At 47.6% G+C, this 126,080-nt stretch overlaps 1 protein-coding gene and 2 long non-coding RNA genes across 11 annotated transcripts; 1 reads left to right on the forward strand and 2 right to left on the reverse strand.

The window, feature by feature from the left end:
* Positions 1-534: 534 nt before the first annotated feature.
* LOC137224762 (uncharacterized) lies at positions 535-11,276 on the reverse strand. Its single transcript, XR_010943495.1, has 3 exons — positions 11,138-11,276; positions 9,149-10,884; positions 535-775 (listed from the first exon to the last, which is right to left on the reverse strand). It is a non-coding gene; the product is annotated as an uncharacterized lncRNA (long non-coding RNA).
* A 6,399-nt stretch (positions 11,277-17,675) lies between these two features.
* Positions 17,676-85,621, reverse strand: PXYLP1 (2-phosphoxylose phosphatase 1). 9 transcript variants are annotated; one of them, XM_067737658.1, is made up of 8 exons: positions 85,491-85,611; positions 84,667-84,917; positions 73,104-73,169; positions 49,491-49,622; positions 34,227-34,385; positions 32,746-32,872; positions 24,763-24,902; positions 17,676-20,050 (listed from the first exon to the last, which is right to left on the reverse strand). In XM_067737658.1, exons 4-8 carry the CDS (start codon positions 49,567-49,569, stop codon positions 19,113-19,115), a joined length of 1,443 nt encoding a protein of 480 aa, XP_067593759.1. In that variant the 5' UTR covers positions 49,570-49,622; positions 73,104-73,169; positions 84,667-84,917; positions 85,491-85,611; the 3' UTR covers positions 17,676-19,112. The 9 variants fall into 9 exon arrangements, with proteins under 9 accessions (XP_067593759.1, XP_067593761.1, XP_067593758.1 ...); XM_067737660.1 differs by lacking the exon at positions 73,104-73,169 and having other exon boundaries at positions 84,769-84,917; XM_067737657.1 differs by lacking the exon at positions 73,104-73,169.
* A 78-nt stretch (positions 85,622-85,699) lies between these two features.
* Positions 85,700-95,310, forward strand: LOC137224771 (uncharacterized). Its single transcript, XR_010943500.1, has 3 exons — positions 85,700-86,060; positions 86,686-91,686; positions 94,355-95,310. It is a non-coding gene; the product is annotated as an uncharacterized lncRNA (long non-coding RNA).
* Positions 95,311-126,080: the final 30,770 nt, after the last annotated feature.

A 126,080-nucleotide genomic window follows, 5' to 3' on the forward strand; every position in this document is an offset into this window, starting at 1 on the left:
ATGAGCAGTGCTGTTTATGCTTAAGTTCCAAAGAGCACTTTGTTGTTGTTGCTATTCTGGTTGTCTACTATTTATTTTATCTTTATAAATACATCCTTCAATTTGTAAAGTGATTTAATTTGTTTTATTGATTCTAAAATCAATAAAATGCAAGGTGTCAGTGACAGTGCAACTAATTAGCTTTGAAAACACAACTATGTTATCACCATATTATTTCTAAATAATAAATTAGCATTCTTTCCATTCATGGCAATCTCCAATCCTTTCCTTTTTCTCTCCTTCTCTCCTATCTTTCTCTCCTTCCTTCATCAAACATTTATTAAGTATCTGCCCATCTGGCACTATGCTAGATGTTGAGAATCAATGATGGATAAACTCTCAGTCCCCCATAAAGCTTACTCTGTTGATTTAAAATTTTTTCCTTCTTGTTTCTTCCAAAGGTCATTTGGACAAAACACACTAATGAAATGCATGCGAAAGAAAGCAAACATGGACAGCTTTCACTGAGCTGGAGGAAAAGTATGTCACCAACCTTTAGCTGTTGCAGAGAAATCTTTCTTCTTTGGGGGCTCAGGCTATATCAAGAATTCTTCTTTTCCCCAAGAACTGGCTCTGGGGTGGGCATGCTTCCTCCTCTAGCATAAATAACCTTGGCTGGGAATATTTGGATGGACACCAATTGGATGAGACCCAGAGCAGCAGGGGGACCCTCCTGGAAACCTTAGGTGTCCACACTCGTTTGGTGCGGCCACATGAGGCCTCTGGTACAGAGCTCCTGTAGAAAACCACAAATGCACAGGAAATTGGGGAAAATCAGATAAAGGCAAACCATTAAATGACACATGAACAGAAAGGAAACAGTTAAGAATTAACCCAAATTAATTTAAGGCTATAAGAGCGAGTGGTGCAACGGTTTAGTTAATAAGTAGCTGGTCTCCAAAGCTAGGGCATTTAAGCCAAATGACTAAGGGCTTTTAGAGTCATCAGGGGGCAGGTGGAAGGAGAAATGGACCCACCACAAAGAGAATCACAAATTGCTGTGGGAAGTAGGAGCAGGTACTGCATCTTAGACCCAGATAGATTCATACACACACTCATCTACCCATACATACATCTATTGATCCATTCAGCAAATACTTGTTGAGTACCACTGTTCTAGATGATGGTGCTGAGGATATAGCAGTGAGCACAAGCTTGAAATTCAGGAGCCTGCTGGAGGCACAATGAGCAACTGGCTGGAATTTGGGTAGGCATTATACAAAGAAAAAGGCAATGCTGAAACTTGAGAATGGGACCAAATATTTGCAAACGATGCGACCGACAAAGGCTTAATTTCCAAAATATAGAAACAGCTCATACAACTCGGCAACAAAAAAAACAAACAACCAATCAAATAATGGGCAGAAGACCTAAAAAGACATTTCTCCAAAGAAGACATACAGATGGCCAAGAGGCACGTGAAAAAATGCTCAACATCACTAATTATTAGAGAAATGCAAATCAAAACTACAGTGAGGTACCACTTCACAACAGTCAGAATGGCCATCATTAAAAAGTCTACAAATAACAAATGTTGGAGATGGTGTGGAAAAAAGGGAACCCTCCTACACTGTTGGTGGGAATGTAAGTTAGTGCAGCCACTGCGGAAAACAGTACGGAAGTTCCTCAGAAAACTAAAAATAGAATTACCATATGATCCAGCAATCCCACTCCTGGGCATATATCCAGATAAAAACATGGTTCGAAAGGATACATGCACCTCAGTGTTCATTGCAGCACTGTTTACAATAGCCGAGACATGGAAACAACCTAAATGTCCATCAACAGATGAATGGATAAAGAAGATGTGGTACATATATACAATGGAATATTACTCAGCCATAAAAAAGAACAAAATGATACCATTTGCAGCAAATGGATGCAACTAGAGATTATCATACTAAGTGAAGTAAGTCAGAAAGAAAAATACTATATGATATCACTTATATGTGGAATCTAAAATATGACACATGTGAACCTACCTATGAAACAGAAACAAAATCAGGAACATAGAGAATAGACTGGTGGTTGCCAAAGGGGAGGTGGGTGGGAGAGGGTAGCAGTGGGAGTTTGGGATTAGCAGATGCAAACTGGTATATATAGAATGGATAAGCAACAAGGTCCTACTGTGTGGCACAGGAAACTAGATTGAATATCCTGTGATAAACATAATGGAAAAGAATATGAAAAAGAATGTGTATATATGTATAACTGAGTCACTTTGCTGTACAGCAGTAATTAACACAACATTGTAATTCAACTTTACTTTAATAAAAAAGAAAAAAAACCCAAAAACCTTGAGTCTGCTGAGTTTGGCTAGTTTCTCTGGAATACCAGGGTTCAAAGAACCTTCTAGCAGAACAAGCTGTCACCTACTCCCTCATCCTTTCCCTAGTCTGAGGTTGTCTCCCCCTTTTGTCATTCTCTCAGCCTCGCAAGGCCATATCACTATCCACATCTTTAGGCTCAGGACCATCTATACTCAGGCCTCCAGATGGGTAGCTTCTTGCTGTGTCCTTTGCTCTGTGTGTGCACATCCCTGGTGTGTCTTTTGTGTGTCCAAATTCACTCTTCTTATATAATAAAACCAGTCAGATTGGATTAGGAACCACTCTAATGGGCTCATTTAACTTAATCACCTTTTTAAAGGCCCCATCTCCAAATATAGTCACATTATAAAGTAACAGGTGTTAGGGTTTTAACATATGAAATTTGGGAGGATATGATTCAGCCCATAACCCCACGCCTCCACCCCCTGAAGATTCTTGCTGTTTGGTTGCCCTGTGATTCACTGTGTGGAAAATAGCATGAACCACAGAGAAAGCCAGTGACCATAGGGCCCTCTGCTTGTTAAAAGGATGCATGACTCAAACCAAGAGAGAAGAGAAAGAGATCTGCACGTCCTTATGCATACCTACACTCAATTGCAGAGGGAGCCTTCATTCATGCCCTCCCAGGATCTAAAGCAACTTCCCAAGTTTTAAGAGTGACAGAGGAAGTTTCTGCAGCTGAAATGTCTATTTTGTACCTAGGATCACATGGGAAAGAGTCACACCTTTGACGGTCAGACAAAGGAGTCTTCAAAGATCTCAGCTGATTTAGAGGCAAACTACAATGTAATAACAGAGCCAAGACAAGAGGAAGTAAAAGAACTCTGCAAGGCACAGTTGGTAGAATTCTGAAAATTAGTGTTTCCTGTTTGCGTCAAACCTCCTTCTTCCACAGGAGCCTTGCTCAGTGTTAACAGGTCCTGTTTGCCAGTGGCTCTGGGTCAATTCACTGAAAGCCAGTTGCTTCCATTTTACCTTCCTAGTCCCTGCCAGTTTCAGCCGTTCCCCTGAAGAAACTAAAGTTTCTCCAGTTGTTTCTAATACTAATACAGTTGTTTCAGTCCTCCCACTGCCATTTGTTCTCACTTCCCCCAGTCCCTTCAAGCACCTTTTGGTTCCTCCAAACCCTCGACCTTTTCCCCCTCACCCATCAATCCCAGTCTGGCCAAATCACTCCCAGTCCCACAGATCCCTCCCCTTACACTCCAGTCCTTTAGCCCCTCCCACTATGTCATTCCTTAGCCTCACCCACTCTGTCCTAGCTCCCCCTACTACCTCAAAGGAAACACAAGTGTTTTAATGGTGATTTTTAAAATTTTTTTAAAAATTTTTATTTTATACTGGAGTATAGTTGATTAACAATGTTGTGTTAGTTTCAGGTGTACAGCAAAGTGATTCAGTTATACATATACACGTATCTATTCTTTTTCAAATTCTTTTCCCATTTAGGTTATTACAGAATATTGAGCAGAGCTCCCTGTGCTATACAGTTGGTCCCTGTTGGCTATCTATTTTAAACATAGCAGTGTGTACATGTCAGTGCCAAACTCCCTAACTATCCCTCTCCCCCATCCTTTCCCCTAGTAACCATAAGTTCGTTCTCTGAGTCTCTTTCTGTTTCATAAGTTCATTTGTATCATTTTCTTTTTTAGATTCCACATATAAGCGATATCATATGATATTTGTCTTTCTCTGTCTGACTTACTTCACTTAGTATGATAATCTCCAGGTCCATCCATGTTGCTGCAAATAGTATTATTTAACTCTTTTTAATGGCTGAGTAATATTCCATTGTGTATATGTACCACATCTTCTTTATCCATTCATCTGTCAATGGATATTTAGGTTGCTTCCATGTCTCTGCTATTGTAAACAGTGCTGCCACAAACACTGGGGTGCATGTATCCTTTTGAACCATGTTTTTCTCCAGATATATGCCCAGGAATGGGATTGTTGCATCATATGGTAGCTCTATTTTTAGTTTTTTAAGGAACCTCCATACTGTTCTCCACAGTGGTTGTACCAATTTACATTCCCACCAACAATGCAAGAGGGTTCCCTTTTCTCCACACCCTCTCCAGCCTTTATTGTTTATAGATTTTTTGATGATGTCCATTCTGACTGGTGTGAGGTGATATCCCACTGTAGTTTTGATTTGCATATCTCTAATGATTAGCAATATTGAGCATCTTTTCATGTGCCTCTTTGCCATCTGTATGTCTTCTTTGGAGAAATGTCTATTTAGGTCTTCTGCCCATTTTTTGATTGGGTTGTTTGTTTGTTTTTTTTGATATTGAGCCACATGAGCTGTTTGTAAATTTTGGAGACTAATCCCTTGTCGGTCGCATCATTTGAAAATATTTTCTCCCATTCTGTGGGTTGTCTTTTCATTTTGTTTATGGTTTCCTTTGCTGTGCAAAAGATTTTGAGTTTAATCAGGTCCCACTTGTTTATTTTTGTTTTTATTTCCATTACTCTAGGAGAGGGCTCAAAAAAGTTATTGCTACAATTTATATCAGAGTGTTCTGCCTATGTTTTCTCTAAGAGTTTTATAGTATCCAGTCTTACATTAGGGTCTTTAATCAATTTTGAGTTTGTGTATGGTGTTAAAGAATGTTCTAATTTCATCTTTTTTACATGCAGCTGTCCAGTTTTCCCAGCACCATTTATTGAAGAGATTGTCTTTCCTCCACTGTATAGTCTTGCCTCCTTTGATGTATATTAATTGACCATAGCTGCGTGAGTTTATTTCTGGGCTTTCAATCCTGTTCCATTGATCTATATTTCTGTTTTTGTGCCAGTACCATACTGTTTTGATTACAGCCAAATTGCCTACCAAAAATTCTGTACCAATTTTCACTCACATCAACATTGAACTCTATGAAAATTCTTGATGTCAGAAACACCTTCACCAACCCTATTACTCTTTTTAACTGATAATATGTTGTAAAATTAAGCATATTCCTGCTGTCATAGCTTGTATTTATCTTGTATTTTCTACTACTAATGTTGAAAACCTTGTCAAATGTATTTCAGTCAACTGTATTTCTGAATCTGTGAATTGCCTGTTTATATTCTTTGTCCATTTTTTAACTAGGTTGCCTTTTTCTAATTGATTTACATATGTGGGCTATGGCTTTTATCTTTTATATGTCTCATGAATATTTTCTCCTAGACATCTCTTCTCTTCTAACCGGGCTGTGACAGACTGAAGAGCCCTTAAAGTGCTGTTATGCAGATATAATGGAATACCGGCCTACTTAGATTTTGGCCAGTATTCCAAAACCTTAGAAATGTTCAAAGGTTGTTTTAAAAATTCCATCCAGGGCTTCCCTGGTGGCGCAGTGGCTGAGAGTCCGCCTGCCGATGCAGGGGACGCAGGTTCGTGCCCCGGTCCGGGAAGATCCCACATGCCGTGGAGCGGCTGGGCCCGTGAGCCATGGCCGCTGAGCCTGCGCGTCCAGAGCCTGTGCTCCACAACGGGAGAGGCCACAGCAGTGAGAGGCCCGCGTACCACACACACAAAAAAACAAACAAAAAAATTCCATCCAGTATGAATTGCTGTAAATTGTATAAACAGGCAAAAGCAGCAAGTAAATATGGTGCATTGATCAGTAAATTGGGTTTCAGCAAATGGGTCTGCTTCCTCTAAGCACATCTGTCTCAATACCTCAAAATGTGGCTGCATTTCTTTGTTTTATTTGTCTATTTCCCCTTCATATTCATTACCTTTATTCATTTTCTTTTTTAGTCACACAGCAATACACTTTATTGTAGAAAGATTTAAAATATACATATATATGTAGACAATTGTAGCAGACATGTTTTGTACCTGGCCAATAGGCATTCCCCTTCACCCATGATAGCCAAGCCCAGATTTCGTTCAGGTATCCACTCAAACCTAATTGGATTGTTTACTTCTCTAATTTACTACTTGATTCATGAATTTCTGAGAAAGTTACATTAAGAGGAGGGGTAGGAGAAACCCAGAAACCATGGTTTCATAGCTCTAGGTCCTTCAGTGTGACTGCGGGTTGCTGGAACCACATGGGTGACCACACTGGGAGAGGGTCCACTCACTCAACAACGGTGTAGTGAGCCTGCCTTTGTACCTGTTGTGGGTTCCATTTAGAAGGTGCTCATACAAATTCTAAAAGGGGTCTAAAGTGGATTCAGTGTGTGGTAGTTTGCAGAACTGGTGAGCTGACAAGCCCAGTTGATATCTACTCTTTTAAGGGCCTTAGGTGAGAGAACTTGGCAAAGATGTGATGCATGACAGACCTTGGTATCCTGCTTGACCTTAAGGGAGAAGAGACTAAACCAGAGCAGGGAAGGTCTTTTTATGAGGGACTTTGTACAACTTGAACTGACAGCCTTGTGAATGTGGTGAGATTGCGTATGTGGCGAGAGGTCTGGGGACTCTCAGGTTACAAGTCAAATATCACAAATATGTTGTTGATACAGGTTCAGAGAGCCATGAAACACACACAAAATTCTTCAGAGCCCAACAGTGCATACTGGGCCCAATATACCAGATGAATATGCTGCAAAACAGACACAATGCTTACACAGAGGAAGAGGAATCTTCTCTTACATGTGTTCTTTTAATTTTTTGGGTATAAAATATTTCACATACAAAATAATTTAATATGTAAGAGATAAAGAAGGTGAATAAATATCACATATCAATCATCTACCATAAGAAACAGAATATTACCAATCCCTTTGAAGACCCTATGTATGTTTCCATTTAATACCCTGAACTGAAAACTGAACACAATGCCTACACCTCACTTCATGTGTCATCGGCCAGAACTGCACCGCATGCCCATACTTAAACATGTCATTTCAAGGGTGACCAGGACCACTGTGATTGCTTAGACAGTCGTTTTCAAACTTTTTGGTCTCAGAGCCCCTTTACACTCTAAAAATTATTGAGGATGCCAAAAGGCTTTGGTTTATAAGGATTTTTTTAAAAGATTTTTTTGATGTGGACCATTTTTAAAGTCTTTATTGAATTTGTTACAATACTGCTTCTGTTTTATGTTTTGTTTTTTGGCTGCAAGGCATGTGGTATCTTAGCTCCCTGACCAGGGATCAAACCCGCACCCTCTGCATTGGAAGGCAAGTCTTAACCACTGGACCACCAGGGAAGTCCCCTGTTTATATGGATTACATCTATCAGTAATGACCGTATTAGAAATTGAAACTGAGAAGATTTTAAAATATTTAGGTCATTTAAAAATTACAATAATAAATCCAGTACTTGTTAATGCAAACACACACACACACTCACTTTTTAAGAAAAAAACAAAAATTAATTACTGAGAAGGCCTGCACTGTTTTACATTTTTGCAAATCTGTCTGGCCTAATAGAAGACAGCTGGATTCTCATACTTGCTTCTGCATTCCAGTCTGTTCTAATATTGTTTTGGGTGAAGTATATGAAGAAAATTTGGCCTCACAGAGATAAGTAGTTGGAAATGAAGGTAGTATTTTAATAACCTTTTCAGATAATTTTGAATATTCTTATTTGATACTATACCAAAACTCAACAAATGATAGCTTCTTAAAGCTTAGTAGCTACATCAATGAACTTTTCATACTCTGTTACATTAAAAACCAGCTGGGCTATCTTGCAATTGAAATAGATTTTTTTTACCTATGCATCATGGTTTTGTAACATCATGCATTGGACATTTGGAAAATATTGGTTCACTAAATGTGGTGCTATTAAAATACGTCCACGTATTCTTTGGTCCTCCTCCCTTTAGGAGGTGGAGATTAATTTCCCTCTTCTTGAGTATGGGCTCTACACATGACTCACTCCTAATGAACAGAATGTGGTAGAAATTACAGAGTGTGACTTACAAGGGTAGATCATAAAAGACATCAATGCGTCTGTCTTGCTTCCTCTCTCTTGGATCACTTGCTCTGGGGGAAGCTAGCTGCCATGTTGCGAGGATACTCAAAGCCCTATGGAAAGGTCCACATGGTGACAAACTGAGTCTCCTGCCAACAGCCATGTGACTGTGCCACCCTGGCAGCAGACAGTCTAGCTCCAGTCACACTTTCGAAAATGCGAAAAGGTGAAATCGGCAGTGGGGCCCAGACAGGCGTTGCTGGGGTCTGAGGGATGAGGCTGGGACTGGAGGGTCTGAAGAAGGAGGCTGACTTTCTCCAGAATCCAAGCAATTAAGGACATGTGCTGGACGGACCCTATATAGCCATAAGGCTGGGGCCACAGGAAAGTTATCCTCTTGGGAACCGGGACAGCAGGTCAGGAACCACAAATTTCCACCCCCCCCCACCCCCGCTACTGTCCACACCTGTCCCCACTGCCCACAGCTTCGACTCCTGCAGCTACTGCTGGAGGAAGCAAAAGAGCTGTGGGACCCACAGGGGGAGCCCTGTGGGTTATGCCCTTACGGCCGAGGTCTTCACTTCTTCCCAGTGGAAGACAGGCAATGCAGGATTGGGAATAAGGGGTACCTGAGACCATCTAGCCTTCGGCCTCTAACCCCAGAGACGTCCAGAGGTGGGAAGAGAGCACGCAGCGGCGGGAGGGCGACAAAGCCGCAGCGGGCAGAGCGCAAAGCTGCAGCGGGCCTGACCATGCGCGCCAGAGGGAACGAAACAATGCACTGAGGGATCTCGCCAGGTCCTTTCCTTCTGAAGTCCCGGTTTCTCTGACTCACGAACGACCCCTGGAGGTAGACAATACTCAAAATCTCGCACCGTTCTACTCCCGCCGAAACCCACTCCACTGCCGGACTCACCCTAACTTCCGCTTTCAGGAAAAGAGCGCAGTTCCGGGGTGGGCCCCGCGAGGCTTTGTGGGAAATGGAGTGTTGGTCAGGAGGATTCTGGGGGTCGTAGTTCCTGTTGGTGCTTATGCGCACGCGCATTTCCGTCTGCACGTCCCAGCTTCCAATGCTTCGCGGCGCGGGAGAGAGACGTGTGCACTTGTGCGTAGTGGGCTTCTGACCTACGGCGGCTTAGGCTTTGTCCTGTGGGTAGGGGTCCCGAGGTGGGACGTGACAGACAGACTTCGGTTCTCTGTCAATTACAGTTGCCAATTGTAACTGGGCAGTTGCAGCAGCAAGTGATAATCTCCGTGATGTGAGGGTTAGGAGCAGGGCCTAAGGGCCAAAGCTCGGGGTGTGCCATAGGACCAGGCCCAGGGGCGACGCATCTAAAGCCCGGGGCCTGAGAGCGCAGAGTTCCCAGTGAGCAGGGCTACGGCCATGCAGGGACCCTCGAGTCACACGGAGGAGATGAGCGTTATCCCCCGACAGTGTAAATCTGTTGTCGGTTTCGGGTGGGGCGCACTGCCATCCTAACTTCATTTTTTAAGGTCACTGTGGCTGCGGTTCGAAGGAGTGGCGAGGGGAGGGCATTGAAGACCGAATAGTAGTCCAGGGAGAGGTGATGGGAGCCAATGGTGACAGTGGACTGAGGGGATGACGGGGGTTCAAGGATGGGGAGGAGTAGAGGATTCCCAGATTTCTGGTGTGGGCTGCTGGCATGTCTGTAGATATTCTCACTTAGTGAAATTCTTACCAGAATGTTTCAACCTCCCTTAAAGACTTGAGGGGGTCCACAAGTGAGCACACATGTGTAGATAGTCACAAAACTATTCAGATGTACACTGACCCAAAGGATATTCACGCACATAGCAACACGGCTCTGTTAGGCCCACCCTTGTGAGCACACTGGTGTGTAAATACACACAGCCACATAGCTCGTAATCACACAGTCCCACATACTCCCTACCCCAGACAAAGGCCCTAGTAAATGTATCCTTTGTCTCAGCTCAGAGAGTCTCTGCCCAGAGCGAAGGGTGCCCAGCATCACAGCTCAGCCTTTATTCTTCCACCCTACTACATCCATGTCCACTATGACTCTCCCAGTCTTCCTAGTTACCTTCTTGCCACCCTGACCCGATGTGAGAGAGAAATGGGGCTTTAATTTAGGTAAGGGCTTTGCCTATCTGAATGTGTTTGCTGAGGACCTTCCCCGAGCAGTAGTTCTGAAGATATCTGTGTATGCTGGATTCTTTAGAGAATCCTGTGAAAGCTGTGAACCCTCTTCCAAGATAGCACACATCTTTATAGCCATGCTATTTGGAAAACAGAATTGAAACCCATCTGTGGAGCCCTGGTTAAGAACCTCACTAGAGGTAGATCAGAAGGTCAGTTTCCTGGTTGCCCCCTCTGCAGTCTTCAGGTGGCTCTGGAAGGGAGAAGAGTAGGCCCCCAAGCCCAAAGAGGAATCAAGGTATGAGGAAGGGGCAGCCTCTCCTCCCAACCAAGTGTTAGCCCTAGTTAGAGCCAGGCTGTCAGTCTTGCCAGTCCTCTGCTGGTTAGTGGGTGAGTCATCCAGGCAGGCAGTTCAAGCTGATCAGGTGTAGGGAATTCTCTGGTGGTCCAGTGGTTAGGACTCTGTGCTTCCACTGCAGGGGGCCCGGGTTTGCTCCCTGGTCCGGGAACTAAGATCCCACAAGCTGTGTGACCTAAAAAAAAAAAAAAAAAAAAAAGCTTATCAGGTGGTGTTATTTAGGCTTAGTAGGTCAGTTAGACTGTAGGTCAATCAAATGATTTGTGATTTAGAAACTTAATCAGCCAACCAGCCAGTCAGGATTAATTTTTCAGATGGACAGTTGTCCATCAGGGAGCCAGTTATGAGACTGCTAAACAGCTGGTTCATCAGTTAGACAAAAGGGCAGTTGGGGTGAGACCATATGGAGACAGTGTGTCTCTACTTACATCTTGAAGACTGTGGACACAGGTGGAGAGAAGAGTTGACTCCTAGGCCACCAGAGGGAGCTTCAGTTTGCTGGGAAAGAGGGAAAACTGCAGAACAGGGCCAGAAGGAGTTGCCACTAGAGGGCGTTGTGGTGCCCCTGACCATTTGTGGAAGCCCCCGTCTCTGGCCAGCTTCTGAAGAAAGGCTCCTGAATATGTGGGGAGTGCCTAGCCAAGACACACTTGGCTCTATGCTGGGAGGAAACAGCCAGCTGCCCACCAGGAAAAGGAGGACTTGCCGTTCCTGAGCACTGGGGAGGAGGGAGGATGGAGAAGGAGTGCCTCACTGGTGGGCCCCAGGAGCAGGGACGGGTGCAGCTTCCTACGGCGGAGCCACCCAGGGCAGGATCTGTCTTCTGTCGAGGTGCACGTCACTTCCCGGGCTGCTTCTCCTTCAGTGCCTCGAGGGGCCATGGAGGGGCCAGACCAATGGCCTAAAGCCTCCAGACTGCCATTCCTTTGCTGAACGCTGTGCTCAGCTGCTGCTTCTGCAACGGACAGCCACTCTAACTAAAGCAGGAGGCTGGAGGTTAGACATAGATGATGACAGAAACATGAGGAAAGGATGAGCAGTGAGCTTCCTTTCCCTTGAGAAATAATGGAGATGTTTATATAAGGTGCCAAGTACGACACTGTCACAAAGGCAGGACTCAGAAGATTCAAGTTCTTTCCTCTCCCAAAGAGAAGTGCATGAGCTCAGGGAGTTGTTATCTCCCAGTTATGCGTAGAGCGTGATGCTGTGCCTCCAGGTGGGCTTCCTGGCTTTAAAAAATGGGCAGGGACAATATTCTGGTTCTAGCTGGTTTCGGTGACTCTGCACAGTTAAAAGGAAGCGTAAGTGGGGGCAGTAATGGAGGCTCCATTGTGGAGGTGACCCACGTGTGCGGGGCTTTACCTGCACTCTCTCGTGGGAGATGCCATCCTGGTTTACAGGTGAGGCACCTGAGGCCTAGAGAGACTAGATACCTTGCCTGAGCCCTCATAGCTGGGAAGTGATACAGAACTGGGTTTGAACTCGGTCTGTGTGGTTCCAAAGTGCTTTCCTTTTCTGGGATCTGGGGAAGGGGACACAGGCGGGGAAGGGGAGGACGGTGAAGGACTGGGGGTTGCTAGGTCCTGAGGGAGAGTTGCTGGGGGTGGCTCTGGACAGGACTGTGCCTTTCAGAGACTCTGCAAACCTGACATCCCACATGGTGATACAAAGACCCTTTTTCTCTCCCAGGTGTGCAAAAAAACACATCACAACTACCCTCTGTGGACAAGCCCTTCAGTCATGTACTATTGCAAGTAATAAAGCTGAAGTGCTAAGTGGGAGGCAGACCATGAAGGGCCTGGTGAGTCACCTTAGGGAGCTTGGATTTTCTCTACAAGGCAGTGGAGGGTTTTTAACAAGGAGTGGCATGATTTGATTTGCACTGACACAAAGGTACAATCCATATATGGCAGAAATACTGAGTAGGTATTTAGTTCATATTAGTAAGCGCTCACACATACTTCACGTGGGGCTCCAGGAGGCATGTTTAATATAATGGTACAGTGATCCTGAGCGAGGGCTCAGGGGTCAGGCTGGTTTGACTCCCGGTTCTGTCACTTCCTGCCTATGAGGCTTTGGCAAATGACCTCTTCTCTGTTTCTTTCCTCCTCTTACAAATGAGAGATGAGCACGATGATTTCTAAGCCACAGGGTTGCTGTGAGGATAAAACAAGGTTATGCTTGTGAAACACAGCACAGCGCCTCGCACGTTAAAGCGCTCAGCGGACGTTGGCTTGTCTCACCCTGTGCAGCGCCTGCTCCAGTTCCGATCCTCTCGGCCTTGTGTCTTTCCCAGACACTGTGTGACCACCAGGCCCTGCAGGCTTTGATCTGCAGCATCTCCTCCTCTTGCTTCCTGCCCGAGGGCTTCTCAGATGCTCAGGTGGCCCCACTCATGCATGTTCCACCCAGAAGCGAGGGGGAGGCAGCTGTGGACAGAGCTGAGGGATAAATGTACCCCCCCTTCCCCCAGGTGACCAGTGAGGAGGTGCATTTCACAGGGCTTCTGGGAGGTCCCTCGGCTGGATGGCCTATCACCATGGTCAGCTCAGTGTGCATCCTCGCGCTGGCTTTCCCCTCCCTTTTCCCCCTCTCTGTCCTTCACCTTTGCTCCTGGGGACCACATTTCCTATTGAATACCTACACTTAAGGTTTTCTTCTCAGACTCTGCTTTTCAAAGGAACCCAGGCTAAGATAACCATTATAAGATGATCCTAATTTCTTTGAAATGCTGCATTAGAAACTGCTAGAAACATGAACATCTGGAACAGCGATCATTCCCTGGGGTTGGGTAAACTCTTGCCTACACCCCAAGTTCCCAGTTTTACTTATTCACTTGTGTGAGGGTAGAGGAAGGGGTGAGCTAAGGAAGCTGGGAGAGCTCTGTAGTCCAGCCCAGTCCTGAGTCTGCTACTCACTAGTGGCTACGCCATCCTAGGCAGGTGTCTGCCTCTGAGCCTCTGTTCCTTTCCTGTAAAACGGAGATCATAGATGCCTACTCATACTCTGAGACAGAGACTCTGTCAGTTGAGTGCTTGGCCCAGTGTCCAGCCCCTAATATGTGCTCAATAAACGGTGAGTTTTACTGTAACAGCCCTCTGTGTCTCCTGTCGCTTCACGTGTGCTTACTTAGCTTCCGCAATGACATGATAAGCCTCTCATAGGCAGCGATAGAAGAAATTTGTGATCAATAGCTACATTGTCTCTTTCAGATAAATGACTCCAGCTTTACTGCCCAGACTAGCAGAGGCCTTAGTCCCTAGGATTTGCTTACCTTCCACTGCAGCTCAGTTCCCAGGAAGCAGACTCTGAGACAGATGTAGATGTAGGAAGTTTACTGGGGAGTGTTCTTGGGGTCGACACTGTGAAGGAGGGCAAGGAAGCAGGACAGGGCAGAAGAAATGGGCTGCAGTGCAGTCCCAAGGCCTCAACAAACCCCGTGGGGAGCACCAAAGCTGGGATGGCCCTTCAGGGTTGTCCCCAGGTCTTTCAATCCCTGCCCTGCCCAGTCAGTGGGTGTGGCTGCCTGGGAAAGAGGCACTGCCAGCCTGCACACTCCCAGCCACTGGGGAAAGAAGTCCTGAAGTGGGGAATCTGGGGAGGGTATAGCATCCGCCACACTTCAGTTCTAAGGGGTGGCTTTGGAGAATGTGACAGTCACTGCTGGTTCTCTAACCAGTATCCACTTTCCCCCTTCTTCCTTATTAAGAAGGCCTGATTTGCTTGAGATAGCAATGTGCCCAATAAAAATACTCCCTTTCCTAGACTTTTCTGCAGTGGCAGTGGCTTACGGGACCCCATTCTGGCCAGTAAGATGTAGATAGCAGCCTGGGTTCCTGATGACATGGTGGAGCCACTGGAGAAATAAAGCCACTGAAGGCTTTATTTGCTTAATCACTGTAGACAGTTTTCTGTTGCATGTGACCAAACAGTCCTGGATGGTTCAGAGATGCGTAATCATATTCTGCTTAAGAACATGGGCCTTTGGGTTAATGGATGACAGCTTTGAGCCTCAGCTCTGCTGCATACAGCTAGCTGTGTGAAACTTCAGAGAATTCACTCCATCACACCTCCCTTTTTCTATAAAAGTGGAAATGACAGTACCACCTAATGCGTGTCTCATGTAACACTAGGGTAGCCAACTTGTCCCTGTTTGCCTGGAACTTGCCCACTTTTAGCACTGAAACTCCCACATCCTGGGAAACTCCTCAGTCCCAGGCAAACCAGGACAGCTGGTCACCCTATTAAAACATTTCCCGAAATACCTACCTCCTTTACAAATGGAAGACTGGGTCACGAAGTCTAACAATTATATTTGATGCTGCCCCCTAGTGGCTGAGTATAATATAACATCACTGCAAAAATGCGTTTGTAAAATTATTCATGTAAGTAGTTTTTTCTTAACAAAAACTGTAACCAGTTTTTGGTCAGAAGCAGAGTTGGAATATTCTCCTAACCATTTAGATTTAAATTTATAGCTGTTGTAATCCCACTATATTTTAGTACTCACTGATACTCGCCAGCAAATATGGTATATTATAGGGTTATTGGGAGGATTAAATGAGTGTAGGAAAGCCTCTGACACGGTGTGTCACAGTCCATGTGCTGTAAGTTTCACTGATGTCATTTAAACTTGGGTTAGAATCTGCACTTTGACTCTTCCTTTGAAAAGTGACTTCACCCTGATGAGACTGTTTCCTCATTGAATTAGGAGTAATAGGACCTCCCTCGGAGGGTTAGATTGATAGATGCTTGTGGGGTGGCCCTCCCCGAGGGAAGCAGGACCCCCAAAATATTGCCTTTACTACTGAGTTCTCCAGAAGCCAGGCCTCAGGCCACCCCTCCGTGAGGGGCTCTGCAGCCCTGGGAGGAGCTGTCCCGGGGATACCTTCTCATCAACGCCACTCTCAGCTGGCTGTAGGGCTTCACAGGCCCGGAAGGCCTGACCGGACGCTCTGATGAAGTGTCAAGCCTGAGCTGGCCACTGGGCAGGCACTGGTCTCCAGGATGCAACCCAGCGCTCAGTTCAGGGGCCTCGAGCAATGGGAGCTAACTAGTGCCCGGGCCAGAGCTCTGAGCGAGCCCCGATCAACGCGGCCTGCAGCGTGAACCCCAGCTGTCTTCTGCTTTCTACTTATGTTGTGTTTAAACACGCTTAGACTGCTCCACCTGTCCAGAAGGCTTTCTAAAGATTCAGAGAAACGGAAGCATCCCTGCCTATCCCGTGTCAGTCTCTGTGAGTTCTAGAAAAAAGGAATCACTCAAATCTTTCAAACATCTAATTCTGCTATAGCTACAAAGACCCTCAAATAGGCTTAACAGCAATTAAGGATTGCTGTTCTTCATTTCTTCATTTCAGTTCTTCATTTCTATTTCTAAGTGAATTTAGAGAAAGAATATGTACTCTACTCATATTAATCAACACATACAATTGCTGGTCTCTCTACTTTGTTCCGTGTACCTCAAAAGCCTTGTAGTCCTATGTTAGTACCTTGGTGTTACATTTTAATTTCATGCATTTTTAATGAAAATTTAAAAATATGTCTCATCTATATCATGAAATCATGAATTATGCCTATAGCTATAAAAGAGCTGCCCAGAGCTGCCCACCTTTCTTTCTCCTTCCTTCCCTTTCTTCCTTCCTTTCCTTCTTTTTCTTTCTTTTCCTTTTTCTTCCTTCCTTCTCTCTCTCCTCTCTTTCTCTCTCCCCCCTCCTCTCTCTTTCTCCCTCTCTCTCCCTCTCTCTCCCTCCCTCTCTCTCCCCCCTCTCTCCCCCCTCCCCCCCTTTCTCTCTCTTCCCCCCTCCCCCCCACCGTCTCTCTCTCTCTCCCTTTCCCTTTCTCTCTCTCTCTCTCTCCCCTGCCCCACCGCCCTCTCTCAATGTGGAACTCTCCAAGATATACTGTTATGGGAAGCAGCTTAATGAGAAATATATCTAAAAGACATATTGTTAAAGGAAACCTAAGCTGGGTGCTCAGTGTTTGTTTATGGAAATGAAATGTCTCAGAAGTTGATATTGAGGAGGATACTTTAATGCCATGCATACCCAATGTCTTGGGAGGCAAAACCTCTATCTACACTTTTAATGTTGGCTCTTATGCAAAATATCCACCTTTACCAACAGATGTTGCGAACTGACTTTTAAAACATCTTCTGATTCACCTTTATTTTTAAATCTCAAGCTGTGTGTAGCAGTTCTGATTCAGATAGATTGTGAGTGGGAACAAAAAAAAAACCTGCTTAGGCTTTAAATACTCGAGAGATAACACTCAATTTTCAGCAATAAAAGCAGCTCTGGGGGGCTTCCCTGGTGGCACAGTGGTTGGGAGTCCGCCTGCCGATGCAGGGGACACGGGTTCGTGCCCCGGTCCGGGAAGATCCCACATGCCAAGGAGCGGCTAGGCCTGCAACTCTGGGGATAAATTTTCACCCAGTCCAAGGCCACCAGCTGTGACACATCCTCTTGGCCACCGAGCCCTGATGCTGCTGTCAGAGAAGGAAGCTGCAGCCCCTCTGTGGCCCAGTGCAGGACTGCTGTCCCTTCCCATCACCCCTGAGGGCCCAGCTTGGCCTGTGGCTGGCCACACTAGGCTGGGGCCTGGCACTCCCTTACCCACATGTACTGTAGAGCAGCGGTCCCCAACCTTTTTAGCACCAGGGACTGGTTTCGTGGAAGACAGTTTTTCCACGGACAGGGTGGGGGGATGGGGGATGGTGCAGGCGGTCATGTGAGCGATGGGGAGCCACGGGGAGCGGCAGGCGAAGCTTCCCTCGCCTTCCCGCAGCTCACCTCCTGCTGTGCGGCCAGTTCCTAACAGGCTGTGGTCCGTGGCCTGGGGGTTGGGGACCCCTGCTGTAGAGCTTTCTAATTTAAAATGCTTTTGTTTATTAAAAAAAAGATAAATTAAAAAAACATATGAACTCACTTGAAAGGAAATAAAGTGACTTACAGGTACAAACCATGAGTTGTGTGTACGAGTAATCTTCAAAAATTTATTAATAGAAACGGATGTAGTCAAATGCAACACTGGACAAAAACCAAACAGAAAAGGCTGGAATACCAGCGACATCGGGGAATCTCACTTTATATTTCTTCGCACAGAACTAGCACCATTTTAGCCAGAAATCACAGACTTAATTATAATTGCTTCTAATATATAAAATACCTTATAAAGATTATTTATCTAGTAACAAACTTCTTCCAAAAACTTATTTAAAACTCAATTCAATGTACCATTTGAAACACGAAAATGGTTTAAAAATCGATCCAATTCTACTGCTCGTCGAAGGCAATGAGCCATAATTAGTTTTACTGGAAGAAAGTGCCTGAATTCAGCTTCTGGCTCCCTTCTAACCCCCAAGCAGATACAGTAAACTGAATATTTCAGAGGAATCAGAGCACATCTAAAACTCGTCTTAGAAAATATTTCCCTAGACTATAAAAATACTAAATGGAATACAAAAATTTCAGCATGTACAGCAAATAGACTACAGCAGACAAATATTTAAGACATACTCAGAACTATCTTATACCATCATCATCATGAACATCAAGGAATATTCTAATAATTTTTCTATGATTCATTTTGACTCAATGTTTATTTCCCCTCAAGTTGTGTTATAGTGTCGGATACAGACCAGATTCTGTGTTTCTAGCAGAAGTTACTGGAGGCACCACTGAATAATTCTGGGTATGCAACTGGTTCTCTCGCAAAGTGCTGCAAGTGCAATTGTAGTAGAGCCTAGCTTTTAGAACAGGGATCAGCAAACTACAGCCCTCGGGCCACACCTGGCCCAGTGCCTGTTCTATGCAGCCTAGGAACACAGCCATGCTTATTCATTCACATGCTGTCTGTCGCTGCCTTCAAGTTACAAGAGCAGAATCGAGTAGCTGTGACAGATGCTGTATGTGGCCTTTGACTCCACAAGGTCTACAATATTTACTATTTGGCCCTTTACAGAAAAAGTTTGCCTACTCCTATTTTAGATAAATCACTTCAGGAAATTGTTCACTGAACAAGGACAAGGTAAGACTGTCCCAGATGAAGAAGCTTCTGGCTGAGGTTTGCTGGTTCCATCATACAGTACCAAGGCAGATCAGAAGAACACATATGTGGACTGGCAGCTTTGGGTACTGCCGCATTGTTCTGGCATCCTAAGCAAAGTCTGGCTATGATAAAGTACCTTCCTTTCTCTGTGAACTGGCCATTGTGTACCAAGTAACTCAAGTACCCAATTACAGCAACATATTCACTGTTCAACCCTAAATCTATGTGGCCCCCAAGCATGATTTCCGGCCTTTAAAAATCACCTTGTACCCTTAGCAACCAAAAGAACTAGAAGTGGACCTTTCCCATCCCTCTGTATTGGCATAGATTCTGTTAGCACCGCACCACGTACCTTTTAGGATCCTTCCCTGTGACACGCGTCAAAATAATTAGTGCTACCACTACCCAGGGCCACGAACATGTCCCTTTTGACAAAGCGGACGAAGTTTTCGAGGGGGCACATGGGCTTGGGAGACCGCTTGTGGTGATCCTGGCAGAACGAGGTGTGGAACGTGACATCGACACCGTCGTAGAGAATCCGGACGGAGTGCTCGCCGGGCTTCTCTCTGTCTTGCCAGAGCTCAAAGATCAACCTGGCCGCGAACCTCGGGAACCTGGCTTCTGTAAGGCCCAAGGCACTGAGAATCGGGGCCAGAGTGACGTCGTGAGCAGAGGAGAGAGCAAAGAGCTCTTCCTTCTGGCCCTCTGCCGCGCGCCGCATGCGGCCCACGGTCTGGTTCAGGATGGGGTGGGCGCCCAGGAGCGCGTACCCCAGATACAGTTTCTTCTCCCGCCTCTCGCTCTCGTCCTCTATCTGATGCCTCTTGATCACCTTGAAGTGCTCCATGTTAACACAGCCATTCCTGGTGCAGGGGAAGCTGACGTTGTGGCAGAAGAGGCAGAGCATGGCGTCTATGGGGTTGGCAGCCCGGAGCTGCTTGGTGGAGGTGTCCACGATCCTGGCCATCTCCTCGTAGGTCCTCTCCAGCTGCCTGTTTTTCAAACGCAACAGGTACTGCCGACGCTGCTCCTTTTCTAGGTACTGGTTCCTCAGTGGGCAGTAGCAGTTCCCGGAGCAGAACAGAGCGCTGGGCTGGTGCCGGAAATAAATCTTCTTCCAGTCAAAATCTGGGAGAAAGCCATAAAGCAGAGCCAGCCCACTCTGCAGCGTCCGGCTTTTGCCAGTGGTCTCTAAGCGAAGATGCTCTGTGGACCAGTCACTGGGCAGGAGTCTGTGTTTCTTCAGGTAGACGTCCCTCAGCAGCTGGCCATTCTGCAGATGCTGCACAACCCCTGAAACACAAGAGTGCCACACGCTTGCCTTGCTACCAGCTTAGCAGAAGGAACAGCACGGGGAGTCGAGGCCCGTCCAACTCTGGAATGCTTTAGACGGCGAACGATTACGTCCTCGAGTCTGGCCCCCAGTGCGTGGAAGCCCCGAGAACGGGCTCACGTCAGCGTGCCAAAGGAGCCCCTCAGGGTTATCCACGAAGGGACGAGCAGAGCGGGGCCCGGTCCTCTGGACCCACGCCTTTCTGGGAAGCACAAGGACCCTTTATCTGCCTTGATTCCTCCCTTCTGACTGGTCCCTCCCCTGGAGGAGGGATGTGACTGGCGGGGCTCAGAGGGTAGGAACGATCGTACTGGTGGACGTCTAGGAGGTAACTGGCAGGGGCCTAAGGAGAGCTTTCTCCCTCCTGTGCTGGGACAAATCATTCCTCGGTGTGCCCGGGGAGTTCATGGAAATCTGTCAGGCAAGGAGAACAAGTCACTTGCTGGCTGCCTAGTCCCCTCACCCTGGGGACGTCCCCTCCTTCACACCATCCTCCCTACTGTCCCAGCTGAAGGCTCTCTGCTCACCTTCTGGGTACATTCTGCCCAATCCTGCTAGGGCTTTACCTGCTCATCAGCAAGGATACTATCTCTGTATGGATCTGGAATGATCACCCAGATACTCAGAATATTTGGGGAAAAAAAAAAAAGCAAACTGCAGAACAGTATGTTTATTATGCTGCTTTTAAATAAAAATGAGGGGGAAATAAGAACGTGTATTGGCAGCTGTCTGTGTTTTGCACAGAAAATTTTGCGAGGATGCACAATGGTTACCTGGGGATGATAGGGGCACAGACATGGGGGGGGGAGGTGGAACATGGGTAGGAGCGTGAATTTTAAGTTTACCCTTTAGTTGTCATAGTTTCGAACTACACACAGGAACTATACCACAGTATAGTATCTTGAAAAAAAAAAGGAAAAAACTGCAAAAGTCTTATCTTCGAGCAGGAGAAGGTGGTCCAAGATGAAAGCAAGCTCACCCTGCAGCCAACAGGATGTTGGGATGGAATTTCAGTGCAAGGTCTGCATTCTCCGAGAGTGTCGATCACAGGCAGGCCCTATGACCAGTAATGCCACTTATTCAGATGCCCGAATGGTTTGAAAAGCCCCACCACAAAGATGAGAGGACTTCAGGCTGAAATGCGTGAGACAGAGGGAACGGTGTTGGCCCAGGAAGGGGAATAGCTCAGGAAAAAAAAAAAAGAAGGGTGTGTAGGTCCTACTTTGAATGAAGAGTATTGACAGCAGAATCCCCTGAGAGATCTGGGCTGGGGCAGGTCTTCGCATTTCCAAATGACCCGCATAAAGGGACCAGCCATGAGTGACAAACATCCAGAATGTGTGTCTGCCCCCGTTCCCCTCTGGGCCTACCCTGTATTCTGAGGCTATGTACGTTAAGGCTGGCGCGCTGACTCTGTGCCAACCTTTCTCCTTTAATCCTCACGAAAACCCAGCAAAGAAGGTATATTATCATTATCCCCCTTTTCCTTATTTTACAGATGAGGAAACTGAGGCCCAAGCCATTCACAGTTAAGACGTGGCCGAGCAGAACTCCAGCCCCTGCCCCAGCCCAACCTTGTGCTCACGTCACCTCCTCCCTACATGTTCCTGCAGAAACACTACCCATTCGGGGCTTCTCCTTCTCTCCAAACACGGCCTGCATCTTCATGCCTCTGTTCACGCCCTTCCCTTTCTCTTCCCAGTGAAATCCTCATCCTGGCTCCAATACTACCTTCTCTGTCTCCCTCCTCCTCCCCCACTCCCCAGAGGTCCAATTAATCATTCCCTCCTGTTTGCACAGGCTGCTGGACCGCTAAGACAACAGCTGCATACATTGAGCCTAGCATATGCTAGCACCGTGCTGGGCGCTTTACACATGCTGTCTACTGCAGCTTGCCACCAGCGCTGTCGGGAAGATGTTACGAGCCCTGTTTCACAGGTCTGTCTACTCCAAAACCCGTGTTTACTCTGTAAGAGCCTGCGACTCGCAGCAACACCCTCAGGGGTCTCCATGCGCTGTACCACTGCAGCTGCAGGTTCCTTTAGGACAGCACCTCAGTCATCCAGCCACCGCCCCTCCCCTACATGCGGCAGCTGCCAAAGCATCTGGGACAGAGTAGGCACTTATGGTCAGTCGCATCTTACACAGCTCCTGTGCGGTGCCCAAAGTGTGCCACTTACAAATGATGATTCTAACAGTGATGTGAAATTTCAAATAGAAGATAAAAGTGACCACTCAAAGAGAACGCGGGAATAGGAGCAAACAACCGCAAAAATGATTTCTAGGGTAACACTAATTTAGAAAACGATGATGATCACAGGTCAATGGGGAAGAAAGGTTAGAATGAATAGCTGCTCGATGCAGTTACCCTGACTTCCTAGCCAGCTGACGGACACTGACCCTCAAGGACCCCGTCAGGTTCCCTCAGGAACTTGAACGTGTAAATTCATCTACACGTGGCTAGGACTGTCTCTGTTGACAGACACACAGCAAAACCACAGAGGTAGGGACAGACAGCTTCTTTATTGCTGGTACCAGTCTCTGAGGTCTGGTCATATTCTTGCCCTTAAGAGTCTGTGAGTCACCCTGAATCTTTATAATAAATGTCCTTTTTCCGCTTGAGTTGGTTTCTATTACTTGCAATCAGTGGTTCTAGACAAGCACGGTTCTGCCCTCAGGGAGGGTTTGGGTTATCACAATAATATGCGGAAGTACGTTCCCCCATCCCTCGTGGGTGGGGTCCAAGGGCCAGACAGTCTTCACAAGGAACTGTTTTCTGTTCCACGTAACTTTTGAATGTATAAGACATTCCCTCATGTGAAAACCCTGTTTAAATACTTCAATCTCAAATCTGGTCGTTTGTGTCTATAAACACAAAAACATTTTTGCATAACATTAACATCCACTGAATTTTCCAGAAATGCAATATAAATTAAGGGACACGTGTCTTTTGTTTTGATCACAACTTGCCAAAAAAATCATGTCCTGACACGGAGTAGTAGTCACCAATACACATCCCTTGATCAGTCTGCATTTGTAGCTGTGACACACATCAGTCTACACTGAAGTGCAAGCAATTGATCATTTCATCCTATTTTCTAACAAAGGTGCGCTCAGGCATTTATGCTGAGATATACAGAATTATGTAATAAATTAGCTTCCTGTTGTTTCTACTTCATATTACAATTAGGGTGCCTGACATAACTGTTTTTTAAAATTATGTATATAGAAAAGTTATACTCGAATTTCACTTCAGGATAGTTCAGGGAGCACCACAAAACACTTGTTAATAAAAGGGGGTGCTGGATCTGGTAGGAGGAGAACTCCTGTTTTAAACTAATGCAGAGCTTGTGCACGTGAACTAATTAGCAAGAGCTTTTGACAAAACTCCTTATTCAAGGCTAGTCCTCCAGAGACTTAAGCTCGCCCCACTCTGTCATTCTGTATCCCCAATAATAATGGCTTTCAAAACATGGCGAAACCAACAGGGCCAAGTACAGGACAGAGACCTTCCTTCCATCAAAGCTGAGGTCCTAAGATGCTGGTGGATCAAGAAACAGAACGTAGCCAATCGGTCGCCTTGATTCCTCCAGAAAGGCTGGTGGCCACACAAAAGTCCTTTAAGGTCCCAGACTGAGGAAGTAGGAAGCTGGAACCTCTTAGGGGACCACCAGTTCCTTCTCGTACCGACAAAGGTGACCCCACTGTTAATCACCAACCTATGCTGACAGTGAACTGGCAGCACAACCGTATCAACAGGGCTGCGGAGGGAGAGATGGGTTTCTGTGAGGCACACACAAGCCAGACAAACGCCATGCTCAGTGGGGCTCCGCCATATGCGTGTCTCCCTGAGATCTGCTGCATTGAAACCTTTCAGCTCTTTTGTCTGAAGTAGCTAAGAACATGGGACTGGTTACATGAGTCATGGCCCATTCACAGTGGAATAATATGAAGCTGTCAGAAATGACGTTGTTGATGAACATTTATTGATAGGGAAAGATGATCTCAACATATTGTTAAGTGAAAAAGTAGGTTACAAAACAGTGTTTAGGAAGATACCACCTGTGAGAATGAGTGTGTGTGTGTGTGTGTGTGTGTGTGTGTGTGTGTGTGTGTGTGTACGCCCACGAGTGCATGCAGATATAAACACAGGAAGAAAGATTATTCATTTCTTTGGTGGGATTATGAGTGCTTTAAATTTTCTTCCTTTTGCTTAATTGTCTTTCCTGCTTTCTCTTCCATGAACATATATAGCTTTTGTAATAAGAAAAAAGGTTGTTTTTTTTTTTTTGCGGTACGTGGGCCTCTCACTGTTGTGGCCAGAGTGTTGCGGAGCACAGGCTCTGGACACGCAGGCTCAGCGGCCATGGCTCATGGGCCCAGCCGCTCCGCGGCATGTGGGATCTTCCCGGACCGGGGCACGAACCCGTGTCCCCTGCATCGGCAGGCGGGACTCTTAACCACTGCACCACCAGGGAAGCCCAAGAGGTTATTTTTAATATTTAGAAATCACATGTTGAATCAGATACCTTGGTGAGCACACAGTTGCTTGAGGTGCTGGCCCTACTCACCCCTGCACCCACAGCGTCTTTCCCAGGAGGCCCCGATACACGCGTCCGCCAAATACAAGAGCAGGTGGGAGACTGAGTCGGGGAGGGGCAGCCCCACATACCTGTCTGTGTGAGCTCCCCCATCTCACACAGCTGGTGGCTGGGATAAAGAGGCAGGGAGTGCAGGGGGCTTTCGAAAGAGGCTCCAGATCCCTTGGACATGTGACTCACGAAAGCCTCCAGTTTAGGGTGATACGGTTTCCTAAAGAGGCAACACAGAGAGAGTTAGTGGTTAGCGTGCTCCAAAGCCGTCCGTGACGATTTCAGCCTCAGCAAGCAGGACCCCAAGTGAGCCAAGACCTTTTTCACCCACAATAATAGTACAGTCCAGTTTCAAGATTACCTGCCCGCTGCCACCTACACATAAAATCCCCACTCCGAAAGGCCAGCCCGAGACCCCGCCCTCCAGCGAAGGGCCCATCATCCTCAGCACCGTGGGAGTCAGCATTGACCTCATCCACCCGGTTCCCCAGGCCGCCCCACTCCTGTCTCCCCCTCCAGGAGGCCACCAACCCCCGGACCCAAGGCTGCGGGTCCTCCTCAATTTCTCCCTCCCCTGCGCCCTGCACATGTGTCCTCCTAGGCTTCTCTGCCCCCCTCTCCTGTATCCCTGCATCCCTGAGCAGGGTCTGCCTCAGTCAGCCTCTGTCTGGATGGCATGGGCCCCTCCTTGGCCTGCCTGCAGTCACCTCTTACCTCCTCCACAGCCAGTGAGGTCGACGTAGAAGGCAACCCCGACTGTCACTGCTCTTCCACGGTGCCAGCTTCCCAAGAAGCCACGCACAGCCGTCAGTCTACTCTGGCCCTGCCTCACGTTGAGGCCCAGGGCTCCCTAATGCTGTGCTCTGGCCACGCACAGCATATGCCTTCTGTGGGCCCTGCACACCTGTTCTTTCATGCTTCCAAGACTTTCCACATGCTGCCTCTTCCTCCTAGAAAATGCATCCCGACCTTCACTGGGGTAACCCTTAATCCTTAACTTATGTGACCTCTGGAAAATCTCCTGTGAAGAAAATTAACTGATTAAGATAACCCAGATCTCCACAGCTCACTATGCAATTTGCACATATCGTATCTCATTGCATGTGGGGTGGGGACGAATAGTGAAAAAACAAAACAACACACCAGGTTATTTATGATATCTGACATTACTTACATTTCTGCCATGAAGTACACATGGTAAATCAAGATTTATTGTTCTAGTCACTAAGACACAATTTCCTGGAATAATGAAATGACCCATGAATATATACACAATTTCCCTGAATAATGAGATGACCCATGAACATATACACATTTTCTCTGAATAATGAGATGACCTATGAGTACACACACCTTTTCTTTAAATAATGAAATGGCCTATGAACGTTTATACATTTCCAGCTGAACAGAGGTGGACAGATAGAGCAGTTCCCGACTAAACTAAATCAGCACGAAAAGAAGCAAAGATAAATTGTTTAACGGCAGACCCCCGCTGTCTGAAAGCCTAATTAACTCTGGCAGTGTTTTACAATGGCTGCCAAAATGGGTTTATCTTTCAAAAACATAAAGCTAAAAAAAACAATCCATTCCAGAAATATGTTTTAAAATTAGAGGATGCTAATCCTGACATACAGTATATAGTCTAATAAATCACCCTGGATTGCTATAGGGCATTATGGCTTTCCATAAAAACAGAGAATGTGTTATTCTCCCTGAGGCTAAAACACATAAATATTTGCAAACTCTGAAATAAAATGTCCAGACTGATGATGAGGCCGCCAAAACAAATCCACATAAACGAAGGCTATCCATCAACAGGAGTCAAATGTTTTGCTCCGGGCCATTATTTCAGGTTGGTGACGTTTGAGGAGCTAAGAAAAGCTTTGCTACCAGTTTTAGAAATGAAATTTCACTCCTGAAAGTTTTCAGGGAATCTGACTCCTTAATGGTGCATTAATATCTAACTGTATTCATGGAAACTCGTTTTTGATATGGAAAGATGACGATTCGTGGAAGAAAAACTTCACTTACGGAAGAGAATAACAAAAGACTTTTAATCAGGAAGAGGACCAGGTAACCTGAGTCCCTGGGCCTGTCCTGGATCTGAATGACCAGACCCTGAGGCAGGAGACAGACGGGCCCCAGGCTGAGCAGCTGAAGTCTGTCCCCTGTGGACAGATACTCCAAGATAAAGACAATGGCGGGAGCCAGGAGGAGCTGAGTCCTGCCGAGATCAAAGATAAAGAGACCACTTATTTCTCATTCTGGAGGTCAAGGAGACCCCCAAGCTACGCATGTGCAGAAAGGATCCTCAGGGGAGGGGGTGCTAGACCATAATGTGTTCTGTCAACTTCTCAGGGAACCTAGCGCCCGAGTCCATCTTGGCTAAAAGATGCACGTGCACCCAGGGTAGGGCCCTGAGCCAGACGAGATATGGACTCAAAGCCAGACAAAGCAAGATGATTGGAAGGAAACGCAGAACTGCCTCCATATAAGTGATTTAACCCACCCCAAAAGCCCACGGCTCTCTTTCTCTCTCTCTGAGCCCGCCCGTGCTTTCTCCGCGCCTATCTTCTCTCCTGATAAACACTTTACTTGCCTCACTACTTTTTGTCTCTTTGCTGAATTCTTTCTTCAAAGCAGGCCAGGGCAGCACTGTGGCCTGGGTTCGATCCCCGGTCAGGCAACTGAGATTCCCACTTCAAGCTGACACAGCCAAAACCACCCGAGATTAGTCCCGCCTACTGCATCTACTGCTCCATGCCTGCAGTGGAGAGGGTACCTAGCGCATGGTAAATACCTCAGAAGCACACGGAAATGATTTCAACTGGGAAGTGCCCCAACCTTCGATGCTTCAAGAGAAGTCCAAGCCTTCTTAATCTGTAGCAACGAATATGGCAAGTTCCCACAGTGTTTATTAAAGTATCCAGATTTTGATGGAAATATTAAAAATAAAGGCTGTTGTGAGTGAGACTGTTACTTGTAACAGACTCTCTTTGACCAGATTTTCATCTCCTCTGAACCCTCTTCCCATCCAAGCCTTGACCTCTGGACTTTCATTTTCTTTCGATTTATATCTGTCTTTGCATTGCCCGTTTTCAGCAAAAATCCTGCTAAGTCTGTTTAGCCAGACTCTCCCACTTTTGATATCTGATCACCCTTGATACGTGATCAAACTCCTCACCCCCGGTGGTATCTGATCACCCTGGTCTGCCTTCAGCAAGAGTCCCGTGGAGTGAGTTTAGCCAGAACCCCCTGACCCCAGATGTCTCCTCATAGTAATTCCCCATCCACTGACCCACACCCTGCTCCTGGGCTATAAAACCCCACTTGTCCATGCTGTATTTGGAACTGAGTCCAGTTCTACCCTTCTGCATTAACTCCTGAATGAGATCTGTTTTTACCACTTTATCTGTTCTCTGGCTCTGTTTTTTCTTTAACAGCTATATACTAAAATCTATCCTCCTCTTCTTGGCAACTTGGTTAGAGCCCATTTCTGAAGTCCTAGTGGTCAGGCAGAGCCACGTGACTAAGTATTCTCCAGTGGAATGGAAGGATGTATGCCAGTCTGTGTTTAGGCTTTCAGATCACGGGCGTGCCCCCTTCACACTCTCTCCCTTCCTTCTGGCCGCTATTCAGGCACTGCAGCAACCCAGGTTCAGTCACGTAGACATGCCTAGGGCACGGTGGGAGCAACAACCTGGAAGGAACCTGGGGCCCTCAATGACCAGGCAAAGCCAAGTTATACAACCTGGAACACTCATCTCAGACCTTCCTGCAAGAGATAAACTTCTATTATCTAAGGCAATGCATTCTTGGTTCTCTTTTTTATTTTTTGGGCGCACCACGCGGCTTATGGTTCACGGACCAGGGACTGAATCCAGGCCCACAGCAGTGAAAAGCCGAGTCCTAACCACTGGACCACCAGGGAATTCCTCCTTGGTTGTCTTAGTATAGCAGCATGCAGCCCAGCCTTACCCTGACCAACACAGAAATGATTATATCTGTGATGATGAATTTTTCTTCAGGAAAAACCCACGTTACTGTATTCTCATTGGAAATCTATTTTCATATTGAAAATGGAAAGAACCAGCAGTGCTACCATCTTAAGCCTTCAAACCATTCACTTCAGAGGTCTTGTTTACATTTTTATATGCATTTTCACACCTATTTATGCCACAAAGCATACGTGGAACCCCAAGACTCATCTACACACCTGTAAGAAAACTTAATGTGCTTTAGCCATAATCTGAGCAACTACTGAGTTCTGTACAGATCATTAAGACAAGCAGAGAAGAGGTATAAGACCAGTGACACTGTTACCAGGAAACACAATTCAAAAACGCTTATATGGCTAGAAACCATAACAAGTTCATAGCATGGATTTTTACAATTTATGCTAATTAAAGAATTTATTATTTTATATTATTAATAAAACGAAATTCTAAAAAGATAAACTTAGTATACCTTTCTCAGTCTTTAGCTTTCTGGACCTTTTCGCTCTGTTTGAGGTGATTACCCACCCCCTCCCCCTTCCTGAAACTCTGCTTCCTCAGCTCTCATAACATCGCTCTCCTGCCTCCTTCCTGTTGCAACTTCTCCATCTCCTCCTGGGACCCTCCTTTCTCTCCGTGCTGTAATTGGCTGGTGCTCGTATAGGGCTCTGTTTTTGGCCCAGAGGCTCTGTATGGGATACCGTTCAAGTCCACAGCTTCGGCTGCCATCTACCTGCTAAACTCTCAAGTCAACCTCTACCTCCCGGCCAGACAACGTTCCTGAGCCCCACGACTACTCACGAGGAGGCAGCTTCCACTACAAAGACTCTGAGAGTCGTGGAAGGTGTCCTTAGGAAGGGAAACACTGGGGTGTCCGGCTCCTGCTGGTTCAGCTCACTGCACGCCCGCCGCCAGCCCAGACAGTGTCCTTCACCAGACGGGAGTAATGGGCACAATTCAGGACGCTCCGCCTTTGAGGAGGCCATAAAAATTAATAATTCGTGAAGCCGAACTGGCACCTGGGAAGGCAGCAGGCACAGCTGGTGACCCAGATCCCACAGCCCCAGGGGGTTCAGAGGCCCAGAGTGGGTCCCCTTAGCTGGGGGTCCTGCTCACTCTTACACTACATGTGCGTTTATAATGACAAGTCAACTTTCATTGTTATAAAAGATGGAATTCATTAAATGCCATTAATTAATTAAATATGCATACTCCACCCACTTTCTATAAACGATTCAAAGTAGCTCCTAAAAACACAGAATGTATTTGTATGAAATAGAACTGACCAAAAGACCGAGGCCAGGGGGAAATGAGGCAGAGGCAGCAGGGGCAGCTGGTCTCCAGGAACCGCACCTCTCAGCCGGGAGCTCCAGAAGTGGCCCCGTCAGGGCTGTGGCAGAACGAGGGACCCCGGGACCCGACCTGGCCCTGTGACCACGACCGCTCAGAGAGGAAAAGAGGCCGGGCCTGGGAGATTCCAGGCTGCTTTGGTAAATGAAACACCATTTCTCAAGCTCTCAGTGGGAACCAGGCTCTCAGCGCTTTACTCCATCACCTTAGTAGACTTCACGAGGATGTTTTAGGGGAGGTACGGTAAGTCCCCTACATACGAACCTCCGAAGCTTTCAAAGATGCGAACGTACGTTCGCATGTCCGATCACGTAAGTTAGTTCACGTGTCTGGTGTCATCTGTAAAACTTGGGTACCTCGGCTAACTCTGTTGGACTTACGAACAAACTGGACTTACAGACGCGTTCTCAGAATGGAACTTGTTTGTATGCAGGGGACTTACCGTATTACTATCCACATGCTCTCAGACAGAATACTGAGGCTCAGAGAGGTGAAGGGATTTGCCCTACATCAAACCGGTGACAACGGCCTCAGAGGATTTCATGGTCAAGACTCAAATCTCCTATGATAGATACACGATAGGCAATGATGACCTGTGATTCTCACTGGGCTCCTGAATTCATTCTGCAACCAACCCAGTCCAACAACTATTACATGCCAGGCTCGGGCTGGGCACCAGTGATATGGAAGGTATAAGACTCAGTGCCCTGAGGGGCCGGTGGTGCAGGCAGAGCACAGACAACGATGCTGAGAGGACAAGTCATCGAGCACCAGCAAGCCCACTGGAGGCCTGCATGCCGCCCGGCGGCCCTGCCCACTGGGCCCTTCCCTGGGAAGAGCCAGGTGGCCCTCAAGCCCTCGCAGTGCTTAGGGACCTCTCCAGCAACAGCAGACTGGCCTGGGGGGGCAGACCCATTCTCACGTCTGGGTACCCGAAGCCCAGCCAGAGAAAGGCGAGTAGAAGCTGCGAGCTGCCGGCTGAAGCGTGGTACCTCCCACAAAGCCCTTGAGGCTGCTCTGGGTCCGGCCAGCTCAGCAGCCTAGTGGCCCGCCTGTCCCCGGGCTGTTCAAAGTCCTGTACAACGGCAGGACTGTGCCAGTTGTTAACACGCTGACACTCTGCTGCGCCCGAAGGAGCAAAGCCACTCCCCCCAGCTGCCCTCCCTGTGTCCTCCCGCCACCCTGGATGCTCCAGCCCAGAAACTAAAGGGCTAATACCCAGCACAGCAAGTGGCCTCCACCCTTGCCTAGTCCTAAGCCAGTTAAGGTCTGGTCGTTACGTATTCTGTTCTGAGATTCTTCCCTACGTCCCCCTTTCTCAGGTTGACTGAGGCAGTGGTGGTGCCTGATACAAGCAGAGAATCCCTGCTGACGCGCTGGGAGAGGTCTCCTAGAAGGCGTACCATCTCAGGGGGCCTCGAAGGAGCTTTGGAAGGGGGCCAGCAAGCCAAACGGCAGGTGCAAAGGCCTGAAGGGTGAGGGGCTGGCAGGCAGTGGTTGGCAGGGGCCGAGGGTCCCAGCAGAAAGGCCAGCACAGAGGGCTAGAGACGAGGAAGAAAGCCAGGGACTGCCCGGTGCTCTGACACGGGCTGGACTCCATCCAGGGTGTTTCCCAGCCCATGGGACACAAGGACATGCATCCGTATTTGCTGAACACAGAAAAGACGTAAATCCCCAGGCTGCGAGGCTCGTGGCCTCCAGCAGGAAATGAAAGCCTAGAGTCACATGGTATTTCGTGATGTTTTTACATAAAATGGTTCACTTCATCTTCCCCTTGATATTAGACAGCAAGAAGGCTGAGATGCAAAGGGTTAACCTGGAATTCCCGGGTCCACACTGCAGTCCACTGTGAAGGGACAGCCTGGCTGCAGGGCTGCAATCCATGGCTCCACCCGGCTGGCGCTGCTGGGGCGGGCTGGCACCCAAGGCATTCCATCAAAAGAACGTCATCCCCACAGAGCACTTCCCCCGCCTCCGCTCCTCATTCAGTAAACTCTGCTTGGGAGGTTATGCGTCCCCTGACACATTTGCTGAGGCCTGGCCCATCACTTTATTGCTAACTGTGCCTCTCATTGTAGAGCCATGCCATGTCCACATGCACAATTTCTACTCTCTTTTCAAGTATTTTTCATCGTAAGGGCTCTCAACCAAGGGCAGGCTGTCCCTACTCCTGTGAAGAATGAAAAGGTTGAAATAAATGTCTTCCGGTTGTGGCTTTGCAACTGGTAATGTGCATCTCCTTATCAACCCACTTATTCCTCACCCCATCCCTGTCCGGTCAGCAGCGTTATCCCCATTTTAGACACAGAAGGCTGAGGCTCAGAGAGCCTAAGGGACATACCTGCTCCCCTCAATGGAACGGCCACGCCAGGGTCCGAGGACTCCTAACCCAGTGCTCACTGCACCCCGTCCCAGTTGTTTCTCAAACTGAAGAATAGCAGGGTGGGAGACTGCAGATAGCAGGCTGGCCTGGGCTGAAATCTCAGTTTATCTGCTGTGTGGCCTTAGGCAGGTGTTCTCACGTCTCTGGGCCTCTATCCTCTCAACTGTGAAATGGGATTCCCCTGCAGGAGTGTTCTGACGATCAGACTCCTGGCAAGCAGTACTCACTGGACAAGTGTAGGCCACTCCCCAATTCTGTAATTCTCCGGTCAGCCTTTTAATTTCAACAGAGGCAACAGATTCTTGAAAATGGCTTTTAGGAAAACTGCAACTTACCTGTTAGCCACCAGAGTGCAGTCAATTTCTGGGCGCTTCGTTTTGGGAATGACATACAGGGGGTACCTGTCCCCGTGTCGAATGAACACATGCACTGAGACCAGCTTAAAATGATGCGGAGCGTGACCTGCGAGAGAGAAGCACACTGTCTGGTTATCACCCAGGAGATGTCCATCCCTTTGACCTCGCAGAGGAGGGGAGGGGTGACCGTGGTGGAAGGGTGCTGAGCTGGGTGGGAGGCCTCTGACCAGCCTCACCGGGCAGGGCACAGGAACGTGAGAGGGCTGCTTATGCCCCAGCCCCCTGGAAGTCATGGGGAGGCTCTGGGGTGTGGTGGGGGTCACCTGACCTCCAGTGAAACGTGGGCAAGACTATTCATGTAATGGATAAAGAAGATGTGGCACATATATACAATGGAATACTACTCAGCCATAAAAAGGAACGAAATTGAGCTATTTGTAGTGAGGTGGATGGACCTGGAGTCTGTCATACAGAGTGAAGTAAGTCAGAAAGAGAAAGACAAATACCGTATGCTAACACATATATATGGAATCTAAGAAAAAAAAAAGGTCATGAAGAACGTAGAGGCAGGACAGGAATAAAGATGCAGACGTAGAGAATGGACTTGAGGACACGGGGGGGGAGGAAGGGTAAGCTGGGACGAAGTGAGAGAGTGGCATGGACATATATACACTACTAAATGTAAAATAGATAGCTAGTGGGAAGCAGCTGCATAGCACAGGGAGGTCAGCTCGGTGCTTTGTGTCCACCTAGAGGGGTGGGATAGGGAGGGTGGGAGGGAGACGCAAGAGGGAGGGGATATGGGGATATATGTATACATATAGCTGATTCACTTTGTTATGCAGCAGAAACTAACACAACATTGTAAAGCAAAAAAAAGACTATTCATGTAGCCTCACACACATCCACAGACTAGGGGAGGCCCACAGAAGTACTGGAAACAATGACTTCTTTAAATCTCACTCTCGTAAAACACAGCAGGCCACAAACAGATAAATATTCCACATCGTTCTTTGATACACTTTCAACAAAGCAAAACTCAACATAGAAATCATATTTTCCTACACCTTCACTTCAAGACACCAGCAGGGCATGCTGTGGAGGTCCTAAGCCTAGAGAGAGCCCGCCCGGGAAAGGAGTTAGCTGAGGATGACACCCTAGGGCCAGCCAAGGCCACCTTTCCATCTCACTGCTGTCTCACTGATAATCAGGATGATGGCAAACATTTGTGGAGGGCTCATCATGAGCCTCGTGCTGCTCAAAGAGGTCACTTAATCCTCCCAGCAGCCCTGTGAGGAGGGACGGCAAGTTATGCCCATTTTACAGACAAGGAAACTAAGACCTGGAAACTCATTCAAGGACACAGCCTGGTGGCAACTGCAAGCTTTGGGCCCTAGCCGTCTAGCTCCTTAGATGCTGGTTGAAGATGGTACCACGCTGGGCAGCGCAGCCAGGCCTACCTTCCATGCTGCGCTCGGCCACACGTGGAATGTTGCAGTACAAAAGGGCTTCGTAAACGGGGTCCGTCACGGGGGGCTCCGTCACCGGGTCAGGCATGATCCTCTTTCGATTCTTGCCAGTGACTCCATTCTTAGCTGCCGACACTGGGATCAGGTGGACTGCAGAGAAAGCAAAGCAGGTCACGACACACATGGTCCTGGGCGGGGGGCGGGGATAGGGTGCACAGGCCAGCTAGACAGGCCCAGAGGGCAGCTGGATTTTCACCGTAACTATCGACTCCCTCAGAATTAGGCTGGACTTCAATGTAGCAAAAAGTCAGCTTCAACTGTTTCTTGAGCCCCCTCCAAGCCCTGCCTCTTTCTCTCAATGCCATAATCCTTTCCTTATCAGTAATTATCTACACAACACCAGGTGGGCCCCCCAGAGAGAGGGGGCCTCACCCATGGTGGTAAAGGAAGAACTTACACACTAACTTCATGCAACCCGATTACTTCGTTCTGAACAGCCTCTGAATTCTGGTAAATACTAAGGAGGAAAACCATCACCTATTGAGTGCCTATAAAGTGCTGGACAGGTGTCTGACGTATCTCATTTAATATTATCTGCTTTGCACTTTGTGGGCCCCTGAGCCCAAGCACAGGCATCCGCTCATTAATCCTCAAGAGACCACTTTACAGAGCAGAGAGCCAGGGGTCCAAGGGGAGGCTGAGACAGCTGCCCAAGGTGTACACGGTGGATGGAAAGCCATCTCAAGCTCACCTCTCTGCCTCCAGACCAGGTTCTCCCCCACCGTCTGCTGGACCTGCAGTCTGTTCTGTTTGTCCATCTACTGCTCTTTCTGTTGGTGAACCACTCCTTCCCTCGCATGTGGTTCGGGTGAACTGTCAATCACATCGTCCTGCCTCCTTGAGAGAGGTACACTACAGACACGGGGAAAGGGGCTCCTTTTCTCCCGGACGCTGATCTCTAAGAATGGAAACCTGGGGCTGCCCCAGCCATCTGTCGCTCATGGGCAGCCTCTGCAGTGGAAGAAAATGAGGCTAAGTAGAGATAAGCCAGACCAACAAATGAAGAGAGTTATCAGAAAGAGGAAGGAAGACCTGAGGACATCCACCCTTCGAGCCCCTGGGTCCAGAGGTGGTCAAAGTGTCCATTAGATGTTCCAGTTCTGTAAGTTGAGAAAGTCGTCTTATTTCAGCTAGTTTGAGTTGGGTTTCTGTTACTTTCAACGAAATGAGTCCTGGTTCATACACTTTATCAATTATTTATAAGCAGATGTAAGTCCATCTTCTGGGTCAGTGGTCCCCAGTCTTTCTAAGAGTTCCCAATTTGGAACTCCCTACAAAATAACAGTTGGACTTTTAGCATCGCCAACTGAGGAAATACACAGAAATAGGTGTGCCCATGAATCATTTAACTTCTAAAAGGCTTATTAATCATCATATAATATATATGCATACATTTGAACGACAGCTAAAACAGGGCCCAATCCCCCGTCTAAGTCCACTTAAATTCCCTAGCTACTCCTACAAATTCTTCTGTAAATATTTAAAACTTCCCTTTGGCAAACAGACGTCATAAACAAAAGTAAAAGATAAGCAATCCACTGAGAGGGAAATATTTGCAACATATATTACAAGTTATTAATATCCAAAGTGCACAGATCTACAACTGAAAAATCAATAAAGGATATAAGCAGGCTAATTAAAGAAAAATAAATACCAATGGCAATAAACACATGACAAAATGTTCAACATTATACCTACTTAAAGAAATACAAAATAAAACAATAGGATATGATTCACCCCCACCTCACCAGACTAAAAATTCACATTTTAACAATAATATCAGTACTGGCAAGGGTGTGAAACCTACATTTCCATATACTGCAAGTGAGAGAGGAAACTGGAAGGACTTTTCGGAAGAAGTATTTGGCAGTCGCCACTAAAATGTTACATGTGCTTTATCCATGACCCCATTATTCTACCTCTTGGAATCTATTCGACAAAGATATCAATTCCCATCACCAAGACGTATGGCCAGAGAGATTCACTGCAGCGCTGTTTATAACAACAACAAAAAAAGGGAAATGACCTAAATATCTTTCATCAGCAGAATAGAATGTTACATCCACAGTGGAATATTCTGCCACAGTTAAAAAGAATGGAAAAGCATCAAAGATAAATGCAGTGAATAAGCCAAGTCACTGGATATCTATATAAGCCTTTTTGTGGAAAGAAAAAATTAACCATAAACGTATGAATATACAGGCACTCTTATTATGTAAATGAACAGAAAAATGTCTACAAGGACATCTATCACAATGCCTTTGGGGAATGGGTAGAATGGGGTGTGAAGAAGTATTTTCACTTGTTTTTCTGTAACTGTCTATATTGTTTTACAAATCCACGCACGTACATATGTAGATATGGGTTAACAATAAGCATATGTTACATATATTCTATAGGTATAGAAATAGATGCATATTTCTATCATGTCTCGATATACTTTTTTTTCAATAAGCATATTTTCGTTCATTACTTATGATAAAACAACAACCACAGAGCTAGAGCTGGCCCTTCAACAACTCAAATTAGCCCTCTGACTGGTCCTAGAGGCACTTTCTTCCTAACAGCTAGAAGGCCCCAGAACTGCTAATACTAGCTCTGGTGTCCAGAGGTCATATACCATGGGAGGATTTGTGCCAGATCAAGAGAATGATGAGAAGTAGATGTCCTAAGGCAGTATGTCAATGACCCAGCCCTTCCGGCTGTGCTGCACCCCCCTCAATCCTTTACTCTGCTCTGTTATAAAGTGGTACCAGGTTCTGGCCCCTTAGCCATGCCTGTGGGCAGACTCCCTTTGAGTCTGGGCCAGGGAAAAGCGAAGCTAAGGAGACATGATAATAATATGAGTGACACAGGGACAGAGGGGCATGGTTCCCTGCACATCCCAGAGTCCCCACAGTTTGCTGGCTTATCTGAGAGCACATGGGGTTAGGCTTGTTGGGGCTGCCACCTGGGAACTGCTATAAGCTGAATGTTTATGTCCCCCCAGATTCACATGTTGAATCCTAACTACCAAGGTGATGGTATTTGGAGGTGAGGCCTTTGGGAGTGATATGGTCAAGAGGGTGGAGCCCTCATGAATGGGATTAGTGCCCTTATAAAAGAGACCCCAAAGATCTTCCCCACCCCCATTTCTGCCATGTGAGGTTACAGCAAAAAGATGCCTTCTAGGAAGTGGGCTCTCACTAGACACCAAATCTGCCAGTGCTTTGATCTTAGACTACCCAGTCTCGAGAACTGTGAGAAATAAACTTCTGTTGTTTGTAAACTAGCCAGTTTACGGTATTTTTATTTAGCAGCCCAACAGACTAAGATAGGAACCACCCACAACTCAAGGAAGCAATGGTTTGAAAGCCACAGGTAAAGAAACCTTCCATCCAGAAAGTTTTTATCTGCTGCTTCCTCTGGCATCTGGGCCTCTGGGTCAACCTCGCCCACTAGCTGTTGAAATTACCTTCCACTGTTTCGCACCTTCCTGAGTTACCAGGACACAGCGTCAGTCCATGTGGGGTCCTTTGAAGGGTCCTCGAGATGCCAGACAATCAGGGGAAGTTCTGATGCATAGAGGCCACGGGGTGAGACGTCTCCCCAGTTCCATCTCCCTACGTCCCCTCCCCTACCTTGGTTCTCATTGTCCTGAACTGCTCAGAGCTGCCCCCATTCCCACAGGATGCTTTTCAGGATGTTTCCCTCCTCTTGCTTATGCCTCTAACCTCACCCCAACCTCTGTTTCCCAGATCTGGCTAACTCCATAACTCATCCCAGGGGTCACCTCCTCCAGGAAGCCCACCCCGAATCCCCAAGTAGTTTGGACATCCCCCTTCTATGAGCCCACCTGGTTCTTGCTGCCCTCCTAGCTCACACTACAGTACATGTAAGCAGAGGTGCCCACAGTTTATCAACTCGCCAACCCAAATGTCCAGAGGGCCAGAACTACGCCTCTTTCAAGTTTATATTCCCCCAGCAACCAGCACAGGGAAGGCCCTCCATAAATACTTGTTGAATTAAAGGTCTGCCCTGAGCCAGGCACTGTGCTCCATGCTTCTGGTGAAATACCTTCTTGAATCCTCATGTGGGAACACTAAGGGAAAGCAGACACCTGACCAGCCCAGGGGCTGGGGATCTTCCAAGCAGGTTTCCTCGAGAAGACACCCAAGCTGGGACTGAAAGGCAGAAATGAAGCTGGCAACACGGGGAAGAGGAGAGGAGGAGGAGGGAGGACAAACACAGCAGACAAGAGGCAGCAGGCTGGATCGAGATACCTCTGAAGCCCGGTCCAGTTGGTCCCACCGGGGCTGACGCGCAGGGATCCGGGGAGAGGTCGGCTGCAAAGGAGCAGACCTGGGCTGGAGGCACCTCTGCCCCGGCTGCTGCCTGACTTGCCCATTAGGAGTCCTGGGCTTGCCTTGTTCATCTCAGAGGGGGCTGTGGGGCAGACTCGGGGGCTGGGGAGCAGATTCCACGCCTAGGGCCTGGCGCTGCAAGATACTGCTTCTCCTGGCAGGCCTCCCCAGCTCCTCCGATGCCCTCAGGACAAGTAGGAGCTCTGCTGATCCCACGCAGATGACAGCAGCTCAGAAGAAAAAAGGACTGTGGGAGCGTCAGAAGAACAGTGGCAGGCAAACAGATCGAAGGATAACAAGTTTCATCATGTCGGTGTAAAAAACCCCATGAACCTAGATGAGTGCCCTGGGACCCCAGTATCACTGTGGCCAACATGAATTACAGAATAGGAGACGCCTTTAATTGATAATTAACTCAGCACCAATGGGCACGCAATTTCTTTGTGGTGCGATTTCCCAGCAGAAGAGAACACTTCATAAGCTACCCCGTGGATACGAGTCTCTCCCATTTACGTCTGCTTTACCTGCTCATCTCACCTACTGTCATTTTCATCCTGTCCTCACATCCATAAACCTTCTTGTATACGAAGATGCCAGCGAGGTCTCAATGTCAAATAATGGCCGAGAACATGACCTCTAAAGCGGTTCCCTGGGCCCCCTCACTCGTAAAGGCAACCAGCAAACTTCTTAGAAGCACAGAGTAAAGCCATCAGGTGCTGTTTCACGCAGGCCCTCCCCGTCTCACCCGCACCCTCCCCAACGTGCAGAGGATGGGTCCATGTGCCTCATTAGCAGACATCCCTGCAGCTGTGACTAGAATTCGAGCCAACTGGCCCACGCTGCTTTTTCCAGCCTTAGACTTCATCAGGGAAGAGCAACCATCAACGAGGCAATGGACCTCAGGCAGAGGCAGGTCAAGGGACTGGCCTGGGGTTCCACAGCCTGTAAGCCAGGCCTGCTGACCTGCCAGGCCGGGCGTTTATGCATCTCCCATCCAGCCATCCAGCATTTATGGAGCACCTGCTGGGACGTCCTCAGAGAATAAAAGGCTACGGTCTCTGCCCTTCTGCAGGAGCTTACAGTCCAGTTGGGGAGGGTGTTAAGAGTGCTCGAGAAGAGCCTCAGGTGAAATACGGCCTACCAGCAAGTCTCTGCCCAGCAGCCAATGCTATGAACGTGTCTGGAGAGAGATGTTTCATCCAATGATGATTTGCTTCTTTTAATTTTTATTTATTCTATTGACGGCCCCACGGAAGAGAGGAAAGGAGAGAAACAAAGAGTCCAGGGTCAGGGTCAGATCATGACTTAATTAGCACAGGCCGCTAGGCAGAGGGCTCCTTCCTGTCTGGCCTCGGGCCTCAGGCCCCCTTAGTTACTTCCAGATGCCCAGCGATGCACACAGTCAGCGGGTCATGTTACAGCCAGGTGTGTGCAGCCAGCTCATTCCCTGGGAGTCACTCTGACTTGCATGAAGACAGGCCAGTGCCTCTCCTCCAGGGTACTAAGCCGGTGCCCACGGCCTCCAGCTCTTCACTCCATATGGGGGCTCTGGCCCAGGGCAGAGGACAAGAACCCACCTGCTTCCTGGCCTTCTCCCAGCAGCTCTAGCCTGAATAACCCGCTGTATGCAGGCCTTTACAGGAAGATTTTGACGGAGCACTGTGGGCCCACGCCTGGATCAGGGCACCACCCCTCCTTCCCTTCAGTGGGTGGCTCCTCTCCCATGCCAATCCTGTGCTGTGGTGGGCGTGGTCATGCGCCTCTTCCAGGACCCTCCCCTTGCTATCCTGATGGCCCCAGGGATGGGACCTGGCAACTAGCACACTGTGCCAATAAAGGCCCTTTCCAGGAGAGAGAACTTCCCCATGTGGAAGAGTCAGTTTTACAGGGAGTCAGGTGACCTCGGAACCCGCACCTCCTGCCATCCCTGCCTTAGTTGTTTAGTTATCCTGCTGTTGTTTAGTTGTCAGCTCTTCCTCTGATTACACAGACACCCTGGCAGGTTGCAGACAGGTGTCAGGGATCCACAGGTGTCCCAGGGCAGGTGGGCAAGTGTTGGCTGACCTCTGTCTCCACGGCTGTGCGCTCAGCTGCCCCAGAGGTCTCACCACTGACTGCGCCGGCAAAGAATCTTGTGGGGCCGACGTGTGGCCCCAGCACCTGCTTTTCACCTTCCTAGCTCCACAGCTTGCCTCATGCCTGCTGGGACCTCAGCCCCGGGCTGGTCACCTGCCTAGGTGACTAGAGTCACCTCCTCCTTGTGCCACTCAAGTCTGTCCTCAGTCAGCCCTGGGGCCACAACTCCCTTAAATAATTCTGCTTATCCAAGATGGTGGCTTCTCATAAGTTAAACACCCCTAGTCCTGTCTCCTGATGTCTCCGATTTCTTCCTCCCAATAGTCCAAAAGGCTCTTGAATTCTCTCCTTCACTGGCCTGCCAAAGAAGAATGATTTGCTCTGACAGGTAATTCCCACAATTCCCTTTGTGTTCCTCAATCCACTAAGGCGTCTTTAATGCCCTTTCTGTCTCCAGCCTGCACTGAATATAAAAATGTGTGTAATTCCCAAATAAAAACCAGAACTACACCACAAGAGCCCACAACAGGGTGGGGCCGCATGCGGCCGAGGACTCAGTTCCTGTCCTAGGCTGTCTGCAAGCTCTTATCTCCTCCCTGCCTGACCTCCTTCTGACAACTGAGACCCAAGTCCACAGGACGGCCAGACTGCAGGGGCAGGAGACCCACTGCGACCTGAGCCTGAGCGCAGCTGCGGACTCCTGGAGGAGCCAGGAAACCTCACACTCCTATGGGACCACTGGTAACTGGCCTTGACCTAACCGGGTCCCCTGGGGTAGATGCTGCGAGCACCAAGGACAAATCATGACAGAGACTAGAAATCAGAGAGATGTTCAAGACAGGTCCCCTAACAGAGCTACGAAAAGAACCTCAGACATCCTTACCCAACTCAGGGCCTGGATCCCCTCTACCTTACCTTTGAGAATCTGATAAGAGCTACCAATGATCTTCCCCCTTGAAAAAGGACTGCATACACTTACTTTTAAATTTGATTTCTGGGGGTTCACAGCACCCCTGAAGCCATGTGAGACAATGCAGATATCCATGTACTCAGGCTAAGAACTCAGTGTACCTGGAAGTAGGTTTCCAATGTCAACGCCCTCGAGAAGAGATTTTTCTCTTTTTACAAAATGAAAAGGGATCTTTACAATTCATATAAACCCATGTTCATCCTAAAATAGCTATCGATACTAAGGTATAAAAAGAAGTGAGTCACATATATTCTTCCCACCCAGAGAACCCACAGTGAATGGTGCAGCGTGCGTGTGGCTGCATGTCCTGCCAGAGGTGAAACTGTGCTCCTGTCCCTGCTCCGGTGGGAATGGTGACAGGGTCACTATGGCCCAAGGACACTGTTCCCCCTTCCCCAAGAGCAGAAAGTTTTCTGTGTCTCAACGGTCTGCACCCCACTGAGGCCACCAAACCACCTGCTCAGAAAGGTGGGTCAAGGCTGGTCATTTGCTTCTGTGAAAAGGGTCAAAGGGAAGAGCCGTCAGGTGGGTGGGAGAGCCTTGGGGAGGCCACCTCAGTGAGAGACCACGCACTGCGGGGGGCAAGGGGGCCTCAGGTATCTGGACGCTGTGGAGACTGGCCATCTCACTCTCTGCTAGATACCTGAGACCGGGGAGAAGCAGAGCAGGGTTCCAGGTTCCCCAAGAGGCAAAACCCCTGGCCAGTGGCGTCTAGCCCCTCAGATGATACAGAAAAAAGAGGGAGGGAGACAGGGAGGGCAAGAGGTGATGCCGGAGCCCAAAACAGTTAATTCAGAGAGGGCCCTGCATTGTGGCGAACTCCCTGTCCCTCCCACTCTGGGCGGCCTGGCTCTGCCGGGCCCCAGTGAGGCGTCGTGTGCCGGGGCCACGCTGGCAGGAAGGATGGTGAGACTGTTCCAGAGCTCTCTCTGTGTGCATTCCTGACGTCACCTTCTTATTTGGGGTTCAGATTCTGTCCCCCAAGACCTCACTGCTGATCAGTCTCAAAAACCTCCCCTTCCAATCCCTTCCCCCTGGTGGGATGCTACCAAGACCACAAGGCTCTGCCTCTGATGACCACTTACCTCACTTCAAGTTCCTTTTTGTTTAATGTCATCAGCTTGGAGCCCTGTTGCCAAGACAACAGGAGTGGGGCCCAAGCTGATCAGTGCAAACTCTACCTGGGCAGACTCCCACTGCATCCCTGGCTCAGCTCCACTCAGTGGGTACTCCAGTGTCAACATCCTGCAGCTTCCTTTCCTACTTTGTCTCTCTCCTCATACAGTCTTGGCGATTGGCACATGTTCTCCTGAATTCACTGACTCATTTTACTAACACTTCCTAGTTTTACTAACTAGCCTGGATAGTTTCCTCTCCTCTAAAATGGGAGATTCCCCTTCTTATCAATATTGCTGACTACACACACACACACACACACACACACACACAAATACCACATGTCCTTTTAGTAGATATATTATGGACAACCTTCCAAGTCAATATAGACAGGTCTATGTAAACATGGTATAATGGATGCAGCAGTATTTCCTGTTGGACACTTTGGTTGTCGACCCCTTTTTCCTATTATAAGCAGTGATGCAATAAACATCTTTGAGCATACATCTCTGTCCTCTGTCTATTCTTAGGAGAAATTCTCTAAGATGAGAAACAAGGAAGGAGGGAAGGAAAGAAGGAAGAAAGGAAGGGAGGGAGAGAGGGGGAAGCAGTGGGGGAGAAAGAAAAAGAGAGAGAGAGAGACAGAGACAGAAACAATGTTCCCACCCCGGAAGAACACTAGAAAGAACCCACGGACATAAATGTGTCCCATTTTTAGTTCGTGGAAGGGCCTGCGTGGTACATGATACTCTCACCTCCTGCAATAATAACCATGACATGAGCTTAAGATGTTACGATAAAAGCCGATTTGTCAGACTTAATTTTGTCATTTACCTACAGAATTTTTCCTACCCAAAGATATTTAACTCTATGTGGTAGCTGGCCATGAAACATTCAAAGAAAAAGCAACATTAAAACTCTCAGAAATCAAAGAAAATAAATCTCCAAGAAAAGGATCAAGATTAATTAAAAAAATACTAAATAAAGAATTTATTGAGATCCTATGAACCCTTAGGTTAAAAATGCAAGCCCTCATTTTAAATTTCTCGTTTTTTGGACTTGGACTCACCAAAATAAAAACCCAGCAGGAACCTTACTGTGTTTTTTAAATACACAGTACATTAGAGCCTTGGCATCCTAAGGGCTGCATCCCCAAACCTTTGCCACCAAAACAAATCAAGATCTTCATGGATCCCCAAATTTACACACATCACCCGGACACATGCTTTCCTCCATAAAATGTACACAGGACAGAGAAGAGAGAATGACAAGGCCCCACAGCTCTGCAGGGTGGGACACAGCCCAAGGTGCCCACTCACAGCTGTGATTATGTGCATTTGTGCCTCAGCAAAATCCCCGCCACCACACGCCACGGACCTTCGGGGGGGCCCACGAAGAGCTGGAGCCGCAAATGCCAGCAGCCGAGCTCGAAGGGCAGCAGGCGGAGGCCCCAGCTCTGCGCCCTGCTCCGCTCCCACCCGGCTGCCTGGGCTTGCCCTGCTTCTCCGCTTGCTCAGACTGCTCTCCCCGGGCCTCCTCACCCACCGCCAACAGCTCCACACGGGCGACCTCCCAGAATGTGCGCTGGGTACCGCCTTCGGCCTTCGGCACACTTAAGCCAGGTGGAGGGGCCGTCTGTGTGAGCGGCTGCGTGGATGCGCGAATGAAGGCAGCGCCCGCTGCACCACCTGAGCCCTACACGGCGTGGCAGAGCCTTCCCTTCTCTTTCTTCACCCTGGGCCCGCTGCACCGCCCGACCATTTAGCTCCAAGTCCACAGAATCACCTGATGCTCTCAGCTTTGCTCCTTCCTTTCGGGGCCAACACCCTCATCGGAGCCACTCCCCGCCTTTAACTGGAGGAGGAAAGTGGCCCCGAGTTGGATCTCAGTATCAGCCTCCCACCGGCCTCTGAACGGGCAGCACCCAAATTCTGTGTACATTAGAAGCCCCAGGGAGTTCTCCTCCCACAGTTCTGATTCTCTGGGGAGGGGCACAGATGTGCTCTCTTTCTGGTGTTGGAACACGCGTTTTAACAGACGCCCGGGGCTACTGTAATCAAGGGGCTCAGGAGACAGCCCTTCTGCAAACACTGTACCAGACTGTGGTCTTTCCCAGACAGATCTAATGATACGCTGTCTCCCCTGCTTCAGTGGCTCCCCATACTTTCAGGATATAACACGGTGATGGAGGCGGCCTAGGCCTTTGTCCACCTTCACAGCTACCCACCGGTGACTAACCTGGTCCTGCTCTCTCCTGCCCTGCCTTTGCACACCCACCTCCATCTGCCAGGAATGCCCTTCCCAGCTTCCTTTTTGGACGACTCCAACTCATCCCTCAAGGCTGAAGCTCGGATGTCACCTCCTCCGGGAATGAGTCTTCCCTGCCCTCCTACGCTGGATCGGCTTCTTGTCCCTCCTCCGCCCGTGTCACCCTGTCACGAGTCATCTCTCCTTCATGTTATTTAACAAACGTGCATAGAGGGATTATTACGTGCCAGGAACTGTTCTAGGTGTGTTATAAATATCCTTTACCAACCCAATGAAATAGGAACTCTCATTATCCCCATTTTACAGATGAGGAAACCGAGGCACGGAGAGGGTAGGGAACGTGCCTGACCTCACATAGCTGGTAGGTGGCAGGACAGGGACTCGACCCAGGCAGTCTGGCTCTGGAGTCCACGTTCTTTCCCACTTCCTCGTGGGGCTGCCTCTTTCCTGTCCTAGCATATTGTACACTGTGTTCCAAGTATCTGCTCAGGATTCTCCTCCACCAGACAGAGAGCTCCTGTGGCTCCTAGGAGATGAAACGCCCAGCCCTGGCCCAGCACACAGTGGAATGTTTGCTGAAGGACAAAGCTATGCAAACTCATGGCACTGGATCAACAAGGAAAGATAAAATTCCCAAAACCTCAGAGTCTGAAGAGGTTTTCAATGGGATCAGGTCCAGTGACCTGCCTACTGTCCTATTCTTCATAGAGCGATGCTCCAGGGTATGCACACAGCCCGCTCCACCTCCGCGGGACGATGACATTCAGGAAGCTTCGCTTGATGCTTAACTAAAATGTGTCTCCCTGGCCACCAGGCCACACAGAGCTGGTCTCACTCCTCTTGCAGATACTAGATAGACACAGGGCTCGTCAGAGACTGAAGACAGCCTTCACTCTGGCTTTCACTTTGGCAGGTTAACCCTCCCCTCTTCTACCTGGGGATCTGCGTTTCCAGTCCACCTTGGACATCTCCCTTAGAAACGTGCTCTGGTCAACCAGGGCCCTGCCCAAGATACACGTGCCCAGTGTAGACTGACTCCTATCACGGCCAATGATCTCTGATCAAAAAGAAAGAAATGCATGATACTGTTTCAAAAGCTCTCTCCACAAGTGGCTGAAGCAGCCTTTGGGACACCAAGAGCCCTGGATTCTGGTGATGATATATCATGACAGGACTCTACTGTTTACACTGACTGTGCTTCCCCGAGCCAAGGGTTTTCCCACAAAATCTCCGTTCTCACGCCAAGGTTTCAAAGTAGCAACGATGAACTCCATTTTACAGAAGAAGGAACAGAGGCTCCAGGAGGCCACACCTGCCGAGGGCACACAGCTGCTAAGTGGCAGAGCAGCATTCAAACCCAAGGCTGTGGTTCCAGGGTCTGCGAGCTGAGCTCCTGCCACGCTGCCATTTGGGGAATGGTGGTTGGAACGTGGTGAAATGAGCACAGGATAAGCATGAAGGAAAGGGTGGGTCGCGGCAGGAAAATGGACGATTACAGACGAGCAGAAAAAGCAGCAAAATAACGAATCATCCACAGGTTTTCATAACCCAGTGGTCTTTTCCTGTCGCACTGAAGGAGTCCCTCAATTTGAGAAGATATTTTTCCACTTGCACACATTTTAACTAGAATAACTAATGATGTATATACCTTACTTGTTCCCTTCTTCGATTTGAATATCAGGAATTTCAGAATCCCTCTATTTCCAAAGTCAAAAACATCAAGGACTTGAAAACACAAAATGAATGATTTTCATTAGTGTCTACTACCATACAAGGAGTCATCACTACCATTTAAAATAAATGTAGTTTGAGAAACTATGAACTGTATTTTAATCTTTTTTGTATCCTTTCCCTACCACCTCTACCCCGACAGTGTAGAAAAATATCTAACACACATAAGCACTTAATAAATATATGTGGGTTCACATACACACTTTCTGTACTGAGAGGAAGAAATGCTTTTTTTTAAACAACCTGATTTTTTTCATTGTAACCTGGGTCATAACTTTCTCATATTCAAAACATCAGAAAAAGAAAACTATCAACAAGACAAAATAAAATATACAATCATTTCAGAAAACAAATAAAACAATATTGTTCATTTAAAACATGAGAAAACCAAGTTCTATTTGATTGTCTCAAATATATCACCTAAGACAATTATATGAGCTAATCCGGTATTCAAAAATAAGTCAAAAGAAACGGTTAAAAAAAAAAGTCCATATATTTCAGGGTAAGGATGAAAATATAAGCGTTACTTAAGCAGACACCTTTGTATTACGAATTAGTCCAGTTTCTTACACCATAATAATTAGCAACCAATAAAGCAACTAAACAATAAAGCAATGTAACTCAATTTTCACACGGAAATAAATTCCAAAGTTACAGTTTACCTAGAAGCAGAAGAGCAGAAAGAATGTTCATATCTTAACGTCTTCCCGAACTCCAATGTATTCAAGAATAAAGACCTCAGACCCAGGCAGGCCAATTTACCCTGCAAAATTTTCCCGAAAAACAGTACGGCTGAAAAGCGGCTCTCCTAAAACAGAAGGTACTTTCAGAAGAGTTATATAAGCGAAACACACAGGCCAATTGAGTGATGCGGAAACCACCTCATGCAAGAGAAAGCCAGCAAACACAAGTAACCCACGTTCACGTCTCAGAACCTGTCAGGGTCTCAGAATAACAATCAAGGTTGATGGTAACATCCTACCTCTCCAGTGACAGGATGGAAAGTTTTTAATGAAAAGTTATAAACAACTAAATGAATGACAGTCCTAACTTTCTGGAAAAGATTCTTTTTTTTTTTTAAAAAACAGTTTATTAACCATCTGGAGAACCTTTAAACTTTACACAAGTATCTTCTCTTGACCTCTTTCCCTATTCTGGAAGGACAAAGTGAGTATTTTTAATTCTCTTTACTGTTAGAAGTGCCTATCATATGCAATAGATGTGTGCATGGAATATGTCACAGATTGGAGGTGAAACGGAGAAACTTGCTCAAAGCCTCTTGCCTTCAAACCACTTATTCCAAATGCCAAGTCTTTCCCACGTACCCCAGCACACTCAGAACATCCTGCTCTCGCAGCCACCTGCCCTTCCTTCCATCAGGCAGACAGTGACGGCAACGCCACCTCCTCACAGAGATGCCCCAGGCGGTGATGGAGGCCAAGCCCTTGTTTCCCACCCATCGGGGTGAGGGGGGAAGTGGAGGGCAGGTAGGTGGCAGCAAAAACACAATTGCCGGCATTGCCCAGATATTTTCTCGGCTTCAAGTACACAGCACCAGAAGGACAGGGAATTAGGGTCAGCCTGCTTTCCAGAGCAGGTGTAGGTTCATTCATTCACGTAAACATTCCTGAGACACCTCCTGTGTGGTTGGCAATGCTGGTTCCCGTGATAAAGAGGGAAACAGATGTGGGTCCTGCTCTCAAAGAGCAGACAGTCTTGTAGATGGAAAAGACACAAGAACTGAAAAGTATGATGCCGCAAGGCTAGTGCAGGAGGGGAGCAGGTTCGGGGCACCCCAGAAGTAGAGCCAAGAAGCCCAGACCCAGTTAGGGAGTCACGGAACGTTCCTGAAAAAGAAAGGGCTGAGTGAACCATGTGGAGGAGAAGATGGAAGGGAGGTGAGGAGGACAGTCCAGGCGGAGGGGCCGGCAGGATCTGGGCACAGAGCACAACCTGGATGTGCAGAGAATGCCAAGCCACTCGACAAGCCTATGGCGTAAAGTTCAAGGTGAGAGAGGGGCCCCAGGAAGGCAAGCGGCCTCCCGGGGACCCACCACTGAAGGGTTACAACCAACAAGGTACCAGACCAGATCTGTTATTTGAGGACAAACTCCCTCAGGGAGCAGTGGGGCACATAGATTTGGGGCCCAGCCTGAGCACAGGCTCCCAGAGAAGGGCAGAGTGCAGGCGGTGAGGCCCATGGACTGGCTTCCTCAGCTGTGCTTGCCATGTGGGGTTTCCCATGCACGGTCCCTGCTGCCCAGGGGCTGCATTTGGTACTGGAACATAATCCCCCTACCCTCCCTAGTAACGGACACCCAACCCCCAAAGAACCAACTGGTGGGCCAGGCACCTCTGCTGCGCGACCTGGCACGAGGACACGAGCTGACCACTCACTGTCTTCGCCTTGGGAACCTGAACTAAAGATCCAGGAATAACCAGGAAGTTTAGGAATCCAGGGAGAAGCCAAAAACGCGTCACGAGGCTTAGTGATTGCTCTTGTTCCTCACAGACACAGAATCACAGCCTCCCACCACTAGGGCCAACGATAAAAAGACTGGGTTGTTTGAAACCTCACTGTTCACTGAAAGAACAAAGGCTTTGGGACCTACGTGCTTCCTCCCCATGGGGCCTTCTATTTCAGAGAGAAGCACTCCCCCAGCCGGGACCCGCCAGCCCAGCCACACTCACAGAACTGAAGGCTGAGGCTCACGAAGGCCAGCAGCGCAGCCAGGGCCAGCAGCAGCACGAAGCGATTGCGGAAAAGCATTATTATTTGTTTTATCTTCTCTTCATGGTTTCACCTCGAATCAGGAACACATCCTGTGAAGAGAGGAGAGGCAAGAAACATGTGTTCCAAGGTGGAAAACCAAGTTTGTCAACCGGAAATAATCTAATTAGCCCCATTCTCCAGCAGGGAAGCATGAATCCCCTTCGGAGAACATTCCTGCGCCGTTGCTGATGTCTTCGCCGCCAAACTAGCCCAGCTGAGAAGGTGCCCTTCAAATTAACAAGTGGGAACAGTCTGTGAATGCTTCGTTTATCTGACCTCAAGAGAGAAGGAGATTGTACAGCATGGCCTTTCCAAAGAAAAACGGACAGGATGTTTATTGAGCACTTACAGTGCGCCAGACTCAGGAAGTCTTTACAAGGACCAGCAAATGCTCACCCCATTCTGACCCCCGACTTCTAAATCTTCAACCGTTTCTGATGAACACTTCGCTACAATGACCCTGCTTCTTTAACTTCGATCGTTACCCTGAATGTCAATCACTACCTCATGCCCCACTTTAATGCCTTTAGGGACAGCTGGGCTGTGTCGAGGATCTGTTCCTTCGCCAAGTAGGAACATCTGCTAATTAGAGACCTCCCCCGATCCTGGACCACTGGACCTATTTCAGCTGCATCCATGGGTCTTCCTGCAGCCCCACTCACCATTCTAATTTTCTCTGACCATGTTAGAACTGTGCAAAAGGACTTTAAAAAAACGCTGAACGAGGCTCTAAATGTCCCTCCTGTGAAAAACGTGAATGGTTGCTATGGGTTTCACCCCATCAGTCTTAGATACCAAATTTATTTCCTGATTCTCATTGGGGTTTAAAATAGAACTTGAAAAGCACAGCCTCTTCACAAAAGGTTCTTAACCACAGCAAGATTATAACAGTTATTTCAAACCTGATTTTAGTGGCAGAATCTTTTTCTCCTTCAAATACAATAGAAAAGCAATCAGATAAAAGCTCACCTGCTAATGCGGTGAGGGCTGCACAACTCTATGAATATATTAAAAGCTACTGAATTATACCCTTCAGGTGAGTTGTTTGGTATGTGAATTATACCTCAACACAGCTGTTAAAAAAAAAAAAAGAGCACATGTGCAGGGAACGACGCAGGAGCCAGAGCCCTGGGGTCTCTTGCTTCCCAGCTGCCCTCCCCCAACTCACCCACCTCCACACCCAGAGCCCTACAAGGGAGTCTGAGAAACCACTCCTTTAAAAGACCTGTCAGACTTTCTATCACAAGAGAACAGTGGCTAAAAGACTGACGAAAATACACTTGCACCTCACAGTTGAGCCTGTATGTCCAGCGTCCGGCAACTCTGTTAACAAATGGATCCCAATTTACACCTTCAAATGAGCACTGCTTCTGTCCCTTTAGTCACCGCTCCTATCCAGGGGCCAGTACTTCATGTCCCAAGGTGATCTATCCTCCTGGGGACACTCACCTCCCTGCCCTGGTGGGGACTCACCAGCCTCACAAGCTCTCTGGTGTTTCTGGCTAAAACCACACACAACCCTGGTTGATCCCACCCAGGATTTAATATATTTAGGACCCCAAATAAATGTTTTGTTTCCAAAACTCAAACTCCCCATGGCCTCCCCCTGGGGGTGTTTGCAAGGACACCCACAGACCCTGAAAGCAGCTCACCAGAATCTACACTTGGTGAGAGGCCAAGGCCAGGACTTCTGCACTGAACCCCCAAGGTGGCTGAGGTCACAGTGAGAGACAGGATGTGGGTCCATCTGACTGTGGCCCTGTAGCTGTTCCCTCTTGAGGCAACAAAGACGGTGAAGCCTTCATGTGGACAAACCCCAATCCCAGACGTAAAGCATCAAGGCTGGGTGGCTCTGGGCCGCTGATCCAGGCTGGCGAGTTCCTTGCCTGGGGTGTCTGGGAGGCGTCACAGTCTACTCTCTCATATTCTCGACCTTGGGGGTGTCCTTGGCAATGCTCATCTGATGGTTCAACAGCAACCGTCCCCCTCCCCAACCAAAGGAAAACAACCTAAGTCAAATCCAAGTCACAGTCTCTCTACCCCTCACCCTGGACAGGTTCTGCTGCCTGGCCAAGCTCCGCAGGGATGAGCATGGAAGGCACCGACATTCAGCTGCAAACACTGGCCAGTATTTCCAAAATATACCCCACCCGGGTGGAATGTCAGTGTTCCCCCGGAGCAGCCTCCCCTGGGCAGCTTCCAACCTTTGCTCCACTCCTCTGGGAACCAGGAACTTCTAACTTCTCAAAACCATCCATTCCCTTAGGATTCCCGTGACATGCCCTGAGGACAGGCTTGGTAATTTCTAACATGCAAGCAGAAAATCGAAGCTCAAGGGCACGAGGTTATTAAGTGGTGATGACAAGATACGAAATGAGATCTGTGCCTCTAAAGCTCTTTCTTATGCCTTACAGTGTCATCCCCACGTGTCCACATACTGATTCTAGTTGCAACCCGTGTATCTACGCAGAACAAGTTAACTCTTGGCGTGCGCCAGCTTCTTTGCTACCTGAGGACGGCTGGCTGCTTCTGGCTCACCAGCCTGTGGATTTCAGAACCCTCTCACTAACGCAGTCGTTCCCGATTGGATTTATTCTACTTTACAATGACCTTCTTATGAGGGGGTCCTTTTAATTTGGGGAAGGTGAGTGGGGTGTGTGGATGGAGATGAGATCACAGAATGTGGAGAAGGTTCAGAGCAATGTCTCCTTTTGGGTGTCCCTGTTCCCCCCAAAATAAATATCCTGGGGCTTTCCTTCATGCCTTCCTGTCCCTTCTGTTATGCTACCACCTTCTTTTGAGGCTAATACCGCCTTTGGAAGGGCTCCATTGCCTTTACACGAACATCTTCAAGTGCTCCTGCCCGGCAGGTGGCCTTTGGGGCCTTTCAGAGTTCTGTGAGGAGGGTTCTGCTTTTCTTGCTGCCTGAAGATGCTTCTCTGTGGGACCACATCGGCAGCACGTGCAGAGAAAGGGCACACGGCACTCTGGAGGCAGACAGAGCCGGGTCAGAACCTCGAGCTCGGCGACCATGGGCCAAGTTACTTAATCTCTCTGAGACTCAGTTTCCTCATCTGTAAACTGGGACTAATTTACCTGGGGATGTTGTGAGGCTAAGTACAATCCTCAGCGTATGGTAGACGCTCAAAAGAAAATGATTGTCAGGAACTTCCCTGGTGGTCCAGTGGTAGAGAATCCTCCTTGCAATGCAGGGGTTGCGGGTTCGATCCCTGGTTGGGGAACTAGGATCCCACATGCCGCAGGGCAACTAAGCCTGTGCGCCGCAACTACTGAGCTCGCGCACCTCAACGAAAGAGCCCGCGTGCCACCAACTACAGAGCCCACGCGCTCTGGAGCCCGTGGCCATGACTAGAGAGAGAAAAACACGCACGACACAGCTAGAGAGAAACCTGAGGAGACCGCGCACCGTAACGAAAAGATCCCTCCTGCCTCAACAAAGATCCCATGTGCCACAACTAAGACCCAACGCAGCCAAAAAACATAAGGAAAATAAATAAATAAATAAAATAAATATTAAAAGAAAATGTGGGCTTCCTTGGTGGCACAGTGGTTAAGAATCTGCCTGCCAATGCAGGGGACATGGGTTGGAGCCCTGGTCTGGGAAGATCCCACATGCCACGGAGCAACTAAGCCCATGCACCACAACTACTGAGCCTGCAAGCCACAACTACTGAAGCCCGCGCGCCTAGAGCCTGTGCTCTACAACAAGAGAAGCCACCGCAATGAGAAGCCTGCGCACCGCAAGGAAGAGTAGCCCCCGCTCGCCACAACTAGAGAAAGCCCGCACACAGCAACAAAGCAGCCAAAAATAAATAAATAAAATAAATAAATTTTTAAAAAAATGAAAATGGCTTCATTACCTACTCATTTTCTGTCAGTTCACTCTGCTGCTTCCTCCCTCCTCCTGGGAAAGAAGAAGAGTTTCTCAACCTGTTTGCTGGTTCCTCCAGCTATGTGAGTACTAAAATGGTCACCTGTTCTCATCCCCACCCGTCCCTCTGTCACTCTGGCTCAGATGCCATCTTCAGCCTCTCACTGTGGGCCTGGGATGCAGCCTTGCTGCCCGGGGGAAACCACCCACCACTGATTTCTGAGCCTGGTGGTGTCTCTTGCTTTAGCAGCTGGGGAACCAGACTTGCCTCTTGGTTGCCCTGCATTTGGGTGTGGGTGGTGAGAACTTTCTTCTGGTGCTGGGCTGGGTCTGACCTTTAAGCACTTCCTGCCTCCAGGCTCTCGAGAGATTTTCCACCACACTTACTGACAGATGAGGCCACTAGAACTGCCTCTTTACAGGAGGGTGAGTCACAGCCTGGTTCAGAGTCGTCTTCAGGTGGGCATCAGGTGGAAACAACTGTTTTTGCTAAGTTAAATCTCAGGCTCATAGACAGGTTTGATTTGTTGCGGTGACGGCCCCCAGTCTGTTCATGCCTTTCTGTGTCCACGGCCTTGTGTAGATGCCTCCCAAACCGACTCTAAGCTTGGACAAGGTATATATGCTTCGGCCAATGGGACGACAGCAAATGAGCTGCAAACAGCGGCATGAAAAGTACTTATGCATTAGGGCTTGTCCTCCTTGGCTGCTTTTAGGACACCAAGACCACCGTGTGAAGACGCCCAGGCAAGCTGTTGGACGATGAGAGACCACATGGGGCCAAGGCAAGCAGTCCTGGCTGAGGCTCTCTTCAGACCACCAGCCTGCCAATCACCACACACGTGAGCAAGGCCGTCCGAGACCATCCAGCCCAGCCTTACCACCTGTAGATGCAGATCGGGAGAGTCAGCCCAGACTAAAAGAACTGCACAGCCAACCCCCAGATCACAGCAAATATGTAAAGGTTTTAAGCCACTAAGTTTGGGGAGCTTGAGATCTGTAAAGCAAAAGCTAACTGATCCAATAAAGAGAAAATACCTTGGGTTTCTACCAGGAAATTCTAAGCCAGGGTCCAGATCCCTATATCCTCATCTTATACAAAAGCTTCATCTCATCTACATTCTTCAATATGCTGAGGGTTTTTGGGGAAAGGAGCTATATTTAGTTCCAGATTTAAAATACCGAGGATATGTTGGGTTAACCAGATGGCTGGGATCACATGACTGCCGTAGTGCTTTTAGTTTTTGGGCTACTGACGTCTCCACGTTATCTGTGGCTTTTCATTTGATGACACAGGCCTCCATCAAAGGACACGCACCGTTTCCCCTTGATATGTTCTGGGTTTCTGGTGCCCCTACCTTCTGACTCTCCCTTGGCAGACTGCAAATGGCAAATAACGGTCAGAATCTCTTTACTGCCACTGTGCTAGGACCAGCCTGGTGGCACAAAGCCTAGGGGCCGGGGGGAGGGGGAAGGGGGCAGCACATTAACACCGAACCTGGGATAAACCCATACATGCCTTCTCCTGGAGCTAATTTTCCTAGAATACTTGGAAAGGAAGGTCACGCTCTGTTCTTTTTTTTTTTTAAACGGCTAAAGAATAACGATATAATTACATGGCTTTGAAGTTTGCATTTGCAGCTGGAGCCAGGACCCCAATGTGAGAACCCGGTGCATGGCTCCGCCCTGGGGTGTTTCTTCACTTCTTCAGTGGAAGAGATCTGGGGAGCCCTGATATAGTGGAAAACATGAGGCTTCAGAGACCAGCATATCTGTGTCAATTCCCTGCTCTGCCGCTATTTTCTTCTGTGTCCTCCTGACGACTTCACTTTGCCGAGTTTCAGGATCCTGATCTTTAAATAAGATTAGGGATAAGAGCGTAAAAGAGCAGGAGTAGGACTTCCCTGGTGGCGCAGTGGTTGAGAATCCATCTGCCAACGCAGGAGACATGGGTTTGAGCCCTGGTCTGGGAAGATCCCACATGACGCAGAGCAACTAAGCCCATGCACCACAACTACCGAGCCTGCGCTCTAGAGCCCGCGAGCCACAACTACTGAGCCCGTGAGCCACAACTACTGAGCCCGTGAGCCACAACTACTGAAGCCCGTGCGCCTAGAGCCCGTGCTCCACAATAAGAGAAGCCACCGCCATGAAAAGCCCGCGCACCGCAACGAAGAGTAGCTCCCACTCGCCACAACTAGAGAAAGCCCAGGTGCAGCAACGAAGACCCAATGCAGCCAAAAATAAATAAATAAATAAATTTATTAAAAAAATAAAATAAAATAAAGAGCAGGAGTAAATATACTACGCAGAGCACCTGGCACACAGCAGGGATGTGCTGTGTGTGACCCCCAGCTCTGGAGGAGTCACACAGACCTCTGCCCACCAACCAAACACAAAGAGTCAACCTTTCCCGGAGCTGCTGTTCTGCCCCAGGCTGCGGCTCCCCTTCCAAACCCTGGCCACGGGCCACTGCCTTATTCACGAGCCCAGCCCCATCCGTCAGGGCGGGCGGCCACGTTTGCAGCCCGTTCCTGGCCCGCCCCACCATGCCGGCCTTCCTTGGGGCTGACTCAGCTGTGGTGTCCCGCCCTGCCACAGGTTTTCCAGCCTGGAACATCTGTCTCAGCTTCTGTTGGGTCCCATCCTCAGAAGACAGGATTACCAGCCAACGGGCTCTCTCCATCTCTCTGGCCCAAGCTCCAGCCCCATTCTCCAGAGACCCTTTCTCCTTTCCCATCCCTAGCGAGGAGGCTCTCAGCCACTCAAGACATCAAGCATTCCTTGGGTCTCCTTCCGGTCATACTCCTGCATTTTCCCTCCACAGGAGTTCGGAGCACGCACAGCCCTGGGATCTACTGCAGCTCCCCCAGATAACCCATTGAACTTGTCCAAGTCATGCCAAGAGACAGCCAGGACCGGGCCCACAGCAGAAACCCCACAGCCTGCTCACAGCCCAGAAAGCAAAGTCCACAGGAAGAGTCACTGCCACATCGGCAGGGTGAGATGCTGCGGGATGGCGACCTACTTCAGTACAGCTCCCACCTCTCCTAATCGTCAAACATCTCTCAGGTCCCATCACCTTCCATGCAAGATGCTCTTGACTCAATATGACATCATGAGCAAATCCAATCCCTGTAAATACTTCCGTGGAAACCACTGTTTCATGTTGCAGGCTGAACACATTAACAGTTACCAATCATCAAATGTCTACTGGGCCCAGCCTTAGTTCCCACTGCTAAACCCACATGGTGAAAATATCTGATATCCAGAAATAGAATTATTACTCTGAATCCCTGATGAAGCAGTAAGAAAGAAAACAAATAAGCAAACAGAAAACTCAGTTAACTTAATTCAACTTTACAACAGATTTGAATAGTGAAAGAAGATATTTTAGAATGTAATTCTGAAAAAAAAGCACCAGTAAATAGGCAGTTCCCATTATTGTATTATGGGAAATACCATTTCTGAATTAAGAGGAAAAAGGAATATATCAAAGGCATTTTTACAAGCTACCATTCTACCACCAGAGACTGCCAAAGCCCAAGCCCTGGCCTGATTTTCACCTTGTAAAAGCTGGAAATGCCACGTCTGGTGACTCCGGTCTCAGAGTCCCCTTCAAAGTGTACAGAATTCGGGGTTTGAAACATGACCATGACCATTTGAAGGAAAAATATGCATTCAATTATCTCATATGTGTAGTTAAAATACCATTACCAGGAATAGAAAGACGGTATGAAAGAAAATGCTTTGGATGTATTCTATACTTTGGTATATTTTTTTTCGGTCTTAATCATTTTGGCCTAAGTAAATCCAGCATTATAATGAACAAAAAAGCCCTCGAGTCTGTAATTGTGAACTAAATATGAACCAAGCAAAGGTAAAAGCTACATCTTCGTAATCCTCCCTCTCCAAGGTCCCCTCAAAGTGGAGTCTAATTGCAAAATCAAAGACGCTTGGCTAAGAATAAACCAACCTTAAAGTCTGATGAGTGAGAGCCTGATAGATTCCAGACCTCCTGGACAGCACCAAGGGGGCTGTGAGCTCCCAGCAGCCATTCACATTCCAGTTATTCAAATTCCAGCTAACCTGCAGGCTGGGTTCTGAAGGCCGAAACCGCTTCACTCATCCAGTCAATCCGTTGATTCAAAACAACATATTTCCCCAAAGCCAATATGTGTTGAGCACCATCGAAAGTGCTGAGGACACAGGATACAGGACACAGTTTCTGCCATCTTGAAGCTCACAGCTGAAATGTACTTATGAGAGAAAGGATATGAGATCTAGGAATTGCTTTAAAATATTCTGGAAGGGGGAGCGGCAGGGGAAAGTCAAGGAGGAATTACTGAAACAAGATTGGCAAACTGCTGACAATTGCTGAAGCTGGGTGATGAATCCTAAGGGCACATCATATGATCCTCCGTGCTTTTGTGTATGTTTGAGGTTAAAAAAAAATTTAAGTGTTAAGAAAAAAAAAAAGGAAGCTCACAGTCTGGTCAGTGGAGCAATGAGTAAATAGAACATCTGGCCTGTGAAACCAGTACCATGATGGGGGAGCAGAGCGGGGGAGGGGAGGGGACCCACCTAGGCCCAGAGCGGGTGGTACTGTTTCCTGTGGAGAAAGCTGGGCCCGAGCTGAGCTCAATCTTCAAGAGCAGATTGGAGCTGACGGGTTCACAACTGCATTTTAGGAAAACATGTGCGTTTTAGGAACGAACCAAAGAAACTGCACTAAGGAAGACTGTCCTGACTCTAGGAGGGTTTGTATCTCTGTGTGTGAGAGGAGCCAGAGCGGGGAGGCGGATTAGTCCGGGCACCACCCCACAGCTGCACCTGCAGTGAGTCTGCCGCACCCGGGGACAGCCGGCTGCCCAGAGGCCCCACCAGGGCTGGGCCAGGGAGCCCTCACCTCACCTGGGTCTGCTCCTCCACGGGGAGCTTGCCTGTGACCCGGCGCCGACAGGCAGGTGGCTACAAGGGCCTCACTCCCCCCACCTAGGCCAACCTATCAATGGACCCCAAGGAATCCCACCACCAAGGGACTGGACTGCTCACCCACTGATGCCCACTCCCTTCCTGGAGTCCCCTCAGGGCCCAAAGCCACTGACCTCCAGGTTGGAGCAAGGGGAGGGGTCTGATCTCAGGAGCCAGGCCACCAGGCAGTGCCAGCTTGAGGGACAGGCCTACTTCGTGGACTGACCCTCATTTTCTAGGGCTGGGATTCTCTATCTCTTCCCAGCACCAGCCTCTGCTGGGAATACAGGACAGGAGCAGGCCGAGGCCTCCCTGCCCCTCTCAGCAGGGGTGACACTTGAAAGGATGCTTGAGAGCCACGCAACGTGCCGCCCCTGGAACATTCTGCGCTGTGCCTCACACCAACCCTCCCGGACGCCTCTCTCACCCACATTACTCTCCTCCTGAAGGACAGCCTGTCTTCTACCTTGGGCTGGGGAGGGGTGGTGTAACCCAAGACAGCGTCATGCCCAGATGTGACACGGAGTGGCAACACCCACCTCCTTGGCTACGGGGTCACCAGTCGGGGGCGGGGAGCAATCAACGCTGCAGATCACGCCCGAAGCTGGCCCTGGATCAGGGCAGCATCAGGCCCAGCGCTCTCTGGCCCTGCTTTCCGGGCTCACTATGACCTGGCCACACCCCACAAATCCCACTGCAGGCCCCAGTCCTCCTTCCCACGACGTGGAGTTAAGTATGTGGGCTCCGCGGTCAGCTGGCCAGGTCTAGAGCCCTGCTCTGACACTTCCTGAGCCACAGCTGCCCCATCTATGAAATGGGAACAATCCATCTCACAGGGTGTGTAAGGCTCACGGGGTTAATCCTTGTAAGGGACACAGCCCAGTTTCGGGCTCCTAATAAGCTCTCAGTAAGTGTCAGCAGTGACTTCTCTTATGGCTTTAATACCCACCACCCACACGCGGGGTCCTCACCCTGCTGCCGCCTTGTCTCCGTGTCCACCCTAGAGATAAATGCCTGCACTGCAGCAAACAGACCAAGTCAGTTTGAAGAGGTTTTAAACACCACCTGGTTCAAGTCCCCTGTTTGACCGGAAGACAGGCCAAGGGCAGGTCACGACCAGCACAAGGCTCCAGGCTGCTCAGGGAGCCTGGCCCTCCTGGCACGCACCCCTGCTTCACAGCCAGAGAGTGGCCGCCAGCACTCTGCCTTGGTCACTTCCTTCCTCTTCACCGTAGAGGGCACGTATGTGGCAGACACTCCTAACTGTCGCCCAGTGTCTATTCTCGCCTTCTTACTGGCAGAATCCTCTAGGTTTTAGCTGGACACGTGGCCACCCAGCTAGAGATAGCTATTTCCCAGACTCCCTTGCAATCAGCGGTCATCATGTGACCAGGTTCTGGTCAATGAGTTGTGACTGGAGGTAATATGTGCAATGCTGGGTCAAAAGGAGGCTGCCTGCACTACCCGACTCTGCCCTTCCTCCTTCCCCCCACCCCCCAGCCTGGCATGGTGGTGAGCCAGCTTTCTCGATGCCCATGGAGACAACATCCTTGTAGATGACAGAGAAGAACCCTGGACGACCCCACGGGTCATCCATCTCCTTAACTGCCTACCAGGTCAAACTGTTTTGGGAGAGAAAAATCAATCTCACAGTCTTTTAAAGTCATTGTTATTTCTGTAATAACCTATATGGGACAAGAGTGTGAAAAAGAATGGGTACATGGATATGTATAACTGAACCAGGCTGCTGTACACCCAAGACAAACACAACATTGTAAATCAACTATACTCCAATATAAAATAAAAATTAAAAAGAAAAAAAAAGTCATTGTCATTTCTGCTAAAGCAGCCAGAGCAATCCCCTAACTAGAACTCACCACTAGCTGTGAAGAACAGGGGTCCTCCCCATGCGGGCTCCCTCTGGGGGGTGTGATGAACAAGCACACACACTCCTGATTAACTGCATTAGGCTCATCACTGACCAGGCTGAACCTCACTCTTAGACGTGATATACATGAGACATGGCTGGGGTAACCTTTGTTCTTTTTTTTTTTTTTTTGCTGTACGCGGGCCTCTCACTGTTGCGGCCTCTCCCGTTGCGGAGCACAGGCTCCGGACGCGCAGGCCCGGCGGCCATGGCTCACGGGCCCAGCCGCTCCGCGGCATGTGGGATCTTCCCGGACCGGGGCACGAAGCCGTGTCCCCTGCATCGGCAGGCGGACTCTCAACCACTGCACCACCAGGGAAGCCCCCCTTTGTTCTTTTTGAGTTATATTTTTTGTTTTATCTCAAACAATTCATATATCTGTGAAGATGGCTTGGCTGCAGGTAATAGAAAACCCTGCTAACGCAAAGGGACCCATCGACATTCTCACATGAGTCACAGTGCTAGGAACTGCTGCAGCAGGGTTGCTTAATTCAGCAACTCAAAGGCATCATCAGGAAGTCAGGATCTTTCCATCTCCGGGCTCTCTGCCATCCTCTGTGTTTGTCGTGTCCCTAGGACGGCTCCACCCAAGGATCACAGATGGTGACCACTCTCCAGGCATCACCCTTGGCAACAGGTAGAGGCAGAAGGGATGATCCTGCACATTTCTACTGGACGCCAGGATGCCTTTCCCAGAAACCCTCCAGCGGACTTCCCCAAACGTCTAACAGCCAGAACTGTGTCACGTGCCCATGCCCCAGACTGATCACCAGCACCACGAATGGACCGCCGAGACTGGGTGAAACCAATCAGGATTCACCTCCTGGTGGAGGCCCATGCAGGGAGGGAGATGGTGAACAGAATTGGAGTTCTGTTAGGACTGAGGGAGGGAGGGGATGCCTGTAACAACCAACAGCTGGAGAAGATTTAACACACACACACACACACACACACACACACACACACACAATGACTCTAAAAAATTATTCTCAAACCCAGTCATCTGATGACAGTACCAGCCCTTTTCAGATCTAGCAATCAAAGCACATGTCGTTATAATTATATGTTTAACGAGCATCAGTTTGCTTGGGTACAACCAGCAGAGCAGCATCCCTCAGACTACTGACTACATGTTCTACTGACGAGACTTTTTTTCCGTATTTCACACGTGCTGAAATATGCAGCATGAAGTATTTAACTATCGTTTCTTTCCAAAAAGGATTCTGAGGCAGATAAATCTGCAGACTTAGTATTTTTAAATCCCTGAAATAATGAAGGGTTTTTTTTGCCCTGCATTTGTGAGCTACACATGCCCACCACTCTTCCCTTTGAGGTTTTTTCCAGCTCGACAAAGGATAAACTTGTCAGGGCTACTGATCGTTTCTCAGGACCAGAAGAGACCGAAATAAATAATTCAGCAAGCCAGGATTTTCACTTTTATGTACTCTTCAGTGATTTTTTTCTTGACATTTGGCGAGAAGTCTGGGTGCCAGCCAACTTGGCTGCTTTGCTCTTTCTTAAGTTTTAGAAGCGTCACATCTGAAACTGGCATTCTTATTTTAGAATGTCAAGAGCAACGATAAGTACCTCAACAAAAAAGGGAGAACACGCAGTTGGCATGCCTTACGCACCACAAAGCCACTTAAAAAAATACAGCTGATTCTTTTTATTTTGCAAGCAAACTGTGTCAATTAAAAGTTTCTTAAAATGTCAAGGAAAGCACAAAAGGCTTAAATAGGCAGGGCTGTAAAACTGGAACGATAAGTGATGTACAATTGAAGATTTCAGTGAGGAAGTCAAAATTTTAAAGGAAAAAAAACCCCAAAAAGCTCACACTGTCCTGAGAATCTCAGCTGTCCAAAGTGAACCAGGCACGCCTGAAAGTGCAGGTTGCCAAGGCCACTTATGCTTTCTGAAAGCTGCCTTTTTTCTATGTTAACAGTACTACGTGGAAATAGAATTTTTCTCTGGGTGGATACATGAATGGGGCGCTCATCCACGCAACGGATCAAGGCTTTTCTCCCAGGGAGGCCTTGTTCAGGCTGGGAGCACGCTCACCTACAGAGCTTTGACAAAACCTGTGCTCACTGCTGGCCCATCCCGTGACTCGGTCACGATGAGGCGTGGGGCCCCAGGTCCTCTGTGTGTCCACATCACTGCCAGTGCTGGTGGGCAGGAACTCCATGCCTCTAAAAAAACTTTCAGAAAACTGCTGGGTGAGTCAGTGGGAGGCTGGCAGCAGCAGTGTCAATACAGAATGAGCCCTCCTGCCCAGGGAGGTGGTCAAATGGGCAGTTACCTGCTGGAGGTGCTGTGGAGGGACTGGCATGGGTGACCTGTAGGAGCAGCCATGTGCTGAGATCCAAGGATTCTCTGATTCAGATGTTTTGAGAAACTCTCAAAACTGTTTTTTTTTTTGTTTCCTTTTTTTGGTTTCTTTGCATGTATAAAGAGACAGGTAGAGCAAAAACAGAGCTAAGAACACGGTCACATAGAATCACAGACACTTATCTCGGAAGGAATTTGAACTGTTATTTAGTCCCAGCTCCCTTCCCATAAAGTAGGGAATAACACTGTAATAAGCTCCATTTAGATTGATTCAGCTTAAAGTTGTAATGAAACACAAGCCTCAAGGTCAATGATACTCATATATATAATGGTGAAAAGCTAAAAACTTTTCCTCTAAGATCAGAAACAAGATGAGGATGTCCATTCTTGCCACTTTTATTCAACACAGTACTAGAAGTCCTAGCCAGAGCAATTAGGCAAGAAAAAGAATTAAAAGGCATCCAAATCAGAATGGAAGAAGTAAAACTGTCTCTATTTGCAGATGATGTAATATTATATACAAAAAACCCTAAAGACTCCACCCAAAAACTTGGAACTAATAAACAATTTCAGTAAAGTTACAGGCTACAAAATCAATATGCAAAAATCAGTTGCCTTTCTATACACTAAAAATGAACTACCAGAAAAAGAAATTAGGAAAATAATCCCATTTACAATTGCATCAAAAAGAATAAAATACCAGGAATATATTTAGCTAAGGAGGTGAGAGATCTGTACACTGAAAACTATAAGACATTGATGAAAGAAACGGAAGGGAAAATAAATGGAAAGATATTCCATGTTCATGGATTAGAAGAACTTAAAATGTCCACCCTAACCAAAGCAATCTACACATTCTATCCAAATTCCAATGGCATTTTTCACAGAAATAGAAAAACAACCCTAAAATTTGTAAGGAACCACAAAAGACCCCAATTAGCCAAAGCAACCTTGAGAAAGAACAAAGCTGGAGGCATCACACTTCCTGATTTCAAGTTGTATTATAAAACTATAGTAATCAAAACAGTATACTACTAGCATAAAAAGATACACAGATCAATAGAACAGAGAGCCCAGAAATAAACCCATGCATATATGCTTAATTAATTTACAACAAAGGAACCAAGAACATACAATGGGTAAAGGATAGCCTCTTCGATAAATGGTATTGGAAAACTGTACAGCCACATGTGAAAGAATGAAACTGAATCCCTGTCTCATACCATACACAAAAATTGACTCAAAATGGATCAGACTTGAACATAAGACCTGAAACCATAAAACTCCCGGAAGAAAACATAGAGGGTAAACTCCTTTGGCTCCTATGGACACCATAAGCAAAGGTAACAAAAGCAAAAATAAACAAGTGGGACTATATCAAACTAAAAATCTTCTGTACAGCAAAGGAAATCATCAACAAAATGAAAAGGCAACCTATGTGATGAGATAAAATATTTGCAAATCACATATCAAATAAGGGATTAATATCTAAACTATATATAAAGAACTCATACAACTCAGCTGCAAAAAAAAAAAAAATCTGATTTAAAAAAGGGAGAGGAACTGAATAGACATTTTTCCAAAGAAGACATACAGGTACCTGAAAAGATGTTCAATACCACCAATAATCAGGGAAATGCAAATCAAAACCATAATGAGACATCATCTCACACCTATTAGAATGGCTATTATCAAAAAGACAAGAGATGACAAGTGTTGGCAAGGGTGTGGAGAAAAGGGAACCCATATGCACTACTGGTAGGAATGTAAATTGGTGCAGCCACTATAGAAAATAGCATGGAGGATCTGCAAAAAATTAAAAATAGAACTACTATAACTATATGATCCAGTAATTCCACTTCTGGGTGTATGTTTGAAGGAAACAAAATCACTACCTCAAAGAGATATCTACATCTCATGTTCACTGCGGCATTACTTATAATAACCAAGACATATATCTATATCTACATCTATATACATATATTACATTTTCTTTATCCATTCATCTGTTGATGGACACTTAGGTTCTTTATATATACACACACACATACACAATGGGATGTTATTCAGCCATGAAAAAGAAGGAAGTTCTACCATTTGTGACAACATGCATGGATCTTGGGGGCATTAAGCTTAGTGAAATAAGTCAGACAGAAAAAGACAAATATGGTATGATCTCACTTATATGTGAAATCTTAAAAAAAACCAAAAAACTGAACTCACAGAAACAGAGAACAGATTGGTGGTTGCCAGAGGTGGAGGGTGGGCATTAGACGAAATGGGTGAAGGTGGTAAAAAGGTACAAACTTCCAGCTATAAGATAAATAAGTTATTGGGATGTTATGTACAGCATGGTGACTATGGCTAACAATACTCTATATTTCAAAGTTTCTAAGAGAGTAGATCTTCAGAGTTTTCATCACAAGAAAAACATTTTTTATAACTCTGTGAGGTGATGGATATTATATATTTTATAACCCTGTGAGGTGATGGATATTAACTAGACTTACTGTGGTGACTATTTAGCAATATACACATGTATCAAACCATTATGTTGTACACCTTAAACTAACACAATGTTGTAGGTCAATTATATCAATAAAACTGGAGGAAAAAAGAAGATAGAATATAAATTGATGTTCAGTAAATATGAATGGACAGTGTTAAAAAATAATAAAATAAAATAACCAAAAGAAAAGAGAAAAAGGCAAACTTGAAAGTCACATGCTACAGAAGCAGAGCTTCCACAAGCTTGGGGCCCCAAATCGGTGTGCAACAGAGCTCCCACCACTTTCACACACCACCAATCCTGATACCATTGTCCTGGAACCAAACTGGACCATTTTTGTAAGGGAAAAATAATCTATTGTGTTAAGCCACAGAAATTCAGGGGTTTATTTGTTATAGCAGCTTAACACTAACCCTAACAGTTACTTGTCCATATACATAGGCTTTTTAAAAAAATATTTATTTATTTGGTCTTAGTTGCCGGGTCTTAGTTGCGACATGCGGGCTCCTTACTTGTGGCATGCGAACTCTTAGTTGCAGCACGCACGTGGGACCTAGTTCCCTGACCAGGGATCGAACCCAGGCCCCCCGCATTGGGAGTTTGTAGTCTTATCCACTGTGCCACCAGGGAACTCCCATACACATAGGCTTTTGATAAAGATTAAGCAAAATATTCACGAAACACCTGAGTCACAGTAACTCAGTAACGGTTAATTCCTTTCTGCTCATGGGTCTGCTACCCACTGGAAAATATACCAATAAATTTTTTTTTTTTTTTTTTTTTTTTTTGCTTTGGAGCAAGCATTTTCTAGGAATATTTAAATGTACAGATTAGGGCTAACCCCCTAAGCTTATTATCAGGCAACATTTTCTGGAGAGTTCTGACTATTTACATCTTTAAATCACTCTGTCATCTGGAATATGACGTTTGCCTTGAACCCTAACTTGGAGCTGAGAGAGGGAGAGACCTCGGAACAAAGACAGCCACCTCACTCAGTGGATGGCAGGTCCTTTCAAGTTTTCCAAAGTAAGTCATACTTACTTGTACTTTACTAGGGGTTCTAAAAAGAAAAGTCAGCGATGCTTAATGAGAAACATGAAGGAAGAAGCTGTCGATGCAAGAGCTTTTGAGAATGCCGAGCACAGGGACAGCCATGAACCCTGTTTACTCACCAGTTTCCACAAACTCAGGCTACATGAGCAAATACCTATTCTGTATTCTCACCATAAAATTGAGTTTCTAAATTGAGTTTCTAAGTATGTCTACTAAACAGGGCAAAGAGCTATCCTGTAATATTTAGAGCCTTAACAGTCATCTTCCAAAATCTGTGGCGTTATTCGTGGGGCACTATTGTGTGTATCACAGGACATCACGGTGGTGGGAGTGTTTGCTGTGGATCGTGTTCAGTAACAGTGCTGTGAACTGTTGGTTATGGAAGACTGGCTTTGCCCACCAACCTTGTGATAACTAACCGCAGACTGCCCTATCACTAGTCTTGTTATGACTGATCCAATCAGGATGGAGATCTGTTCCTTTTTCTCAAGTTAGGAACATACCTGATATCTTCCTTTGTAAGAAAAATGAACCATTCTAACAGATTCATTTAAAACCATGTTCAACCAAAATCCTGTTGTCCCCAGAAGGACAGTCTTCTCTCATTTTCCCAGCAGGCGGTCATTAGAACGCTGGCACTTTAGTAGTTTCCCATAATGCTCTTGGGATGATGACCAAACCCTGCCCGTGGCCTGCAGGCCCAGCCTCACCTCAAGCCCATACACGAGAGCCCTCCAGCCATCCTGGCCATGTCTCAGCCCCACAGAAGAGCCCTGCTCCTTGGAGACTTGGGACCTGTGTCCAAGCCTGTCCTCTGACAACCCATTAGGAGGTGGGGCAGTTGGGCAGATGCCTGGGGTGCTAGTCCCACAAGGGGCACAACCCCTCACAGGAAAGAACCTGAGGTGGAGAAAACTGTACCTTTCTGAAGCTGCTCGGGCAGAGGAGGGAGGTGGAACCCCCAGGGGCCGTTAGGCTGCCTTCTTTCGGGAAGACGCTGGTGAATGAGCCATGGCAGGTAGGCAAGCTTGAAGCCAAGGCCGAAACGCTCGGGAGAGCAGAGCATGAGAGCGTGGTGGTTTTAACGCACGTCCACAAATTCTCCGTTACATCTCCCACCAGGAGGAGGTTCTAGGTCTTGGCAACAGGCGTTGGACTGCCTTGAGGAGTAGAAAGGCATAGAAATGATGTGAGCTGTGTGAGCTCCAACACCAGGTCAGAAAAGTCTATGCAGATTCTACCTAGCTCTCTCTCTCCTGGGTCACTTGCTTCAGAGCTCTGAGGCCACGACGCAGGAGAGACCCCATGAGAGGGCCCCCAGGGGTGGGGATGCCTAACAGCAGACATGTGAGTGGGGGAACGTTCAGATGATTCCAGACCAGCCACTGCCTGAAGGACTGTGTGAGGGATCTGAGCGAGAATCACTGTCTGGGCCTGGTTCACCTCCAAACCATGAGAATGAGAGTAACAGGAGGGTTGTTTTAAGCATCCAGTTTGAGGATGATTTGCTTTGCACCAACAGTGAGCGGCATGAGGCTAGGAACTTTAGCTCTGCTCCCTGCTCTTGTATCCCCAGTGCTAGGAACGATGCCTGGTCCAGAGCAGGTCCTCAGTCAATATTTGTCAGATTCATGAACGAATGAATGAACAGAGAATAGGCTCACTCCAGCTACCAGCAATCTATCCTCCCTGCCTTCCTCCGGCCGGCACGCTGCCTCTCCTGTCCCTCCCTCTTTCCTACCTTGCTGACTCCCAATCAGCCCTTGGATCACTTTCTCAGGGCAGCTGCCCTTGAACTCCCCTATCTAGATCAGCATCCTGTCTGATACTGTCAAGTCACCCTGTGCTTCTCCTTCATGACACTTCTCAGCACTGTCATTACATAACCAAGCACGCTGAAATCCCTGGCTGGCCCGCTGTCACCTGCGATTGACCGTAAGCCACCCGACAGCAGGGACGGGGTCTGTCTGTTCACAAGTGTGTCTCCGGAACTGGACAAAGCCTGGCACAGAGCCGGCTGACGGCACGTCAGAACATTTCTGGAGAAGGACGATACTCAGCTCAGCTGTTTTTACTCACAATAGTCGCGACACCAAACATGTGGGGCTTTTTTCTCACACCAACCAATTTTCCAGTTCTCCGGACACCAGCTCTGGGTGTCCCACAATTCAATTCGCTTCTGACACTGACCACCCAGAGTTAGCTTCAGACTCCACAGGTTGAAGGGCTCAGTCCCAAAGACTGCCCCACTTCAGAGGCCAGTCACAAGTCGTGGTCCCCAGGCTGCCCGCTTCTGTCCTGCTATGGCTCCAAAGCCAGGGGGGTTCCTACAACCCCCTACTTCAGGTTTGATCATTTGTTAGGACAGCTCACAAATCTGGAAACAGAATAAGTAACTCTGTTACTTACTATTGATTTATTATGGAGGATACAACTCAGGAGCGGCCAAAGAGAAGAACTGCAAAGGGCAAGGTATGGGGCAAGGGCACAGGACCTCCACGCTCTCTCCAGGCTTGCCACCCTCCCCGCACCTTTCTGTTTGTCAACCTGGAAGTTCTCTGAACCCCGCTGTTTAGAGTTTTCTATCGAGGCTTCATGTAGGCAAGAGTGATTAAATCACTGGCCCCTGAAGGACTGAATTCAACCTCCAGCTCTCTTCTCTTCCCGACCGACCGGGAAATCCGGGGTGGGGCTAATCATTACAACCCTTTAGTCATTTCTTGGTCTTTTAGACACAGGCCCTCAGCCTGAAGCTATGTAGCCTCCCCACCACAACCTGTCATCTCATTAGCATAGAGACACTCTTGGCACTCCAGATTCCAAGGGCTTTAGGAGCTGTGTGCCAGGAACCTGGGACAAGACCAACTATTAAGTTTTTTATGATACCACAACAGCCAATCCCATTATTAGAAGCTGAGAATTCTTAGAATTCTCATTAATACTGAGTTAGAATTGGCCTATAACTACTAGCCTATCCGCCACCAGGCTTTCCAAATCTACTCACACCCTGGTCATCCTCACCACACAGATCCCGGGAGACCCAAGAGGTTGAGTGTCTTCTCCAGGTCTACACAGCAGTCAGGGGAAGAGCTGGAACCTGGAACCAGCTCTCTGCCTCACCAGTTCAATGCTATTCCCATTACACTACACTGCCTCCTGGATATTTTCACGGATGTTAAACGCGCTGTAACAACAAACAAAGCTGGGCGCTTTTTATAATGGAACACATGAAACCGGTGAGGCGTCTTACCACTGGACACATGGTATTCGATACCTACATGAAACAAGAGCTCATGTTGATTCCTTAGGCACCTCCCTGCCAAACGCCTACAGGGTGAGCCCCTGAGCAAACATCGAATTCAGATTTCAATTTGGCTCCAGTTTACTGGACAGACCTGTGTCAGTTCTCTACAGAGGGTTTCTTTTCTCTTCCTTGTCATTCCCAGGGTCTTTGGAGATCGAGGACAGAAATAAACTCCAGGTGATCTGCAATAGTTCAGTTAAGACACCACCCCCGAACAACTGAGCTTTTGAGGACAACGCAATGACTGGGAAAAGAAAATATGAAAATTTTAATGTGACTTAATGTGAAAAAGAAAAAAAGCACACAGAACCATGTACTGCATGACGCTAATATATATGTATATGCTTGGAAAACTAGGATGGAAAGATATACAAACTTTAAAATGACATGGCGGGCTTCCCTGGTGGCGCAGCGGTTGAGAATCTGCCTGCCGATGCAGGGGACACAGGTTTGAGCCCTGGTCTGGGAAGATCCCACATGCCGCGAAGCGGCTAGGCCCATGAGCCACGGCCGCTGAGCCTGCGCGTCCAGAGCCTGTGCTCCACAACAAGAGAGGCCACGACAGTGAGAGGCCCGTGCACCGCGATGAAGAGTGGCCCCCGCTCGCTGCAACTAGAGAAAAGCCCTCGCACAGAAACGAAGACCCAACACAGCCAAAAATAAATAAATAAATAATATTTTTTAAAAAATGACATGGCATTTCTCACCCTTCGGATAGGCAAAAAAATAAAAGATTGTTCATCTCCAGTGAATGCTAGTCTCGAAAGGGATGAGTTCTTTCACATACTGTTGGTGAGAGGGTTAACTGGACTGGAATCTGTAGAGAACCAGTGGTCTTATTAAAACAATAAACACACATGCCCTTTGCCCTAAGAATTCGTATTCTGGGTATCTAGTTCCCAAAATTGCTCACTTGTGTGTACAAAGCAGCAATAGGAATAACTACAAAAATCTGAAAACAACTGAAATGTTCACGTGTACAGAAATGGCTGGAAAATTAGTTTGTCCATACAGTGGAACATGATTCAGCCTTAAAAGGAAGAGGTAGATTTATGTGTGGAGGTGGACAAACCTCCAGGAGACACTGCCCAGAGAAAGATAGATGAGCCGGTGCTGGCAGCAGCATAACAGATACAGGAGCATCTCATGTAGGTAAAATGTACATTTGCATATCTCAACAGACATATGGAAATTTTAAGACAACATGTAAACTTCTAGAAAAAGGTTTGGAAGGAGACAGCCCCCTAAATTAACAGGGGTGGACTTTTAACCTCTATTTTGTACTTTTCGATACCTACTTACATATTTAATGCTTTCTTTTTACAACATGTTGTGTACAAATTTTATAAGATTAGTAATGATAGAAGAAAATGCTATACTGCTAAATGAAAAAAGCAAGCTCTAATACAATTATGTTTGAACTCAATTATGTTATAAAGAAGATATGTTACCAAACTGGACTGAGTGGTTTGAAACAGGGACGGGAGTGGGACTTTTTATTGTTTCCTCTTCAGAACTTTGAACCTATTACTATTTTAAAAAAATAACACAAGTAACAATTTAAAAAAAAAATGGAAAGAGGAAAAAAATGCCCTTAATGTTACGAGTGCTTATAGCTGGGATTACAAGTAATCTTAATTTTCTTTAAAACAAACAAATCTTGGGATTTCCCTGGTGGTCCAGTGGTAAAGAATCCACCTTCCATTGCAGGGGATCCGGGTTTGATCCCTGGTTGGGGAACTAAGATCCCACGCACCGCGGGGCAACTAAGCCCGTGCGCCGCAACTACTGAGCTCACGCGCCTCAACGAGAGAACCCGCATGCCACAAACTACAGAGCCCACACGCTCTGGAGGCCATGTGCCACAACTAGAGAGAGAAAACCCACAGGTCACAACTAGAGAGAAGCCAGCGCACCACAATGAAGAGCCCGCGCCCCAATGAAAGATCCCACATCCTGCAACTAAGACCTGATGCAGCCAAAATAAATAAATAAATTAATTAAAACAAACAAATGTCAAGACAGAAGACTGGCTTACATTTCTTTAAGCAGGTGGTGGGATCTTAGAAGATTTCTTTTCTCCTTGGTAATTTTCTGCATTTTCCAAATTTTCTTAAGTAGACATGTCTTACTTTTAAAATCAGAAAAGAAAGCAAGCTGTAAAATTTATTTACCGTGCAGTTAAGCAAGAAGTCACAAGGTGGGTACAGGATAAATTATAAAGAGACCAGTGGTTTTGAAAGAGTACCCCCTTTGAAAACACAATGTGACATGGAACTTGATGTGTTAGAAAGATAAAGGCAGAGTATGCTAGGAGGGGCCTCATGCCCCACTCAGCAGAAGCCCCATCACACTGCAGAATTCAGGGTTCCGGGAACACCATTAGGAAATGCACTGTACAAACAGACTGCGGCTGCAGGGGGATGGCGGTGGCTTGTGCTAGAATGGCCAGAGAAGGCCTCAGGGAAGCGGCAGAAACTGTGTCAAAACTAAAAGGGCGAGGAGGACATCAGCGGGCGCTCCTGATGTGAGCAGGCATTTGGAGGAGGGCGAAGGTCGTGGGCGGTGGTACAGAGCCGGCGGCAGGGCAGCCAAGTCCTCCCTGAACCGTCGACTGATGACAGGCTTTACGCAGCGACTCATCGGTGAACAGGTGGAGAACGGTTGGGACCAGACTAGGTTCCCGTAGGAGAAGAGAGCCACGGGAGGTTCCCGAACGCATCCATCTGCTGACGGGTACACTCCTGCATATTCACCCTACCCTCGAGTTACAAGGCACTGGCAGAAGGAAGACAGACCACCTTCTGGGCCACTCAGCTCAAGGTTTTGTCACGGTTGTGCTGCACTTGGGCAGCGCTATCCTAGAAGTAATCCGTATTCCAAGGGCAACAGGGCTGGGAACCCCAAGCCGCAGCTCATGATACCTCCCCTGGGATTGAGATCCAGGCTGTGGCACCTCAGGCAAGTTGCCTTACCTCTCTGAGCTGCAGATTCCTCACCTGTAAATGGTGATTCAATTATTTATCCAACAAATAGCTACTGAGCATCTGCTGTATGCCAAGTACAGTCATAGAAACTGGGGATGAGTAGTGACCAAATCAGTCCAAACTCCTACCCGCGCGGAGCTTACATTCTAGGGGAATGTAAAATTCCCCATTCCTGGGTTTGTGGAAGGGATTAGATATTTCCTGGAAAGCACTTAGGGTATTAATGATTCTTCATCTAATTCCAGTGTGTGTGGGGTTTTCTTCCCCACAGCACCAAGCGTTTCTCCAACACCAGCTGGTTGTTCACCCCACCCTCCAAGGTGCACCCTGAGGAGACTAGGATGAGAGAGCACAAGATACTGGCCCTAGAGAGCTGAGGTGCGTATCAAAGGAATGATTTCAACGAGCCCTGACCTTTGCATCTTCCCATACGTAGAAAAGCGCTAAATTCTTTAACTTGAGATGTCTGGTTTTCTTTAATTAACAGTAATCTTTTGATGTTCTGACTGCGTGATCTTTGTAGCAAAACTTCCTACATATCCCGGCTCCTCCCTTACCTCTGCAGAAGCAGTCTCTCAGAGCATCTGAGATGCTGTGTCCTGGACTTAAGTCCTCAGCTTTGTCTGCCAAATAAAACATAATTCTCAAATTTTAGGTTATGCATTTTTTTCAGTCGAGAAGCTCAACTCTGACACCGTCTACCTGGAAATAGCCTCAGATCTCGCAAGTTATGGGCTTAATCCCACAAGACCGTCCCCTTACCACTTCAGATGCCAACCGCAAATCCAGGTTGTCACCTGTGCTTCTAACTGGCTACAGACTGAAGGTTCCAACGACCCCCCTCCCTTTGGGTTCAATTAATTTGCTAGAGGGGCTCACAGAACTCAGAGAAACAATTTACTTACTAGATTACCAGTGTATTACAAAAGGATCTGACTCAGGAGCGGCCAGATGGAAGAGATGCACATGGCAAGGTATGTGGGAAAGGTGTTACAGCTTTCCCACTCTCTCCCACTCTCCCTACAACTCCATGCGTTCACCAACCTGGAGGCTCTCCAATCTGTGTCCTTTGGGTTTTTATGGAGGCATCAGTGAGGGAGGAGATAGATGGGCCCCAGCTGAGCAGCTGGAATTTGTCTCTTGAGGACAGATACTTCAAGATAAAGATAATTCTCTGCAGGAGCTGATCCCTGCTTGGGTGAAAAAGGAAGCCATGTATTTCTCATTCCTGGGGTCAAGGAGACCTCCCAAACTACATGTGCACTGAAAGGTTGCCCCGGGGTCAGGGAAGGGAGGAGGTGCCAGCCCATAATATGTCCTGCCAGCCTCCCAGAAACCCTCACACTGGAATCCATCTTGGCTAAAAGATGCGTGCACACATTGGGCAGGGCCCTAAAATCAGATCAGATACAGACAACTAGCAAGATGATTGGCCCGGGGAAACCTGGAAAAATGCCCCATATGAGCAATTGAAGTCACCCGAAAAGGGCAACTCTCCCTCTGCGTCCACCCGTGTGTCCTTTTCACACGTACTCTGCTTCTAATAAACACTTTACCTGCTTTACAACCTACATCTCTTTCCAAATTTTTTTTTCAAAGAAGACAAGAACCAAGGTCATCATTACATAGGCATAACTGATTAAATCATTGACCAATGGCAACGGACTCAACTTCCAGCCCCCCACCCCTGCCCAGAGGTCAGGGGTGGGACTGAAAGTTCCAATCCTCTAATCACAAGGTTGGTTCTCCTGGCAACCAGCCCCCATCCTTAGGTTCCCTGGGGTCTTTCCAAAAGTCACCTCATTAACATAATAAAAGACACCTTTCCGGTCTCCTCTAGGAAATATCAAGAGTTGCAGGAGCTCCGTGCCACAAACAGTGACGAAGAACAAATATATATTTCTTTTTATAAATCACAACATCCCAGGTTGTAATGTGATGTCCTTCTCCTCATTTTATTATTATGCACGTTCCCTATAGCACTTGGCTCCAAAAAGGTACCCAATGAACACCATAGGCCTGGCCTACGGATTGAGATCCCTCTATCTGGAAACAAAGTGTCCTTCATTCAGCCCTGAGCTCAGACTAGCATGAAGCTTCCTCTCTCTGCACTCCGCCCCCGGCCCCCAGCACTGTCAATTCCACCTTAATAAACAGGGCTGGGAAGGGAGAAAGAAAGAAACCACGCTTGCCCCCATGCGGCACAGAAAAGGCAGCTGACAGCTCTCCCAAACCCTGGCTCAGCCCTCATTTCCTTGGGGAGATGAGCAAAACCTTTCAGGCTGTTGAGAGCGGGTCCCTTCTCAGGTAGTGCTGACCAGAGTCTTCACCTGGACGCGAACCCTGGATGGACTGCCCTGTGGAGATGACTCAGCCCCTCCGATCAGGCTGGCCCAGGGCAAGGCCAGTCCTCACTTGGTGGATTTCAGCATTAAACGTTCATTTCAACGAGCTCATAGGTGGGGAATCGGCACAACCAGTACATATTCATTCTCAGCCAAGTGGCCAGAAGTGTTGGTATGAGTTGAAAGGAGAAAAAAAAAATTGTAAGCAAACTTTAGGACGTTATCCTTGGGGCTCCAAGAACGAGCTCCACCAAAAATCTAGCTGGCGCGTATCTTGATACGTAGCGACAGTTTCCAGCTTTCCTCACCAACTACATGCTGGTGTTCTGATGCCAGCGTCTATTTTTATAGCCTGTGTCATGCAAAGGACCAGACGGGAGTTGGAGACAGAGGGACAGGGCACAAGAGGCGAGGGCACAGGCAACGGGGCCCACATCCTACTCGGACTCCAACAGCAAACCCTTCCGAGCAGAGTCTAGGACAGCAGCCAAGCCCACCCTCCTCTGCAGCTTCATCCCCCATTACAGCCCAGACCTCGAGCTCCCTTGGGGCTGGCACTTTATCTGCCTCGTCCACTGCTCTAACCCCAGGGCCTGGAGCACAGGAGTGTGTAATGAGTGAACGACGCACGTCCCGGTGCATCAACTCCAGCGCACTGCACTCACCGGTCCCCCCAACCCCAAGAGCCCCTTCCGCTGACTCAGCGTCTGTGCCATTTCACTCTCTCAGCCCAGACGCCGTCTTGACCTTGTTAACTCGCTCATCCTTAAACTCAGCTCAAATCCCACCTCCCCCCAGAAGCCTTCTCTGAACCCAAGGCTGGGTGAGGTCCTCCCACACGGGGCAGCCACAGCCCTCCCACAACACTCCTCAACGCCACAGGCTTGTGTCAGCTTCCTCGCCTACCTCCCCCCAGGGCTCGGTGGATGCGGAGCTGAGAAAGCAGCAGGTAGTCATTAGATGTGTGTGGGAAGAAGGAGGGGACGGGGGGAAGAAAGGACACCAAGAAGGGTAGTGTGGATGGAGAAGCACCTGTCACTGAAACCTACGGCAAACTGAACAAGAACAAAGCACTGAAACCCAATAGATCAATGAACCATTGACCAAAAAGGTAACCGGGAAAAGACAGCAGGAAGTGGTAGCGAAATACTTCTCAGTGGGTTTAAGTGGGAAGCTGAGGTCCCTCTGCTGTGGCCTCTCCTCCTCTCTGGAGGGGGGCTGGGTGGTGGATGGAGAGGAGGAGAAACGTTGGGAGGATGGGTGAGTGGGGGCACTTGGAAGGCTCATGAGCAAGCAGTTCTCACGGGCTCGAGTTCTCAGAGGCTCCTCTGTCTTGAGGAGGCTGAAGGCCATTTCTTCTGGGGTAACCTCCAACTGCTGAAGGGAATCCACTAGGACTCACTCCCTCAAAGCTGTTAAGAACATGGCCTGAGGGCTTCCCGGGTGGCGCAGTGGTTGAGCGTCCGCCTGCCGATGCAGGGGACACGGGTTCGTGCCCCGGTCCGGGAAGATCCCACATGCCGCGGAGCGGCTGGGCCCGTGAGCCATGGCCGCCGGGCCTGCGCGTCCGGAGCCTGTGCTCCGCCACGGGAGAGGCCACAACAGTGAGAGGCCTGCGTACCGCAAAAAAAAAAAAAAAAACAACAAAAAAAGAACATGGCCTGAGTCAAGAAAGAGGGATAATGAGGACTTTCCATTGTCCTGTTAGTCCGGGTCCCAAAGACGGGAACAGAGGCCAGGATTTAAGACACATGATCTGAGAATAGAGACTATTTTTGGCTGGAGCTTTCTTAGCACAGCATTTCTTTCCAGGACAGACACCTCCAGTTGCCCCTCAATATTCATTCCTTCCTTGCCAACAGAATCTTGATTTGGTGGGGGGCAGGGGAGGGAAAGTGTGGCAGAGATGGCCAGCTCACCATGAGACCCATCTCCTTTTCCTCCTAGGCACAGGGCTGGACCACATTTCCCAGCCTCCCTTGCAGGAGGTGTGGTCATCTGACTGAGTCCTGGCCAATGGAATGTCAGTGGAAGTAATTCTCCATCTTCAAGTCTGGCCCATAAAATCTTCCCATACTCCATCCTCCATGTCCCTTCCTCTTCCACTGATTGATGCAAATGAGCATGGCAGCCTTAAGAGCCTGGGTCTCTGAATGGCCTTTTGGAAAAAAGGCCCTACCTCCCTAATCAGGAACAGCCATTTTGGACTTTGTGTGAGCAAAATGTAAATGTCCACCATATTGGAGTCATTAAATGTACCGCTGACCCTTGAACAACATGGGTCCACTTATAGGCAAATCTTTTTCAATAGTAAATACAGTACTACACGATCTGAGGCTGGCTGAACTCACAGATGCGGAACTGTGGATATGGAGGGCCAACTATAAAGTTACATGCAGATTTTTTACTTGGGGGTTGAGGGAGGTCAGTGCCCCAAACCCACGTGTTGTCGAAGGGTCAGCTGTATTCGGTTTGTTTGTTTCAGCGGTGAGCCTCCCTAACTGCTCTAAGCAGCAATGTGCCCTGCTAAATACTCACATGGCCATTTTAACTGGGAGTGACCGTGTGACACAGTTCTGGCCATGGCACATCAGAGGAGGTCTGCTGGATGTTTGGGGGAAGATGTCTGCTTTCCTAATAAAAGGTACCAATGTGGCTGGTGTCTCCTTCCTGCAGCAGCCATTTTGCCATCATGAAGAAAAGGCCAAGAAAATAACAGAGTGTCAGTCCAGACAGACATCAGCTGTTGAGACCAATGCCAGCAACCACTACCTTCAAACATCTTGTTACGTGAGAAAAATAAACCACTATCAACTTAAGCCACTAAGGTAGGGTTTTCTGTTACTTTGCAGCCAAACACAATCCTAACCGCTTTGCAACCATTCATTCATTCATTCACCCAACCTTTATTGAGGCCTATTTCATGCCAGTTCTTGGGCTAAGGATGAAGATTCAGGGGTGAGCTGGGTGTAGCCCCTGCCCTCCAGAAGCTCCCAGTCGAGCTGGGGAGAAGGCCTCTGAGCAGACAATCTGCGCGCAGTGGGAACGGATGCTGCAGTGACACACTATGTCCTGGGGGTGGGGGCAGGGGGGCGAGGTGGGTGGGTGTGCACTGAGGCAAGGAGTTCCCCACTCCCTTTCTGGCACTGGGCACACACAGCAAACACCCCTCAAGCTGTAAAAAAGCGAGTAGCGAGAACGTGCTATGCTCCGCAGCCAGGCAACGGCAACTACTTGCCGCATGTTGAGTCCCTAAACACCATCAACTGATGCAACTGTTTCAAGATAGTCAGCAGTCATTAGAGCAAGATGCACAAGAGGAGAACATAAAAACTCATACGCCGCTGACTCAGAAACGCTGGAAATTACGTGAACCAAGGATGAGGCGGGCTGGCCTAGATCGTCCTGCCTGTTGATATTCGGATCTCCTAAAATATACTCTCTTTCTCAAAGACAGAGGAATGTTTCACCTTGAAGACAGAGCCAAAAGAATCAAACGTCTAAGCCATGACCTTCAACCATAAATGTCCAAGCTCCGACTCTCAGGTCTGTGCTTCCATTAAGAACCGTGATGGAGACAAACTGGTGACAGAAGTCAACCCCATCTGGGAAATCAAGAGGCAACCAAACCAGAGAAGTCAGAGCAGCTAGGGAACAAACCGGAAGCTAGAGAAAAGGTTTTCCTCCTTTTAACTCAATGCTGCCTACACACAAATTTTTTTTTTTTTTTAATGAATGGCATTACTTGCCATTTCTTTACTTTCCAAGAATGGGGAAAGTGTTTTAAGAAAAAAAGACAAAGCCTCATTGACTTCAGACTCCAGAAGTTTAAAAGTGAATAAAATAAGCAGGCTCTCCAATAAGAGAAGTGATTATCAGGCTTCCAGTCTGACTGCTGTTTCATGAGCACAAAGGACTCCAGTGCAGAGCAGCGGGTGTGCTAATCACGCAAGGCAGAGGAGCGCTCGAGTTCTGAGGCAGCAATCACAGGTTTCTGTAGTCCTCAGCCCACTGCTGGGGGCCACCGCAGGATGGCAAGGGCTTGGCTGGGCAGGCTGCCACACTGGAGTTTCTTTGTAGGACACGTGGAGCAAGGAAGGGTGAGGTCTGAGGTGGAAGGACCTCCCTTTCCAGGACCTGTTATTAAACCCAAGCCTATCAACAGTTTCCCAGAGACCTTCAGATGAAGAAGATTCCAGCTATGGCAGACGCAGGACACATGATAGTGTTAAAGAGAAAACCACAGGCCCAAAATGGCATCACTTGTGTTAAAACCCATGATACCAAACCTAGTTTTATTACCTAACCTAATTGCAGCTTCAGCCTTCCCAGAAATGTAATCTTAATTGGCCAGTCTGGAATTTTCTGGCCAGCAACAATGAAATAATCTGTCACATGGGTCCTCTCTATCCCCCGGCATCCCCCAAAGGAAGTAGAAGTAAACGACATGATAGACCCTTGCCCCTCACCCAGAAGAAGGTGACCTGGCCTGAAGCAACCCTTGACTTTCTTTTACTAATAGCCTCCTTGCCCCTCCCTCCTTCTTTTTAGTGCAGCCCCTCAGAGGGGGCTCCTACTTACAAGATGGGATGCTGCCCAATTCACTACTCGTTGAATAAAGCCAATTAGATCTTCACATTTACTCGGCTGGATTTTGTGTGCGAGCGGTAGTCTGGCCTCTGCCTCAGGTTAGTCCCCTACCCGCCCTCGGGAGCAGCTGTGCCATTCCTCACTCAGAGAACTGGGTCTCTGATAGAATCGTGGGCTTCCAGGGCTGCTAGAGAGCCAGCCCAGAACAGTGGTCAGGGCATCTGGTGCTGTCGACCAGGACCAAGAACAGCGCTGGCAAACCAGGTGAGTAAACACGGGGTTTACAGTCTCGTATCACGCTTCCCACTAACAACCTGAGGCCAAGAGTGATAGTTAAAACGTGAACAACCAGCGTGTGTCAGACACAGACCAGTCAAATGAGTGCCTGTCTTCAACAGTTGGCAAGGCCACGTCACCACTGTGTACCCGCTGAAGACCATCTGCCAGCCCCCTGCCACCACCCCCAGTCACGGAGAACCCTTCATAGGCTACACCCTAGCCTCTCATGGCCATAAAAGGTTGCCTGGAGCCAGGTGAGTGCCTGGGAAATGCCTGCGCTATTATTCCTGTCCTTCGCTGTGAACTTAAGTGTGATATCCTCCGTTCCATGAGGACAGAGGCTATGTGTATCTTACCCGTCATCCTACACCCCCCATCTCAGTGCAGTTGGTTGGTACCAAAAATGTTTTTTGGATGAATATGTTAAGGAATGAATGAATAGTAAAAAACAAAAACAAACAAACAAAAAACAGCTAACATTTAAGCATGCACTATGTGTTCTAAGTCCTTGTCATGCACTATCTCATTTCAGCTTCACAACAATACCATGAAGTAAGTTTTATCATCACCTCCATTTCACAAAAGAGAAGAAGCCAAGGCATAGAGAGGTTAAGTAACTTATCCAAGGGTACAAGTTTAATCATGATAAATCCAGGATTTAAAGCCAATCTGGCTTCAGAGCCTACCCGCTGAACCACTACACTGTGATGAGGACACAATCACAGGAACTTTTGTATTAGGAAGTCATCAAAAGAGAACCTCTATACAACATTGTAAATCAATTATACTTCCATTAAAAAAAATTAAATTAAAATCAAAAAAGAGAACCTCTGACATCCACAAACCCTGAAAAATCCTTCCAGACAGTTTCTGATGGCGCTAAGCATACACTGTTTGTGTTTGTTCGGCTTACAGAACATTGTAAAGATGTTCTGTAATTTTCAGATAACTATGTAACCACATTGAGTTATCAAGCAACTGTAGCAGGAAATCCACGTACATAGTATTTCTCCACTCAAGAGACCTGAATTCTAGGGGAGCTCTTATAAAGACTCTGTGGTCCAATGTCCCCATCTCTAAGAAGATACCAGACTTGCTAGAAGGACTGAACAAGATCATGGACATAGTTGCCTATTTAAATGGTAAGCTACTACATAAGCATAATATATGACCATAAAATTAATATATTTCAATAAAATGACAGACCAGAATTTCTATTACCTATCAATCTATATTTGTCAGAATTCTGTATTTGTATATACTTCTACCGTAGTTCCTATTTCTATCTCTCCACATTTCAGTAACAATGTTTACAGCTTAATTTATTTCTGTAAGACTGTGTCCCTCTGTTATCACTTCTGAGTTTCCAGACATTTCTACATCCCCTACCTTAATCCAACTGCTCCTTTCATTTTAGAAGCATAGTTAACAAGGCAGTAAATGTCTTATTCTAACTTCAAATTCTCCTATATTAGCAGCCGACACAACTAGCAAACAGAGCTTCATCTGAGCTTTATAGTTAAAAAGCTCAAAATGATACTGCTCTATCTCTGAAGGCCTGAAGTTTGGTGTTACGTCCAAGAATGAGGTGGGTCTAGGAAAGTAAGCTGTGGTTTCTGTTAGCTGGCAAGACACATGTCTCCATGTAATTGAGGGGTAGTTCAAATAGTATTCCAACTATTTGTAAATTGGGTGTAAATGACGAGTCTGACCACAAACAGGAGAGGAGAGGACAGGAGGGGGCAGGCGGTATCAGAACCCGGTGCAATAATTTTCATCTTAGTCTGTTCGTTAAAGCTCTGGTTTCTATGCTGTTGATTGTGGCTCTAAGGAAGTTGGTTATACACAGAGACAGAGAGAGTGGTAAGCAGATGACAAAAGGATGCCTCATAATACAGAAACATGAACACATACGTTGGGGAAGTGACTACGCAAATACACACAGAATTTACAAGTTCCTAAGTTGCTACCACTAGATATTTGAGTTGCCCAACCTCTCCTCCACCCTAGTACCAGTACAGAGGTGGCTCGATCAATGTGTGCAGTGCAGGAGGGTGGGGCAGAGGGACCAGGAGGGAGGGAGGGCGGGCCCGGAATGCAGGGATGAATCCCAGATACTCCTTGCGGAGTAGAGGATATGGGTGAAGGCTGCCTCCTGGCTGCAGGAACCACATAACTAGGCTCCTCCAAGTCCTCTCTCAATGCCTTTATTTTTTCCTTAATAAATTTTATTTATTTACTTATTTATTTTTGGCTGTGTCAGGTCTTCACTGCTGCGCGCAGGCTTTCTCTAGTTGCGGTGAGCGGGGACTACTCTTCATTGCGGTGCGTGGGCTTCTCATTGCGGTGGCTTCTCTTGTGGAGCACAGGCTCTAGGGCACGTGGGCTTCAGTAGTTGTGGCACGAGGGCTCAGTAGTTGTAGCTTGTGGGCTCTAGAGTGCAGCCTCAGTAGTTGTGGTGCACAGGCTCAGTAGTTTTGGCTCGCAAGCTCTAGAGCACAGGCTCAGTAGTTGTGGCGCACAGGATTAGTTGCTCCGCGGCATGTGGGATCTTCCCGGATCAGGGCTCGAACTCGTGTCCCCTGCATTGGCAGGAGGATTCTTAACTACTGCGCCAGCAGGGAAGCCCTCAATGCCTTTTTAATCATTAACATCCTCCATGCTCCTGCAATGTCTCCTCTCTTCATTACTGATAGCCCTGTTTCTTTCCCAAAGCCAGTGGCCTCCCTAACCAAGGCCCAAGAAGATTCGGAGCAGCCTCCTGGCTCTAGGGATGAAGGCTACTTACTATCCTGGAGTCTGCGGCTCAGGCCACCCTGGCCCTCCTGCCTTTTGGACTCAGAGCAGACCTACAGGTCTTTCCCGGTTCACGGGTGCCTCCTCGTGGCTGCCTTGCAGGATCTCCAGGTTGAGGGGCCTTAGCAGGCCCTACACCATCCGCAAGGCTGCCCAGCAGGCTCAAGAAGAGTGTGCGGGAGGCTGCTTCTGCCAACAGGCCCACCATCCTACCAGAAGGCAGCTGTTACCGCTTCTCCACCCCCTAAGTGCAGGGGCACAGACCCTCCCAGCCGCATCTCTTTTGGCCACCAGCCTGAACGCTCCCCTCAGCATCTCAGGTGTGAGCTGCCTCCCCCAGGCCAGATCCCAGACCCATGGCATCACTCAAGCCACCTTTTCCAAAGGGGCACAACCCTCATCCAAACCTTCAAATGGCTCAGTGCTCTCCCAGTCCTCACCTGGCTTTCAAGGCTTTCTAGGAAGCAGAACAGTGGGCCCAGCACATCTTATTCCAGGTAACTGTGGGGCCGTTTTTCCAATCACAGTGACTTTGCTCCGAATGGCAACCCCTCCACCCGAATGTGGGCCCACGTCCTCATCCACCAGCCCAGAGCCTCGTCCCAAGGCTGAAGTCTACCTCCGTATGTTTTTGGGACCTTGGCTATTCTGCTACCCTTTTTCCTACCCCCCTCCATAGAGGAAGTTCTCTCTCTCTCTTCCTCTCTCACTCCCCCCCCTTTCTTTCTCACTCACAAACTGCAGGCATTAATTAAGTGTCTTCTAGAAAACAGATTTTCACCAGCTGCAGTTATCCTGGGTATGAGCCAGACCTGGAGACACAGACAGTCCAGGTGAGGAAGATAAGCCCATGACAGCTGTGAACCTGTGGGCAGTGCAGGTTCCCACATCAAAGGGACATTCTGAATTCCAGCCCTTTCCATACTCCTGAGAAAAGGGGACACGGGTTGCTCCCACCCCTTTAGCCTCTGGCCGTTCTCTCCAGAGCTGGCCTTTGACAGAGGCCAAAGAGCTAGACTTTGATCTACCTGCCAGTGGGTCACGGCCACTTCCCACAGACAGAAACATCTTGCCCAAACACCAGCCTCCCTCCCCCGCAGTAGCACAGAAAATCAGATTGCCCAAAAAGTGCAAGAAGAGGCGCTCCCAGCTCTCCCTGGTGTGGGCAGCAGCCACTGGAGTGAAGATGCTGTGGTCTGAAGCAGCCAGCAGGGCTCCGCAAGTGGCTTCCCCCACCATGCGCAGGGATGAGGGACGCTGAAGGGGGCCGCGGCCACAGCTCAGGGCCCTAGAGGGGCCCTAGAGGCCCTCAGCAGGAAGCCTTAGCTGCCCACAGTGCCCCTCACCTCACCCTAGCTGTGGCATGAGGACAACTGCTTTGCTTCACGGAAATTCTGGAGTGCCCTCTGAGGTCAGAGACCCAGCTGTCAAAGCCTGACCCATAAATTGAGCTCTCTGCCCCCAACATACACAGAAATGAATGTCTCTGTTGCGATAAGGCATTTCTTTAAAATCTGATAAATGGAAGGATGATGTTTTGGAAACAGTGCAGCACAATGGAAAACCATGGGTAATGGACTCAGCCTGGATTCAGGAAAGACACCCACTTCTTTACTAGACAAACACTGAGTACCTGTTACTCAGAGGGTGCCAGGCTGGGTCTGGGGCCACAAAGATGGTTCCACCCCACAGCTGAAGGTTATCCTGGGCAGTGGGGCATCTGACATTCAACAATTCATCACACAGCAACCTGGCGGGGGTTGAGGGGATACCCACAGGAGTGTGTAGGCACTCAGAGGGAGCCTACCCAGCCCCAGTGTGACCTTGGGCTAATTACTTACTAATTCACTACTCAACAGTGAACGAATATTGAGCTAATTACTCTTCGAGCCAATCACTAAAAAGAAAGAGTTGCAGATATCGCAGTTCCGCAAATGCTCCAAATGCAGTGCTCCAAAGGTCAGGTGGCCCATCTAGGCCCTGGTGCCCAAAAGCAGCATCCCAAGCATCATCAGTGAGGGTGGGCTGGCCAGGAGCTAATCTGTAGAAGAGACACAACTCCTACAAGCCCTTTCTCTAAAATAGGCAATTAACTTAATCCAAGACTTACTGAAAGCCAGGAGAAGGGATGGGGCAGGTTCATGCACTGGCTTTCTGGCTGTCACCCTGCATCTCCACCTCTCTCCAGGGAACACGAGGCTTTTCAAACCACCTGCTTTAGATCCTCTTCGCACAGATGTCCTGACGGGGCACCAACACCTCCGAGGAGGAGTTGTTGCCAAGCTCCGTCCGCAGTCACGTTACGTCTGCGAGGCTGGCTGGGCACTGCCTGCTCCACACTAGGGTTCACCCGTGGGCCTTCTGCAAACAGCAACAGATGTTCCCCCAAGTTGTGGAGCCTTCTTGAGGCTCCCTTGGCCGTCCACCCCACACTTGCCCATTCGCACGCGATCTGATTCCACATCTCTCCTGATTTTACTTTTCGAATGCTTACAAAGCATCCTTGTGTTCCCACGAAGGCACTGGCCACCCAGGCGGGGATGTCCTCCCTCCCCTCGAAACGCCCCGCCGAAGCGGGAATATATGGCTCCACATCCTCCGGCACTGCTAATCCTTTAACCACCCACACTTAACACCTTGAAAGACGGCTGCAGCCGCCAAGAAGGCCACCAGCTCGAAGCACAACCAATTTCGTGTGTGTAACAAAGCCGGCTTCTTTAAAAGACTGCGACCTAAGCAATTTCACGAGCAAAAACAACGCCGGGGGTGTAAACCACGCAGTCCTAACCTGAGCATCCTGGAATGTTAACCTGCGCACGCAGCGGCCCCCTCCGCTGGACCCCGGGACTACCGGGCGCAGGTAGCTGCCGGCAGGAGCCAGCCCCACCCCCGAGGAAGACGGCAGAGAACTTGCCGTCACCGCAGCCTCCTTACCTGGAGACCAGCTGGCTCGCCACGGCCGTGGAAGGGGGATCCTGCGAGCTCCAGTTCCGGCAGGAATCAGGCGGCAGGCGTGCGGGGGCCGGGCAGGAGCGGGCTGGAGGGGCGGGACCGCGGATGGAGGCAGGCGAGGTGCGGGGCTGGAGGTGGAGAAGCAGGACGCAGCGCGGGTGAAGGGAGGCACCCACCGGAGGCTGCGGGGCAAAGGCCTGGGGAAAGGGCGGCGGAATCGTAGGCCGGGTTAGGGGGCGCTGGGGCTAGGAGAGGGGGCGGTGGATGAGAAGGCGGGGACTGGGATCCGGGCGCGTGGGCGTGGGGGAGTGGAAGCGAGTCGGGGGCTGGGGTTTGGAGAAGGGGCGGGGATGGAGGAGGGAGCTCAGTAACGGGGGTTCAGACCCGGAGCTCACAAGCGCGCCCCCGACCCCCCACCCCTCTCCCACCGGAGTCACTGCCCGGTCGTCCCGGCCTTGGCGCGTCCAGAGGACCCCTTCGGCCTCCGAGACCGGCACCCCGGGACACCCGCCCGCCTCGAGCCTCCGCGGGAGGCTCCGCTCAGCCTCAAAGGTAACCACCCCGACCGCGGCCCGCGCCGCGCTCACCGCCCATGGTCCCGGCCCGGCCCCGGCTCCGCCACAGCGCGCCCGGCTCCGCGCTCGCCGCCCGCTCCGCCCGGCGCAGGGGGAGGCGAGGGCGGCGCGCAACGACTTCGGGGCAGCGCGACGGTGCGCAGCGTCCCCTAGTGGCCTCGCCGCCCTCGAGCTCCGCCCCGGAGGCGGCGATGCGGTGCGGCCCGGCCGGCCGGAAGGGAGCAGAGGGACTGCGGAGAGGACACTTGATGGGAGGAGGTCAAACACAGGCCCCAGAGACGGGCCAGTCTTCAGAGATCCCAGCGTGCGAAAGTCACGGTCACGGGCACCCTGAGTGCGCGGGGACCGCGGCCACCTGAGCGCAGGGCTTCTGCGCGCGTAACAACGCGGGACTCGGGATCAGGGATGCATGGACGCACGCCTAGGCCGGGTACACAGTAACGGCCCAGAGCCCTAGTGTGGGTGCCTGTGGACCGTGTGCCTGACCCGGCGCCACCCGGGGGCCGGTGCTGAGCTGGACGCGAGTGTTTGGGGTCCACCATTGCCGGTGACTGATCCAAACTGTCACGATTCTCGCCACCTTGCCCCCCCGCCCCCCGCAGGCTACTCCACGTTTCCCTTCCGGCTCCCACCACATCCGGCCCTGTGTGTCAACTCTAGACCGTCACCCTGCTGTCTCTGGATGGCCTGCAGGCGCCCTGGCGAGGTCGCGGCCCGGGCAACGTCTCTCCCCACCCCTTCCCCGTCCCGTGGTTCTCAGCGTTCTCGGAGCTACTGGAGAGCCACGGAGCACTTGACTGATTTCTGTAACTCCCTGTTAAGACACCCGAGAGACGTGCAGTTGAACTTGATATGATACCATATTGGGGGTCATTTCTTTCAAATGTTGGGTCCTAGCTGGTGGTGATTCCTACCTGATTTCTCTGCGTGAGATGATCTGACCAACTGCGACTGTCAGACAGGACTTTGGTGTCAGTTCAGGAACTGCAGTGACCCCTACGTGCCCTAGAGCAACTGGTCTTGCGGAAAACAGGCTCCTAAGTATATTTACTATTGACCTCCCGGGCGCACTTTCTGGAGGAGTTTCTCACTTGGCCTCTGCTTTCACTCCTGTATTGATGGCTCCCTAATCCACACTCGACACGGAGATGCGTTACCCATATTTTTACCTACTCTCTGGTTTTCTGCTTAGAACTTTCCATCTCAGTTCAGCACTCCCAGCACCAAATTCTATCTCTTGCCAGCTCCCAATTGCATCTGCTCTATGGTCTCACCATTTACGCAGCCCCCTGGTTTGCCTTCCTCAGCTGAAGGCTCAATGTCCAGGGAGGCTTTGCTTCTAAATCCTGATAACCTGCTTTTCTCTCCCCATTTCTGGGATGCCACACTGTGCTCAGCTCCTTCCTGCCCTGACCACTGACACAACCCCTTCCCAGTCATGAACCGCACCTCCCAGCACAAAATCCTTTCACTGTCCACCTCAGCATCGCCCCAGACTCTCCCACCTGTTTCTCAGTCCACCGCACCCCACCCCCACCCAACACCTCTCCTCCTTCCCTCCACGATCCCGCTGGCTGTCCTCTCACTAATTCCAGGCTCTACCCCTTCCCCGGTGCTGCCTCCCTCTTCCCTACATGAGTTAGGGCACTTCCTGCTCTAAATGACAGGCAACCCAATTCACACTCGCTTAAACAGAAAGGAATTGATTGACTTACGTAAATTAAAAGCTCAGGGCACTGTCTGCTTCAGGCCCTGGAAACCAAAGCCTTCAAGGACTCTCCATCTCCCAGCTTTGCTTCCTTCCATGTGAGCTATACTCTCGGGCTCCATGCGAGACCCCAGCAGATCCAGGCTCACAACCTCGCAGCAGCAAGGCCAGCAGAAAAACGGCTTCTCTTTGCCCACCCTTCCCACAAGCCTGTGTCCCGACTCTGCTTGGCACGACTGGGTCACCTGTCCATCCTGTTCTCCCAGCCACTGTGAGCCCCCCCTCTCTGCTACCTTCTCATCCTCCACAGGGAACCAGTGCCTGCTCCTGGATCCCTTCTCTGTCACAGTGGGACTGAAGGTGACACGGGACACCATGGCTAACCATTTCCCCACAAAGTGTACCACAATACGCTTCACCTAGCTGCAGCCCTCCTGTGTTGGCACGGGGTGTTTTGTTCCAAACAAGAAGTGGGGCACAGGCCCTCTCTCTTTACAACTTCCTCCTGAGCCTATCTGGGATTTCTGTCTTTGTATCATACCCGCTCCGTAAGTCAAGACTTGGTACGGAGATGGCCTCAGGCCCCTCGGGGAACCAGACTTCATATTCTTCCTAGACTCACCCTCTCAATCTCTTTCCTCACTTTCCCTATTCTCTGATGGCTTAATCCCCCCTTCCGTTCTGAAGGAGGTGTCCTCTCCCTCCTCCCTGTGGATTTTGGGTTCGGAGCGGTACCCACCCTTCCCTGCCCCTGGGGCAGTAACACTTCTTGGCTGAAACTTAAAGGAGGAAGGGGCTACAGGAAAGAAAAAGATTTCCACAGGGAAAATATATATTGGGCAGCATCTCAAAACCGTTCCCCCCATTAAACCTCTTTCCTCTGTTGTTGTTGAGGTAAGATGGGGCCTGAAGCAGCTGGTGGCCTTCTGACCAGCACCAGGGGATGCCAAGCCAGAGCCGACATAGGAAAACAAAGTCCAGAGACAGGCAGCTTCCTGTTGCTCCTAAAACTAGGACCTGGATTTTTCAAGTACATGTCCAGTACATCCTTGCTTCTCCCCAAGCAAACTGGAATTGGTTCTACTATCACTTGCAACCAAGAGTCCTGAGTAGCACAAACCCATAGCACAGCTCCTGGCACATTGGTCCCTGCCAAAGAGTAACCATCAGCATCTTTGTTCATCGGATACAGGAGCAAGCTATGCCCATCGATGACGATAAAACAGAGTAGAAAGGAAAAAGCGCAGTGCCGTTGGTTCCAAACCTTAGTCTCCCCTTCTATTCCCAGCATTTGTCCTTCCCACACACACATTTTGGCCCCCCAGGGAAACTCAAACTTTGTTCAAAGTCGAACCCTCCCATCTTATAAAAATAGTCCCAGGGGCTTCCCTGGTGGCGCAGTGGTTGAGAGTCCGCCTGCCGATGCAGGGGATGCGTGTTCGTGCCCCGGTCCGGGAAGATCCCACATGCCGCGGAGCAGCTGGGCCCGTGAGCCATGGCCGCTGAGCCTGCGCGTCCGGAGCCTGTGCTCCGCAACGGGAGAGGCCGCAACAGTGAGAGGCCCGCGTACCGCAAAAAAAAAAAAAAAGTCCCAGACTCAACCGTCATGAATATTCTGGCAGGCAGCACTTGCTGTCGTTTGATGCAAGCAGTCCCTGCCTGAGCTGCTGGGAGCAGATGCCATCTTCAATTCAGTTTCAACCCGTTGAGCAAAAAAAAGCTGAACAAATATTTGTACAGCCTCCTTTGTCCTGCACTGTAGACTTAGAGGAACAATGGGCTACTGCTCCCACCCTGAAAGGGTTGACTGGGGGAAGACAGTTAGTCTCGGACAGAGTCTGAGGTCACTTAACAATACCAGGGAGGCCCCTGGGGGCCCAGGTGAAGTGGTTTATTAGCACCAGGTTCTAAGTTCCAAAGGTCTGTGCTGCCCACAGCCCTGCCTTCCGACAGAGTTATACATCTGTACAAAACATTTCTTTTGTGACCACCGCAATATCTAGATGACAAATGTTATTCTTAAGTTCCAGGTACCATGGGTTTTGTTTCTCTGATTATAAAAGTTCCCATTCATTGTGAAAACTTGGGAAAAGACTAAGTACACATAAAGATGAAAATTTTAATTATCTGCAATAAATTGGTGTCAAATAATATAGTAAACATCAAACTAAGATTTAAAATGAGAAGACTAATCCATACATGTTTCCATTTCACCATTGGCGACCCCAGGGCCTCAGGGATATAAATATCCTGCAAAAGCTTAGGGGTCATTTCTTAGGTTCTTTCAAAAATCCTGCACTCTTGCTACCACATGTATACTTTTCAAAACTGCAGTCCTGGCCTCCCAGCTCCAGGGTGGTCTGTGCTCTATTATTTATGTGTGCATGATTCATTGTACTTGCTACCAGCTGCAACCTCTTTCCCCCACCCCAGCAGGCTTATTATACAAGCCCCTGCCCCTCCTAAGAGCAGCCAGGGAGCGCAAACTCCTTTTACCATCTATCTGGGTGAAATCTAATTAGAAAGGCAAATCTGGAAGAACAGAACACAAAATAACCACGTTAAATAAAAATAAGAGATGGCTTCAAACCTGACCTTGAGCCAAAAAATTCACAAAGAGGGGCTTCCCTGGTGGCGCAGTGGTTGAGAATCTGCCTGCTAATGCAGGGAACACAGGTTCGAGCCCTGGTCTGGGAGGATCCCACATGCCGCGGAGCAACTAGGCCCGTGAGCCACAACTACTGAGCCTGCGCGTCTGGAGCCTGTGCTCCACAACAGGAGAGGCTGCGATAGTGAGAGGCCCACGCACTGCGTCGAAGAGTGGCCCCCGCTTGCCACAACTAGAGAAAGCCCTCGCACAGAAACGGAGACGCAACACAGCAAAAATAAAAAAATAAAATAAAATTTAAAAATCACAAAGAACTGAAGTCATCTGCTGATTCATAGGTCTAAATATTCATTTTTGTCCTCTCACCTCTGAGCCCAACCAAAAGATGTTTCTAAGGAAAAAAGAAACAAACAAGCACTAGATGAACTCACACAGATCTTATTTAGAAATCATAAAAGGACAACAAGGATTTCGGCTGTCTATTTCATCTACAACAGTGCCCAAAGTGCCAAAAACTGACGTATAGAAATTGGATGCATGGATGAATGGGCCAGGAGCCCATCCCTCTCATTTTACAATTAGAAGCCAAGCAGAAAGGAGACAGGAGGAGAGTGGGAATCTGGTGGAGCCTTCTGCGATCTCATGGCCGCTTGGGAGACCAAACACGGGAGGTCAGTGTCCATGAGAGAAGTGAGGCCCAGCTGACACCCCAGACTTCCTGTTAGGACCCAAAACAGAAAAGATGGAAGCTAGGAAACAGCCTTAGAATGCTGAAAGGAAGTCATTGCCAATGTCGAATTCTATGTTCAGAGAAAACGAGAGACAGAGGGTAATCAATTTGCCCCAAATCAATCACAGTAATGGAAAAGGATGTACATTCTGCTATTATTGGGTGGAATGTCATACAAAGGCAAATTAATTCAGTAGTGTTTTTCAACTCTTCCAGATCCTCACTAATTTTTTTTCTATCAGTTATTGAGTGAGAGACTTCCCTGGTGGTACAGTGGTTAACAATCCGCCTGCCAATGCAGGGGACATGGGTTCGAGCTCTGGTCCGGGAAGATCCCACATGCTGCGGAGCAACTGAGCCCATGCACCACAACTACTGAGCCTGCGCTCTAGAGCCCGCGAGCCACAACTACTGAAGCCCACGTGCCTAGAGCCTGTGCTCCGCAACAGGAGAAGCCACCGCAATGAGAAGCCTGTGCACTGCAACGAAGGGTAGCCCCCGCTCTCTGCAACTAGAGGAAGCCCACATGCAGCAATGAAGACCCAATGCAGCCAAAAGTAAAATTAATTAATTAATTTTTTAAAATTATTGAGTGAGTAGTTGATATCTACTATAATTACTATAACTGATTTATTTCTCCTTTCAGACCTATTAAGTTTTGCTTCATGTGTTTTTAAGCTTTTATTAGGTGCAGAAATGTTTTGGATTTTTATGTACACTTGATGAATTGCCCCTTTATCTCTTTATCCCTTTTAATATTCTTTGATGTGAAATCTACTTCATCTGATGTTAACATAGCCACTCTCATTTTGTTTTGGTTAGTATGGTACATCCTTTTCCTTCCCTCTTCCCTTTAATCTATTTGTCTTTATATTTAAAGTAGTTTTTCGGTAAGCATCAAAAAGTTGTACGTTGCTTTTTTATTCAATCCGACAATCTCTGCCTTTTATTTGAAGTGTTTAAACTATTTTTATTTAATGAGATTAATAATTTGGTTGGGTTTAATGGTATCACTTTACTATTTGTTTTCTGTTTGTCCCATTCTATATTTTTTTGCTTCTTTTTTGTTGAGTATTTTTTATTATTTCTTTTTACCTTCTCTGCTTATTTGTTATATCTCCTTGGTTTTTTATTTCCAATGGTTGTATCAGGGTTACAGTATACATTTTTAGCTTATCACAGTCATGCTAGTTTTGTTGTACCACTTGATGGTCAGTATCAGAAACCTATTAAAATATGCTCGGTTTCCCCCTCCTGCTCTTTGCAATATTGTTCTCATACATTTTATATCTACATTAGTTACAAACTCCATAATACATTGTTATCATTCTTGCTTTAAAACATCAACAATCTTTTAAGGTGGTTTTTAAAATAAGAAAGAGGCATTTTATGCTTACATACGTATTCACCGTTTCCGGCGCTCTCCATTTCTTTGTGTAGACCCACATTTCCATCTAATATCATTTTCCTTTTGCCTAAAGGACTCTCTTTAACATTTCTTGTACTATACGTCTTATGGTGATAAATTCTTCCAGCTTTTCTATGTTTGAATAATATCTTGACTTCACCTTTGTTTCTGAAAGATATTTTCTCTGGGTATAGAATCCTAGGTTGACCGTCTGTTTCTTTCAATCCTTTAAAGATGTTGCACCACTGTCTTCTGATCTGTATTGTTTCCGACAAGAATCTACTGTCATTCTTCTCTCTCCTCCTCTTTATGTAATGTGTCTTTTTTGCTCCTGCTTGCTTTTATAATTTTCACTCTATCACTGCTTTTAAGCAATTAGATGATGATTTGCTTTGATGTAGTTTTCCTTTCATTTCTCCTGCTTGGGGCTTAGTGAAAAACCTCTCCACCTGACTTTGTTGAGGGCTCAAAAGAGTCCTTCCACTCTTTAGTTTCCCAAGAAACTAAAGCACTTCTTAGATCTAGCTGCTCCCTCAATACCAGAGCACCCAGTATATTCTCATACATCTTACAGGGAGCAAGGAGCTACACAGCCCTCACCCTCCCTCCTCCGCCCCTTCTCTCTATCCATCCTACCTGCCTCCAACACCCTATCCCACGCCCTTGGAGCCTCCCTGGGTTGCAAAATGGTCCAAAGCAGAGAAGCTGAGTTGAACCATATCTGGGGTGGAGTGGAAAGCAGGCCTGGGACAACTGGGGTGCTCCCTGCTGTTCTGGGGAACCAAAGGGGGGATGGACCCAAGTCCCTTTGGAAGAGTGAGAGGCCAGCATAAGGGCAGTGTGGAGGAGTGGGCAAAGAATGGAGAGGTTGCAAGAAGCCGCCACTCCCCATTCATTCATTTATTGAGTGCCTAGGACATGCCCAGTACTGTGCTGGGGGCCTCGAAGACGACAGTGAATCGTCACTGCCAGAACAGCCTCCAAGGCTTGTCTGGGGAGACATCTGGCCAAACAAACAACAGATCGCCATGTGATCACTGTGGGTTCAGCAGGAAAAAATGTAATCCCATTTTATGTAAGGGATAAAAGTAATGGCTAGAGAGGTTAAAGGGCATGCCTGGGTGACCCAGCAATCTGGTGGTTGAGTTTGTATAACATCAAGGCCCAGGGTAGGTTTCCCCAACCCTCGCATCACTGCAGCCCTCCCCCACAGATCAAGATGCGCCTCGCAGGACAGAACTGTCCAGCACGCATGTCATGACATCATGGTTCTTCACCAGGGTCCTTTGTGCAGGTCCCAGGTCCTTCAGCAGGGTCTGTACGACCCAGAGGCAGGCCCCATGCAGCTCCTGCTGCCTCGCGTGGCTGTGCCTCGTCACTGCAGTAGGCCTGTAAGCTTCTCAGATGGTCACGGCGCTGAATCCCCCAGAGTTTCTCGCGATCAATAAACGTCTGCTGATCAAGTTCCTGTTCCTGTTCCTGTTCATGAATGGCAACGACTTCATCAGTAAATATTGATGGATTTGAGGCTCCTGCTCACTCTGGACAACAAGCCAGGGCTTTGGCCAAAGGAGGCAGAAAAGAATTTCCAATAAGCTGGATGTGTTCCCGTCTCTTACATGGACAAATCTGTAATTGATTCAAAGGGGTGTAGAAGGGGGGGGTGTCTCTCTGTTGTCATGGTGACTCTGAAAAATTTTTTTTCTTTAACTGCATCCCAGACATCAAGACTCTGAAGCAATGGCCCTTTTAAAATTGAATCATATTAATAAGATCTACCCAACTGAACGATGTTTCTTTCTTTCTTTTTTTATTAGATGCATTATTAACTTGGCTAGCAACAATACCTCATACATGCAAAGTGCCCATTCAAGAACACCGCTTCCAGCACAGAATAAATAAGATACAACTCATTAATTCCAGAGATCCCGGCGTATAAAGAATGAGCTCTGTGAATGGTGATCTTCGGGTTGTAGATTCTTGAAGGGCCTGGGTTGTGTGTGGGTCACTTCCCTTGAGTGAATCCTCAAAACCTGGGGCAGCCCACACAGGCTAGCAGACCAGGCCGGTGACAAAGTATCAGAAGGAAGTTGGGGGGAGAAAAACAAGTAAATTTCACAGAAGTTCTACATTGTGCAAGAGAGGAACTGCAAGAATATTGACTCTTACAGCTCTCCTGCCCAGCGCCATCGTTTAACATTGGATTTAGTAATATTTGGCATTTATTGAGCAAGTAATGTGGCAGATAGACCCTAAAATGTCCCCCAGTGATGCCCACCTCCTGAGATTCACACCCTTGTGTCACCCCCCCCACCTTGAGTGATGGCAGGACCTGTGACTTGCTTCTAAACAATAGCATAGGGCAAAGGGGATGAGATGACACTTCTGCGATGATGTTACCTAAGATGTAACTTCTGTCTTGTTAGCTGACTCTCTCCCTCACTGGCTTTGATGAAGCAAGATGCCATATAGTGAACTGCACTATGGAGAGACCCCCCTCTGGCAAGCAACTGAGGGCAGACTCTGACCAACATCCAGAAAGGAACTGAGGCCCTCATTCCAACAACCCGGAAGGAACTGCATCCAGCCAACAACCACGTGAGCTTGGAAGTAGATTCTTTCCCAGTCATGCCTTCAAATGAGACTCCAGCCCTGGCCAACCCCTTGACTGCAGCCTCATGAGATATCCTGGAGCAGAAGACGCAGCTAAGCCATGCCTGGATTCTTGACCCACACAAACACAGAGATAATAAATACGTGTTGTTTTAAGCCACTAGCTTTGTGACGAGTTGTTGCACTGTAGTAGATAACTAATACAAGCCCCTACCGATGTTCTAAGTGACATGGACACACTGGTAGACAAGGCAGAGAGTTTGCTGTCTTCATGGACATTCCCTTCCAGTTGTAAATAAGTAAAGTAAATTAATAAATTATTAATAAGTAAATTAGGAAATTATTGCCATGAAGAAAAGGAAAGGTCCGAGTAGAGGTGACCTCAGGGTGGCAGATACTGACTGAGAAAGGGCACAGAAAAACCTTCTGGAGGCTGGACATATACTTTATCATGATCCGGCTGGTGGCGACATGAATGTATTCACATGTGAAAATTCATTGGCTGTACATTGAAAAATAGTGCACTCTTGGCAATTTACTTCAAGTCACCCTTTTTCAACGTCACAAAAGAAAACAAGATAGGGAAAAATAGGGAAAATGTTAAAGAATGCAGTTAGTCCTGAGCAGGGTATTCCTCGAATCCAGGAAGAACAAGTGTATTTAATCTCTCATTCAGGCTGTAATCAAGCTACATTTTTCTTAAGAGGCAAATAGTAAATATTTTCGGCTTTCTGGGCCATACCAGCTCTGTCACAATGACTCACCCTTGCCCTTGCCCCAGGAAAACAGTCACAGACAATAAATAAATGAGCTGGTGTGGTTGTGTGCCAATAAAACTTTATTTACAGAAACAGGCAGTGGGTCAGATTTGTCTGCAGACTGTAGTTTGCTGACCCTTGATCCAATCCATTGGTGGTGACTTTCTGGGAAAACTAGGTTGAGACCCCTTCAGGATTCACCAGAGAAGAGTGCAATGATCCATTAGTCATGTCTGTCAAAAGAATGAATATATATATATATATATATATGTATAACTGAATCACTTTGCTGTATGCCTGAAACTTAACAAACATTGTAAATCAACTATACTCCAACAAAATTAAAATTTAAAAAATAAATTAAAGGGCTTCCCTGGTGGCGCAGTGGTTGAGGGTCCGCCTGCCGATGCAGGGGACACGGGTTCGTGCCCCGGCCCGGGAAGATCCCACATGCCGCGGAGCGGCTGGGCCTGTGAGCCATGGCCGCTGAGCCTGCGCGTCCGGAGCCTGTGCTCCGCAACGGGAGAGGCCACAACAGTGAGAGGCCCGCGTACCGCAAATAAATAAATAAATAAGTTAAAAAACCCCAAAACGACAGAGCAGTCAGGCAATCACGTGGCAGTGGGGACCAGCCAGTTCCTCAAACTGAGCCCCCGGGAACCCTTGCTTCACAGAAAACAACCCTTCTTCGTCCTTTCCCTCTAACCCAAGTCCTCCTCCAGCATCTCCCTTCACTGTCTAGCCCCTGGGCCACTGCTCCCCTGCAGGTTTCCTCGCTGCAGGTAACTCGCCTCCTTCGTGCCTCATAATCCCAGTCTTCCTACTCCTCCTGGCACTCCCAAACCAGCTGGCATGAAATCCCCTCTCCTTGGGGTTCTGCCGTACAACCACATCGCCCTCTACCCCTGCTTAGGGCTGACTTGTGTTACCCTCCGGGATGCCTTCTTTCAGGTACTGTCACTAGCCCGGGGGCTCCAGTGCCTACAGGGCTGACCCTCCCAATATCTTAGCCTCTCAGGTCCTAGACGGCTATGTTTCCCAGGACCTTCACCTTCTCCTACCTGAGCCACCCATTCCCATAGCCACACTGCAGACCTCCCGTCACGTAGCCTTAGCTGCTCTCCACGATGAGCACCCTGAATCCCCGTTACACGTTCTAAACCCAGCCCATCTTCAGCTCTCCCTCCCTCCTCCCCCCACCTGCCCCTCATCTCCGCGAGATCTGCAAGCATTTAGTAGACTCCCGCCAGGCTTCACAGCTCTTCACGCAAGCTTTCCTCCCTCTCACGGTATCCTCCACCTCCTTGCCCCTCTGTAATCTTATTCAACCCCCCAAATCCCCAGTTCTGAGGGAATCCAAGTGTCTGCTCCACTGTGCCCACCTCCCCGTGGCAGAGAGTTTCTGGGGGAACGTCCCACAATCTCTGGCTGGCAGCATATAACCCCATGGATGCAACTCAGCTGGGTCCTCAATGCCGCAGGAATTCTGCCCCCAAAGTGCCACAGCAGGTCTTTGTAAACCTCTCCAAGCTCCAGCCCTGCCCCTCCCCTCACACTCTCAGCAGGTGACTTTGCCCCCACTCCTAAGGAGGGGTGGTCTTTCAGCATCCTGCCGGCACACCATCAAATGTTAACCCCCTTCCCACATTCACCCCAAAATTGTCTGCATATACCTGGGGGCTCATATCCCCCCATCCCTTCTGGTCCTGAGTGCCTGCCTCAGTGGACCCCTCAGCCTTACTCCCATCCCTCCGGCTGACTGCCCCCTCCTCCCTACTCCATACCTCCCCTTTTTTTTTTTTTTTTTAAACATCTTTATTGGAGCATAATTGCTTTACAATGGTATGTTAGTTTCAGCTTCACAACAAAATGAATCATTTATATATATACATATGTTCCCATATCTCTTCCCGCTTGCGTCACCCTCCCTCCCACCCTCCCTATCCCACCCCTCCAGGCGGTCACAAAGCACCGAGCTGATCTCCCTGTGCTATGCGGCTGCTTCCCACTAGCTATCTACCTTACGTTTGGTAGTGTATACATGTCCATGCCTCTTTATTGCTTTGTCACCGTTTACCCTTCCCCCTCCCCATAGCCTCAAGTCCATTCTCTAGTAAGTCTGTGTCTTTATTCCTGTTTCACCCCTAGGTTTTTCATGACATTTTTTTTTTTCTTAAATTCCATATATATGTGTTAGCATACGGGTCTCTTGTAGACAGCAAATATATGGGTCTTGTTTTTGTATCCATTCAGCCAATCTGTGTCTTTTGGTGGGAGCATTTAGTCCATTTACATTTAAGGTAATTATCGATATGTGTGTTCCCATTCCCATTTTCTTAATTGTTTTGGGTTTGTTATTGTAGGTCTTTTCCTTCTTTTGTGTTTCTTGCCTAGAGAAGTTCCTTTAGCAGTTGTTGTAGCATACCTCCCCTTTTTTAATGCCCACATAAAACCACTGTTGGGAAGAAGACTTTTCCTCTTCCAACTTGTGTCCTATGATTGGGGGCCTGCAAATTAACTGAGAAAAGCCAGACCAACAGGAGAAAAGACAAGGTTTATTTTCACACGTGAAAGCAGGAGATCCTAGTAAAGGAAAAACTCACAAAATAGTTTAAACTAAAAAATATATATACTTAACAAAAGTGGGAGTTAGTGCTTCAGTGGGAAAGTATGGTGGGAAATTCTACTGGGCTTTTTTTTTTTTTTTTTGCTGTGCCGGGCAGCATGCAGGATCTTAATTCCCTGACCAGGGATCGAAACTGTGCCCCTTGCAGTGGAAGCACAGAGTCTTAACCATTGGACCTCCAGGGAAGTCCCTCTACCGGGCTTTTTGATGCTATGGGGAATGGGCAGTTGGTCTTCTAGGCAGCTGTATATTCGCAAGAAACTCCCTGGGAGGGGATTCAGCAGCTGTGTTTTGGGGCGGCTCTACTTTAGTCAGATAAGGTTTCTTTCCACATCTTCTGTTGCTCAAATGCTTTCAATTTAAAATAATCTTTATACCAACTCTGGGGATCTGAGAGGGAAGTCATACCACTCATACAAAGCATCATGGGTACGGTAGATTTTACTGATCATTTTGGCCACCAATGGAGTTTAGATCATAGAAGTACAAACAACCTAAAATTGAACGTTAGAATTTCCTGTTTGTAAAATTCCCTCAGTCTAACTGACTTGTGCCAATTCGAGTACGTCTTCGGGGCGCCACTCTCCCTTGCCCTCTGCTTCGCTTTGGTTCACAGCCCAGCAATGGCAACACTCCTCCCCCACTTCTTTTTCAGAGCACTGTTGCCCTCCCCAGCCTCTACACTTAAATCACCCCAGACCTCCTTTTACCTGGCCAAAGACCACATATTCAGCCAAGCAATGGGCACATCCTGTGAGTCTCTGCAGTACCCCAGTCTCTGCCAGGCTCAGGAGAAGGAGAGAAATTCCTTCCCCCTCTGACCCTCTGGTAGAAGAGAGTGGTGGTGGGGAAGAAGCCACAGCCAGTTTTGACTTTATTTATTATTTATTTATTTATTTATTAACATCTTTATTGGAGTATAATTGCTTTACAATGGTGTGTTAGTTGCTGCTGTATAACGAAGTGAATCAGCTATACATATACATATATCCCCATTTCCCCTCCTTCTTGCATCTCCCTCCCACTCTCCCTATTCCACCCCTCTAGGTGGTCACAAAGCACCGAGCTGATCTCCCTGTGCTATGCGGCTGCTTCCCACTAGCTATCTATTTTACATTTGGTGGTGTATATATGTCAGTGCCACTCTCTCACTTCGTCCCAGCTTACCCTTCCCCCTCTCTGTGTCCTCATGTCCACTCTCTACATCTGCGTTTTTATTCCTGTCCTGCTCCTAGGTTCATCAGGACCATTTCTTTTTTTTATTTGTATATGTGTTAGCATACAGTATTTGGTTTTCTCTTTCTGACTCACTTCACTCTGTATGACAGACTCTAGGTCCATCCACCTCACTACAAATAACTCAATTTCGTTTCTTTTTATGGCTGAGTAATATTCCATTGTGTATATGTGCCACATCTTCTTTATCCATTCATCTGTCGATGGACACTGGGGACGCTTCCATGTCCTGGCTACTGTAAATAGTGCTGCAATGAACATTGTGGTACATGACTCTTTTTGAATTATGGTTTTCTCAGGGTATATGCCCAGCAGTGGGATCGCTGGGTCATATGGTAGTTCTATTTTTAGTTTTTTAAGGAACCTCCATAGTGTTCTCCATAGTGGCTGTATCAATTTACATTCCCGCCAACAGTGCAAGAGGGTTCCCTTTTCTCCCCACCCTCTCCAGCATTTATTGTTTCTAGATTTTTTGATGGTGGCCATTCTGACCAGTATGAGGTGATACCTTATTGTAGTTTTGATTTGCATTTCTCTGATGATTAGTGATGTTGTGCATCCTTTCATTAGTTTGTTAGCAATCTGTATGTCTTCTTTGGAGAAATGTCTATTTAGGTCTTCTGCTTATTTTTGGATTGGGTTGTTTGTTTTTTTGATATTGAGCTGCATGAGCTGCTTGTATATTTTGGAGATTAATCCCTTACCAGTTGCTTTGTTTACAAATATTTTCTCTCATTCTGTGGGCTGTTTCTTCATCTGTTTATGGTTTCCTTTGCTGTGCAAAAGCTTTTAAGTTTCATTAGGTCCCATTTGTTTATTTTTGTTTTTATTTCCATTTCTGTAGGAGGTGGGTCAAAAAGGATCTTGCTGTGATGTATGTCATAGAGTGTTCTGCCTATGTTTTCCTCTAGGAGTTTTATAGTGTCTGGGCTTACATTTAGGTCTTTAATCCATTTTGAGTTTATTTTTGTGTATGGTGTTAGGGAGTATTCTAGTTTCATCCTTTTACATGTAGTTGTCGAGTTTTCCCAGCACAACTTACCGAAGAGGCTGTCGTTTCTTCATTGTATATTCTTGCCTCCTTTACCAAAGATAAGGTGACCATATGTGTGTGGGTTTATATCTGGGATTTCTATCCTGTTCCATTGATCTATATTTCTGTTTTTATGCCAGTACCATACTGCCTTGATTACTGTAGCTTTGTAGTATAGTCTGAAGTCAGGGAGCCTGATTCCTCCAGCTCCATTTTTCTTTCTCAAGATTGCTTTGGCTATTCGGGGTCTTTTGTGTTTCCATACAGATTGTGAAATTTTTTGTTCTAGTTCTGTGAAAAATGCCACTGGTAGTTTGATAGGGATTGCATTGAATCTGTAGATTGGTTTGGGTAGTATAGTCATTTTCACAATGTTGACTCTTCCAATCCAAGAACATGGTATATCTCTCCATCTGTTTGTGTTGTTTTTAATTTCTTTCATCAGTGTCTTTTAGTTTTCTGCATACAGGTCTTTTGTCCCCTTAAGTAGGTTTATTCCTAGGTATTTTATTCTTTATGTTGCAGTGGTAAATGTGAGTGTTTCCTTTATTTCTCTTTCAGCTTTTTCATCATTAGTGTATAGGAGTGCAAGAGATTTCTGTGCATTAATTTTGTATCCTGCTACTTTACCAAATTCATTGATTAGCTCTAGTAGTTTTCTGGTAGCATCTTTAGGATTCTCTATGTATAGTATCCTGTCATCTGCAAACAGTGACAGTTTTACTTCTTCTTTTCCTATTTAGATTCCCTTATTTCTTTTTCTTCTTTGATTGCCATGGCTAAAGCTTCCAAAATTATGTTGAATAATAGTGGTTAGAATAGGCAACCTTGTCTTGTTCCTGATCTTAGAGGAAATGGTTTCAGTTTTTCACCATTGAGAATGATGCTGACTGTGGGTTTGTCATATATGACCTTTATTATGTTGAGGTAAGTTCCTTCTATACCTACCTTCTGGAGAGTTTTTATCATAAATGGGTGTTGAATTTTGTCAAAAGCTTTTTCTGCATCTATTGAGATTATCATATGGTTTTTATGCTTCAATTTGTTAATATGGTGTATCACATTGATTCATTAGCATATATTGAAGAATCCTTACATTCCTGGGATAAATGCCACTTGAACATGATGTTTGATCCTTTTAATGGGCTGTTGGATTCTGTTTGCTAGTATTTTGTTGAGGATTTTTGCATCTATGTTCATCAGTGATATTGGCCTGTAGTTTTCTTTTTTTGTGACATCTTTGTCTGGTTTTGGTATCAGGGTGATGGTGGCCTCGTAGAATGAGTTTAGGAGTTTTCCTCTCTCTGCTATATTTTGCAAGAGTTTGAGAAGGATAGGTGTTATCTCTTCTCTAAATGTTTGATAGAATTCACCCGTGAAGCCATCTGGTCCTGAGCTTTTGTTTCTTGGAAGATTTTTTTTTTTTTTTTTTTTTTGTGCGGTACACGGGCCTCTCACTGTTGTGGCCTTTCCCATTGTGGAGCACAGGCTCCGGACTCACAGGCTCAGTGGCCACAGCTCACGGGCCCAGCTGCTCTGCGGCATGTGGGATCTTCCTGGACTAGGGCATGAATCCGTGTCCCCTGCATCGGCAGGCGGACTCTCAACCACTACACCACCAGGGAAGCCTAGTTTCATGGAAGATTTTTCATCACAGTTTCAATTTCAGTGCTTGTGATTAGTCTGTTTTTATTTTCTATTTCTTCCTGGTTCAGTCTCGGAAGGTTGTGCTTTTCTAAGAATTTGTCCATTTCTTCCAGGTTGTCCATTTTATTGGCATATAGTTGTCTGTAGTAATCCCTCATGATCCTTTGTATTTCTGCAGTGTCACTTGTTCCTTCTCCATTTTCATTTCTAATTCTGTTGATTTGAATCTTCTCCTTTTTTTTTGTGATGAATCTGGCTAATGGTTTATCAATTTTGTTTATCTTCTCAAAGAACCAGCTTTTACTTTTATTGATCTTTGCTATTGTTTCCTTCATTTCTTTTTCACTGATTTCTGATCTGATCTTTATGATTTCTTTCCTTCTGCTAACTTTTAGGGGTTTTTTGTTCTTCTTTTTCTAATTGCTTAGGTGTAAAGTTAGGTTGTTTATTTGAGATTTTTCTTGTTTCTTGAGGTAGGATTGTATTGCTATAAACTTCCCTCTTAGAACTACTTTTGCTGCATCCCATAGGTTTTGGGTCATCGTGTTTTCATTGTCATTTGTTTCTAAGTAGTTTTTGATTTCCTCTTTGATTTCTTCAGTAATCTCTTGGTTATTTAGTAGTGTATTGTTTAGCCTTAATGTGTTTGTATTTTTTACAGGTTTTTTTTTTAGTCTCCTAGTGTTGTTGTCAGGAAAGATACGTGATATGATTTCAATTTTCTTAAATTTACCAAGGCTTGATTTTTGACCCAAGATACGATCTATCCTGGAGAATGTTCCATGAGAGCTTGAGAAGAAAGTGTATTCTGTTGTTTTTGGTTGGAATGTCATATAAATATCAATTAAGTCCATCTTGTTTAATGTGTCATTTAAAGCTTGTGTTTCCTTATTTATTTTCATTCTGGATGATCTGTCCATTGGTGAAAGTGGGGTGTTGAAGTCCCCTAATATTATTGTGTTACTGTCAACTTCCCCTTTTATGGCTGTTAGCATTTGCCTTATGTATCGAGGTGTTCCTATGTTGGGTGCATAAATATTTACAATTGTTATATCTTCTTCTTGGATCGATCCCTTGATCATTATGTAGTGTCCTTCTTTGTCTCTTGAAATAGTCTATTTTAAAGTCTATTTTGTCTGATATGAGAATTGCTACTCCAACTTTCTTTTGATTTCCATTTGCATGGAATATCTTTTTCCATCCCCTCACTTTCAGTCTGTATGTGTCCCTAAGTCTGAAGTGTGTCTCTTGTAGACAGCATATATTCGGGTCTTGTTTTTGTAACCATTCAGCCAGTCTATGTCTTTTGGTTGGAGCATTTAATCCATTTACATTTAAGGTAGTTATCGATATGTATGTTCCTCTTACCATTTTCTTAATTGTTTTGGGTTTGTTATTGCAGGTCTTATCCTTCGCTTGTGTTTCCTGCCTAGAGAAATTCCTTTAGCATTTGTTGTAAAGCTGGTTTGGTGGTGCTGAATTCTCTTAACTTTTGCTTGTCTGTAAAGGTTTTAATTTCTCCATCAAATCTGAATGAGATCCTTGCTAGGTAGAGTAATCTTGGTTGTAGGTTTTTCCATTTCATCACTTTAAATATGTCCTGCCACTCCCTTCTGGCTTGCAGAGTTTCTACTGAAAGATCAGCTGTTAACCTTATGGGGATTCCCTTGTATGTTATTTGTTGTTTTTCCCTTGCTGCTTTTAATATTTTTTCTTTGTATTTAATTTTTGATAGTTTGATTAATATGTGTCTTGGAGTGTTTCTCCTTGGGTTTATCCTGTATGGGACTCTCTGTGCTTCCTGGAATTGATTGACTATTTCCTTTCCCATGTTAGGGAAGTTTTCAACTATAATCTCTTCAAATATTTTCTCAGACCCTTTCTTTTTCTCTTCTTCTTCTGGTACTCCTATAATTTGAATGTTGGTGCGTTTAATGTTGTCCCAGAGGTCTCTGAGACTGTCCTTAATTCTTTTCATTCTTTTTTCTTTATTCTGCTCTGTGGTAGTTATTTCCACTATTTTATCTTCCAGGTCACTTATCCGTTATTCTGCCTCAGTTATTCTGCTATTGATTCCTTCTAGAGAATTTTAAATTCCATTTATTGTGTTGTTTATCATTGCTTGTTTGCTCTTTAGTTCTTCTAGGTCCTTATTAAATGTTTCTTGTATTTTCTCCATTCTATTTCCAAGATTTTGGATCAAAATATTTACTATCATTACTCTGAATTCTTTTTCAGGTAGACTGCCTATTTCCTCTTCACTTGTTTGGTCTGGTGGGTTTTTACCTTGCTCCTTCATCTGCTGCGTATTTCTCTGTCTTCTCATTTTGCTTATCTGACTGTGTTTGTGGTCTCCTTTTTGCAGGCTGCAGGTTCGTAGTTCCCGTTGTTTTTGGTGTCTGCCCCCAGCGGGTGAGGTTGGTTCAGTGGGTTGTATAGGCTTCCTGGTGGAGGGGACTAGTGCCTGTGTTCTGGTGGATGAGGCTGGATCTTGTCTTTCTGGTGGGCAGGACCACGTCCGGTGGTTTGTTTGGGGGTGTCTGTGAACTTAGTATGATTTTAGGCAGCCTCTCTGCTAATGGGTGGGGTTGTGTTCCTGTCTTGCTAGTTGATTGGCATGGGGCATCCAGCACTGGAGCTTGCCAGCCATTGGGTGGAGCTGGGTCTTACTGTTGAGACAGCGATCTCTGGGAGAGCTCTCGCTGATTGATGTTACATGGGGCCGGGAGGTCTCTGGTGGTCCAATGTCCTGAACTTGGCTCTCCCACCTCAGAGGCTCAGGCCTGTCACCAGGCGGGAGCACCAAGACCCTGTCAGCCACATGGCTCAACAAAGCCAATTTGAATCTTTCTCAGGGATGGATAAGGCTGCTGAAGAAGAGATGTTTTTCTCTCTTTCTGTGAGATCATATTATTTGAGGACCAGCTTATTCTACAGCTTCCAGGAGCCGCTGACACCACCTGGAGATAGTCAGAGAATTGCACTTGCAGAAGAATTTTCATTAGCAAAAAATAAATGCTAGGAAAAACTGACATGACATCTTCAAAGAGCTGAAGGAATTCTATACTAGTTCAACCATCCTCCAAGACTAAGTGTGAGGGTTCTCCATCTGGCAGTGTGGCAGTCTCCAGTTTTGATTTTAGAAAACCACTCTTTTTCCTGGGACACAGGTCTCCCATGTCCCACTCCCCCAACACGCCCGCCCCTTCCCCCAGTCAGTTCCCCTTAATGGAAGAGATGCTCATCTCTCTAGAATCAAACTGCCTGAGTCTTCTGTTCTCACCCCTCCTGCCTGCTCCCTCCTCCCTCATCTATTTTCTCCTCTTTGTCTGAGTTTGAACTACTATCTCCATTGGCTTCTTTCCATGTGGATTTAAAGACTCTCAATTCTCTTTCAGTCTTTGGGGGAGGAAAAAAAAAGAAAAAACCCAAACCCCTTTTCTCCTTTTTTTTTTTTTTTTTTTTTTTTTGCGGTATGCGAGCCTCTCACTGTTGTGGCCTCTCCCATTGCAGATCACAGGCTCCGGACGCGCAGGCTCAGCAGCCATGGCTGACGGGTCCAGCCAGTCCGTGGCATGTGGGATCTTCCCGGACCGGGGCACGAACCCGTGTCCCCTGCATCGGCAGGCGGACTCTCAACCACTGCGCCACCAGGTAAGCCCCAAGTCCACCCGAACCCTCTTTAAATCTCGTCTTCCATCTCCAGCTGCTGCCCTAGTTCTCAGCCAAGATCTGGAAAAGTCGTCTCTGCTCACGGTCCAGGCATCCCCAGTCCCAGGTCTCCCATCGGGGTGCCCCGCTCTCCACTCCACAGAAACCTGCTCCGTTTACACCACGGGCGACTTCTCTGCTGAGAAATCCAGTGCCCACCCCGCAGCCCCGCTCCTCTCTCTCCGCTGCGTTCCATGCTGGGAACATGCCCTGCGCTCCAGACCCGGGTCCTCGGGCTCTGGGGCCTTACCCTCGCCCCGCTGGCTTCCCTCCTGCGTCTCAGCTCCGGCTGCCCCTCCACGTGGTCCTTCCCCCACCGCCCCCGCCCGCCCCTGAAAGGGTAGTTCTGCCCGGTTTCGTCTTCAGGCACCTTCCCACTCTGGGTGCTCTCGCTGAGCAAGGCTGATGTCATAACCATCATTTGTCACACCACGCCTCTCCCTGGAAAGTGCTGGCATCTTGGGGATGATGACTATAGCAGGACTGCGGGTTGCATCTATTCTCCCCTTTTTACCTAGTAACGGATCCCCGATATTTACCTGGGTACGGGGTGGTCCGCAATAAAGACGGCATTTCCCAGCCTCCCCTGCCTGAGGTTGTGGCCATGTGACTCGGTCCAGCTGATGCGAACGTGTTATGCGGGATTTCTAAGAAGACTACTTCCGAAAAGCTCACTTCACGCGGGGTCACCCCGCCTGCCTTTCCCACTTCCTCCTTTTCACAGACTGGAAGGAGATGTCATGCCTGACTCCACTGCCATCTTGGATCATGAGGCGATTTTAAGGATGGCAGCCCCAAGTGGTAGATTAAAAAGATGGGAGCAGTCTGGATAACTTGGTAGAGCCTCAACACCTGCCCTGCATGCCCACCAGGACTTCTTTTATGGGAGAGGAAAACAAACACAGACAACAGAACACTTGTGCAGTGTGTTTAAGTCCCTGTTGAATCTGTGGAGATAGGGAGTCAGCAGGCATCCTGATACATCTCTCTTCCTCTTGCCCATTAAGTTGATGACCTTCTCCCTTCCCAAACTTGCTGCTCGTCTTGTGTGCCATACCACCCCTCCCTCCCAGCTCCCTTCCTGGCTCACCCTTTGTCCAGACTAGAAACCGTGGTGTCACGTTCAATTCCCTCCTATCTCCTTAGACCCAGCCAGTGATCAAATCCTATCATACCTGCCTTGCCACTGCATCTCAGGATGCACACTGCTTCTAGGTCCTGTTTCAGGCCACCCTAAACCACTGCTCCATGACCACCTACAGCTCTCGGGGTCCTGGGATGCTGGGAAACTGCTGGACGCAGGCAGCGATCCTGGGAGCTAAGCCTGAGACGAAAGGGGAGACGGGGAGGTGAGAGTGCCTGCGAGCTACGACGGTAGAATATATTAAAAATTACAAAAATGTGTATAGGCAAACCACTTCCTTAAGTTGATGGCCAAATGTGAAAATGTTATTTTTCATATCATTTATAATCCTGTCACAGTCCACTTAACGAAGTTTGGTTAGATTTCAGTGAAAATTATCTTCCAGAGTAGTTTTCCCCTCCCCGGGAAGCGGGGTGGTAACTTTACTATGATTAGCATACGTGGTGCAGAATTTCATGCAAATGAGATGTGGCAGCAGTGTGATAATTTACATGTATTTAAACAAAAACAAAAAAAAGGACGAATGCACAAACTTGCATGGGTGAAGGTGCCTGGGAGCTAGGCCTGGACCGCCTGAGACAAAAGGGAGGAGGAACCCCTGAAGGGACGTGAGGCCCCAGGGACAAGCCCCATCTGCCTCACCGTTTCTTCCGGCGCCAGCCAGCTGGGATGGTGTCACAGGCAAAGGAAGAGCCAGGCCACATCTCAGCATTGGCATTTTAGCTCGGCGGCAGCAGGCCCTTCCTGGGGACTTCCCTCTTTCACCCCAAAGTCACTTCCAGCCACTTCTTCTTCGGGAGGCTTATTGTCAACTCACAGGCTGTGTGTGTGGAGTAGGTAATGGCAATCAAGGCCCCCGGCATTCTCAGGTTTAATCTTCCATCTGCTAAGTACCTGCTGTGAGCCTGGTACCATGCTGACAACCTCCGCCATCCTCTGGGAGAGTTTTTCATGCCTATTTTGTAGGTGGGACCCTGGGACTCAGAGTGATGAAGTGACTTGCCCAGGGCAGCCAGGGCAGCACAGCTCGAAAAGAATGGGCCTGAGACTGGCCCCTGGGTCTGTCTGACTCCAAACCACTCCTTTTCTCCTGTTCACCAATTATCCGAAGCCGGGATAAGGATCTCCGTCACCTGCAGAGCTATTAAGAATTCGGATTCTGGAGCCAAACCCCAGAGATTCGGCTTCAGCTGTTTTAGGCTAGAGCTGGGGAGTCTGTGTTTCCTCAAGGGCACCATGTCTCCCAGGTGATCCTGACACTCAGCAGGCCCAGGACTGGCCCTGCATCAGGTCCCGCTGCCTCTAGGTGATAGAAGCTGCCGCTTCCCCAGTGCAGCAGGGAGGGAAAGCCACTTGATTGGCCTTGACGAGGCAGCTGCTGCCCTGCACAGGGGTCCGGCCAAGTAGGAAAGAAGTGTACTCAGCAGTAGGCCCAGAAGAGCCTGCTGAAAAGGGCAGGTGCCAGGAGACAGCTGTGTCCCTTTGTTATTCCTCCCCAGTACCGGGCTCAGGGATTGTTGCTTTGAATTCTTTGTGCACTTGACCAAATCTGTCTCTCTTCTTTCTAGCCCCCCTACACGGAGGTGCCAAGTTAAGCTGCTGGGCACAGCACTGCCCGTGTCAGCCCATGTGAACATTTTCATGGGCTCCTCTGCAGCCAGAGGGTCCAGGTGAAGCTCCTGGCCCCCGGGTGGTCTGACCTGACCTCCTGCTCCTGCCTTCTCTCTGGCTGGTCTCCTTCAGGAAGATGCTGGACCCTTTGCTCTGCTTCCCCCTTCTCCCCCTCCCTGGCCTGGAATACCCCCCTAGAGCCCTTCTTCACTCCCCAGATCCCCCTCCAGCTTGAATAACCCCTCCTCCAGGGAGCCCTTCATGACTGCCCTGGCCCATATTCCTTCCTGGAAGACTTGCTGTCATTTATGCCTCGGATTCTGCTGTGTCCTGTGATCTCTACATCTTTGTGTCCTAACAACACAAGGAGAGGTCACTTATCCAGGTCACTGGCTGGGTCTTGAATGTCTTCTTGACTCTGCACCTGCACTCCCCAGCTGTGCCCCAAGCCTTGGATTTTCCTAACAATCTCCTTTTCCCTCCTTCCCCTGTCCTCAAAACTGACCTTCCCTGTGGCCCTTTACTCTGTCATAAAATCAATAAGCCAGTTTGTGATAACTCAATCATATATTTAATTTTTTCATTTTATTAGAAGAGCTGAATTTTACAGCACATCTGCCTTTTTCTAGGTTTTTGGCCTCAGTTATTTATTCATCACAAAAACTCCCTGAGGTAGGTGTAGTACCCATTTTATTGATGCGGAAACTAACGTTCGGGAAAGCTAAGCGATGTGCCCAAGGTCTCACAGCGAGTGAGAGATGGATCCCGGGAGTGAGGTCCAGGCAAGGCCTGTTCAATCATTTCCGTAACAGCACAAACTCCTTTACCGCTCTGCAGTGCTAACAAAAGCCGCTAGGTGGCGTCAGAAGGCAGTCTCGAGTTTGGCTGGCCGGCATGGCACGTTGGTGGCATGCCGAACCTGTGGTGCCCACATTTACCACTAGGGGGCAGGAGGGGGGAAAGAAATGGCACATAGGGCCACACGAGGGGCGGCTCAGCCCCTAGACTATAGAACCCCCTTATCAAATGACTAGTGAACCCCATTACCTTAGGACTGGGGAAGGCCACGGAAGCTCATTGATTATTTTAACTTTTACAAACATTACAAGTTTAAAAATGTGTTAACTGAAATCTTCCTTAACATATAATTGAAGCACCATAGCCTAAGCAGAACTGTAATCTTTTTTATTGACTTAAAGGCATCAGCATGGTTGGTAGAAAGAACAGAATTCCATCTCTGCAACTTCCTGGCTTGGCCAACAAAGAGAACCACCATTAATTGTCTCCTGTGTGCCGGGCGCTTTACATGCTTTATCTCATTTCATCTTTACATCTTTGAGGGGTTCTGAGAGGTGAGGTAACTTGCCCAAGTTTACACAGCAGAGCCAGAATTTCAACTTCAGTGGATCCAAGTTCAAAGTTTCTTAACCTCTCTGAGCCTCAGTCACCTCATCTGTTAAAGGGGCATAATTATAATACCTAGCCCAGTGTTGAATAAGGTAATGTACGTGAAGTGCTTCAGACAGGACAAAGATGTGGAGTGCTGACATGGGTGAAGTAAAAGATGCTGATACCTGAGTGAGGTCTGTCACATAGTGAATTCTAAAACAGGTACCCAAGCACAGTCTCCCTTCTCTAGCACCAATAGCATTAGAAATTCCAGTGGCAGGTGTTTTCATATCTGATTTACATAAGAAACTGAGGCCAAAAGGGGGATGAGATCTGGCTGAACCCTGTGAACTGGCTGGTGTTCATTCATTCTCATTGATTCACATACTTGACAAACATTTACTGAATACTTAACACGTATCAGGCCTGTGCTAGGCATTAAGATATTGCCCCAAACTTCAGGTATTCACATTCTAGGGAAATCAGGACTGTGCTCTCATCCCCACTGCATTCTGTGAAGTCACCTCACCCATACATTCACTCATAGACCCACCCACCAATTCACCCATTCAGCCACTCACCCATCCACCAAACTAGCCATCCATCCATCCACCTATCTGCCCACATATTCATCCACCGATCTATCCACCCACCTATCTATCAATTCATCCACTCACCTATCAGTTCATCCACTCACCCATCCAAACATCCAACCATGAATGTACCCATTTATCTGTACATCCATCTAAACAACTGTTTAGATGTTCCTTCCTCTGGGTGAAGGAACACCCACTTTAGTGCTCCTACAGTCATTTGTGTTCCCTTTATCACATCACTGATCACTCTGTTGTAATGGTCTATTCTCTAGCCTGTATTCCCTTCTAAACAGTGAGTTCCCTGAGAACAGGAAACTGGAGAAGGGAAACTGTAAGACATTCAGTAAATGCTTGTTAATAAAGCAGTGATGCCCAAAGCAGGAGCTGGGCACTCAAGATTTGTCTAAGATGATCCACTGGAATGCAGGAAGACCATTTTAAAACTTCTGTTTGCATTTTAATTTTTAATTAAATAGCAAGAACATAATTAATCCTCTCCTGATATTTGATATCCAGATTGACAGTGGTGTCACTGATGTACTGGGTGGTCCTGCCTCACTCCTAGTAGGTGAAGCATCCTGAGAGGAGGATGGGAGTTTCCACCTGTGGGTGGACTACTGGGAAGCCCTCTCTCTCGTTCGCTAGTTTTCAGGCAATTGCAAATACAGTCATTCTTCAACTGTGGTGTCACTGATGTTCATCTATATAAGCGAGATCTTCAAGTATCAAAATCTTTGTGTGACTTTGTACAAGATATTGAGAGACTAAAATTTTTGAATTAGTTGGTGGTTAAATATGTTTAATATCACCCCATGAATTGGATATCAAATGGAAAAACTGGGCTTTATGTTTAGCAAAACAAGGGGGTCAACCAAGAAAGGAGACATGGGATTTGGGACACGGGGGATCCCCCATAGCACAGCAGGGCAGGGGATGTCAGAATAGCTGCTGGGCATCAGGCCCAGAAAGTAGCCAGCTCAGATGGAGCTGATGGCGGGAGGACTCTGGGGAAAACGACTTGCTGGCAGGCCTTGTGTTTAGCCAGGATGTGCTCGTTTAAGTACTTCTGAACTGGTTGTTAAATAGTAGCTAACATGAGCCACCCTTCTTCCACCGCCCAGCCTCTTTCCAGCAGCTGGACCTCACCACGATCCAGACCCAGACCCCAGGAGTATGCCTGGCACAACAGGGGGCTTCTAGCGTCTGCCCCAGGCTTTGGTGGCTAGCGCTTTGTCCACTCTGGTTGCTACCTGCTACGAATGATCCCCATATACTGAATTAAATTGGCTTCGCTGGAGACTGAATCTTTTCAGCATAATTCTCTGCTCGTTAGAATATCTGATATGAAGGAAAGTTTGGAAACAAAAGTGAGAATATTATATAGACAAACAGTACAAAGAAAAGAAAGGCAAGTAGAAACTCTAGGACAAACAAAAGGCTTACCAGGAAGATAGTTTGCTCGTAGTATATTACAGTAGCTGGCTGAGCCACCGTCAATATTTGCCTTATCATAATCACGTAAACATTGCTTCCCGATTTTCAGTTTTTAGACTCGGCCTGTAAACAAAGAACAGAACCCTTATTTGTAGTTGTGGAACAGAACAGTAATCATGAAGAAATAAAGTAAAGCTTACCAGCGCAGGGAGAAAGGAATAGAGAGGGAAATTGATATTTTCATCTCAGCAAGGGAAAGTCAAAAGACACTGGGGAAGGATGCTGGACTTAGGAGTAGAAATATAAAGGTAGTATTTATACTGACAAAGTCATCCAAACAAGGAATGCATATGAGTATCTGAATTCAGATTAATCAGGAAGCTAATAGATAACACCTAAAATTAATAATTCTAGAAAGCATGTTAAAATCACGTTATCTTGAGACACAGAGTGAACCACCAGCAAAGCAGCTGGAAGAATTCATGGTGGCCCCACTGGGAGCCCGGGAGGGTGACTGGGGCCTTTCCTTACAAGCTCCTCTGTGCTTCTTGACTTTTTAACCAACACTGTGCATGTGCTAAAAACTCCAATGCAGTAAGTGGAGGTTTTTTGTGATTAAAATGTACGAGGTGAGGACTGTTTGACAATACTCCATTCCATGGCAGGTCATGAGATCTAAAATTTATTGACAGACAGCTTTGATGAGACATCTGTTGCCATTCAGGCTCTCCCCAAAGAAACTGGGCTTCTCTCCTCTGTTGGACCTCATTGAAGGAGGCCCGAGAGAGGTGACCAGGTGGGGTCCCAGGGCCGGAAGGCTGCCGATGGGGTCAGAAGGGGACTGAGTGTTCTTCAGGTGGGGCTCCCAGGTGGGGTGTGGCGGGGAAAGAACCAGACCAGATCCCAGACAGCAGGAGATTGGCCATCCAGGGCCCCCATGCCTCCTGCACATCCCTGACTGGGATGGAGGACAAAGGGATGGTGGGGGAGGGGTCATTCCTGCCCGATGAACTGGGTCTCAGGGCCACTCGCCTGCTGGGCCAGCTGCCCCCAGCCCCTGGGCCATTCTGCATTCCTCCCCGAGGACAGATGGAGGCAGTGTTGGCCGCCAGACACGTGCACAGGTGGGAGGGCGGGTCCCAGGAAGGGTGGCCTGTCCTTCTCATTCCCCTCCTCCCCCTCTGCCCCAATCTGAAGAGCTGAGAATACCGGTCGTCAGGGTACCCTCCTGTCCCTCCTACCACTCCGCTTTCTGCCCACCCCAGACCCCGCCTGGACCCCCAGATTCCTCCCACCTTGCACGGGGCCCTTGATTCCATAACAATGCACCACTCCTCTCCATCAGCCCCCGACTCTCAAGGTCCTGCTCCTCACTGACCCGGATCCTTGCTACTCAAAGCGAGGTTCTTGGACCAGCATCACCCGGAAGCTTATTGGAAATGCAGAGTCTTGGGGCTCCACTTCAGACCTCCTGCTTCGGGAGGCGCATTTTAAGAAAACTCCCAAGGAATTCACGTGTGCTTTAAAGTCTGAGAGGCAGTGAGTAGATTACACCATCTGACAAATCAATTTATCCAACACTACTAGTTGACAATAAAAAAAAAATCCTTCCTATGATCCAGGCTGTGTGCTAAGACTTTGCATGTCTTGTCTTTCTTTTTTTTTTTGCGGTACGCGGGCCTCTCACTGCTGTGGCCTCTCCCGTTGCGGAGCACAGGCTCCGGACCGGACGCGCAGGCTCAGCGGCCACGCCTCACGGGCCCATTTGAAGCCAGGCAATCTGACTCCAAAAAACTCTGAGGTCTCAAGACAGAGGTCAGCAACTCTGTTATCCATCTTGGGAGGCTTTGTGTTTATTTTAAAAAAGAAAAGCAGGGGAGGGTGTCCAGGAGCGGGGAGGAGCTAGGGACAAAGTGGGAGGGGACTTGGGTTCAAGAACCACTTTTGAAGAGGGTGACTTTGGGCCAGTCACTTAGCCTCCTCTTTGGAGTGAGAATGATAATGACAGTTTCTGCTGCAAGGCGGCTGGCTGGAGGGTGGGGGGGTGAGGGGGCGGTATTTGATTATTCAGTGAGAAGGTATGCAAATCCCTTTATAAACAATCTTCCGGGCCAGTGCCAGATGCGGGGGATGTAGAGATGGGCGATGACACCCTGCCCTCTGAGAGTTCAGAGCCCGGGGATGGGAGGGGTCGGGGGACTGATGGATCCGCCCATATTCAATTTCCAACAACGCGGGGAGTGTTTGTTACTACATAGACGCGCGGGGGACTGTAGGGACCAAGGGAGAGATGTGGGATCTGCTATGAGCAAGAGGAAATGCTGCCCTCCTTGAGGTGCCCCCAGGATTGAGTTCGGAAGCAGTCAGGCTGGTGGAGGGAGGGGCACAGGGCCAGGGCTGGGATTCGCGCAGGGCACTGCCCAGCAGCTAGAGGGCAGGAGGGTCTGGGGAAGGCAGTGCCCGCAGCACAGAGCAGGGCGTGAGAGGGCCGGGGATGGGTCTGAGAGCCAGTGGGCAGTTTCCCTGCCCGACCCGGACAGATTGCCCCAAGCCCCTCCCCCACTGCCAGCCTCATCTGACTTCATGTCTCTTGGCTTCCAGGCTCTTTCTGGCTTCTGACGAAGGCTTCTGATCTTTTCACTGGCAGGAAATTGCTCTCCCCTCTCCCTGCTGCTGGGTTTGGAGACTGTGTTTTGGGCTAGCACCTCAGACCCCCACCGTTCTGCTGCCCAGCTTCCTCCTCAGCTCTCACTCAAGTCTTGGGAAAACGGTCCCGTGAGTGTTGCCACTAGCCCACAGTGTGGTTTTGTGCCTCTTCCTCCAGGCAGACACAGCCCTGAGCCAGGGTTCACAGTAAAGCAAAAGGAGTGCTGACTGGACTTCAGTCCCACTCGCCTTTCATTTGGGCCCTTTGTGCAGTGCTCAACCTGCACAACCGTACATGGTGATCCTGATGCTTAAGAAACTGCCCAGCTTTCTGCTCAGACTCGTTTTGGCGGGGGCGGCGGTGGCGCACTGTGGGAACAAAGATACTGTTGTACTCATCTCTGACAGCCCAGTGTCCAGGTACAGGGCCTGGTGGGATGAGTGAGGCCTCACACCCATGTCCTCCAGCTCAACCGTCAAAGTAAGGGCAAGGGAAGCCAGGAGCTGCACTGCACAGCTGCATTGCACAGCCTGCCTGATGGGGCCAGGGCTGCACCTTCTGTCTCTACTTCTCCTCAGCTTGGACTCAGGGCACCCTATTTCTGCCCTCCAGTGGGACTCAGTCTAGGCAAAGTATCTGAGGCTAGAGGTGGGAGTAGTCTCTGAAATTCTCTTACCCAAAGGAAGATCTGCTCCCCAAGGAGGGATAAGGGACAGGCCCTGCCATGAGGGAGTTATAACCAGGGTGGCGAGATATCACATTTATCACGAGAACAAATAATGAATAATTCAAAGCCACGTTTCAGGGCCACACTCTGTGGTTCAGGCTTCCCAGACTCCACTAGTGAGCGGATCCACTGAGCTCCTGCTGGGGCCCCTGGGAGTCTGGGGTGAGGCTGTACTGCCTGCTACAAGCTCGAGGGCTCTTTGAAAATTACCTGTTTCATCTTAAAACTTCATGAGGATTTTGCACTCAACTTCTGGGCTTGTTTTAACGTAACGTTGTGTGCTAAACTGCTTTCCAGGAGTAAAACAGAAACTGCAGAAAGATGCCCGCGTTTCCCTGTGACTTCACATCCTGCCAGCACAGTCTCGGAGTGGAGACAGCTGTTGTTTATCCTGCCCTGTCTCCGTCCCTTTCTGGTACTGATGGCTCAGTTTCCCTTAGGGAGAACCATCCCTCTGCACTCTCTGTCCACAGTCAGACTCTGCCCTCTGTCCCTGGGGTTGGACCCCTAAATCAGGTTACATTCCTCTGAGCCCAGTGTTTGCTCGGGGGTGAACACGTGGCCCAAGTTGAACCAATAAGCATTAGCCTTAGGACTTCAGCTGCTACTCCTGGGATGAGAAGGCTTATTCCTGCTAGGATGGCTAAACTGCTGCGAGATAGCCTGGAAGTTTTGGGGCTGCCTAGTAGAAAACGCTGCCTGGAAATGAATCGATCCAAAGGATAGCAGAGCTGAAACATGGAAAGAGGCAAAGTCCCAATGGGTCATGTAAATCTCTGGATCTAGCTATACATGAAGCCACTTAATTTGGGGGTTAAACTGGTTTGCATTAGGTTTCTTTCACTTGTAACCAACAGAGTTCTGACTAATTCAACCAGTGGACACATGGCCCAGTTTAGCGGCCCAGTCTTACTGGAAAGAATTTCAGAGCTTTGGCATGGGAACCAGAAGACTGGATTTGGGTCCCAGCTTTCCCACAAACTTGCTGTGATTTTAAGGGTTGGATTAGGTCATCTCCAGGGTTGCTTCCAACTCTAAGATCTTCTGCCTAAAACTCTTGTACAAATTTAATGAAAGGCAAATTTACCCTGGACTTGGGGTGGGATTCCTGGACTGCAAATCTGGAGATCCTCACTGTGTCTGGGTGGGGCTTAGAAATCTGTATTTGTAACGCAATGTCCAGGTGGTTTTGATATGTAACCAGGTTTGGAAACCACTCAGATTCTTAAATTCTTCTTCCTAAAGCAGCAGTTTAAAGGCGCATCGGATAGGAATTTACTGAGCACCTACTATATGTCACGGGCACCTTTTTCTGACAATGGCCTTCTTGCTGGGCGGGGAGGGTACCCTCCATCCTCATGCTGGACTTGGTATAAAATCCTAAAGCTGGCTCTGAGAATGAACAATACATCACTGGTGACACCCTTCCTCAGTCATTCAATTGCTTCATAAATGGCATTTAAAACTTTTATTGATGAATAAGCTATTCACTCTCCACTTGGTTTGTTTATAAACAGCAAGAGGTGAACGCATGTATTTATGTCGCTGTTGCTGTTGACGTCTTGTGTAAAACCTTAACAAGACCCGGCCATGACAACCATTAACTCCCACACTACTTGAATTCAAATGGCTTATTATCAAGATAAACATTTATTCTATGAAGGTATGCAATATGAATGTCATATTTTATACATGGTTACTTGTAACATAGTTCAGCTTGGGGCCAACACCATATTGAATTATTTAAAACCATTTCTCCATAGGTTATTAAAAAGTTCAGTAAAATATATATTAGTGTATAAAATTTTAATGCATAGTTCTCATTGCAGTATTTGCAAGCTCTTGGTCTTTAGAACAGCCAGGGAAGGCGCACTCCACACAGACTGTGTCTTTGAGAAGTTGCTCGACCAAACACAGCCTGTGCTTTGTCTCAGCAGAGACTTTCAGCCCTGTCAGGCTCTTACACAAGTTACAGGTGAGGAGTCCACAATAAGTGGACAGCCATCAACAGTGGCCCCGAGAGGACTTTGGGTCCCCAATTTCAGTGACTTTGACCCTTGCTGACTTGGCTACAGAGAAGTGTCCAGCAATTCTGTTACGTGTGACCCCTGTAGCCCCTGGGTCGCTTAGGTGGGCAATGAATCGGGTGTTCCCCACACTATTGCTGACCTGTTTCGTGAGTGGTCATTTTATCATTTACCTAGAAGGGTTAGGTGGGCCTGGAGGACATGATTTTAAAACGTTCTGCCAAGTCAGAGAAGCTGGCCTCAGTCATGTCAAATGTGGGACCTGCTATGGCCAACGTCCCTTCCTTGTGGCCCAGAGCCCCCATATCAGGGCAGTAGACTCTGCTGGCCAATGTCTGGTCACATCAAGGTGGGACAGGGTGACCTTCAGCTTGAGAAAGTCACTGCATTCCTCCACCCCCAATTTCTTTAATAAATACCAGGGGCGGTGAGTGTAACACACAAGGCGCTCCCCAAGTGTTCATTCCCACCCACAAAAGTTAATGTTCTTCTCCTGATGTCTGCGTCATCCATGCCTTCTCATTTTTCTTCTTTTTTTAAAATTAAAAAAAATTATTAGAGTATAATTGCTTTACAATATTGTGTTAGCTTCTGCTAGACAACAAAATGAATCAACTATATGTACACATATATACCCCTTCCCTCTCATTTTTTTTCTTTATCCCCCCCATGGATGGCCATGGATCAGGCTGGACGTGAACTAGATGTTCAGTAATTGTTCTATGGCAAGAAAATGTGTTGGTTGTTCATTTCTTATATCCTTTTTGCAGCAGGTGACTCTGCAAAGGCGGAGAAGGTAATTTTCCTCTCTTCTCTTGCCTCTCTGAACAGATAAGGGCAGAGTGGGTCTGGACTTGTTTACCTCTGGAGATGTTGATGCTTTGGGGTTTCAGAGCCCAGAACAGAAACTGTCAGGAGTCTTAGGTCAGGGTCCCCAGAAGCAGACCCCAAGACAAGGATTTGGGACAATATGGGAAGCGATCCCTGGAGTCACAGGTAAGGGAGTGAAACGGGAGCAGGAAGGAAACCACTTGCCACCCTGTTCCTCACTGGCCGCCTGGGGGATCGTGGGAAACACAGCTCTGCTTTGTCCGCTCCAGGGGCCAGGGGCTGGTGGACTTATCCTCCAAGTGCTATTCGTCATTGGTTGAAGTTGCTCCCAGGGCATTGGCATCTGGGCACTTCTGGCCTGCACCCTGGGCCCTGCACACTTCTGCAGCTAGAGAAGTCCTCAGTCAGAGTGTCAAGGGCTTTGTAGGAAGATGCCGTCGGCTTCCCCAGAATGGTGAGTTCTAGGGTGACGAGTAGAGCACCTCCAGTGACCCGGCACCCAGAAGACAGTGCCACGTGGAGGGGGTTAAGCTCGGCTCTCTCTGAGCGGGACAGGTAGAGGCTGGAGCCTGGGGTGTGACGTTAGGGGGTGAAGGGGAAGCTGGCGGCGGTGAGTGCATGCTTCACTTTCATGGCAGGTCCTCTGAGGGAAGGCACAGATGCTGGGGACGGGACCCTAGGGTGTGTGACGTTGGGGACCAGCAGTGAACAAATGCTGTGCCCAAACTAGGCAGGAGGAGGTGACATCACCCATTTTAAATGGACCACATGGACGATGAGAATCTCAGTGGTGGTTGTGATGACCGGAAGACCAGAGATATTTCCTCAAGTTTTCAGGACTGTGCAAATCCCACTGGCTTCTTGGGTGACCCTGGGGAAGAGAGGGTATCCCCAGTCATGAGTTATGTTGGGCGTCTCACTGTCCTGCTAAGTCGGGGCTGAGAGCCAGATTGAACTTGAATTAAGAGAAAAGAAATCACAGTTGTCCCTCAGTATCTGAGGTGAGTGGGGGGATTATTTCCAGGGTCCTCTGCAGATACCAAGATCTGGGGATTCTCAAGTCCCTTATATAAAATGGTGTAGCATTTGCATATACCCTACTGCACATCCTCCTGTGTACTTGAAATCATCTCTAGATTACTTATACTACCTAATACAATGTAAATGCTATGTAAATAGTTGCTAGCATGTGGCAAATTCAAGTGTTGCTTTTTGGAACTTTCTGGATTTTTTTTTTTATCTGAATGTTTGCTATCCATGGTTGGTTGAATCTTCGGATCCGTGGATACCAAGGGCCGACTGTCACGTGGGCTTTGTTGCCCTTGAGTGTTGTGGACCAATGCAAACCTATTTCAGTGGTTGGAGTGAATAAAGTTTTGAAATCAGACAGGAGAGACGCCTGAAAGGTGAGCCCTTGTACTGAAATCCTGTGTGTCCAGCACAAACACAGGGAGAAGCGTCTTTCCTACAGCAAGTGAAAATAGCGTCAAGAATCTGGAACACAGAGCAGAGAATGATTTTTAAGAGACTGAGACCCCCCACAATGCCTCTTCATCTTTAAAGACTCACAGAGTGTGTTGAGTCACTGAGAAGATGAAGAATAGGACTTGGGTCTTATGACAAAGTCTAGACATTCAGGACTTTAAAACAGACAGGGGACTTCCCTGGTGGCGCAGTGGTTAAGAATCCGCCTGCCAACGCAGGGGACACAGGTTCGAGCCCTGGTCCGGGAAGATCCCACATGCCGCGGAGCAACGAAGCCCATGCGCCACAACTACAGAGCCTGAGCTCTAGAGCCCGCGAGCCACAACTACTGAAGCCCGCGCACCTAGAGCCCGTGCTCCGCAACAAGAGAAGCCACCGCAGTGAGAAGCCTGTGCACCGCAACGAAGAGCAGCCCCTGCTCACTGCAACTAGAGAAAGTCTGCGCGTAGCAACGAAGACCCAACACAGCCAAAAATAAATAAATAAAATAAATTTATAAAAATAAAAAAAAAGAGCAGGACATCGTGTTCCCCAAAGGCAGCCTGTCACTTTGAGAGATGGCACAGGTGGCAAATGGAGACGGGTTCAAGAAAGGCTTGGAGGGAGTCACACCTGACTCAGGCAGGTGTGTTACTTGGGGAATTCAAAGACTGGGGCAACTGTGCCTGATGAAAGGGCTCTTCTGACCTTCCCAAAACCACCATAGCCAGCGAAGCCATAGGGATGGGCAGGCCAGAGTGTGTGGGGTAGCAAACCATTGAGCTATCATTCTACATCCACGACGAAGATATCAGTGAATACATCGAAAACAAGGTACCAGTAACTCAGACGTCCGCACCTGACAGAATGTACTGTGGTCCCACTTCTGTGGAAGCACACGGCACACTGGAGGGGAAATTAAAAACACCCAGAGTGCATCCACCTAATACACATGGAACAAACATTGTTAAACTATCGAAGGGACGCCACATTTATTTATAGCCTGTGTGAGACACTCACATGCCTCAGGCCAGCCCTAAGGTAATAATTCTAACCTTTGAGTGATGGAGGAGTGTCTTTATGAAATCAGGGTCTGAAAGGCATCCATGATTCCACCAGAAGCACAGGGGCCTCAGCTGCAGGGGGAGGTGAGAAGCAGTAGAGTCGGCAGGGGAGGCCGGGGAACACAGGCAGTTCTGTGTGGCAGGAGGTGCAAGTCGGAATTTTCAGGACAGGAGTTGGAGACATAAACAAATATCAGATCATGGTGGTTCCCTATAATTATAATGACCATATATTATTCTTTAAATTGGGACACTTTAAAAAAATTAAACATTTTGTTTTGAGATAATTATAGATTCCCATGCAGTTGTAAGAAATAATACAGAGAGGTCCTGAGTACCCTTTACCCAGTTTCCCCCAATGGTCATGTTTTGCAAAACTATAGTACAATGTCACAGACAGGAGATTGACATTGATACAGTGAAGATACAGAACCTCACCACCAGGATCTCTGCAGCTGCGCCTTTTAGCAACACCCAATTCTCTCCCACCTACTGCCTCTTTAACCCCTGGTAACCATTTTTCTATTTCTATAATTCTGTCATTTCAAGAGTGCTATATAAATGAAATCATACTGTACGTAACCTTTGGAATGGTTCTTTTCACTCAGCATCATCCTCTGGGATTCATCCAGGTTGCCACACCTATCAATAGTTCATCCCTTTTTATGGCTGAGTAGTATTCCATGGTGTGGATGTGACACAGATTGTTTAACCACTCACCTGTTGAAGGACATTTGGATTGTTTCCAGGTTTTAATTTTTTGAGGACCCTCCATACTGTTCTCCACAGTGGCTGTACCAATTTACATTCCACTAACGGTGCACAAGCGTTCCCTTTTCTCCACATCCTTGCCAGGGGCGTTGTCCCTAATTTTTATTATATCCATTCTGATAGGTGTGCAGTGATATTTTATTTTGGTTTCAATTTGTACCTCCCTAATGGCTAATGATGCTGAACACCTTTTCATGTGCTTGTTTGCCATTTGTATATCAGTAAAGCGTCTGTTCATGTCTTATGCCCATTTTCTAACTGCATTGTGGTTTTTTCTTTTAACTTTTGAGTTTGAGTGTTCTTTATGTATTCTAAATACTACCAGTCTTGCTGAATATGTGGTTTGCACATATCTCTCTCACCCTGTAGCTTGTCCTTCTATCTTCCTTACCGAGTCTTTCATGGAGCAAAAGTTTTCAATTTTACTTAAATCCAATTTATCATTTTCCCCTTTTATGGATCGTGCTTTTGGTGTCAGGTCTAAGAACGTTTTGCCCAGCCTTAGATCCGAATGAGACACATTGGGAGCAGATAGAAATAACAGGAATAAACCACAACTGCACAGGGCAAATCAGGGTGTCTGGTTACACTGTGTACATGTCGTGATAAATAGCTGTACTTCATCTTGTAGGTAAAGGAAAGTAACAAGATGAGATTTAGGTAGAAATGGATTGGCAGGGCTGAAACTGGAGGAGTGAACCCCTTAAGGAGGGGCTTTTAAAATTCAAAGAACCCAGAACGTCAGGATGGGAAGAAGCCTCAGAAATCAATCCAACCTTCTCAATACATGGATGAAGACCCTGGGGCACCAGTGACGTGTACCCTCATCAGCAGATTCTTAATCACAAATCATGGAAACCTTCAGTGGAGGAGTTGAGAATTCAGGCTGCTGGGGATCTTGTTAAAATGCACATTTTGATTCAGTAGGTCTGGGGTGGGGCCTGAGAGTCTGCATTTCTAATGCTTTCTCAGGTGATGCCTGTCCTGCTGGTCCACGTAGCAAAGTTTAGAGAACATTAAATAGCTCTCAGAATTATCGGGTGAGCCAGAAAACCAGGGAAAGTGGCATCAGATCAGGAATAATGCTCAGATCACATGGGGAAGTAGGAACGGGCACTGCAGGGCCCTGCTGGCACTGAGACCCACACTGCTGCCACCCTTGCTGAGTGGATCCCATGGGGACCTGTTTCTTCACATCATGAACTTCAGAATCACAGGCTGGCATGGGGCATCTGACTGGCAGAGTGGGGTTCAGGCTGGTCTCTTCCTGCAAGGGAAGCTGGGAAAGGGAGCTCCCCTAGTCCAGCTGGCCTAACCCATACAGTGGGGTATCCTCAAGCTCAGTTCAAAGGGGATAGACAGCCAGAAAGAATGACAGTTGTCCACTACATCCCTCTCTTGGGGACAAAGTCTACAGTCTCCTAACAACCAATAAGGTTTAAAGTGATGAAATCTGGGAGGGAGAACATATTCACTCAAGTGTGTGAGGACCAATAATAACTTTTTATTCCTCTACCTATTAAAGAAATGAGTGGGTATTTGTTGTCTGCTATGAGCAAAGCACTGAGGGGAAAATATCCTGGGTTCATATTTCCATCTCGTCAGGAACTAGGTTCCAGATATCTCTGCAAATTTCTTCAGGCTTATGACTTTACTCTGACCTGCAGAAATCACGGAATGGCCTCTCCTCAGGAAAGAGAAGTTTCCCTGGCATCCATGATGCCTTCGAATCTCCGTTCCGATTTCAAATCATTTGCACTAAATTGTTAAACTCCATTTACTTATTTTACCAGCAGGCTCACGGCACATTCTTCTTCATACAGAGGGGAGAATGGGCTGTCTTTCTGGAACATTCCAAGGCATAGTCGAATGATGATGATCTTATAACAATCAGAGCGAGATATGACACACCACAGATGGAAAAAGCGTCAAGATGTTCAAAGCTTGCAAAGGAACAAACAACGGAAAGGAAGGAAGATAGAAGTTGTATTTGCTAACAGATGGTCAGTATGAAAATCTGCAGTCCTAATTCAAATATGCATATATGTACATTTATGAAGAAAACTGGAAATGGTAACTGAAAGGGTAAGCCTGTAAGACTTTTTCTTCTTATTTAAATCTCATTGAAAAGATAATTGTCTGAACAACAAAAACAAACCACAATGGCTTTGGGGGGTTATAATATATATATATAAATAAAATATATGACAACAAAATCAAGAAGGCTAGGATGGGTGAAATGAAAGCATAGATTGTAAGGTTCTTATACAATATGAGTAGTGAATAAAACATCTCTTGAAAGTATAACATGATAAGTTAAAGAGGTATAAACCTTAAAGCAAACTACTAACACAACAAAACAAAGAGCTATAGCTTATAAGTCAACAAAGGCAATAAAATGAAGCATAAACAATACTCAGTTCATCCAAAAGAAGGCAGAAAAGGAATCAAAAGGGAACACAGAGCAGATGGGACATGAACTCCCGTTTTTTAAAAAATGTGTTTCTTTTAGGCAGTATAAAGTTAGGTCTTGCTTTTTTATCCATGTAGAAAAATCCAGGCACAGATGACTTCATTGATGAATTCTATGAAAAATTTAAGGAAGAAATAATATCATTTCTACACAAACTTTTCTAGAAAATTGAAACGGAGGGAATCCTTTCCAACTCATTCTATGAGGTCAGTATCACTCTGACACCAAAACCAGACAAAAGACATTACAAGAAAAGAAAACCACAGACTATATCCATCACTAGATTGATGCAGAAATTCAAAACAGAATGTTAGCTAATCAAATCCAACAATGTGTTAAAAGGGATTATACATCACTGGTGAGTTTATTCCAGGAGCAGGGTTGGTTTAACATGTGTCAGCTGATCAATACAATTTATCTTATTAATGAACTAAAAAAGAAAAACCCTACAATCATCTCAAATACGGAGAAAAACACTTGACAAAATCCAACATCCACTCCAGATAAAAACTCACAGCAAATAGCAGGTCTTCTAAAGGAAACTTCTTCAAATTGTTGAACCACATTTATGAAAAACCTAGAGGTAACATCTTAGTTAAAGGAGAAAGACTGACTACTTAAGGTCAGGAGCAAAACAAGAATGTCTGCTCTCACTACTTCTCTTCAACATTGTACTGGTGGGTCTAGCCAATGAAAATAAGGCAAGGAAAAGAAATAAAAGACATTCAGGGCTTCCCTGGTGGCGCAGTGGTTGAGAGTCCGCCTGCCGATGCAGGGGACACGGGTTCGTGCCCCGGTCCGGGAGGATCCCGCATGCCGCGGAGCGGCTGGGCCCGTGAGCCATGGCCGCTGAGCCTGCGCGTCCGGAGCCTGTGCTCTGCAACGGGAGAGGCCACAACAGTGAGAGGCCTGTGTACCGCAAAAAAAAAAAAAAAAAAAAGACATTCAGTTTGCTAATAAAGAAGAAGAGCCATCCTTATCTGCAGGCAGCATGATCTCTTATGTAAAAAAATCTGATGAAATCTACAAAAAAGACACTGGAACTAATAAATGAGTGTAGCAATATTGCAGGATACAAGAACACACACACACACAAATCAACTGTATTTCTATATACTGGCAACCAATGGTCCAAAGTAGGAAATATTGTTTAGAATGTACAACTGCAACAACAAATAATACTTAGAGGTGACTCTCACAAAATTTGTGCAAGACTTATCCACTAAAACTGCTAATCACTTTTGAGAGAATTTAAAGAAGACCTAAGTAAATAGAGAAATATATGTTTTTCACGAATTGGAAGACTCAATATTGTTGATATCAGTTCTTCCCAAATTGACCTATAGATTCAATGCAATCCCTATTGAAATCCAAGCAAATTTTCTTTTGGAGAGAAATTGACAAGCTGATTCTAAAAGGTATGTGGAAGTACAGAAGACTGAGAATAGCCAAAATGAATTTCATGAAGGACAAAGTTGCATGACTGATGCTAACTGATTTCATGACTTATTATAAAGCTGCAGTAGTCAAGAGTATGTATTATTGGCATCAAGACAGACAAATAGATCAATAGAACAGAGTAAAGAGTCCAGAAAAAGTCCACACATATATAGACAACTGAGTTTTTACAAACATGCAAAAGCAATTAGGTGGAGAAATGCTAGCCTTTTCAATAAACGGTGCTGGGACATTTGGGTATCTCTATGCAATAGCATGACTTTCATCAATGTCTTACAGAAAA

The sequence above is a fragment of the Pseudorca crassidens genome, chromosome 5 (genome assembly GCF_039906515.1).
Source record: "Pseudorca crassidens isolate mPseCra1 chromosome 5, mPseCra1.hap1, whole genome shotgun sequence".
NCBI lineage: Eukaryota > Metazoa > Chordata > Mammalia > Artiodactyla > Delphinidae > Pseudorca > Pseudorca crassidens.

Bases quoted from the DNA above. Each gene is read 5' to 3' on its own strand.
- PXYLP1 (XM_067737661.1), bottom strand. From the start codon at position 49,569: ATGCTTTTCCGCAATCGCTTCGTGCTGCTGCTGGCCCTGGCTGCGCTG. The intron at 34,386-49,490 runs GTGAGTGTGGCT...CTTTCTCTGCAG, and splicing joins GAGCCTCAGCCTTCAGTTCT to TCCACCTGATCCCAGTGTCG. The intron at 32,873-34,226 runs GTAGGCCTGGCT...TCTCTCTCGCAG, and splicing joins GGCCGAGCGCAGCATGGAAG to GTCACGCTCCGCATCATTTT.